Below are 104,484 nucleotides of genomic sequence, written 5' to 3'. Positions count from 1 at the left end.
GAACATTCACGGAAATTTTATCTGGATTATAATAGAGATTAATGTTAACCCGGATAATATTATTAATAATAATCTATCCTTCCAATTTTTTGTCGTGCCTTAATCTATTACTGAATTATAATAATCTATCACTGGATTATAATAATCTATTGCTGGATTATAATAATTTATTACTTAGCTCTTATTAATCGAGCAGGAGGTCTGTATGGGAGAATCTTGACCGAGGTCGTGGGTACAGACCGAACGCAGTGAGGTCTGTACACACGACCGAGGTCAAGATTCTCCCATACAGACCGACTAAGCTCGGTTAATAAGATGTTTATTATATGGCAAACAAGAACAATTTAATTCGTTTAATGTAACTGGTTTGTACTAACTGAAATTTTGCTCACGAACGGCGGTGAAGAGAACTTAATTCTGCCAAAGTTTGCTCTTTACTTTTTTCTCATTAGGCTTTTTGGCACTTCCATAAATAAACATTGTTAGAAGAAAATAGTCAATATTTTTGCATTTTAGTTTGCAACTTTTTCACCGCAAAATGTAACCGGTCTAGATGCCGGTCTCGTTGGGAAAATCTAGGCCGCTCTCAATATCGATTTCAGCCAATCAAATTCGTGAATTCACTAGTTCCCAGTCCTTGTGAGACAGCCATATAATAATGGATTATAATAGCCCTATTGCAATCTATTATTATTATAATCCACGGATTAATATTAATCCGAGTTGTCCTGTTCAGTGGAAGGAACGCAGTTACCTTGGTAACAGAGGTTTAAAAAATGACTTTCGGTCAGTCAGAAGGTGTGGCTTAAAACAGAGAAAATTTTAAGAAGTCCCACCTCCGGTCCCCTGCTTAATCTTACACCGGACCATTGTCGTAGTCAGGCTACGACGCTCATGAGGCTAACACGAGGATGGACTTAAGCTCATCGAAAAGTAAAAAATTACCGTCCAATGATAGAAATGTGCCCAAGGCAATAAAATCTAAATTCTCTCCACACTCGCCCTGAGCATGAGTCAAAGAAATTCCCAGAGGATTGATTAGGTTGCCGGGTGTGGTCGAACGTCAGTATGCTCGCGCGCGCATTGAAACAATTGTTACCTCATTTGTTCGTGACATTCTTCTATCACAAATGAGACAACTCACGAAACTGACTGATCAGTGCGATGTTAACACTTTCAGTATGGTGAAATCATTTGGAGTTTGTTTCTGAAGTTGACCAAACATCCACGGGTAAGGCCCAGACCACTAGAATACCCTTTACATGCTGCACCAAATCGATTGAAGAGAAAAGAAGTATTGGTCGGCCAGTATCTCAACTAGCGGAGCTAGTCGTCTTCATGGCAGGGGATTGCTTATTAACAAAATAACTTAGGCAAGTGCTAGCGAGCGAGCAGGCTCTTTCTTTCAAGTGCTTAAAGCTCCGTCTTTTACTTCAACAGGTAATCTTTACCATGGGCGACCTTGATTTTTCGTTTTCACGGTTGGATGTGTTTATCCACCTTTTGGAGGAGACAGTGGAAAACACCAAAGATTATGTTCTGTTCGTGCCCAGGAAAATCCTGCAAACTGCTCAAAACCATCCCGTCATCACGTTAGCGCTGAGTGTTACTGTAATTGTTGGGTTTCTCCCGGTCTTTCTGTTTGCATCTTTCACTATGGGATCCATGGGTATCGTTCTGTTCCACGTGCTGGCAGTTCAAGGTGTAGCAGGGTTGATAGTGTTCTTGGGTCTGTTAGGTGTCTTCTTGTTGGTTATACCGATCTCAGGCGTAGTTGTTACTTCATTGTATCTTGTGTATAGCTTCTGGATGTCTGTCCATCACTCTTACAGCTATGTGGCTAGCGTGATGGCTTCGCTTAGTCGTTCATTCATCAGTTCAGTCTTCAGCACATTGAAGATCAGTCACTTGCAAAGGAGATTACAAGAACTTGTTTAAAAATACGCGAAAAATTTGTAATGATTTCAACGCTTTCGTGAAGTTTCTCTTTGCCTAACAGTGAGTGAAGCAAATACAATTTCCTCATATGTGGATCTGGTTTTATTGCATGATAGAATGATAGCGGTGTGCTTTGGGAGTTCTCTCTTGTTTCGTTGCCACATAAAGGAGGAGATTTAAGCAAGTTTCATTAGCAATGTCACCGGTGAAGCTAGTTATAGTTGGCTCAGTTGCAGGCGACTATTAAACAAGACACGCACGTGTAACTTCGCATCCTCCGTGTTTTATGTACAGTTTTATACCATGCCATAGAAAACACAGCCAATCACAATACAGGAATCCGTTGTATATTCGACGGAATTTCATCCAACCTTCCCACCATACGCCGCGCGTATGTCGCATTGATTGTATTGTAATTTGTATCTTCTATGGCGTGGTATAAAATAGTAATACAACGCTCTCTCGTGGGATACCGTGGAACATCCCACTTGTCACTTGTATTTTCTTGGTATACAGACTCACCAAAAAGCTTGTGTGTAAACCTAGAAAATACAAGTGACTCGTGGGATATTCTATGTTGTCCTACGAGAGGGCGCTGCATAACTAGTGTATTCTGTATTTTAAAAACCGATGCACGGTTTTTACGTGTTAATGCAGCCGATCAGTCAAAATTTCTTTCCCTCTTTGCGAGTCTTTACTCAAACCACAAACAACCTTGTTTTGTTAGACCTGTTTGATTTCCAGCATCATACTAAGCCAGAATTCGAAAATCAAAAGCGAAGTCCGAATTCCACCCCCTTCATCTACTTGCATTCCGCGAGATCCTGCTTTGATAAACCGATTACTTCACCTAACTTGAGATCTACCTTATATAAAGAACATGATTTTCTCCATTATTTTGTAGTGGAGTACCTTAAAAGGTGATCCATTCATTTCGGTAAATAGGGTTTCTTTTGGGTTTCAAACCGCAAAGACAGAGAACGTGGGGCGTGTTTAAAAACACGGAATGGTAAAATGGCACTACGGGTTAGGCTCAGTGAGGGCTACTGGTGTGTGACGGTTAACCGTTACAATTCTCGAGAGCTAACCACTGTCGAGTCAATGATATTTAGGCTAACCGGAGCACCACTTGGGCCAGCCGCGGTGCCATTTGGTGTTTTGAACAGGCCCGAGAACGTGTTGGGGGTTGCTGGTCAGTCGAACAACAAGGAAACGGGCTCGATTCGCCCCCTAAAAGTAAGTCAGTTAATTTGAATGAAAAGGGAAAATCATACACACAAGCGTTTCAACGCAACTGTTTTACCATACTTTAATAAATATCATTTTCTCAATAAAATCTTTATTCACAAAACCAAACGACGACAACTGGATCAACACCACCAAATCAAGACAAAAGGTCAATCAATAACAACTGAATCAACAGCTGATCTCTTGGACTGTGGGGGTAAAGGAGGGGAAACCGCATCACGACTTCGTTTCTCCAGTATGAGCCTCTGTGTTTCCCGTTCGTCCTCAGCAACTGCGTTTTTCGAGTGGATCTCGTTCAACATATGCTGGGGAACCAAAACAGGGGTGTGCCCGTCGGAACTTCCCCCTGTGGAAGCTATCAGACGCTTAGCATCCTCTATTGTGGGAACGAGTACAACAAGTCCTTGAGGTATGTTCTGCTGTTCGCTACCACGAGACGACCGTCGCGAGAGAATGATCGGTTTTTTCGTCGGGGAAGTGATTTTTTGCGGATTTCCTGAACTTTCGACGTTATTAGGTAAAGAGATAACGGTCATGGGCGGAGCCTGGGAGCCAGTCACGTGAGTAGAAGTTGACAAACTTACGACTGTTGCCAAGGAGACAGGTTCAACCGCACTGTTGTTTAATGTGGTGACAATTGGTTCAGTTTTACCGCAGGTGGAACTGTGCGCTGTGAAGGGCATGCCGATATCAGAGTTTAAGGGACTTGTCCCAATAAATTTTCTCTTTGGACTAAGGGGCGAAGAGAAACCGTTATTGTCCACTGGAATGTCTGTCCGTTGGTTTTGTTCGGGTATAGATGAAAGCGACATATGAGCACGAGAATCACCGACATGGCCGCTAGGCTGTGATTTGTCGTCAAATAAACGTCTCTTATAGGAGCTACCTCGAGAACTCTCTTGCGATTCAACTGACATATTTGGCCGGGCCACAGAAGAGACTGGTACAGAGCCCGTTGTCTCTTCCCGCGAACATGATGACGACACGGCCCTGTCAGCCAATAGAATTCCAGAAGAAGCTTTCACCTCCTCTTTTCCGTCCTCCTCCTTTCCATGGCGATCAGAGGCTGATGTAGGAGGGCTGTCATACGAGAACGAGCTTGATGGTACAACAAGGAACTCAGGTTCAAGAGACGAGGCCAGCACCGGAGCAGGCACTCGCATCAACTCCGAGTGCTCCCTGATTACAGTTTTCACTAGGAAAAGAAAATGCAAAGTTCATCATCTTGCCAGGTTTGCTTGTTTGATAGCAGGGTTTATACTTAATGTGAACCAACGTCCTTGTTATACTCGTTTAAAATGAGGGAAAATCATTTTGGGTTTTGCTAAAATATGGATTGAAAAAATCAACCATTTTGGATTTTCAATTTCTCAAACAATGCGTTTTTGATTTCAAAATGTCACATAGAAGCAATAATTCCACCAAATAAACTAGGACGGCAGGCCAACATCATAGGTCCGCAAAGCGTGAAAAAGGCTAATGCCACATAGCTCTCTGCATGAATTGTGAGTAAATGATCCTTGCAAATAATAGTTGGCTTCCATAATTTATGACATGAATAACAGCAGATCTCACCTGGGGAGTTCTTGTCTTGAGTTGCTGTTGTTAATGATTCCGAGGATACTACCTTTGCAGGACTCATGGTCTGCTTGCGATTCCGTCGTGAAATCTTGTGCAGTGAGACGGAGGCACTTCCATAGGGGTTGTTACGGTGATTACCTATTGTCGCATAATCAACACGGACACCATGTGAGATTGAAGAAAGGGAAGCTGAAGGAGACCTATGAGTACTGCCATCGTCATCATCAACTGTTTGCAAGACATCAATGACCTGAAGCAGCTGATGCGCCATTGGTGAAGTTGATGAGGACTCTTTTTTCACAGACCTTCTCTCATCGCTTGAGCTGTCTTTGCTATGTTCGTGACTTGGTACACCTTTGCTGGAAGCACCAGAGTGCGGCACACTTGTTTGGGCATTTGCCGCTTCAGTCACTACCACACTGATGGCTTGACGAGGAGGTGGTGGCATTTCTGGGCTTACTTGTACAATGGCTGTTCCTGCAGGAGCATGGCAGGGAGAATGAAGGGACTGAGGAACATGATGGACATTTGCATGAGAAAGACAAGCTGGACAATGACAATGCACAGGGACTTGATGCACCACACAAGGCACTTGACCATGTTCATTTGTAGTTGCACAGTCTGATGCAATTGCAACTTGATTCCCTAATGAGATGCTTGACTTGCTCAATGTGTAGACCTTGGGTCCTTCACTATCGTGGACAATCACCTTCTGTTCATCTGATGATCCAGCTGGTGCAGGACCCCATGAAGACTGGGGCCTGCTTGATGCTGATGAAGCCACAGTACTGTGTGGCTGTGGAATTGCTAGTCCAGCTACACTGCCTTCAGTCAAACTGCTAACAGTTCTTTGCGCCAAGTCAACTTGATCCTGAAGAATGTTCAAAGTGTCTGAAGCATGTTTCATCTGGTTCCGGAGAAGACTCAAACACTGGTTTGCAAAGGAGACCTGATTCTTGAGGACACTGATACTTTCTTTAGCATCCTGAACTTGACGCAGCAGAGTTCCTTCTGGTGCTTTAGGTTCCTTTGTAATGCTGCTGGACTCTCCTTGTGTATCAGCTGATGTGGAGTAAGTATACTCTGTCACTTTGCCTGGCTCCATCACACTTTCAAGTTAGCTTTATAACTGAAAAGAAAAAAAAAATTGTATTGTGACCAAAAAATTACTCACTGAATAACTTGCTCACTTACCTTCCACTATGGAGAGAGAAGGGGGAGGGGGGATGGGGAAAGGAGGCATGCTTCTCAGGATTACAAATAGGCTTGATTACCAGCAGCTGTTCAGAAAGGGAGCCTGCGCGCCTCCCCCACACTCGTGGCTGGATGCGTGGACTTGGCATTGTTAATTTTGACCGATAAGAAATCTGCCTGCCCGAGCCGAGCAGGCTGTATAAATTAACTTTCTTGCAGTAGCAAAGTTGTGTGATATAAAGTGTGATTGCGTTAGCAGGACATATAACCAAATACTGTCCTCTGATGAAATCTCGCTTAATCTAAGCCATTGCAGCATAAACAACAAGAGAAATAGTCACCAGACTAATGCGTGAGAATCTATAGTTGAACCATGTGGTGCCAGAATGTCAGATAATGAACAAAGTCAACAGAGAGAGGGATAAACCTAACCCGGGACCTAAACAGCGAGCTCAAGAGACAAAACACTTAGTCAAATTGATGTATAGTCTTCTTGGAGGAAAGCAACACCAGGCTCTGGTGAAGCCAGACAAAATTAAATTTTTAAATTGGCCAAAGCAAACCAAAGTAGTGCAACATATACATGGTAAATTAAAGGGTGTCAACTTAACAGCAGAAACCATGCAGACCAACATGTGTGACATTTGACATGACATTTGCTACACCACAGTCAAACGGCTCTGCTCTTCTTAAAACTCTTCCATAGAACACAGCATATAGTGCCCTTCTGCAACAATAACGAGAAACACAATATGTTGGAGGGCCAAAATCAAAAGAAGGGATGGCGAAAATGGCACATATACAAATGTTACGAGCCGTATGTGACCCTATGTATGATCGCTATCAGATGACATTTCCAGTGACCAGAAGCGCCAAATGAATTAAATCATAAATTAACATCATGGACATGCTTTGCTGCTCACACGTCCAGCTGTCTCCTGTTGGGGAGGAGTGTGGACCAGACTCCAGAGAGTGGCTGAAATCGAGCCTAGATTTCAAACCTTAAACTACTTTTAGCCACATTACAGTTTACCAAATAAAACAAATTTAGTAGTGATGTCCTATACCAAGGAGTGGGGAGCTTTGTATTCAAATGACTGAGGTGCTTGTCATACCTTTTAGGGGATAAAGTTGATTGGTACCACTTACAGTGATAAGTTTTAAAAAATGATCAACGAAAGAGATATTTGCAGTATCTCTTAGGGTATATTGAGCCAAAAAAATGACAAGAACTTGTGTTAATCGAAAAAAAAAAAGAAAAAAAAAAGAAAAAGAAAAAGAAAAAAACAGATTTGGTTCTGCTCAGGGGTGAAAAGGATTTTGGTTTTGACTCATCATTGGCTGATTTCAAAGGCCATTTATACTCATTGTTTTTCTTTCTGTGTCTTTTTTTTCTGAAACCAAGTACTTTCACTAACTTCAAGCAGTTGTTCCTTTTTTTCTGTCAGATTTATGATTACCTCAGTTTACCTGTAACTAACTACACTCAAGTCACTCCTCTGTAAAATCATTTTTAACAAAGTCCCTCTGCAAGGGAAATGCTAAAAAACTCTGGTAATAAGCCCCGGGCTTATACAGTGATAAACAAAGGAGGGGTGGGCAGAGGGTGCTCATATTTGCTTAAAAGCAGAATAAAAAATTTTTTAAAAAGCTGATGAAACCTGCATCCCACAGTCTAAAAAGATGTTTTATGTTCTTTGGAACAAGAAACACAAGGCACTAGGTAAGAAAACAAGTATGTGAAGCATAGAGCTTCCTCGTAACGGCAAATACCGGCTGATGAGGCACTCAAAGTACAGGTGAGCTTATATCTGTGGAGGCTTGTAACCAGAACAGTTTTTAGTATATATAGGTGGATCTATAAATAAGGGTGCTAACAAATGGGGTGAAGTGGGTTTAACCCGAATGTCAAACTATCATTGATTGAGTAGGCCTGAAATGATAGTGGTTTTAGAAGGTTTTAGCCTGGTACATATTTAAATTTGGCACAAGTCACACCCATGACTGAACTTAGGCCAAGCCTACGAAGATCTGTGTGAACATACAAACCATTCCATTAGACAACTGAATCTCTCACACATTAATTAATAAACTTCCCCCTGCACCTCCCTCCCCCCCCCCCCACAAAAAAAAAACAACCAAACAAACAAGAAAAAAAAAAGAGGAAATAGAACCTAAGGCCATCAAAGAAGGCTTGTAGAATGAACATAAGCCTAAGACGTCAAATTAAATTTTACAGTGCTATGTTTTTTCCCTTTTATATTCCTCTCTCCAAGTCAATGAGCTATAAATTCAAGGCAAAAAAACATTTAAATTTTACCATTTAACTATTAAATAAGATCAGAGATATAAATTTAGAGATAAACACAATTTGATTTGTCTCCCTCAAGCTCATGTTATTCTGTTAACTACGTACATAGGAATGATAAATGGCACCTTAAATTAAAATAACGAACATGGGCATGGACCACCACCAGTATGACATACAGCTGAGTACTATTAGTTGCGATGGGTTATATTTATGGAAGGTATTTCAAAGAATTCAGAATAATGAATAATGACATTTCTCCATGAAGGAAAATTAAATAATCAACAACTTTGTCATTCCAATTATTTTGAACCTCTCCTGTCAATTAAGCGTCAACAATTCCCTGTCAATCAAAGAGCTTCCCACAACCAGGGTATATGTGGCTTCTTGGTTGTTTTTGATAATGTTAAATGGTGGCTTTGGAACCAAAATGGTGATGAAAACAGTTGACAGATCTCCAGTTCGATAGAGTCTGGGAATAAAATATTAAACAATATAGAATTCGAAACGTGAAATAAACAAGTAAAATTATGTGTAAATTGAACAAATTTAATTGAACTCAAAGATTTAAAGAGGGATTTTTAATTTTACTCGTTCGTACGAATATGGTTTCAAAGCACAACTTGTAAGAAACATCTTTTTAGGCCAAAAATTAAGCCTATTTTATATTCTACGAAAGTAACACTGCATGTTGTCACTACAAGCAAAATTGCACCGTTCTACGTACAAAAAAATCTACAATTATAACATAACATTGATCAGATTTACTCAGTCACTTGACTCTTTCAAACATCGTCAGAAAAAAGAGCTTAAGCTTAGTCACGCGGCCGAAAACAAAACGTATCAGACGTCATAATTTGTAAAAACAGAACATTCTAAGAAGCAGTACAGTACATTATACCGGAGCATTGCTTTAAGCTCATATTTTATGGTGCTTCCTTCGATATTTTCACACCTGTTGAGTACTTCATTCGAGATTTACTCGCATCGCAAAAGCGCTACTTTCTGTCTGTACATTCGAACTCGATCGGACACGCCATCAAAATTCATGCGATTGTGCACGGAGGAAAAACTACAATAATGATATTAAATTTCCCGGGAGTACCTCAACCGTTCAATCGCGCGATGAAAGGCAATTTTGGGTTCGGAAGCGTTCGACCGATAAGTGTTCTTTTAGAAAAGCAACGCGAATCAACGTAACAAAGAATATTCAATAGGACTGAATTCACCAGACATGCAAAGTGACAAACACGCCGTCTGTAGCTTGCTTATACTCATATCGGAAATTATAACTACCTTTCACGCGATCCTCTTCCTTCCGTACCTTCAAATTTGATTCCCTTTCGCGCCCGTCGACACAAGCTCTCACAAAAGACATCTACACCAAAGAAACGTCCACAAGGAAACTAAATTTTCGCGTTCAGATACGAAATCTTCGTTTGAAAATCGCCTTCTATGGGTCTTCGTTACACTGAAGGCAATTAGAATATAAAGGGCATATTAGCCGCGGATTTCATTTTGCAATTAGGTGCTATTGTTTGACGGACCAATCAGAAAGCGGAGCTGGACAAGCGGCAGTGTCGTATATTTCTTGGGCACACCGCTCTTTGATTTGAACCAATGATGAACAGGAGTTGTACAATGAATGCCAATCAAGTCGTTTTAATCACGGTCAGATAATGAGTTCGCTAGCCAATGGTACCCCTCTGAACTCATTAGCTTACCGAGGTATCGGCGTTGATTTCTCAAACATTGAATATGTATTCAGTTGAAGTTACAACTTTTGATATGAAACTAGGAAGAAAAGATAAATATGATATCGAAGGCTTCTTGCAAGATAGTGAAAGAATACAAGCCGTTTATTAAAGTCATATCTAAGAAGAACTGTATGGGTAAATTTGTAATTAAATTCTTTTAATTGTTACAATGCTCTTTGCGGGAGATGTGCTTTGAGCTGCAGAACACCTGCGCATCTTTGATTGATTAACAGGAAATTATTTTGCGAAAAAAACCGCTGATCAGTCTTCGCTGATCATTAAAGAGCTCAACAACAATACCACTAAGAATAAGGTATTAAAAACTCATTGACCTCTGAATGTAATTTCTTTCACGGACGAAGTGGAGTAGAAAATTGCATTGAAAATTGAATTACCCTCGGTATACAATGCTACATACTTCAGTGTTTCCCATGGACTGAACAGAAACAACTTTAAAATATATTAACAAACCCAGCCTTTTTGTCTTTCATCAGCGGTTGGGAAAGCTAACCCGTGATGACTATATAAATATAAGTTTTGTCTTATAAAAACATTGGGTGACACGAAAGAACCAAAAAAAAAAGAAAAACAATATTTGATCAGCCTAGCATTTGTTTTGAAGTTTGTTTGTAATGAAATACGGCTTTTAATCGCATTAACACGGCCTTTTATCGCACAAATACGGCTTTTAATTGCACCATAGGGCTTTTCGTGAAGGGTAATACTCTCTCGTGTTTTTTTTTTGTTTTTTTTTTGTATCAATCGTAATTACAAGAGGTAACTTGCCTACTGGAATGTTTTCTTTCAGAGTCGACTTCTAAATTTCCTAGGACTATCGGAAACGCATTCGGGTTTAGTCTAGTAAGCCAATCAAAAGTCTGTAAGCCAGATGCTAGACTTTTGTTATTCCCCAATTCCCTCGTATTTCGTTGTGTTAGTCGAGTGTGCCAGCTTGCGCGCGAACGTAAGAATGTTTTCACTCGCGCTCTAGCCAAACGTTGCAACATCCATAGCACACAGTTGCCAAACTTTCTCCTTTGTTAACCCCTAAAATTGTTCCGCGCGATGTTGCCGTTCAACTTCTATGACATTACACACGACTTCAGAGTGTCCACTATCAGCAAAATTGTGCGCAACGGCGAAGCACACCTTTTAGCCACTTTTTACCTTGTGGCCATCCACTCTCTAACTCAGACATAATGATCTGCCGCTCTTTACGATTGTTTCCCACCGAAAGGAACAATACTAAATAACAGTGATATATTCCTCTTGGATTCTTGTTCCAACTACTGCTCGTGCTAATAATGAACACACGGTGAAAATATAAAGAATGCAGGTGTGAACGACTTACAAGTATCTTTCTGCAAGGGGCGGGGGGTGGGGGGAGGCTATCGCCCGGGGCACTCCAATATAAAAAGGACTGGGATGCTCGTCGCAAATTTGGAAAAGAACTCCTTAGGAGGTACCAAAATCCTGTTGTGTAGGCGTCGCTTGTCATTTTTTCACCCATAAGAGGTAGCAATTCTAAGGCCCGGTTCAGTAGCACAGTAGGAAAACAACTCTGATTCAGACGTCGTGCCAGAGTCGAACCAAATTCAGGATATACCGATGCCTCGTAACAATTGCCCTTCTAATTCCCCGTGGAAACGCAATCTCGCCAAAATACATTAATATAATCTGTGAATTTTGTTTAGCGCGGCAGAAGCACGACGTTTGAATCGCTGCCGTACCAGAGTCGTGTAGCAAACGGCAGAGCTTGTCAAACTTAATTGCTTGCTGAACTTAATTAAAAAGTTTGATTCAGACGCCGTGCTTCTGCCGTGCTTTTGTCGAACTTAATTCCTGAATTTAGTTCGGCACGGCAGAAGCACGACGTCTGAACTGGGCCTAAAACACCACCATATTTTTTCCGGCTCAATAACCTGAAAGGTACCGCAAAAGCTCCCGCTGTGGACCTTTCGAGGCTGAACACCGTAAGAGGTAGCAAAACGTGTTTTTTAACCCGTAAAAGGAACGACGAGCACTCCAGTCCTTTTTATATGGGAGTCTATTGGTATCTGAAGGAATAACATCAGCAAAAAATGCACTGATAGCAATGTGGCCGATATCCCTGGTATAAAGCTTGACGAGACACCACTGTTTTTAACATGCTTTATCTCGTAATTAAGCATTGTGGCCTCCCCCCCCCCCCCCTCCCGCCTTAGGATTTTTTTCACTTTCTGATGGGAGTTGGTCATTAAAAGGTCACGTGTTCAAACAGTTGTGCCTTTATTTTTCTGTTTTATTGTGTACATGTCGGCCGTGATAACATGAGCGTTAATCAAATTTATCGTCTTGTCTCGCTTAGAAATATAAACTATGATATCAATTTATGGTGTGAAGATCACGCATTGATATGAAAGAAGCTCATCTTATCATTTTGACAGAAAACGCGAGGTCAGCTTTTAAAAATAACATTTATAACAAATATCTCTTACTCTATGTCAAGCTTCAGTCATCCAAAGCAGTGTCAACCCGTGATATCCGTTCGATTGAACTTGTCTTTAGACACAATAAATGATTCTTCTTTCACGCGTGAATTAGGAAGATTTTGATATGGTCAGGTGGACTGTCTTTGAAAGCCCATTATAGCAACGCAACATGGTGACGCATGTCAGGCACGACATGAAATACGTCAGAGTGATCAGTGAGGAAGATCATACAAGTCAAGAAATGGAGTTTACCTGTTATTTCAGAGAACATACCAAAACACCTTCCTCCAGTACTTTCACATCAACTGATTTAGCTGGTTGCCTGCCAAGTTCATTCCTTTTAGTTTACGCCATGTTGTGACAACTATTATGTCACGAGTGCGGGGTCACGAGTGAAAGAAGATTATTTTACTGAGTTTAGAGAGAAGTATTATCTGGGGACTAACAACGACTTAGGGTTGGGCCAAGGGACTAATCGAGTGAATGGTAATCGCCTTACTATGCGCTAAACGAGTTGATTTCTTGCTCAGTTGCGTTGTTGGGTTATGACGTAGTAATTTCTGCTTCGTTTTCTTGAATTCAGTGGATTGGATGAAGGAGAAAATTCAGCAAATTTGAACACCGTGTAAACGGCTGACTACTGAAGAAGAGACACCTTTAGGATAATTATTTACAAACGCAAGCTCCTCTGCTGTTTAAGTCTCTCATATCTCCGTCTCGCCTCCAATTTGTGTAACTGGTTCTGTTCTAGTTCGTCGTGACTTGGGTGGCTCATGTTCGCTAGCGTTCTCTCGATGTTTGCCGAGTAAACGGTGTGCGAAGGAATCACTCTGCGATGAACCTGAAAGAAAACAAGAGTACAACTGTAACAAGGTTCAGCAGTGTACTAATGGGGCTAACCTTGCCTAGTTTGACGCTATTATCTAGGGTCTTTCCCCTTTCCTCCCAAGTTAACTTCATATTTTTATTTGTCATCCCTCCACTTTACACGTTGTCTTAGAGCAAGAGAACAACAAAGCGAAAAATACTACGCACAACTGAGTATTTTCTCATTACTATGTGTTGTTGGCCTCCCGCTGTAAGCGGAATTTTGACAGAAAGAACTCTCGAACCGTTAACACTTGACATTTTCTCGTACATTATTTAGGTGACTAAAGAATGAAAGTTCTTCGTATATTTGATATGAAGGGCGCCATTTTACAGTCACTAAAAAAAATTAACAAAAATGTCCAGTGTTCACGGTTCGAGTGACCACACTGTAACAGAATGGAGCGAAAGCAAATGACGAAAGGTTAAGAGTAGTATACAGAGAGCATGGCCAATTAACTTTAAAAGTGATGGGACTTTATTTCGGTTTCTGGAGAAACTAGGTCCCAGAAACTCCCACAGACCGCGATTCTTTATGTCGGGACCTCTGTTGTTCTTTCTCTACACATCTTCAGAAAACATTAATGAATTTGGACGCATGCGTACAATCAAAGGGAACCAGGATTATCTTGCTCTAGTATTTGATCGTGTGCTCTGGGAACGAGACTGTTTCAAGAGCAAATCACGAGACATATTCACGGTGAAGACTTCTTTTCGGCCAATCACGTTCGAGAGGAAACCAAGCGTGGCTCGGACCACGTGAGCTTTCCCGCGTTTGCCTTGAGTTGTGACAGTTTTGTATTTCTCTTCACCTCCGAAGTGAGAGCGTCTGTGATTAATTTATTATCATTATTATTTGCACGAAGCACAAGGTAAACGCTCTATAACGAAAAATAATAACCCAAAGATAGTGTTCTGAAAGAGAAGTCAATCTCAGATAATTATGAGTCCAACCTGTAGTGCATCTCTGAGGTCCATAAGTGATATTGGAGGTTTATTAGCACCTCTACTGTCACTGGAAGCCACTGTGACCGCCGCCTCGGCTTCAGCTTGCTCTAACGTTCTACCACTATTACTGCTACTGCTTATGCCATTTACACAACCTAAAGATCTGAAACAAATAAGGTAAGTTTCCATCATAACCACTCCTATTACGTTACTAAGGTAGTCCTTAGGGCCTTAAGTCACAGAAAGGACACTTAATCAAGTTAGCAGCGCTATTAAAGTTACTTTTCTTAGGAAGAAACATAACATGAAGTCTTATGAAAGGGAGAATCGTTGAATGATTGCGATGCGAGACTGCTTAGTGATGGAAGACATGAAAGATACTAAGTATTAGATACTAAGGATTAGTTTAGAAAGAGACTTTGAAAATTAATGGCGTCCATGGTGCACTCAAGCAGAGTACATGGATTCAAGTACATTACTAACACTTACCTTTCTGACCCAGGTGGCCAGGGACTTGTACTGTTTCTTAGGTGCATTCTGGGGTAAGTGCCACCCATAGCATAGCGAAAATGACCATCTTTGAGCCTGAATGCACTTCTCATTGAACAACAAACGGTTAAAATGTCTTTGACTAAATACTGCAGCAAGATAAACAAAACAAACACATGGATGTTACCCATAAGGCAAGTTGTTTTGTATAATAACTGTAACAACAGAGTTGGTTTATTAAACAGTGTCCTTTTAAGTCACAGCATTTCCATTGTGATGACTGTATCTTGCATAAATATCAAGCAATACATTTTCTTGACAGCTGAATTTAGCCACTTAACGGTAGTCTAAACATTTTGTTGGTTGCTACCCCATGTGCCACACCAGCATAAGTAAGTAAGTAAACTTAAGTAAGTAAACTTGATTAAGCATCCTTGTGCTTTATAATTTTCATTCAAAGAAGTCAAATCAGATCTTAAAAGAAGCTAAGTGACTTTTCCCAAACCCAACACCAGTATTTGCTTTGCACTCTGATACCTGTGGCTGCAATGATTGCCTGTGTTTATTTCATTTTCTATTTAAAGAAATGTTCTGTAACAACAATACTACCCGCATTAATAACACAGTGCTACCTCTGTTGCATGAAGCATGAGGTTGACTGTGTCATCTGCCACATTATCCAGTCCAGCATCCCATGCGCCAAGAAACAACCGGCCATATATTGTAGCAGAATCTGGTAACATCATGTCATATGAGCAGAGACCAAATTCACTGTCTTCTGAGAGTTCTGTGAATTCACAAAAGGAATACATCAAAGCTTCAACATAAACACCCCCTCTATTCTTCACACAGCCTGGTTTAATAAAACATTCTCCTTACTATCTCCACACATTTCTTTTAAGGTCACTTTTGAGACTTAAAAACAATATCAGGGCTGTCATTAAGTTTTAATTCACCTGTAGCTTTGATCTTCACACCCGTAGCAAACTTGTTACTTTATGGGTGAATTGTATCAAACTACAGTTCACTCGTAACATCAAGGGTCCATCAAACATACTCAGCCATAACAGGTGTTATGGGTTACAACCCTCATTGGCAGCCCTGAATATCATATGTCTGTTTACAGGACATGGGATGACCACATATGTAGCCATACAAATATGTATGCAATGTAATCATGCAGTATAACATATTAATGTAAAGCAATCTAAGTGTGCGACAGTAGTGTACAATAGACACAATAGGACAGATTGGATTGTACCAGACAAAGCTTGACAATGGTCAACACTAAATGTTAGACATTAAGTTAAAGTAGTCATGGTGATACGTTATAACATACTCAAGTTAGCTGTTGCTCATTCTCAAAAAATATGGGGTCAATGAATTTTGTGAACTGTAATACGGAAACATGTGACTTGCTCTTTTACTGTTTTGTTGTTTTGTTGATTCAAGAATGCAAAATGTGTCTATACCAAGATTGTTTTTTACTTGGCAAACTCTACAACTTTGTAACTAAGTGAAGGTTGTATCAAGTATTATTCAAAGGCCACATGGCAGACTCAATAACAGACATTGTCCCCTGCACACACATCTATTTCCTCTTAAATTACCATTTACTGCAAATGAATGTGGTCTATACTGTGTTCATTTTAAAGGTGTTGGACTGTACTTTTAACAAATTATAGCAGTAATCAGGCTATTAAAACAGGTATTAATGCATTTTTTATGTTTAATACACAGCATTGGTTCAAATACTTTTAATTAATTAATACTTACCCTATAATGCGACATTGCCATGACATAATAGGAGAAAAGATGGAAATAAAGCAAGCAGTCAGTTAAGTTGAAAAAGGTTGCAGTTTAGATCGTACATAATTTCTGAATCTATTGTAGACTGCTTGCAAATGGACAAGAGAAAACTAAACATAAGAAAATCAATTTACATGAAAACTGGAGACTAGACTTTTCATCTCTTTTGAAAAACCACAAGAAACCTTGTCTGCAAGCTTTGACGCTTTTTGTGAGTCCCTCTTTGAAGAGAAACGACTGTTTGTGGTAAGTTATCAATAATTATTGTGTTACTAAGGCTACAAAACAAAAAGCATTTCTATAGTCATTAGATAATAGCTCCAGACTTGTTTGATACGTTGTGACAATTCTTATCTGCATGATCTTGAGTAAACACATAAATAGAATGATTTTGTAGAATAGTTCTCAAAATTCAGCTCCTGTTTTGACTAACTTTTAACATTGTTTTCATCACATTATTCAAAATATGAAGTTTATAAATAAATATTAACTTGAAGTTAAAACATATTTTCTACCATGAATAATAATAATATTTAATTAAACAAACCTTGAGAGACAGCTGTGGAGCCTCTGTCAGGGGGTCACATGGTGTAAATCTTTGCTGCAATATTAGAACAACAGCTGCACTAAATTAATATTATTCACTCCAAAAACAACTAACATTGAAAAAACTCATTTATGTCATGGATACGGTTTTAACTGCAGTAGTGACAACTAAAGCTCTCGTAACCAGAGAACAATCTATGGGGATCACATACATGGCTTTGAGGAGGAGAAGCCCAGATGAAAAAGATAACCTCCTGTGCCATTATTCCAAATAAATCTTGACAAAGTTTGCATTCCTTAAATGACAACTGTCTTGTCCCAGAAAATATTTATACCCCATCCAGAGTATGTTTCTATGAAATTTCCATTTTAGCTTAATACTCCCTTTTAATAATTTTGACATTTGAGATGCCTCACCCCCTCAGAATAATATTTAAAGCGACCTGCTACAGGGTGGGTATGGATATTTTCTGGAACAGCACATTATCACTGTACCTCAAAATTTGCCTTCAGCACTTTCTTTTGTTTCTTGATTTTTCCCTTTTTGATCAGCTGTGGTTTAGGAGGCATCTTTTGTGGTGTTCTGGGATGAGATGCTGCAAAATGAAAAAGGAAACATCTATTCCTTGATTATATTATTTGCTATCATATGAAGGCCATGACACTGGTGCAAAACCTTTCAAACAAAAATGATTTTGATTCACATGTGAGTAAAATTATATATTTTCATTTCACATATCATGCAATATGGACAAGATCAAGGTCAAACAATAAAATTTTAGCATATTGGAGTCAGTCAATAGAAAATATGGCATTAGTGACCACTAGTATCATCAACCCACCTGGAGTAGATCCAAGAGCTTGACATTTAGCCAAAATTGCCAGCAGGAAGTCATTGTGAAAGTGGACTGCAAAACAATGAAGTGTGAACAAAAACCTAGCAAATTTGTCAACCAACTTAATAAAGTAAAAAAAAAAAAGACATGAAACAGTCTGCAGGTGCACGGTGGCCTCTTGGTTTATAGTGTGTTCATCTCCAGATCAAGTAGTCCGGGTTCGAGCCTTGGCCAGGGACATTGTGCTGTGTTCTTGGGCAAGACACTTTACTCTCTTAGTGGCTCTCTCCACCAGGGTGTATAAATGGGTACTGACAAATTTAATGCTGGGGGTAACCGACAATGGATCAGTATCCCATCCAGTGGGGAGTAGAAACACACCTAATCGCTTCATGCTACAGAAACGGGAGATAAGCTCTGGCCTGATGGGCCACTTGGCTCGTATGAAGACTTTACCTTACCTCCACTTGTTATTAGATTTATTTGAAATAATAACCTTAGTGGGAGGACCCATATAGATGGTATTGGTATCCAAATTTGAGTAATAAAACACGTCAGTATCTTGAAGATTTAAAGATTAGTTTACAATGAAAAAAAAGGAATTTAAGAAAGGAAGTAAAACACTGTAGCCTTGAAATACATCCACCTCTTGCTCTTTCTGGTAGTAAGGGGGCAGGAAACATTACTTCAAAAATATTATTGCACACTTACGGTTATCATTTCCAAGGCATTTCTTTGCCTGTGCATCAAACTCCTCCTTAGAAATCTGCATCAATTGAAGAAAAGGCATGATATTGTTGATATCGCACAGCTGTATATGTTGTTAAGGATTAAAATTCAACAACCTTGATTTACCATAGCTTTATTTCCAGTTTTCCAAAAATGAAATGCTGATCGTGTGATTCTTAAGTTGTCAATTTTGTAACCACTTAAGCTGAACACTGCACTGAATTGATGATCAAGAAAATTTTCACTTGCAGCCACAAATCATACCAATGTTGGCATTCAGCATAGGCCAAATAGCTGTTATTACAACTGAGGTGAAAGGTTCAATTGCTTTGTATTAACCTGTTTGCTTCGTTCGCATGCTTTTTTAAACAAAATAATATTTGACAGCAGACTCAACTGTAATAACAGCTATTTCCTTCCTACAAGGAGCCATGACTTTACCCAGTAAAGCTTTTCTTACAAAGAAAATTGTGTTTGTGTTGGACATCAACAGTTGCTATGAGTTGCAGCCAAGAGTGCCATTTTTCTTCAAAACTATTCGCAAGGTCAATTTCAGTTTCAACTTAAGGTGACGAAATACGAGATACAAAAGCCCTCAATTTGTCCTGCAACATGAGCAAATTTGCTGCATGACAAGTTGTGAGTTTGATGAAAAACGAACAACAAAGCCAAAATTTGTCGCTCAAAGTTGACCTGCGCTCTACTTTTCACAACAACTTTGTTGAACCCACAACAAATGTTTTTGCTGCACAACAAGTTGATCACTTGGTGAAAAACGCGAAACATCAACCAAAACTTGCAATGAAGCAATGTTGTGCGACAAGTTGAGGGATTTTGTAGCTTGTAATTCAGCGCCTTTAACTGGCCATGTGACCAACAGAAACAGCATGTCTCAACTAATTAAACTTTAACGCCCGGGGGATTAAACCAACAGTAAGTGTAGTTGACTAAATTAGTCTATCTTTTGCTTAGTCCGTCAAACAAGACCATAAATAAACCGCAAGGGAAAAATGGCCCTGTGATATCCTGGGGGTGAGACCCACACAAAAGGAGGGACTACTGCCTAAGCCAGAGAGTTTGAATTATGTGTTGCTCTCACAACGGAAAAATATGATCGGCTTATGTTAGGAGCATTGACAACACATTGTCAACATTTGAGATATGTGTGACATCTTGCAGGAATGTTTATCTCGCTTTCTGAAATTAGAAAGTTTTGGAACTGAAGGAAATCAAAGCGTTGGAATTGCATCTGACAGGATGTGATGTTCCTGTGATTATGTTGACAGGTTACCGAAAGAGTGTTTTGTTTGGCAAAGCTTTTTGCCTCGAGCCGAATGTGAATTTGATAGTGATTTTACCACTCAACACCAGGTCAACAGCATTGTTGAAGAATAATTCCATGAATATGAATTGACTGAGCTTAGCCTTTCGCCATCTATTTGAAAGATTAAAATGGACTTTTACTTGAAACTCTTCACTGCTATCGGCAAACACTTCACCGCAGTTGGATGATCTCCTATGTCAAATACATTAATGTAAATTCTTTGGCAGTTTCACTTAACGAACACTGAATGAAGATATACTTCTCACAGCATGGTTTTGCCTCACTACTTGAAGAGAAGAGTGATTTCATTCAAGACATCTCTAGGGGTTACTGACAACGGACGATAATGAGAGGACATCAAGATAAGGAATCCTATTAGATAAGTGTAATTAGATTGAAAATTAACATCAAAAAATGACTTGGCTGTGAAAGGTGAAACTCTCTGGCTTTGTCTCTAGTCCCTACTTTCGTGTGCTCCTCACCCCCAGGAGTTCGTGCCGCCAATTTTTCTTGCAGTTTTCTTTCACGTCATGCACGATGGACTAAGTGAAAGAGGGACTACTCATAGTCTAGCAATCAATAGTAAGGTCTCTGAGGGCCTGTTTACACGGAGGGAGGGTGCCCCAGCTAACCGGGCTACCCGGCTAGAAGGGTTGACACATAGCCTGCCTTTACAGCAACTCACCTAACCGGGACAGTGAGTGGGCTGCTTGGGCTATCTTTTGAGCAGCTGCTAAGCACAACAAACAAAATGGCTGACCAAAGAAACTTTTTGGCGGCAAGTTTAATTTTTTTATCGCTCATTCCACTAGCGGCCTCTGTTCAATGTATTGGACTGTTGTTAATGGTAACTATGAAAAAATTCACCTTGCACCGCCATGTTTTCACGGTTTTTCTCACCTCGGCTAGCCAGGATAGCCCGGCACAAACTGTTTACATGGTGAAGAGCTATCCCGCCTAGCCGGGTGCCCTGGGCAAGTAGACAGGGTGTCCCGGGTAGGCAGGTTACCCTGTCTAGCATGTAAACACTTCAATGTATTTTCTAAAGAAACGTATGAGAACTTAGCCCTCCCAGGGTAGCTCGGTTAGCCGGATACCCCAGTTAGCCAGGGCACCCTCCCTCCATGTAAACAGGTCCTAAGACAGGATTTAGCCAATCAGAGGGGAACAAAAACCTCAGATTTCCATAACGTGTTTAATAATTTTCTTATTCAGTTTCAACTTTGGGTAATCTCCCATAGTACCTTAAGATAAGAATTCAAAATGAAAAAACACCTAAGACAGGAGATATGATCCTTTTGCGGGTGTTTCATTAAGGTTTTCAGCAGGAGGGCAACTGGTTTTCACATGAGTTTTTTATAATTTAAACATATTTGTTATTAATAATGGTAATAGGACTGAGTGGAGTCAAATTCGGTCTGTAATCATATGAGTGATTAACAAAATTGGACGACCGCAAAGTGGGAGTCCGATTTGTTAATCAAGAGTATGATCACAGACTGAATTGGACGACATGATGTCCTGTTACCAATTAATCATAACCATTACAATTTCCCACAATTTGAAAAATAGCTTTTAATAGTCATTTTTAAATATAATAATACTAAGAATATGGGAATAGCTTGCAAAATGGCTGTCAAGTTTCTTTCAAAACAGTCACTGGAAACTAAACCTCCACAATTTTTCAAAGTCGGTCTCTTGAATAGGTTACTATAGTGACTGTAATCAATGTCGTGATTGGTGGATTTAAAGGAGAGGACTTAAAATGATTGGCTCACATAACTGTCCGATTACAGGTGTCCGATTACAGCCAACTGTCCGATTACACTGTCCAATTACAACTTTGCAGATTAATGAGAGCAAAATACACCAGTTTATGAACCAATCAAATTTGAGGAAATTGTAATTGTTATGATTAAGTAAGTAGTAGCTTATTATAACTCTCTGGCAATCTTATTGTTTTCCCCAAAGGCACCTGGGCTTATCAACGGGGATTACAATATTACAATTTTTACTTCATTTATTCAAACATACACACAATCAACACACAAAAATTGCTCTGAAAACAACGAGTTAAGCTTACAACTGAACTGAGTTTCTTTATAAGAAAAACTTTCCTGTAGATGGTCAAACCAGGAAGGGAAAATAATCCTCACAGCTGGGCAATTTGCCCAATGCCAGGCCCTTGATGACCCCACTTCTTTTATTAACTTTAAGGATGTGGTCATCATGGTAATCTCTTCTCCCCACTCACCTCTGTTTTTATTTCTATCACACAGTCGCCTTGTCACATCCAAAGGCAATTTAACCTTAATACATGCTGTAAAATATTTACCTCTCCTCAATTACCACTAAACTGGTCCTCGGGAGACAGGGATGATAAAGGATCAACAGACTACAGGGCCACTTTAGACCAGCTCATTAACATGTGTCAACCTTTCAAGTACGACTTTTCAAGGAAAATAAACTTGTAACCTTGCAAAAGACCCAATGACACTTGCACTCGACAAGACTTCCTTGTCTACGATGACCTTTTCTAAAATGAACAGTCAGCTTTCCCTGCAGCTTTCTTCAGTTAGATTGAAACCAATAAATATTCCTCTTTGTCACTCCTAGACAGTGCAGTTTTCAAAGGGGTCTTATTGCAGCGCAGTAAAGGGTGACAGTTCAAAATACATATTTACCTTCTGTTTGTACCACAGTTTCATGTTGTTCCAATACCTTTGAAATAAAAAGAAAGAATATAGAAGAAATTTCAATGTATCCTACGTTACAGAAGGAAAAGAACGAAAGGTCGTACGCTTGAGAGTAGTTCCCTAGAGCCTCTTCAAGTTGTCGGCGTGCAACACTCAAATCCACCGCCATCTTTGTTCTCGTACTTTTGGGTGAGAGACCGCTGAATAAAATACGCCGAGTGACGGTGACGGCGCAGTGGTGGCGGCCTTCTCCAGGAAATTTGTGGAAATAATTTTTTTTGGAGAAATGCCTTAATGATAACGCTTTCTAACATGCTGTTTGCCTATCCTCAAAGGCGTATATTCTCCCGTAAATGGAGTACCTTTTTTCCCAGTCTCCTGGGACGGTTGGAAGGGGATGGGTGTAGTGGGGTTGGTATGCTGGAAAAAAGGTACCCTGCGAGTAGCTGGTTTCTTCTTAAGCGAACGCTACGGTCAACTGCTCGCAGGGTTTGGGAAAGGCGGAAAACTGAAATGTTTTATCAAACCCGAAGAACGAACGACGACTCTGAAACCTGAAACGGGAAAGGTTCTTATGAATAACTTTTGCATAAAATTTGACTTTCATTTTCATTGTTTGGCTTAGGGTGTCTTTCAGTTTCCTACACCTTTATTTTCCATTTGCAAAACTCGGGAAATTCTGTTCAACTTTCAATATTCGCTTGACATGGTCACACTGGTATGCTGCGGCTAGTTACAATGGACATCTGAAGTGAAGTTGCGTGACAGTCAATCAACAAATTTGTGACGAGGTGATATTACACTGATATTATACTGCCACTATTGACGCATTCACAAATAGCTACAAGTTTTACTTTCTCTCGCAGCAGATTTCGTTGTTGGTCGGAACCAGGAGCGTGCTTTTGTTAGACAAGACAATAATGTTTCTATACAGGTTACTTTTTTCATGTCAAATTATTTCGTTTTTAATTCCCTGTCACGTAGAGGCGAGCATCACTCCTTCTGGTAAGTAGTTAAAGTACTAGTAGCGTATTTTATGCATCCAATATACACTTTATGAGTAAGCTGTTTGCGAAGAATATTGTGTATACCTATAAATGGCTTACTAATGTCAGCAAGCAATATTTTCTTTGCTGCAATCTGCTTCCATATGGATTGGAATTCGACTTTTGATTGCCGCCTAAAATAAACCCCCGGGCAATTCATCTTCTGTCAGTCCGACCGAAACGATAGAATATAATAAGTATCTCTATTCTCGGTCGCGAGTTAAAGAATAATAAAGAGCTTCTTATGTAATAATTTACCAACTACTTTAAGCGAGTTCTTTTCTCAGATGTATTCACCGGTGTGTTTCATATTTGTATACGGGAAAGTCATACGGAATGTGCAGACGGATAACGAGTTTGATATTCGAAAATGCGGAAGTCGAGTCTAGACAATTAGTTTTTGAGACGAACATACCAATATCTGTCTTCAGAGATTTTTGATATTAGAAATCAAGTCATTCCAGATTTCTCTAGTTCAAAACAATGTCAAAACAACATCGCGCCTCTTAAGCAAAAATTCAAGATTTGATGTTGATGTATGTATGTATGTACACATTGTGTAACGTAGTTTATAATCTATATATAGGTGCATTGCATTTAGTCGTGTCTAACGGCAACACTAACTTGTTCCTAGCACTAAAGAAAAGCTAGGATATTGTAAAAGAAACCGCCTGTTTTCAAAATTTTAAACTTGCCTTTATAATCTCTTTTCAACTTCACTAAAATGTATATTAAATATTACAAGCTACATAGTTTGGTAGTCAGTGTTAACCACTTATCAGCACTAGCCTGAATATCAGCACTAGCCTCATCAATATTGTTTTGATTGTACTTTCATCTTTAAACCAGCAAAATATACTGTTGAATGATATTGAAAAGCTTGATATTTTTCGGTAATCTTTTCTGTCAAATTTGTAAAATTATGACCACCGAATATGTATTTCTATGGAGACGGCAAATATTGACCCTTCCACACGCAGGCTAGCGTGACGCGGTCAACAGGTGACCTAACCAATATCCTCCTTAATCGTCACGGTTGGCTGAACCAGTAACCTCGATATTAGGCTCTCTCTCCTTTTCCCAGTTTTCTTGCTTCTGAAACAACGAAATGAACATGCCCAGACTGCCAGCAAAAAACGTAAACTCAAACTCTGCTTGCTCCACTAAAGAAAAACATGACATAGAGGGAACTACAACCCATCCCCCGAATATTTACAGGGTAACGTTGCACGATTAAAAAAACACAACGCGTAAACACACAGAATAGATTTAATAATTAATGTTGGCTCCATCCACTCCCCCGGCCCCCCTCAAATCCTGCGGCTCTTCCTGTGACGTTTTTCTTTTGAAACAACCTGACCTTACACTTGAGGTTGCGGGTTTAAGTCTCGCTCTGAGCACCAAGCTGAAGTTGTTTCTCGGTAGACCTTGGTTCAACTCCTCGGTCATGGTTGTAAATAGCCAACTTGTCTGCCTTCCGCTAGTTGGGATTTCTAAGCCTATTAGGTTTATATGAAATCTTTCTTTCTTTCAGTTTAAGTGGCATACCTGAGAACTAGCTAGGTGTAGCTAAGCGCATTTCCCACGATAAACAACAATAGTTGAACTTTTTTTCAGTTTACTATTGCACGCTGGCTAATAACCAACTCGTGTTGAGAGTACAGAGAATCCCGGCTCTAGGGCCCATTACCACGTTACCAAAAAAAATCAGCTGTCCAAAAGTTGAATTTTTGCTATATTGTTTTCATACTCGTTTTTCCACATTCTGTTTCGCAGCAACTCCAAGTTCAAATTTTTCGTTCAGCACCAGAGCAACAGCAAATTTCTCGAGTCCCACAATGCAGATTTCCATGACAGCTGCCGATACAAAGACAAGTGTTAGTCAGCTGCTCGAACCTTCCTCAACAGCAATGTCCGTGCCGTCTTCATCAGGTATGACTTTTATAAATGTCATTGCACAGCGCGGGATGAAGACAAGACCAGTGTGAGATACGCGCTTTACTCGTGCGTGATGCGCGCTCGTCTCGCCGTCAGTTCCGACAAACCCGAAAGTAAAGTTTGTTCTCCTCCTTTACAGTTTCCACATCAACATCGCCGCCGCCATCCGAAGGTGCTCAGGAAGCAGTAGTGTTGACTGTAGCTAACATGACAACAGTTCAGGTGAGGCACTCTTGTTGATTGTTGTACAGTAGTTAAAGGATTAATTACGCGTACTCAGGCATACGTGCTTTCTTTGTCACATATCGTGAACGGTCGTTTTTTCCGCGCTGTAAAACAGCACCAGCAACCTCGCTCCTTGAATTTTTTTTTATCCCAGGGCCGAGACCAAGAGACAAATTTATTTCGCCATTTTGATACTAGGCTAGTCAGGTTTTCCCTGAGCATTTTATTCGTCAAGTGCCCTACTAGTTTGCCCGTACCACTTTATACTCCTGGGTGGAGAAAGTGCATACTTGAGAGTGGAGGACACAGTACAAAACCAATACAACAATCCCAGACATGTCTCGAAGTCTTGATCTCATATGTATATGACGCATTAATTTTGAGTAGGGCGGTCGCCGCTCAGTCACATTCATTTTACAAATTTAAAATCCAAATAGTTCATGGCGAACTAAAAAAAAACCAGTTCATAGTGGACATGGGCTCCTGTCGTTGATTAATATTCTCTTTTCCAGTTCAATGAGAAGGAAGACGTCTTTATTAACACCGTGAAAAAAGCTGTGGACAGTTATTGCTCAGCACCAACACGAACATGTAGTGAAGCAAGTCGAAAGAGGTAACTTTACAATAAATCTCCAGGCTGCTGTTTTACCGCCTCTAGCCTTAACAGCAATGTAGGTAAAAGATCAAGTTTGTAGTCCAGCCCGGTGGCCCAACAGGCCGGCGCTTATCTCCGGTTTCTGTAGCATGAAGCCGCTAGGAGTATTTTACTTCCCCCCAGATCCCCCTGGATTTAATGCTAGACCATCGTCGAGTTTCCCCCTACACTGATTTAATTCGCCGTTACCCCGGCGTTTGTACACCTGGGAGAAGAAAAGAAATATGAAAGTGAAATGTCCTGTCCAAGAACACAATGCATTCCGATCAACGCACTCAGGATCCCCCGGCCAGGGTTCGAACCCAGGCTACTAATCCGGAGCTCGGCGCACCGGCCGCTTTAGGTTACCACGCCTCCCATTTTGTTGCATAAAACAAACACTTCCAACAAAGTCGCACTTAAACCTAACACATGATTTTCCTAATTGTGCTTTATTTTGCTTCACTGTAATTTCTAGACGAGCCATAACTGCTAATCAAGTCTACATAGCGGACGGATTCCCCAAACAAAGCTCCTTCAGCCCAAGCGATCTACGTGTGGCAGTTTTCGCGTCAACAGGAGACAACAAATTCTTATCAAGGAGCACTCTCTTGAACGTCATTGTAGAGTATCAAGGAAACCTCAGTAGAGCGCTGGACAGGAGAATCACGGGCGTGGCTCGACTGAACCTTGACGTGTACACCTTTGGTCCAACTGAATCTCCTGGCACTTCTGGAAAGACAAAACTTCTTTATATCTTCTTTGGCGCGTTCTTTGGTGTAGTGTTTTTATTGGGGGTGTGCATTTGCGTGACTTGCTGGTAAGATTTAAGCATGTTTTATAAAAAATATACTACTGTATACCGACAGTCCAGGTTCTTGACCTCAAGGCAGAAATACCGTTTAAAAGGAACTGGATCCCTATTTGCGATAGTGGCTGGGCATTCTACGTTCGGAGGGTTTCAATGAGGTTCCTATTAACCATTCGACGAATTAAGACGAAACAAATGTGAACGAACGAAAGTTAAATCGTAAGCTGCCAAGCGAGGTTAATGCAAAACTTTAACCGTAAACTGGCAAATGAAGGCTTTTTTTAATCTTCAAATTAATTATATTGAGGATGAAATGAAAGAAAACTTTGCTGTAAACCAACATTTTTTGCGCCGTCAGATTTTCTGGTGTGGATATATAATAAAAATTGTCTTTCCTTGAGCAGAAATATATTAAATACTACGGACGGACATGGTTGCAAAATGGTTAATCTCCATTTTCGTTACAATACACCTGATGGTCCCCCTCTGATGGTCAGGCTTCTTACCACTGACCAGTAGGAGCGACTGAACCGTGCGAGGTCAATTTATGACCCGTCCCAGACTCTCGCGCCAGGTCAAACAGACTATACACCGCAGCCTCCTCCTTCTTTGTGCTCGTAACGCGTTCCTTCACCAGGACAAAATATTGCGTAACGATCACAAAGAATGGACAGACTGAGGTTGTCGCGATCTGAACTGAGTTCGAATCTGGCTGGCTGTAAAGTAGATAGCGGACGCTTTGATGAACGAGCGTGTTTACCATTAATTCTTGTGTAGGCTCAGTTTGATGTTTTGCAGAATTGATAACCGTGTTCATTTCTTTTAGGATTGGCCGCAGAAGTGAGCGAGAAAATGATGTCAGACCTCTGACTACAAGTAATTTAGAACTCGTTGACAAGTGATGGATCGCGCTGAACAATCTTGTGGTGTTCTACATAATGGTAAAAGTAATGTATAAAATAATTAAGGAATTGTAAGTAAGTTTATTGTAGGAAATCTATGTAATTAACTTAAGGTTTTTTGTATTCCTGTGTATACCTCTTATTAACCTTGTCTTCTCGGTTCGTTCTGTAAGTAATGGACCGAGTTTTTTTCCCCTTCGATTTATGGCCCAGGCGCGAAGCGCGCGGGCCATAAATAGACGGGGAAAAATGAGGATCCGTAACTTGCGGTACGGACCGAGAAGACGAGGTTAGTAAGACATTTATTATATCTCTTATGTGTATCCGACGGGTTCGGGAACGATTTTTATTCACGCGGAACGGGTTCAAACTTCTGACGCACGTCGAATGCAAAACGAGTCAATTTGAAATCGTTGTTAAGTCGTAACACGTTTTACTGTAATACACAATTAAAGTAAAAGAAAGTTTTAAACTTTTACTTGCTATAAAAGTTAAGAACACTTGGCAATAAATCACGAAACATTTTGGCAACAAAATCAGCTTTAAATTTTTGCAGGCTCTACAGTAGAATTCAGCCCACTAAATTTGACCAATCACAGCGCGCTTAGTAAGTGGAAGATATAATAGAAAGTCAAAAACCTTGCGGCGCCATCATGGAAAAAATGTATAAATGCTCAACCTCGTTCCCATGACCCTTTCCCTTCCTTGGTGAAGTAAGGCCATGGGAACGAGGTTGATAAATGCTTAGTCATTGATATAAATATATACTTGCTATTCATCTGTAAATCGCATCGCCCATATCTCGAAAAGATGGTTAGAAAATACAGCATAAAATATATTCTGTAAAGTGATGGTCGAAGCCGTCCTTAAGTCTTAAGAAATAAACAAAGAAAGAAACCTTAATGAAACATTGAGAAGTGCAGGGTAGGATTATTGTAAGTAGTTTGCCATAAAGTATTCCCCTGTTGTACAACTGATGGCGTATGTTGTGTTAGTGGGGTAATGTAGCGTGTCGCTGATTGGTAGATCGCTTGCAATCTGTTTTCATAATCGACTTTCTGTTTCAATGTAACCGTTTCGTCCTCTGTCTCTGGCAACACGGCTGCGGCGTGTGTGGCATCGAAATACTAGTCAGAGCTCATGAAATTTTAATTCTGAGGTCTTTTATTTATTACATTTTAAGTAAATGTCGGACCCCTTAGCGTGTTTGCTGTGTCATTGGTGAATGGTCGTGAACAATATTGTTAAGTACTTTGCAGATTTTTTACAAAATAAACAATTAGAAAAGCAGACTTAGTCCCAGATTTTGCGACGGTATCACTCAAACTAGATGAAGGAAAAATGAATAAATTTCTTGTTTGCTTGTTTGTTTTTTAGTTCAAATGTTTCTTCATGAAATCAATCATTCGTCCAACAGACAGCTCAGCTATGGTCTTGTTGTAGTTAGCGCTGTTTGGATTAGTAAAAGCATGGCCAGCATCATACTCGTAAAATTCGTAGTCCACGCCTCCCGCGTCCAGCAGGTCCCGCAGCTTGCCGTACTCTGTAGGGTTAGCTGTGTTAGACACGTCTTGACTGCCAAAGTGGCACTGCACCGGTATCTTAATGGTGGACACGTTCGCTAGCGAGGGCGGCGGAATGCCATAAAACGGTGCGGCAGCAGAGACTTCCGGTACAAGAGCGGCGGCAGCTAAGGACAGCGATCCTCCCATGCAGAAACCAGTGATGCCGACCTTTTTGCAACCTTGTTTGATAAGATACTGGGCCGCTCCTTGGATGTCCTTGATTGCATCTGAGAGTGAAGGAAGAATGAAGTGAGAATGTGCCGTAAGCTCTTGCCAAGTTCGTGGGAAAACGGTTCGGGCAAAAATTAAAAGAAACATAAACATGTCTTTGGAAGCTGCAATATAGACTTATGCAGACAGCGGATTCTTTGTAAGTGACAAGGACTATTGCCGAAGATTATCCTTGAATGGAATGCTAAATCATCCAAGTCGGATACTTGCATACACCTGGTTTCGAGTAAGGAGCTGTGAGAATAACGCGCTTTGCATAAGGGAATAAAACAAGGCTTCCATTGGCACGGATGCCCTTCGATCTCAGAGCTGGTCGCGCGATTACATAATGATCCCGCGTGATCACACGCAATCTCGCGCGTTCAAAAAATTGAGGAGCTGTGAGAATAATCTGCATAAGGAAACAAAACAAGGCCGTCATTAGCCACGTATCTACCCAAAGCTGGTCGCGCGATTACATAATCCCGCGTGTCACTCGCAATCTCGCGCGTTCAAAATTTACTTTCACCCAACCCGTAGTTCACTAGGAAACCGTGCAACATTCTTTACGCAGTTGTCAGTTCTTTAGGGGCCCGATAGCAAAATCTGCAGAAGTAAATGTAAGCATTAGAGGACTACTCAATAGATTCGATTTCTGAGTGACTGTAAACTCACCTGGATAATCCAAGTTTTGAACCAAATGAAGCGCAGCAGTGCTGTTTTTAGCGACTTTTCCTCGGTACAAATCAGGAACCATAGTCACAAACTTTCCCTGCGTCCCTATGTCCAGCGCCTGCTGCTTTATTTGCTCGTTCATGCCCCACCATTCTTGGACAACAAGAAGGCATTTCATCGGATCACGCATACCTCCGTTCAGTGATCCGGGGCAATCACCGAGCGGGTTAAGGGAACTGAAAGTCACTGGTTCTTTCTGCACATGAACAGAGTCAAACCTCATGTGCACGTTGATCAGAACCGTAAAGAACGTTCCAAGATCGTCTAAAAGTATCATTTTCACCGTCGCGCACTCCTCGCATGCAACCTTACAATGAGTGGCTAATAACGGACTATGAACTGCGACTACTCTTTGCAAAAGTGAGTCAGCAATTCAAGTAACGCATGACCTCCGTTACTAAGCTATCAATGTTGGGCAGTCACGCATGGTTTCATAAATTCACTACATTATTATATTTGCATGTTATAGTCAGTATATATGTGATCGCTTCACGTAACCCTTATTCACCTTCACAGGAGCCCGATCTTCACTATGGAGCTGGTCTGGGGAGAAAGATCTCTTGAAGAATCAGAAACACTCGGCTTTCTAATTTTTTTCGCCCTGTACCTTACTATAAAAGGAACCTGCCTACAGGCTAATCTTTGAATCGTCGCGCAAGAGTTGTGTGACTACCAAAATAAAATGGTCATAACGTTTTGGTGATAGAAAGCCAAACTGGACTAGCTGTACCCTAGAAGTGAAGTAGTTCTCTGTGCGTGTTAAGATTGAACGAACCTGATGCACTGTCAAGCTCGCCCTGCCCGGCGGGTGATCCTTTGAGCCCAACTTCAGAGTTTGCCTCTCTTCTGCTGGACTCATTCACTGATCATGGTGGATGTGCACTTTCATGGTCGAATTGATTCAAAGAAGTGAAGTTTTTTTTTTTTTTTTTTTTCTGTATTTAGACTTTTTTTATTTCATGAACAGTGAAGTGATTGTGTAATACATATACCCTGGGTACCGGAGATTTTTCCTCGCTCATGTGGCGGGATGCTTTGGTTCGGCTGGAGGACGGCACGCGCATACAAAATCTCTGGCATCCAGCTCATAGGAAATATCACAATTAAAGAAACCCCTCTCTGCCAAATATTTCCTACGTTTCTCGAATTACGTTCGAAACGTCAACTGCCAATTTTACAATAACTGCAGAAATTCTCGTGCGCTCATTGGCTAATTTTCATTGTCAAAAAGCGGACACACATAAATTTATGATTTATACGATACGTCAACGAGCGAGAGCGGACAATTTGACAATTTATTGTAAAAAAACAAATTGGCGACAGTTTTTCATGCGTCTGTCCTGTCATTGAATGAATTTCGTCAGAACATTGTCAAAGTAGCTGTGGATCCACTCGGCTATCGCCTCGTAGTTGACAATGTTATGACAGACGCATGAAAAACCGACGTCAATTTGTTAAGAATCCAGAGTGTGTTGTTCAATGCTGGCAGGCTTCTTTTGTGCGTGTGCAGACCCCCAGGTACAATAGCCCATGACTCACCCAGGTACAATAGCCGTTTGTATTAACTTCTATTAATTTGTTATTAAGATACTGATTAGCAGAAATATTGAAAAGCTTATATCTTTTATGCACAGCTTTTATTATAAAAGCAATTCTCTCAAGCTATTTAATGAGAGTGCACAATAGTGGTGTATGGAATGTAATAATTCTAAGTTAAGTCCTGATAAAACTTCAACTTCCCTTAAAAATAATATTAAAATACCGATAAATTACTGCTAAGATACTGAAGCACCGGTGAAAAGAATATCGAAAATGATCAGTACAGGCCGATTAACAGAGATATTTCTCAATATCAACATCTTGGGGAGTTAATTAAGAAAAATATTGCTGTTTTAGTGTAACGGAAGATGTGAGAAGAGAAGAGAAGAGAGAGAGAAGACAAGAAAAGATATTAGAGAAGTCAAAGATGTGTTACCAAGACAAAAATCAATAACAAATCGATAACAGAAGAGATCACTTAGATAAGAGTTCGATAACATTCTTAAAGAGAAATTCAACTGGAGAGTTCACCTCTGTTATTTCGACCCGTGAGGCTTCGGAGTGTGGCGTGTCAACGTAAAGAATCCGAGATCAAAACAACCATCAAATGATACAGTTGGCACCCTCGCAAATAATAGTCTTGAAACAAAGCTCTAAAATGCTCTGCGTGAAATACGCTTATAAGATGACCCCCTCCCCACCCCCTCTCCTTACTTCCCAGATGAACACTACGACCACAAAGATAAGAACCATTTCTGTGATACTAAAAAATTGCTAATATCATAAAATCTTTCTACCCTGTTGGGCATTTTTTATAAAAAGCAATATTACAGCCTAGTAAATATTAATAATAATAAACACGCGATGTCATTTTAGACAAAGCTTAATTAAAAGATTTACAACGTTAAATGGGTCCAAAGACGATCTTTCATGATATATTCCTCCCATGGAAATTGATTAAAACAACGTAATATAGCGTAGAGCCGTTTTCCAATGACTGTTGGTCTGGGAACTTCTGAAGCTTGTTCTGGCCAATCAGCCGCTGTCTTATTAACCAATCAGGAACAGACGAGAAACCAATCATGATTTGACGCACAAGAATTTTCCCGCGCTTGCTAACGGTTAGGAGTGGTCACGCACTTGTCATGGGTTTCTCGTTTTCCTTCGAATTTTGATTGGTTTGTGACAGTAACTAACTTTGCGAGTACCTTATTTTCAAAGTCATTACAAAACCGCCCTATAACTCCAATTTCTGTTTAAAAATAAACATGAATCCACCTTTAAAATAATCCCCTAAATACTAAGTGCTGTGTAACTCAAATCGTCCATAAAAATCAAATTAAAAAACTATTAGATGCTAATTACACATCCGTCTTGTTGTTTAAAATTCATCTTCCACGGCAGATTGGAAAACGCTAAAATTTCGAAGCCCTCTCTTCGTCCACTTCGTCCAATTCTCTCTTGTCCGCCGTTTATAATCTTTACATTTCTATATATATATTTGCCTTTCGTCGGGTCTGTTAAATAACTCCTAAACTCATTCTCAAATGTTCGTACACGACGTAGCTAATACTGACTGCAGGCGCAACTTTCAAAAAGTTAGGTGCCAGCCCCCTGTAAAGTCCGCGCGGTCCATCTTCTTTTAAAATGTTTTTGAACACTGAAACCATGTTATCTCCTCTGTCGGAAGTACGAGACCGTGCTGAGGAAGAAGATAACGTTTTTTCTTTAGTTTCAATTTATTGATGCAACACAAACTTTTCAGAACTAACAATGAAGGAAATGTATGTCAACCAGTTGAGGAGAATTTATATTTTGAGGCAGAGACTAAAAACGATTTCTAAAAGAGCTAAGTCACGGTTTTACACATCTTGAAAAGTTTCCAAGTTTCCAAATTCGTCGTTTGCAATCCGCTTTAATCTTCTCCATCCTTAACCATCCTTGTTCCTTTGTGGTTTATTATTATTATCTCTTTGGTGTTTTTCTACCTTACTAAACTGTTACTTTCAGGTTTCCTTCAATCTAAAGCCAAAGATAATTTTATACGTAGCAAAAATAACTCAAAATAACGTGACTGAGCTCCTTTAGCGCGGGAGAGAAGTTAAATAATGAAATTAAAAGTTAAGTCAGTCCACACCTTGCGCTTGTAGTTTAGTCCTTACTAGAGATAGAGGGTAACTGGCTAATTGACCACATGTGCTTGATGCTGTACCACAGGCTAACAACACAAACACTCCAGGATCAGCAGACTCATTCTTGTGGTAATTGAGGTAAAAGTTTTTAAGTGTCTGAAAAAAAAGGTAAAACAACCATGAGCTGTTAAATTTAAATTAAGTGTCTGTCTTATAGTTGACTTGTACATCCTTCCTCAATGACTGAAAGAAGTTGTTTGTTACTGCGCCAAAATTGAGGTTCAACAAATACAATTTAATACAGCAAGTGTTGAGTACAGGATAATTAATCATGCTGACATTTGCGCTCATCCATCTAGTCAGACAGCCAGTAGCAAGTAGACTTTTTCTTCTTATTAAAATACATCCCCGTCACAAAAGCTCCCAAAATATGGTTTATCGTGTGACACGAAAATTTTCCGCGAGTTTATAGTTTATATCGCGGTTCGGCGATTTTTCAGTATTTTGCGGGATTTTGTAATTTTTGCGATTATGAAAGAATGGTTTTTCTTGCTGGGTATTAATTTTTGCGATTTCCAGCAAGTCGCGTTTAATTAGAATTACAACATTTGTGTTTCTTTTTTTATATAACTATATGCAATCGACAAGTCAAACCACTTGATGCATTAAACCTCAAGATGTCACTAGCACTTTCTTTTCAACACCAGCATTTTGCCGACAAGATTCTACATGTGATGTTTGTATGTATAATTTCGTCAATGGAGTATATTTCTGTGGAGACAGTTTTTGCGGGAACTTTTTTTTGCGGACCATGGAAGAAACCGCAAAAATCGCATATATTAGAACCCGCAAAACTTTTTTGCCACATGGTAGAAGTCATTATGCAGAAATACATGTAAGCTCCCTAAGACAGATCAGTAACACTTTAAAAAAGAGAATCAAATTTACGGTTTATTTTAAGTTAACAGTATAACTACTAACAAAGCCTTTCAACTAAAGAAATTAGTTTTGCATTTTACGAAACAAAGAAGTATCAAATTTACCTCATATATTGCAAGATCTATTCCAGCGTATGGGATAATTCCTAAAAGACTTGGGAACAGTCCACGGTAAAAGCTCCTAATTCCCTCAGTCGTAAAAATCACATATGCTGCGTGGACAAGCCCTCTATACTGTCCTGTCTTACGAAGAGCCAGTCTTGTTTTTAGAACCTCCAAAAAAAAAAGAGAGAGAGAGATAAGGCATCTTGCAGGCGTTGCATAAGACAACACCTAATATCAAACAATGGAGAAGGAAATAAATTATAACACTTAATCCAAGAGAAATTTTCTGAAGAGAAAGCGCCAAGCGATGTTGGCGGCTTTGCTCATGTATCATTAGGGTCGCTTTACAGTGGAAGAAAAATCGGTGCTACAGACTGCAGACTATGCAGAACGTGCCGACCGTGAAGATTGAGCACATTTTTCTGATTTACAGTTTCCTGACTTAAGACTTTTTGTCATGGTATTTAATTCACACTGCTGACTGTGTTAATGGCATGTCAAGCCCAGGGAAGATTACCATATTAAAAGGGCAGGGATGTTCAATGTCTCGCTTAGGGGGTATAAATCAAGGATTCTGGTCTCACTTAGGGTGTTCATGACGAAACTCCACTACTCTTAGCTGTCAAAGTAAGAATAAATGGTGATAAAACGCTCTTATTTCAGTCTCTCGTGTCCAGCCTACTATTGCAAGCATCTTTCCCGAACAGCAACTGGTAATGAAGCATTTTCCGTTTTAAGTGGTATCTTTTAGGGCTCAAATAAAGCTGGAGCCATGCTCAGATTGTCTCTTTCAGAGGTTTAATTCAAAATTTTCTGATGGGCATCCCCGAACTCCTCATATGTCAAGATTGTATTACCTAGTTAATAATTTCTATTTCTCATCACCTCATAGTGGCAAGAAATTACAAGTTAATCAAGTTACCTCAAGTGGGTATATACTTGTCTGTGAAGCTACACCAGCCATTGAACCTGCCATCAGTCTTTCTCTCACTCCAAGCTGCTTTTCATCAGCACCTAATAACTTCTTGGCCTTGAAAAAGGTTTAAAAAATAAAACATAAGAATTTTAAGCAACTTTCTGGTATTTCAGTCAAAACTGTAGTATCTATCTAATAGATTAGCACCTACCTTTTCATAGGCAAAGAACTTTATAGCTGATTCTGGTGCTATTTTAACCACATTAGCACCATTTCCTCTCCACAGGGATTTGATACCACCTTCCTTCACCATCATTGCAAAACCAGATCCAATCCCTATTCTATTTGTACTTGACGCTTGTACCTACAAGAAATGAAACTGTGTTATCACTTGGATGTTGAATCAAGAGGCAATTTGTGCAGGATCTTCATGTAAAATCCGAATTTGTAATCAATAATAGGTATATCTCGTTACAAAAAGTAAACAGAGTTATAAAGCCAATTTTTAAGGCAGAGGGAGTTTCTGTTATAATGACAGAGTTCATGTTCACAGGCCCAATACAAAGACACTCTGTATGTGCTAGATGGACTTTTGTTGCACCATACATAGCCTGTAAAGAGAAATATTGGGCATATGTCTAATAACATAAAGACATCAAGTACCACATATATGTAATCCCAGAATTCTCACTGAACATAAAATATATTTTCACTGAATAGGGCTTCAAGTGTTGTTATCAGACTACACTCATTACTGAAACCCGCAGAAGCCTTAAAATAAAGTCCTTGATGATTTCCTGACCTGTAACAATACTTTTAATCTGTCCAAGGGAGCTGTTGCTGTCCTTGACACTAAGAGAAAAAATAAAATAAAAATTAAGTTGAATAATGTGGTAAAGAATAATGCTGTCCTGTCTTATCCCCTGCACTATCATGTATGCTTGTCCAGATGACATATTTTGTGACAAGATGTAGAAAAATTTATATCCTAACAAGCACAGTATTCTCTGTCCACATGATGAAGGGTTAAGCTAAGTTGTATGTGGAGACAGACAATCATTGTATGTTCATGATGTGTATTGAGGTTTGACCACAGTAAGCAAATCTGCCTGAAACCCAGCCTCTAAAATAATGGAGTATGTCATGGCTGCCTCAGCAAGACTGTTGCTTTGTTTTATTCTTGTGTTGTTCAATATGGAGGTGAAATAAAATTAATTTTGAGTCCCGCAAATCAATCAAGAATGAAATGAAGCTGACATGTGTAGAACCCACTGCACTAACTGAGAAAGTTACCAGTGACATGCAACCTTGTTATCTAATTTGTGCCACATTCAAGAGTAACTACAAAGAACTACAGAACACCCACCAACTCCTGCTCCACCTCCTGCGACCAACTGTTTCCACCACATTCCTGTAACTTTCTCTTCCTCTGTGAATTCATCAGGAATGGTCATATCCTCACCAATGTCAATGACCTGCAAATTAACAGGAAATCCAGAAAAAAAATAAATAAAAAATGGGTAAGAAGTCTTAGCACAGATACAACTTACAAGAAATACAAACGAAATTATGTTTACTTCTGACAATTATCACCATATTTCTCTCATTTTTTTTTTTTTTTTCATGTAAAGAATAGACTAAGATTTTGTCATAACGAGGCACACAATATGCATTAAACAGATTTTATACAAAACAGAAGCTATGAAGACATGGTGGTCCTTCAGGAGGTAAAGAGGAGATTTTGCACCAGGAGGCATCTAGAATCCACCAAAAGCCACTCTTTGGATTATTTTAAAAGCCGCTCACTGTTGAATGTCTCCAGAACTGGATGATGTCATGCATACTGTGACCGCTAGGATTCAATAGATGATACTCTCTCCACTCCTTCCAGTTGACTTTGAGGGTTTTGTCTTTGTCCATGCTGAAATTTGCAATGTGAGATATTTCAATTTCTTTCATTGTAGACTGCTTATAGTAACAAAGTCAGTCAGAGCATTTTAAACTCAGGCCATGGCAATCACTAGCTCATCCCTATACCCAAAATGGCTTGTTAGTAGGAAGCTATTAATAAATTTTAAAAAATGGACAATGCTTTTCAGTTTTAAATACATGTTTTGACAGTGTCATCTGTCATCATCAGGGTGAATATGCAAGTTATATCCAAGTTTTGTACAATAGGTGTATTCTATGTATTTTATTCGCATTATGTAAGTTATTCTAGGTATCACCTATTGTACAAAACTTGTATATTAGCCTGTATACTCAAATTCATTCAAAACTGAAAAGCAGTGTCCTTTTTGAAAAGTTATGCCCAAAAAGTAATAGCCAAAACTAAAATTATTATAATAATCTTTGAGTAAATGATATAGGAGCAGTCTTGGTGTTATAAAAAAGAGAAGGAAGTATTGTTTCAAATATGACATCCATGCAAGATAATGTCCTCATGATAAGTCTGTATTACAGCATTTTATAACAGGGAAAATGATGCTAATATATATTTTTCGAATATTTCCTCAGGATAACCCTACAGTACAAAGTACTGTTATCAACAGGGTCCTGCTAAGAATTAAAAACTAATAAACAAGAATTATTAAGATATATAAAATAAGATACATATTAAAAACCGTTAAAAATACAATGCTGACAGTTCATTTCCAGCAGAAGGTTAGGAAATAATGCTGTCATTAAAAAAAAAAAAAAATTCGAAATTAGTTACTTAATAAATGAAAAAGACAACTGTCTGTTGGTATAGTACCAGTCTGTATTTAAGCTTAAAAAAGATCTTTTATAAGTACCTTTTCAATAGCAGGTCCACTTCCTTGTCCGTTACACGAACATCCATCCTCTCAAATGCCTTCTTGAGTTCTGTCTTGTCCACACATCCTGAACAAACAGACATATGTCATGTAGAAAATTACCAATCCTATCTGACTCGACAAGGAATTGAAATGTTTACTTGCATTATTGATTGACAATAACATTTTGCTTTATGTCAGTTCTGAGAATTTGGTAAATAAAAACATCAACACAATTTCAGATGATTTTCTTTATTCTCACCACTTGTCTGGTTAATAGAAGGGAATTAATGCAACCATAACAGCAATACAGAGGGCGATGTCCACAGAAAAACTTATTTACATTGTGACTATTCAAAATGTCTACAGAACAACTGAAGTGTCATTTACGATTAATGTTACATGCAGAAAACTTTGAACACTTGGATTTGATTCTGACGGGTCAATTGTGAACTGACCAATCACATTGAGTTCAGGACATGTTAGAAAACCTCAAAACCATAAACTAATTACTGTTACTGTTTGCGGTTTAGTTCTCTCAACCTTCATTGGCTTTTTCCTTGTTACACAATAACATTACATCAATATTTCTGCTGTTCATGGTTCTCTGAGTTTCACAGTAATATTCTAAAATGTCTCATGTCGAGTTTTACCAGTGTATGTTTCTTTGGACCTTAATAAATTATAAGGCATAAATTCTTGGTCTGCAGACAACACAAAAAGCCTCAAGCAAAAAAAAAATATAGAAGCACCACACATTTATATCAAGATTAAAAATAATATTAATTAAAGCAAGTAATATGAAAGATACTAGTTACCACTGCCATCTTGATCAATGGATTTGAAAACAATCCACAGCTTCTTTTGGTGATCTGTCACATACTTGACAAACTCTTCAAATGACATGTGTCCATCAAGATTCTGATCACCAAGGGTCATAATTTGCTGCAACATACAAATGTAAGAAATCACCTTAATTTAGAGCCAGGACTTTTTCAAACTCAATAACAATTAAAATTCAAAGAAATTGTTACTGTGAAGTGGTTTGGTCATCTGATCTGCTGTAGCTTCGACGTTTGCAAACTGGTATCTTCCCTATATTGCAGCATCATTACCCAAAACATGTTTCAAGTGCCTGTCCACTCCTGTTGCAACATCCACCTTCTTGTAACATATTATAACAGGGCAGCCAAACATGTGCATAATTTTACATGTTGTGCACAGCACCAAAAGTGGACTACATTGCATTTGAACTGCTGTGTAACCAAGCTGACTATGGTTCAATAAAATTACTGTAAGACAGAATGCTCTTACACAATCTTAGTAGAAATTTTCCTGAAATTCTTTCACACAAAAATAATGTTTAGTTTCATTTGTTGACGTAAGTGAAAGGGCAAGCTCCTTTTAAGATATATATATGGATCACCTTTATGGAGAGAGTTGAACTAAATTTGCATATAATATTGCTATTTATAGCACCACCACCACCTAAATTAATTTCATATTTTTTTATCATATCTCCACCAGAACAAGAGGAAGAAAAATTTCAATGACCACTGGAAATCATCATGGCCAATACAATCTCCTTTCCTCTTTAGAATGTGATAGAACACCAACTGACGCATGACACCTTGGTGTATAATATATTTAAGCAGTTCAGCTACTCAGGGCCACTGAAAAGTAATATTTGAACCGCTAGGAACAAATATAGCAGACAATTCTAACTTTATACAATTTACCAAAAAATAACCTTGCTTTAAATTCTTTGCAAACTTTTTCTCGGGCATTCAAAGTGGTAACTGCGTAAGAATACCTGGGCGTAATTTTGAGTTAAAACGCTCGGGAGATTTTTAGAATTTATTGATTTTCCGCTCGGTGTATCTCTGGCCTGTCCGACAGGTACCGTCTTAACGCAAATCCAGACACTTTTGCACGTGATAGTTAAGTTATACATTTCAACAACAATTAAATGTAATCGCGATATAAAAGTTTCCAACAATTTCTTTTTTGCTAACCATTTTGCTCGAGAGCAAAATGATAAAGTAAGATAAGCTAATTTATGCGTACAACCAAATCAAGTGCAATCCAATATTTACACTGTACGGATGCACAAGCATATACTGCAATCTTGTTAAGGTTAATATAACTTCAAATGTTTCAAATCGGCAGAAAAAAGAAGTGATATATTTATAGAAAGATTTTAAAGCAAGTGCCCGCGAAAGAATTTTGTATAGCTGTGTTTTTAGTACGAACCTGAGCTTGGCCTGCCTTGTACCGTGATCCATGAAGATGCTTCAGTCCTTCTGCAAGTTCATTCACGTCTATTCTACCATCATTATTTTTATCTAGTTTCTTGAAAAGAGATTCTACTTCTTCGTGGTCCATTTGATAGCCTTCGTCGTGTTTCTTTTCTAAATCATCTGCCTCTGATTCCATGTTTACAACTTCGCAACCATGATGGCGGTGAGATTCGGACTCTGCGGCCAGGCCTCGACTCATGTTAGCGAAGCTTGTACTTACAGACGTTCCATCAGGTAAAAACAATCTGCAAATCAAATACTGTGTGCATTTTAACCTTGTAAAAACAATTCATTATGTGACCGTTTTCAAAACGTCCACAACGAGGGACATTCTGACTAATTTTCTGGCAAATTAGTGGTTTTGAGAAACCCGCTGAGCCATTGCAGGCGCGCCAGGAAAGCAGGGTCATAGCAGGGTGTCTTGTGCCCGGAGCAACCCCCCATACCTCCCACTCGCATGTTATCCTCTGTAAATTAGGTCAATCGGGAATCTCTTTAATCTTCTGAAAATGAGAGCGAAAAGAAAGAGAATCAGTGAGACGAGATGGATTTTCGTTTTCATTTGTGATAACTACTGACAAGAGACATTTTCATCTCTTAGTAGTGATGAACTTATATGGTCAAAATCACAAGATTTCTTCAAAATCGAGTCATGGGATTGAAACAATCTAGTTTCACGTAAATATGCTTAAGGGGTATTCATTTGTAACAATGATCTGACAGTTGCGGCTGGCAATGTATTGCTTTCGTTGCTCCTCGGGGCTGTGTCTTGGAACAGTTCTTAGACGCCAGGCAACACTCGTCCCGGAAATAAAAGGAACGTCGCGTGCCCACCCGGACAAAGAAGGACATTGTCAATTTTTGTCGAGATATGGCGCCGTAGCTCCTTGCCTTTTTTCAGTCTCTTACCAGTTTTCTCAATTTCATTTTTCGGGGCTTGACGTGAAATAACGAGTATTGAATCCTGGATAAATGGTAGCTAAATATCGAGAAAGGAATATTGCAATGAAATCATAGAGGAATAAGAAATATTGAATATTTCTCTTTTTCAGCACTTCAGTCTCACATACTGAACAAGCAATGATGAACATTGACCCGAAACTGGACAAATCAGGTTAAGAGTGAATACCGGTGAATAATCGAGTACAAATAATCTTTATAATGATGACTCAACCATATGCATTAAATTTACTAACCGAGTTCGAGGGCCGTGCTGTAAGTAACGGCAAGAGAAAGGGTTTATGGCCTAAGCGCCAAGCAGGGAAAAACGATGATCAGAGAAAACGAGGTTAGTAAGATATTTATAATAACTAGACTGTGCGCCTGGCGGGTGTGGGAACGATTCCTATTCACACTGAAAGGCTTCAAATTTCTGACGCACCTCGAAAGCAAAACGAGTCAATTTGAATTCGTCAAGTCGTAATTAGCACGCTTTAATTAATGCACAATTTAGGGTAAAAGACAGTTTTAAACTTGAACTTGCTATGAAAGTTAAGAACACTTGGCGATAAATCACGAAGCACTTGAGTTTAGCAACAAAACCAACTTTAAATTTTTGCGTACAAGAGAATACGGCCTGCTTAATTGATCAATCACGGCTCGCGCACCAACTGAGAGATATGCTTTACATGTGCGTAATTTTTTCTGGGAGTGGGGGGGGGGGGGCGTTTTTATTTTTATTTTATTTTAGTTTTATTTATTTTGGGAGCGTTTTCCACTCGCGCTTGTTGGATATTAGATGGTTATAGCCTACTTGGAGCTACACGTATTCGTTGGCTAGCTGCCATCTCATATTTAACCCGCTCGTTGAAAAAGGCCCTCACCCTACCCCTAGACAAGACACTTTACTCTCATTTTGCTTCCCTCCACCCAAGAGTAAAAATGGGTAACGGTGAATTGTTGGGGCAATCTGCGATAAACTACCATTTCATCCAAGGCGAGTAGTAATCTCCATTTAGTGTCATTATTATGAGTTTCGTCCTTTTCTTTTCATTAGTTTTACTCTCAGTACGACCGAACTCGAATCTCAAAATAGGCCAAAAAGTTTGCGACGAATTTTCTGTCAACACCACTTCACCACGTCTACCAACGTATGTGAATCAAACAGGTTATTCCGCGAGAAATAAAATAAAAATGGAAGCCAGGAATGGCAGTAGAGTATGCTATTTAACAATTTAATCCCCCGCTGATGAACATATTTCAGGAGTTCGTTTTGAGTTTTGGAGAGTTAAAATAGTTTTGTTTCGCACCTAGGTATTGTATGGTACTCAAGAAACGATGGAGAGTATGAGGAATTTCATTTTGGGGCAAGTCGAGTTGCAACTGGCATTTTGGTAAAATTTCAGACTAGAGGATAAGGAAACTGATAAGCTGCTGCGTAATCTCGTTCCCAAATCTCTTGTGGACGAAGCCGAAGGCGAGATCTCGCTGTTCGCCTTCGGCTTCGTCCACAAGAGATCTGAGAACGAGATTAGCTGCTGCGTTATAAAGACAACATGTTTCCAGACCATGGTCAAACCTTGGTTTGTTCGTTTTACCAGAGGTAAAATTAAATGATTTTCCATGAGATCTGCAGATTCTTTGGGTCGTTATTTCCAAAAGAAGTATTTCTTTTCTTCTTGAGCTTTTACTTTTCTTTACTTTGTAATATTCAATTATAAGGCTTCAGCTAATATGAACAACTTGGGTTTTTTATAATAACTGACACGATGTTGCGGGTATGTACGACTGGTCAGCTGAACTAGGAAACAGAATTTGTCAATAGAGGTAAAAGTAAAACAGTGATCTCAGTTATTCATCTGCAAACCATCCTAGGTTATTGCAAACATATTTTGGAATTGAGAAGTGAACGTGCAATGTAATTGGCTGAAAAGCAACCTCAGAAGAGACTCGGAAGAGTTCCATGAGGTAGGGGTTTTGACTAAAGGAAATAGGAAGATTCTTTTCATGCTTGAAGGTTACAAAACAAATTCGAGGGAAATTTTTAAAAGGAAAACATCGGGCAATCAACCTCGTCTTGCAAGGAAAGATTGCGGGACTAACCTAAAGAGTGCCTTTGCAGGGGGGTAGGACTAGTTGTGGGAACCCCTTAGCTACTTTTGTCTGTAATATATAGCCTCGAAATAACCCATATTCGACAACGTTGGATATATCTTAAAATTCTAACGCTGCATCTCGGAGGTTTCTTTCAAAATTCAATGGGGTCTTCAATGTCTAGCCTTTTTTTTCTTTCAGGTCTCTTACCAAGATTTACACGTACAGACAAAGGAATCGCGGAAAATTTGCGATTTATCACAGAATATAATGTATTTTTTTAGATTTAGGGTCCCTCTGGATATCAGCCTTCCAGTTTAATGGGCCTCCCTAAAGAACCTGATCAATCTACTTTTGTCGCAGAAGCGTGACCAATAGAAAAGTTTTGGAAGAGGCGATCTCAAACTGCATGCGTTTTGGGTCAAATTTTTTTACGGTCAGATGACATGTATGAATTTTTTCCTCGTTAAATGGTTTTCAAAAAAAAAAACAAATGAAATAGACCAGTTTCGATATATTAGAATTCAGCCTAAAACAATAGACCTCAGTACGAGGCTCTGGGGAATAACTACAGAGTTTGTGGGGTTTATTCCCCAGAGCCTCGTGCTGAGGCCTATTGTGTTAGGCTGAATTTTAATATATCGAAATTGGTCTATTCTCTTACATATGTAAATTTGGTAAATCTGGTTTGTTTGCTTGGTAGCCTGGCATATAGTCAGTTTATATACTTGACAGTCCGGTGAACAAAAACGCGGGAAAGATAACAGCTTTGTGATTGGCTAAAATACTGGTAATGTGTTTCCAGTCTTTCTTGTTATTGTTGGTACGCCTCTCACTTGTCCTGTTCGTCGTAAACATTTCGTAAATGAAATTTTGCTGGTATAGTACGATCAGTTTAAATCTAGGACGAAGATGTGGCGCCTTTCGAAAGCTTTGAAGGCAGCCAGATTAGGAGCACTGAATCGCTCGTCTTCTTGTCTGTGGAACAGCACTCGTCACGAATCAAGCACTTCCAAAGATTCGGACGTGAGGGCTGAAGTTCCTTACAAGACTCTACAGGTAATTAATGCCATGCAATCGTTGAAACTATTCCATTGGTGGACAATTTTTCGCAAAATTGAAGTCCTTCGTCGCTCGGTATTTTCGTCCGCCATATTGAATACTCTACGTTTAAAACATTTTCCGCTGGCCGACATACCCGACAGTATAAATTCCGAATTAAGTGCGACACAAGTGTGACGTATGAATCCATAGTCGCATTTCTGTCGCACTTAATTGAATTGAATTCGACACGGCAGAAATGCAACGTATGAACTAGGCCTCAATTACGCATGTGTGAAGGTTAAGAAGTCGCAGAAAATTAAGCTTTATATTTAAGCTTAGTTAACCTTAAACTTGTTGTCGCTTATTGTGGGTAAAATTGGATCATCACAAGTATTATTTAAGACACAAAATCCAGTTACCAACTAGTCTTGACTACAACAAAAAGTTGAGGGAAAAACTAGACAGCTAAAGAAAATTAAAACTGAGTTCAGTGCTTCACATACCCCCTCCTCCTTCCCCTTTTGTGTGTGTGTGTGTGTGTGTGTGTGTGTGTGTGTGTGTGTGTGTGTGTGTGTGTGAAGGAGGGGGTATAGCTTGGGGGAACTCCCATGTAAAAAGGATGAGGATGCTACTCATACCTTGTAGGGTTTGTAAAGTGGATTTGGTACCTCCTGGGGCGTCTGCCTCAAAATATCGTACAGCAGGAGCTTTCATGGAACCGTTTAGGGTATCGAGCCGCAAAAGGGAATTTGAGCACTTTTTACTGGTCTGTGAAGCATTGTATGAGATGAGTGGAGGAAAACAGTTTACTGTGAATGCACAATGCTCCATAGAGGAGCAAAGGGGATAAGAGTACATGTTAGTAAGAGATACATTGTAAATTTGAATTCCATGTTATTAGAACTTCATACAATGTCTTAGTTGATTAGACAGGTATAGAGTGCTCATATACTCAACTACATTGAGTTTGAGCTACCGATAGGTATGTAATGTCCCAGGGCTATTTTGGTCTGAAATTTGGTCATAGATTTGTCATTTTGGTCTGAAATTGTGTACATGCATTACGCTTTTCACAATAGAATATAGCCATCTTTATATGTACTTATAAGAAAAGTGAAACACTAATAAAAATTTTGAGTTGTATTTTGGCATCAGACGGATGACAAACAAGCTCCGGATACTGTCCCAGCAGAAGCTGATGTGGTCATTATTGGTGGAGGATCTGTAGGAGCAAGTACTCTCTATCACCTGACCAAACTTGGTGTCAACAATGCTGTCTTGTTGGAACGTGACCAGTTGACATCTGGAACAACCTGGCATAGTGCAGGTCTGGTATGGAGGTTGAGACCTAGTGATGTAGAAGTGGAACTGCTTGCACACACAAGAGAACTTGCAAGAGATGTTTTGGACAAAGAGACAGGATTATGGGCTGGATGGAATGAAAATGGAGGCTTGTTTATTGCCAATAACAAAGAAAGACTAGATGAGTACAAGAGGTTGATGACAGTAAGTTATCTTGTGGTGGTAGTACCCACTATATTCATTGCATGGATGAAGTCCAGGCTCCTTTAAGCAGATGCCCTTGGGACAAGGTTTAAGTACTCATTTTGCATTTTTATACTGAAAATAGCACCAGAAATAAGTGTTCACTGCTAGTGTACATGTGTTGAACTCTGGATTGGAGTAGAAATTGGTACCAGACAATTTAAACTGTCTGTGTATTAGAGCGGTTTTCAATTGAGTGTCGTAAAACCAAAACCAATCCAATTACTTACGTTTAGACTCCCAATCTCAAGCCATAGTTAAACCAAAACCAAGACCAATGAAAGTAATTGCCTGTGATTACTCTCAACACTCAATTGAAAACTGCTCTATATAACAAAGATAATTTAAATGTGGATTATTCTTGAGAGTTAACTAGTTATTTTTTAGGTAGGTCCACTACTTCAGCTGTACATGTATGGTTACCATATATAGTTTGACCTACCTAGTTAATAAAGTATGTAAACCATGCTCATTAATCAAATTTAACTTTACTGGACAGCTTGGGAAGGTATATGGTGTGGAGTCATTTGTTCTGGGACCCAAAGAATCCAAAGAATTGTATCCATTGTTAAATGTGGATGACTTGTATGGAACACTGCACAGTCCTGGTGATGGGACCATTGATCCTGCTAGCTGGGCCACCACACTTTCAAGAGCAGCTATAATGAATGGTGGCAAGGTATGAGTTATTAGTTTGAGCATTTCCCTCCTTTTATAAAATAACAGAGATCTACCATTATCGAGATTGATGTGTTTCTGCATATGTAAACTAGCTAATTAAATTATTATTGTAACTGTATATGTGATTGGTCTTGAACTCAACAAGGCGTAAGATGGTCTCATTATTCAATAGATCTAGAATGTAATAAATTCCATCTTTTGCATGATTAATCAACAATTTGGCCTAAATTTCAATTTTTGCAAATTCATTCATCAACTTCAATTACTGACGTAAATTCTGGTGATTAAATCATTTGACAAGTCCTTTATTACAGGTATGTTGGACCAGCCATTACAAAATAAATGGTAATATTTACTATGGATATTATACTTGTAGATCCTAGGTTAGAAGAAACATATTTTTGCAACAAGAAATGCTACTTTGTTGCTTCCCATTTTCACATCTGCAGTCAATGTTATAAACACAATCATGTTGACCTCTAGGTATTTGAGAACTGTCCAGTTACAGGAATTCAGACTGAAGTCAATGACCTTGGAATTAAGCGTGTCTCAGCTGTGCAAACTCCTAGTGGTACCATCAAAACAAACAATGTTGTCAACTGTGCTGGGGTGTGGTCACCTTATATTGGGGGATTGTGCGGTGTCAGTGTTCCTCTGGTTGCCATGTACCATGCTTACATTGTAACGGAGAGGATTGAGGGAATACAGAACATGCCCAACGTGAGAGATCATGATGCGTCAGTTTATCTCAAACTCCAAGGTGATGGACTTTCTGTTGGAGGCTATGAATATAATCCAATATTCTGGGATGAGGTAAGGAAGTTTGGTGTAAATAGCACTAAGAACTAATTAATTATTAACTTTTGATTATCTGGAAACCTTAGCACAATGCAAGCAGTCTCAATTTTCTCTCAGATCCTCTGAAAATCAATGATGCAAAATAAGGAGGTAAGGGAAGGAAAGAGAAGAGAGAATAAGTTCTCATTATTCTTAGAAGAACCATTTCTGAGAATTAGAAAATATTTTGATGCTGATTGGTCAGTTTTGAAGTGCTTAGACATGCAAATTATTTCTGATTCCTTGTGTCATTATACGTCAGTCTGAGTAATTTTGTTTCTGAAAAAATGAAATAAAATAAAATAAAAATCAGCTTACATGTACCTCTACAATTCTCTGCTGTTATATTCTCAGGTCAGTAATAAATTTGCATTTTCCCTCTTTGATCTGGACTGGGATGTATTCAGTGCTCACATAGAAGGCGCATGTAATAGAGTACCAGTAATAGCAGAAACTGGTGTCAAATCAACTGTGTGTGGACCAGAATCATTCACAGCCGATCATAAACCATTGATGGGTGAAGCTCCAGAGCTTCGTGGCTTTTATCATGGCTGTGGATTTAACTCATCAGGTATTATGCTTGCGGGAGGGTGCGGTCGAGAGTTGGCACAGTGGGTGGTTCATGGCCACCCAGAACTGGACATGTATGGATATGATATCAGGTGAGGATAACTGCAGGCTATCACATTGGACCCTGACTTTTGATTAATGCTGTGGTAATCATAGTCTGCGTAGCAGGTGTTTCCATAGGGTTTGGGAGCAAAGACAGACCGAGGAACGGGATTTTCGGTGTTTTGCCTGCGTGGAAAGTGGGATGAGAGCCAAAACAAGAAAGCCCTGATTTTTTTCAGGCTTCTTCTTTCCAGTTGCTTAAATTGGAAAATTTACTGCGATGATCATACTTCACTTTCATCTACTACCGCAGTTCAAATATGAATTATTTCATATATACTTCACATCATTTCACTCACGGGAAGATATGAACTCAATTAATTGACCTCGCTCCCAATGTGTGGCTTCATAGCTCAGTTGGTAGAGCATCGCACCGGTATCGCGGAGGTCACGGGTTCGAATCCTGTTGAAGCCCTGATTTTTTTCAGGCTTCTTCTTTCCAGTTGCTTAAATTGGAAAATTTACTGCGATGATCATACTTCACTTTCATCTACTACCGCAGTTCAAATATGAATTATTTCATATATACTTCACAAAGCCACTGTTGTTCTCAGGTGATATGTCTCTGCTCCAAAGGTGATGGTTTTCTCCACAGTCATTTTAAATGAAGCGAAGTATAAAACATTTTAAGTGCGTGGTTTTCATTGTGAGACAAACACGGGTCCTTGCATATTTTCCCTTTGCTACTTCTTCGAAATGCCATTCTTTATTTTGTACTTGCTTGCCTCGACGCCTTTCACTCACGTAAATCTGGTTGGTATCTGCCGCCATTTTCGCGGCAAATGAAAAGCACATGGCGTTGAAGTGCGCCTGCGATGCCAGTTTCAGAAGAAACCGCTGAAACAATATGGCGCGCCGTGAACGCAGTATCGACCTGTTGAAATACATTCAATTTTTTCGATTATCGTGTAATATTCAGACATTATTTTACTGGGGACGGAAAGGTGAGTTGTATACTAGCTACCATATCCAATTGATTTCCTAATATAAAGATTTAAAAACAAAAGTTGTGTCGTGGTTTTCTTTAGTTATCGGACAAAACACGAGTCGCCAGCTGGCGACCAGTTCTGAAAATTTAGTCGCCAGTGCTCAAGTTTTGGTTGCATTGGCAACCAGTGAGTTGCAATTTCGAGCCCTGGCACAAACAATATATTCAGAGAACCTCACCGAAAATGTACAAAAATGAAATCAAAATTCTCGCTAATCCTGGGTTAGCTTAATCAGGCTTTGAACAACCCGGCCCTGAGTGCCAGAAAGGATGGGAAGATGCATTTGAAGCTTGTTTATAAAAAGCGTTAACTTTTCCTGCCAAACGAGGATTTAGTCGTGAGCTTTGACAGTACAGTAAAAATCTGTGGTGCAATGCCGATGCTTTGGTATTTCGAAGCCTGCACATTATTACAGAAGCAAGTGCAACACAATTTGCAGCTGTTCCTTTCATTTTAACATCACTTTCTTGAATGCCACATGCACCAAGGACAAGATAATAAGATACTACTGAGTGGGAAAACCTAGTGATTTTGTCTGGGTTGTTACATAGCATGCTTTCTGATTTTATCATGTACTAGCTACTCCGACATTTCATTAGAAGCATTTTTGTTGACAGCATTTAGAACCTTTGGGTACAATTCTGAATGATTTGTTTTAGTGTTAGCTGCGGCATGCCAGTTTTTTTCACATATTTGCCTTACGAAACATCTAGTCTTCTCGTCGCAGGGAATTCTTACGAGGACATTTCCAGAGTTGGTGTTATAAACAACTTTGACTTGGAGGCCGCCTAGGGGAAGATTATCTATATTCAGATACTGGTCAAGATTATCATTATTTTCTTTCTCCGATGTTTGAAGCCTCTCTTGCCCAAATACAAGAGTTTTCCGAGAAGACTTTCCGTTGTTTGTTTTTGTCACAGGCGATAACATTCGAACCGATTTGCGGATCTGGTGTTTCCAGCAAACGCTTCTTTACTGGAGTTGCCTTTGTAGGAGTTGACTAGCTAATTTTACCTTTATTGATTCCTGGACGAATGAATACAGTGATCCGAGACTTCAAATGTTGTGAGCACAAGGATTACAAACGCGACTTGAATAATTCTCACATTTTAACTTTCTGGCAGATTTATGCTAAACCGTCACCCTTGCAGTCCTTCCTTTTAGACGGATTGAGTAGAAATATAGCTTGATTATAAATTACCAAATTTAACTTTGAAATTGCAAAAATTTTACAAAGCCTGCATTGGTCGCCCGGAGTCATTGAGATTTCTCCATCCCCACCATACACTTGTTGTTTCAGACATATTTGACAAATTAAAGTTTGTTTTGGTCCAAAGTTCACTTCCGCTACAGAAAACTGAAGATTCTCTTGGTTAATTTATGACAATCAATGACAGCATGACATCTCAGTGTGCATGTGGGCAGTTTTTAAAATCCAGGGGTTTGTCTGCAAGCATTTCCTGCCTTCCTTACCCACCCCTTCCCCTGTGTTTTACTCGCTTCATTTTTCACGCTGTAATTCTTTGCGCCCGAACCCCACAGAAGCACTTGCTACCCAGGCTGTGGTAATCAATTTCTGAAAAAATTGTCTCTTCTTCATCTATCATGTATGAGAATGGTAAAATTATCTTTAATTGACCAAAAAAATATTTATAACAGACTATTTTGTATGGGTGAAGTCTGCATACAAGCCACGTGGCCTATCAGGCCAGCACCTATGTACAGTTTCCATAGCATGTAGTGACTATGAGTATTTCTACTCCCCCCTGGATGGGATGCTAGTCCATTGCAGGGCTACCTTCACCATTAAATTTGCTGGTACCCATGTGTACACCTGGGTGGAGAGAGGCACTGTGAAAGTATTTAGTGTCTTGCCACAATTTCCAACACAATGTTCCCGGCCAGGGCTTAAACACGAACTGTTTGATCTGGATTTGAGCACATTAACCATGAGACCACAGGACCTCCACACAGCTAGTCAATCTTGAAGCTCATTCAGTCAGTTGTAGAAAGACAATGACAACCCATAATTTCTACTCTGTTGCATTAATTTTAATTTATTTATTAACTATTATTGTAGGCGTTTCCATTCATCAATTACATCCAATCAAAAATGGCTGAGGGAAAGAAGTCACGAATCCTATGCAAAAAACTATTCAATGGTTTTTCGCCATGATGAACCGCTTGCTTCTAGAAATATGCGATGTGATCCTTTTCACAAGGTACTGTAGTGTCTACTTTGTTAACTTTCAATAAGCAAACTAACCAGATGAACATGATTTCTAGTCGAGTCTCTGTGAGTTCAAAGCGTGTTCTTTGAATCTGAAGAATTGTTTCAGTCAAACTAAAATTGCAGACAAAAATCATTTAAACTGGGTGTTATATATATTGAGCAGTTTGTCTTCTGTTGTACATGAATTAGTGTTACAGTAGTTCCCTTAAGTTCATTTGTGGTTGGGTTTTCAGTAATGTGTTATAAGGGTAAAGGGAACGTCTGCATACCAGCCAAGTGGCACACCAGGCCGGAACTTATCCTGGTTTCTGTAGTATGAAGCAACTAGGAGTATTTCTACCCTCCCCTGGATGGGATGCTAGTCCATCACAGGGTTACCCCCAGCATTAAGTTTGCCGATACCCATTTATACACCTGGGTGGAGAGAGGCACTGTGAGAGTGAAGTGTCAAGCTCAAGAACACAACATAGTGTTCCCAGCCAGGGCTTGAACTCGGGCCGCTCGATCCAGAGACAAGTGCACTAATGTGTTATAAGTACTCCATAAAAAATAACGTCAGATCTATCAAACTGTTTTATGATTGTAGCTGTTTGCCTAATTAAACTAATGTCTTAAATTTAATATTTGATGTTTAATATACACTATTTTATAGTCTGATATTTCTCCTAAATCATAATACAGGAGTGCTCTAAACAGTGACCCTTAGTAACTATTAAACGACTTTCCCTTAACCTGTAGTATCAAAATTAAACACTTGATACCTTTATATTACATATTTCAATAACATACCAAATGACTGTCGATTTCAGATCCTCTTGGACAAAGGATGTATTTATCAGGAGCGACATGGCTGGGAGAGACCAGGCTGGTTTGTTCCTGATGCAGTACCTGAGGTAATCAAGACCCTCTCTTCATCTGCTTTTTATTATTTATTTAGCAACGATTTGGGAAGTTTTACTGTTTTTTTCTCCATGCTTGAAGCAACAGTTTTGATGTGCATTGATTTAAAAAAGTTACCTCCTAAAGTAAAGTGTTAACATATCATTCGGCAACTCAAAAGTTTAGCAATAATTGCTTTTAGTAAGAGGTAAAAGTCTCCATTCCAAGTTACTTTAAAGTTTGTCTTAAAAAACACTGTCTGCTGACTTAGTTACTGTAGTTGCATTTGATAATAAATTAGTCAAGATCTTTGAACAGGCATATTAATTTGTGTTTAATTTGTTTACATTCAGGTAAAGAAGTATGATTACTATGGAGCTTATGATGTTAAAAAACACCAAGACTATAAATACAATGAACTGCTGGGTCAGGACTACACCTTTGACTTTCCACCTCATCATGATATTGTAAGTATCAAATTAAAGTATTGTTAATTGCTAGATTTCAATAAGAGGTAAGGAAACCTTGCTTTGGATTAGCCATTGGTATATTGTGTTTTAGGCAAGATCACTCTGTCCCACGGTGCCTCTTTAGAGGTAAAAAGGTAAAGGTAAAGGAAAAGTCTGAGTACAGGCCAAGTGGCCCACCAGGCTAGAGCTTATCCCAGTTTCTGTAGCATGAAGTGACTAGGAGTATTTCTACTCCCCCCTGGATGGGATGCTAGTCCATTGCAGGGTTACCCCCCGGCATTAAGTTCATCGGTATCCATTTATGCACCTGGGTAGAGAGAGGCACAGTGTGAGAGTAAAATGTCCTGCCCAAAACACAACGCAATGTCCCCGGCCAGGGCTTGAACCCAGACTGCTCAATCTGGAGATGAGCACACTAACCATGAGGCCACCATGCCTATTTAGGGGTGCTAGTAGTAGTAGTAGTAGTAGTAGTAGTAGTAGTAGTAGTAGTAGTAGTAGTAGTAGTAGTAGTAGTAGTAGTAGTAGTAGTAGTAGTAGTAGTAGTAGTAGTAGTAGTAGTAGTAGTAGTAGTAGTAGTAGTAGTAGTAGTAGTAGTAGTAGTAGTAGTAGTAGTAGTAGTAGTAGTAGTAGTAGTAGTAGTAGTAGTAGTAGTAGTAGTAGTAGTAGTAGTAGTAGTAGTAGTAGTAGTAGTAGTAGTAGTAGTAGTAGTAGTAGTAGTAGTAGTAGTAGTAGTAGTAGTAGTAGTAGTAGTAGTAGTAGTAGTAGTAGTAGTAGTAGTAGTAGTAGTAGTAGTAGTAGTAGTAGTAGTAGTAGTAGTAGTAGTAGTAGTAGTAGTAGTAGTAGTAGTAGTAGTAGTAGTAGTAGTAGTAGTAGTAGTAGTAGTAGTAGTAGTAGTAGTAGTAGTAGTAGTAGTAGTAGTAGTAGTAGTAGTAGTAGTAGTAGTAGTAGTAGTAGTAGTAGTAGTAGTAGTAGTAGTAGTAGTAGTAGTAGTAGTAGTAGTAGTAGTAGTAGTAGTAGTAGTAGTAGTAGTAGTAGTAGTAGTAGTAGTAGTAGTAGTAGTAGTAGTAGTAGTAGTAGTAGTAGTAGTAGTAGTAGTAGTAGTAGTAGTAGTAGTAGTAGTAGTAGTAGTAGTAGTAGTAGTAGTAGTAGTAGTAGTAGTAGTAGTAGTAGTAGTAGTAGTAGTAGTAGTAGTAGTAGTAGTAGTAGTAGTAGTAGTAGTAGTAGTAGTAGTAGTAGTAGTAGTAGTAGTAGTAGTAGTAGTAGTAGTAGTAGTAGTAGTAGTAGTAGTAGTAGTAGTAGTAGTAGTAGTAGTAGTAGTAGTAGTAGTAGTAGTAGTAGTAGTAGTAGTAGTAGTAGTAGTAGTAGTAGTAGTAGTAGTAGTAGTAGTAGTAGTAGTAGTAGTAGTAGTAGTAGTAGTAGTAGTAGTAGTAGTAGTAGTAGTAGTAGTAGTAGTAGTAGTAGTAGTAGTAGTAGTAGTAGTAGTAGTAGTAGTAGTAGTAGTAGTAGTAGTAGTAGTAGTAGTAGTAGTAGTAGTAGTAGTAGTAGTAGTAGTAGTAGTAGTAGTAGTAGTAGTAGTAGTAGTAGTAGTAGTAGTAGTAGTAGTAGTAGTAGTAGTAGTAGTAGTAGTAGTAGTAGTAGTAGTAGTAGTAGTAGTAGTAGTAGTAGTAGTAGTAGTAGTAGTATACTTTATTTACCCTCGGATTGTAGAGTAGCTTTAACAGCTAATGTCTCCGAGCATTTCAACAGTAAATCAAATAGTAAATAGTAAATAGCCAAATAGTAAATCAGTGACTCCTCAAGACAGTGAGACTAAGGGCCTGCTCATATGAGCCTGAACGTAAACTTGAACGGTTCATGATTGTCGTAGCTTTGTGGACTCTTGTAACTTTATAATTATAATTACTTATAAAGCAAATTTACATACTTCTGAAGTGGAAATACATACAAGCGAAGCTATTTTTTCAAAAAAGTTTCATCCCAATTACCCGCGCTGCAGCGTTCATGTGGGATAATTTTAAATCCAGTTACTGAGATCTCGGTTGCAAAAACCAACATCTCGGTCATCGCACCAACCCGGCATCTCATATGATTACATTGAAACTTTTATGAAGGAAAGAATGATGAGGCAAGATCTTGGAAACCAAACCAGCCTGGTTGACCAGGTTCATATGAAAGGGCTCTAAATGAAATCTTTTGAGTGAGCATGAGACTTTCCCACTCTTGCAAAAGAAATTGAGTCTTTGTGGCATCAAGATGGCAAGACCAATGAAATTTGACTCAAATTCTCTGAGTCTTATGTTAATTGCAATTTTTCTATATTTTGTGAAATGGTGTTAAAAATAAGATTGTAAATGGTTTGAACCCAGGAGTATCAGTAGTTCATATAGTGTGATCATCCGGGTGAGGGTCACCAACAACACTCACCAACAACACTCACCAACAACACTCACCAACAACAGTTCTTTTCAGAACTACCCTCACCCAGACGATCACACTATACGAACTAAAAATAAGATTGTCTTTCATTGACAGATTGGAAAAGAATGCCTTGCATGTCGAGAAAAAGTAGCTGTTTTCAACATGTCATACTTTGCTAAGTTTTATTTAACTGGCCCTGATGCTCAGAAGGCTGCAGACTGGATATTCACCAATAATATGGCAAAACCTCCAGGTACCAAAGTGTACTTAGTACTTAACTGTAGTTACTGGTACATGTGCATTTAATTATTTGACTTGCACATATTAATCTTATTAGTCAGGGTCTATTATTTAATCTCAGTTATAACAATGTAAACTCAGTATCAATCAAATGATTTTTTTTGTCGTACTTGACTTTCCCACACACACAGGGTAAGAGAAATTGTGAAATAATCTTGTGAATCTAATAATAATCTTTGCCCTTCACCGTTCATCCTTCTCTTTTGACCCATCAACCATCACCCTTCACTCGTCATTCTTCACTCTTCACGTACTCTTCACTCAGAAGGGTCTCTTGCATACAATTTTTTTGACTTCATAACTAATATCTCCTTCAGACTTTTGGATAACTGACTTATTACTAAATAATTTACAGGTGCTACTACTTACACCTGTATGACAAACAAAGATGGGGGTGCTGAGGCTGATATCACTGTCAGTGTCTTGGAGAATGGCGATGGTTCAAGTATTGTAAAACCACAATTTGAGGGTGAGCAATGGAACAAATTCAAGTTTGTGATCCTTAAAGTGTAAATTTATTAGTCTAAGAACAACCAGTTATTTCATTGGCTCACTACATGCTCACCTGATCACTCACTTGTAAATAGGAATTAGACTGAAATTATTTAATATACGTGTAGACACATTTTTTAAAACATCACTGCTGGGATAAGACTAGGGCTACAAGTTATGTTGGGTGTGAAATATTCAAAGCCTGACAACATGGCTGTGGTTGCAGGGAACTGAAGTCAAATCAGATTGTCAAGTACACTCCATACATGAAAACCAACCAATCTCCTTCACGTTGGCCCTCATATAAAATACCTAATTATTTTAATTAAAGAAAGCAAGAGGAAATTTTCTGAAATTCTAAATAGAAATTTAATTGAAAAATGAACCAGTTGCACCATGTATACAGGAACATACAGCTTGTGTAAGCATTCATTTTTATTCTTTAGACTCAAACTTTAGAACAGCATACTATTCTAAATTTGTCCAACATCAAACAACAATAACCGATGTTTGTTATGACTCAAGGTCAAAGAGAAAGTTTGTGTTGGGGCAATTTAAGGCTTGACCCACAGCCATGAGGTATTGGCTGATCACCTGTTAATATCAAAAACTGTCTCCAATTTTGGATGGTTGAGTTCTGTATAAACCATGTTTAATGACAGCAGTTGTGTCACCATACCCAGTTCAGAGCATCAAGGCCAAAAACCATAGCCTATCTTGTGGTATATCCCTCTACAGGTTATGTACTTGGAGTACCTACCCCCATATCTCCAGGGGCATCACTAAAACTGTTTCAAAGGTTGTTGACAATGTCACATAAGTCACCCTTACCATGCTTTCATCAATTTCCAGGTGATGGATTTTACATTGCAGTCGGTGGTGGAATAGGTCAGCATGGTTGGTGTCATATCCAAAATATTCTTCAAGACAAACAATATGATGTCAAATTTGAAGATAACTCAGAGAAAATGGGAATGCTGAGTATACAGGGACCGAAAAGGTAAGTGACCAAAAGAAGATTTCATGGTAGGTAGCAAATAGTTATGTTAAAGATGATTACAATCACCTTCTACATGTTAATGCTAATAATGCGCAAAACTACAGTTGCAGGATTTGCAGGCTTCTTTGACACCATGTGAGTGACTTCTAAGGAGTATTGCTATGCAAATGGGATGGCTTTGACATTCTACCTTGGGTTACTGGGCAGTAGTATTTTGTAAGGTTGTATCACCAACACGTTGCCAGTGACCATACGTCTTATGTGATTTCTTTTCAGTCGTGAGTTACTCCAGTGTCTGACCTCAGCAGATCTTAGCAATGAGGCCTTCCCTTTCTCCACTCACAAAGTCATCAATGTTGCTGGCCATGATGTTCGTGCTCTTAGGATCACTTTCGTAGGTGAACTTGGTTGGGAGTTACACATCCCCCGTGACTCATGTGTGCGAGTTTATGAAGCAATCATTGAAGCTGGAAAAACGTTTGGTATTGTAAATGGTGGCTACAGAGCTTTGGATTCACTCAGTGCAGAGAAAGGTTACAAACACTGGCATCAGGATTTACGACATGACGATACTCCTCTGGAGGCAGGATTGGGTTTCACTTGCAAACTGAAGTCAGATACCCCATTTCTTGGAAGGGAAGCCCTTGAACAGCAGAAAGCTGAAGGTCTTAGGAAGAGATTAGTATGCTTCACCATTGAAGAGTAAGAAACACAATTATTATTATCAATGCATAAGTTGTCACTTAAGCTCTGTGATCATTAGAGATGCTGTAGTGACTCGATTAAGACCCATACACTTTACATGCACAGGTAAGTAGGCTTTCCCCCACTGCATGCGCAAGACACCACTGCTTTAGCTGGCCACCTGAATGGAAGAAGTCTTTTAATTAAGTAGAGCAAAATGTAATGATGGTGTCAGAAGTGGCACACGGTATTGTAATCAGCTTGTCTTTTTGCAATGTTGTGCAGCTCCAGAAAATAGCTGTTAACCCACCACAAAGAACATCAAGGGAAAGAAATGTCTGAAAAGCCAAATTTTTCTAGGGGAAGTTTGAAGATTATATCAAATAAATGGAATTTCCTGTAGTTGTGAAGTTCAAGCCATGAAACCAAGGGTATTTCCTGGAACAACACAATGTAAGCTTACAACATTTTGATTATTTGCATCTTGTATTTACAGTCACAAGGCTCTTCTTGGTCTTGAAGCAATATGGCGCGATGACAAAGTTGTTGGCTTCATCCGAAGAGGAGAGTATGGTTATGCAATAGGCAAGAGCATGGCTTATGGATATGTTAAAGATCCTAGTGGCAACCCAGTGACCACAGAGTTCTTAAAGTCAGGCAAATACAGTATTGAATCGATGGGGGAACTGTTTCCTGCACAAGTACACATCAAAGCACCATTTGATCCAAAGAATCTTAGAGTACAAGGAATTTATAGTTAATGTAATGTAATGGAGTGTCATAGCTCTGCGCACTGAAGCAGAAGTGTAACACAAGAGTCCTTCAAACAGTGAGCCATGATTTTGACAGCGTTCAAGTTTTAATAAAACAAAAACAATGCTAATTTTCCTCACTTGTCTTCATACTGTTTTGAAACTACTATTTTGGAGAAATTAACTATATAATTCTATAAATGGCAGACTGATGAAAATTTCTCTTTTGTCATGTTTATTCTCAATAATGTAAATAAGGTACAGAGAATTTGGGCATGAAGGATTTGGACCAAATTGGTTCTGCATGTGTTGTAGGAAATTAGAAGTACACAGTGAAGAATTTGTAACTTAAATAACAATGTCATTGATGTAAAATGTTGAAACAGTAAGCCAAAACCTTTCTTCACTCTTCCTTAATTTAACAAACAATCATTGTTTCTTTTTGTTTGATCAGCACCTCTTTAGTGAATTAGTTAGGAAACTTTTTTTAGAGTTTAGGAAATCTCAAAATCTTTGTATGCTCTACATGCAAACGTTTGAGTTCTCTTAGTCTTTGACTATAATTACTGCATCTGTCAGGTCTTACATCTGAGTTTGTGCAATTACTTCTTGAGATGAGAACACTTAAATTTTGTATTTACTTTCAGTTAGAAAACTGAATAATATAGATAATGTTAACCTGGTTCATAGCAAAGCTTGATTCCATGGGTACCCAATTATTTTGAGACATCTCATTTTTTTTACTCTCAATGGAAATGATAAGATCTATTTAACAGATGAGCAAGTTTAGGTAGCGTGTGAAAATGTACTGATTGAAATAAAATGAAGAATATAAGAAATATTGACTTGTGTTGTACAACAATCACCAGCTTAGTATCACTGCTTAAATAGAATCCATCAGTCTTAAATATTTGTTCCTTGGATGTGAATGTGTGCAGAAGGGTAAATAGATCTTCCAAGGGGGAGGGGGATCTCAAAAGCTAAAACTTTTAAAGGAAAGTAGAAAGCAAAACTGGAATTTCCAGACAGATTGGGGGTTGACGTCAACCCAACAAACCCTTTGAGGGAGGGGTATGATTATTTGCTGGAGCAACACAACATATGATGCCAAAGAAAAGTGATTTGAGAAATTTTAAAGCAAGGTATTAAAAGTTTGCATTAATCCCTAGTGGTTTATCAAGGAGCAAAGAAAGTGAAAGTAATATCACTAATTTCTTTGTTCTTGTAACTGAACAATGCCCATCCTTCATTGTAGCCTTGTTAACAGCTGTTATCTGGGTTGTCATACAACACCTCTAATTGGTGGGAAAAAGTGTTGTGTCTCAACAACAATATAACTGTTACATATGAGAGGACATTGCCACTCTGGATATTTTCTTAACAGTTTCAAAGTCAGTAGCAACAAGTTATTGCCCTTGACAAAGCAAACCCAGTTACCACAATATTTTCAATCGACCAAACAATCAATCTAATCTCTCTTTGGACAGGGTAATATCCATTTATCCAAATTTCAATAAAATGCATCAGTTCTATACTGAAAATTTAAGTTTGCAGGTTATCATTTTTGAGACAAAATATTCTTTCTTAAAGACTTGCATAAAATTAAAAAAATTCAATGTAAAAAGAAAGTTGTCTGTTCGGGAGAATTTTTAATATATTACTCATGCCAGCAAGATAATTTTTTTTTTGTAGGGGGAGGGGGTGGCAAATGAAAATGACTTTCATGCTACCCCATCCTAGGGCAAGCTGGTAAAGAGATTTTCTTTGAACCCTTCGATAATGAAGGAGAGGTTTTCAGCTTTATTTGCATTTGATTAACTATAAATTTAACACATTTCCCACTCCAAAATAGAGATTTATTTTAGTCTGAAAAGTTAAATTACTTATTTTAGAGTGTGGTTGCCACTTAAAAATATAAACATTAAAACGGCTTTGGAGTTGGTGGATTGTGATTACAAGCTCATATTCTGCCACAAGTACTTGTCTGAGCATTTAAGTTGTTTTTCAAAAGTTGCAAGCATTCTTGAGCGTCAAGGAACTTTAGTAAGCACTGAATTTTTTTTTGAAAAAAAAAAAATAATAATAATAATACTAAACAGTGATTCACACTAACTGATGTTATTGGAGACCTAAATCAAGAAAACCAAGTCTGACAGAATTGGGTCTTGTGATCTTACATACACTTGACAAACTTAGGTTGTTTCATATTTTGACATTTGGTTAAGCCTTCACTAATCATCTTTCCATGTTACAGTCAAACCAAGTGAAGCGTACCCCTCAAGATTACATCAATGAATTGATTATTTGAATACTGAACCCGCTAATCATTTCAAGAATGCAATAATGAATTGATTATTTAAATCTTGAACACGCTAGTCATTTCAAAAATCAATATTAATTGATTTTTTTGAACATTAAACCTATTAGCTGTATTCTTGGAACAACTAGTGGGTTCAATTTTCCAATAATCAATTCATTATTGCATTCTTGAAACGACTAGCAGGTTCAATATTCAAATAATCAATTCATCAATGTAATCTTGAGGGGTACGCTTCACTTGGTTTGACTGTAAACCATCATAATCCACTAATATTTCGGAAACATTTTTAGTCAGTGGGGCAGCTTGGTTGTGCTAGTGTGGGAATTTAAGAGCTATAAAGATGACCTAAAGTAAGAATTATTGAAGCCTGAAAATATGCATGTGAACTAACTTCTACAGCTGCGTGCAGTGACTGGTTTCATGCACTGAATACATGCATACATAACGTTTTTGTCTCGGCAAAAAGATTTACAAGTGGATTGAAAAATGACCATTTACATGCCAATGCAGTGTATGCATTGTGGTTCGATATTACCCTTGGTAAAACTGGGTATTTTCATGTACATTATAACATAATACCACACAACAGAACAAAGAAAAACACCAAGATGTACAAAGGGCAAAATTTAACCATGACATATGCATGAAAACAAATCAACATAAACTTAAAATATGTTGTAGTGTCTTTTCCATCCATGCCCCTTTGTCACTTTTCTTTTGAGTTCTTTTACAGTTTTAAGCCATTGCTTCGAATTTCAATGATTAACATATAACAATAATGGATTATTCTATAACTGGTTAGTTGACACTGAAATTGCCTAAAGTAATGCACCCTTCTAGGTGGCACTCTATGGTGTCACCAGGAGAAAAACAGTGTAGCAGCTTCCTACTTTGAAACTAAGGAGTTACTAAAAGTCTTGCAAAATGTCCCACTCTTAAGAGACTTGTAAACATGTAAGAACTAAAACAGTACCAAATGTGTCAGTGGTTCAAGAAAATATCCATACCCACCCTGTGGAAGGTCCTTAGAAAATGAGGTGTAGTGGGAATTTAAAATCCAAATTTTAAAAAGAAAGTACGAAACTAGTCCAGAATATTCAGAGCTCTGGGAGGGTTAAACCAAAAACCCTTCTGTAGGAGGAGTGTGGATATTTGCTGGAATATCAACATCATTTTTTTGCTAAATAATTTTGGTCTTGAGACAGAATTTTGGGCAATACTTGATACCTTGTAATTAGCTTAAAAGACTGCTCAGTTGTAAACATAAACTAATATTAACAGTAACATGAATATTTGTAACTTTTAGCTATTGCAGGAAATCAAATTTCTCTTTGACAACCACTCTACAGGTTACCCCTCCTGTATAATGATGAAATTATAAATTTTCACAAAATCCATTTGCTGGAGTTTTCACAGTAAATGCTGGGGGGGGGGGGGGCTGAAACTCCCATTTAAAAAGAATGGGAGGGTGCTCATCAGATATTTGGAAAAGAACCCCTAAGAGGTACCAAGATCCCATTTTGTGGGCATGGCTTCAAACATTTTTCCATCCCTAAGAGATAAAATTATTCTAAGTAAACACGTTAACTGATGCTGACATTTTTCAGCTCAATACCCTTAAAGGTACTGCAAAAACGCCTGCTGAGGTACCTAATAGGTACCAATTCTACTTTTTAAATCCCTTAAAGGTACAACAAGCACCCCCATCCATTTTATATGGGAGTTCCCCCCCTTCCGGGAAGTAAATGTTAGTTTGTCTTTGTTGTACACTGAGTAACCTAAAAGTTGATGTAACCCAGTTTTAAAAAGAGGCATGCTTTAAGCTTTCTAAAAAAGCTCTGTGTCATATTGGTTTTGAATTCTTGTATCATAGAATGTCATTCATAATTTGTTTCAAAATGATTTAAAAGATAGTAATACCATAGTTATACTCTAAAGAAATCCATAACCTAAGTCCTAGTTGGAAACCAAACTAACTTGAAAAAGAATAGGTATTGCATATAAGAACAGTCATTTGGTGACAATTTACATCTCTATTTCTCATGAGTTAAACCCACAATGCCTCGAATAAGACAGTTCCAACATCTGCATTGACCAAAATGTAACTGAATCCACCATCTGAATCCACTCTCCACACACATGGCTTAACACTGACACTTGAACACCAATGCCAAAGTTATCTTTTTGTGGAATGGAGGAGTTCTGACAAAGAATTGCTTGCATTAATCTGTCCTGTAAGACTCAACATAAAAAGACGTTCTAAACTTTTGGTGCCAATCGATCTCAGTTCTGGCAACCTTAGAAGAATGTTTCCAAAGCGATTGGGTTCACTGGGGTGAAAATTGTTGTTATATTCCAATAGTGATGCATGGACTTTATCTTGCAGTTTCTCAATGAGCTGCTGGTCATAAAGACCCTTGACATCTAAACAGAGACACAGAGCAAGTAAGTAATAAATACTCAACAACTGACTTGGGGTAACTGGGTCTTTATTGAGTAGTAAAGTGTTGCAATCTCCCCCCTCCCCAACCCCCCAATCACAAGGTAATGTGTATTTATGGTTTGCCACCATCACTGTATAATAGCTAGATGTGGCCCAGAAGTTCTGCCTCAGTGTTTAATCGTAATAAACAGGTTTATCACTCACACAAAAGTCAAGTACCAGCACATAATTTGGACAAAAATTGTAAACGTATTTTAAGGCCTAGGACTAATAGAAAGAACTAGGGTATGAAATACCATTTTTATAACCTTAAAAAATCTACCGGTAAGCAATCTGTCATCCACCAACTACAAACGTTTAAAAACAACTAACTAGAACAAATCAAGACCAGACAAGAGGCAGCACAATTTAATTGGAACAGTCCAAGAATAAAGCCAGAGCTGAAGTTATGGGTTGAGAGCCTGGAATCTATAACCCAGGTCCTAAGTCAATAACATCATACTTAAAGAAACAAATAATGAATTGATATATTAATTAATCAATATTAAACAAGGGACACACATCAGAGAATATAGAGGACTGTAGAGAGAAGAAATAAGAGTACAAAATTCATCACTCAATTAGTAATACACTGCAAGTAAACTGAACATGAACTTGTCAAACATACCACATTATAGTCGACTAACCAATTGGCTACATGTATGTGCCAAGAGAATATTAAAAAAGAGCTATAACTTAACTTTAATTTTCCTACCTGGGTTTAAGAGTATGATAACCTTTATGCAAACAAATTCTGCATCATCCAAATTCAGTTCTTTAAACTTTGCTGTGAGCTGCATAACACGATGCATAATGTCACCAATTCCTGTGACTTCTGCAGTCGAAAAGTCCAACACTTGCCCTTTACAAAGAAGTACTCCATTGTCTAAATGCAAAGATTGTTTTGTCAGATTGATCAGCATAAGTTCAATCCAAGCACTTCTTGAAAGAACCCGTTTATCACTCTCACTGATGTCATGAAGCAAGGGCAAGCATTTGAACCATTCAAGGTTTCTCTTAATCTGCTCCTCTGCTTGTTGAGTGACATGAGCTAGAGTCTTTTGCCCAGTATCCTCCAACTGGCAGCCCTGGCAAAACGTGGAAAGGTGATCAGCTGGAGGTTCATATCTCAAAAGTTCTTTAATAAATGGAGGAAAAGTTCTTGTTGGGATTTTCACAATTGGGACAGCATCTACGTGGTCTGAACTTAAACTGCTTGATGACAAGCTTTTTCTTGGCTGCTTAGCAGCTGGTTCAGATTTGACGCGTGTGTTAAAAGGAAAAGATGTGTTTTTGTGTTTTCCACCAGGTGTCCGATCTTCACGAACAGCTGAAAAATCAGTCAGAGAGAAAACAAAATCAGTCTACGGTATAAAGCATATTAAGAACTGTTACTATGAGCCATGATATTCTACTATATGTATGTTACAGATTTTACAGTTACTTATTAATGTATACAAAGTTACCATCAATTATTAAAGTTCATTGTATTCCTAGGAGGTTTTAATTACTGCACAAGAAAGACAGACATTTTTGAAAGCAGGTAGATGAATAGATGACACTAACCTTCTTTCAGCATGCCAGCTTTAATGCACTTTTGCAATCTACAGAACTGGCATCGGTTCCTGTGACGTTTATCAACGGGACAGTCTTGTGTCAAGTTGCGACAAGAATAGACTTTCTTATTTTGAACACTCCTTTTAAAGAATCCTTTGCAGCCTTCACAACTTGTAACACCATAGTGATGGCCTGTGGCTTTATCAGAGCAGATCACGCAAATATCATCATCGGCGGGTGAAGGTTGTTGAGGGGTGCCTGGAGTTGATGGTGTTCTTGGTGTCAAGGGTGACAGCGAAGGTATTGCTACCGAGGGTGTGGCTGGAGAAATGTCAGGATCTGGCTCTCTAACACTCCCTGAATTGTTACTAACAATAGCAGAATCTTGCGCTAAACAAGGACCCATATCAACTTCATCCTTTCTGTTAGCTTTTGGAGATGTGCTACAAGACTTAGCAAATCCATTTTGTGGGTTGGTACCACTGTGCGTTTCCTGGCTCGTTAAAGATGAGTTTCCATTGAACTGTATCAAAGTTGGAGAATATTGGTGCAGAGCGGCATGTTGCGTTGCTGCTAGTTGGTGGGGTGAAAAGAAATGAGGGGTGTAGAAAATGCTGCCTTGGGCCAAATACGGTGAAGCGATGGATACCATTCCTCTTTCCCCTTGAACTAAAGGTGGCTGAACAAGTAGTGGCTGTCCATTTGATGCCACCAAAATGGCACGAGGAAACACTTTAGGCTCTGTAGGGGATGGCAACCCATTGACATGTGAACTAGTACCTAGAAAATAGAAACAGTAACAACATCAGACAAACTAAGTTTGGGGTTTAACCTTCATTCTCTGGCAAAATTCATAACCAGAAAATTTTCCCCTGGTACAGTATTTTTCACACATGGCCAATAATTTGACTTACATAAAAGTAGTATACCTGGGGAGGTAGATGCAATTTTACATCTGAAACTAAGTTTAGGAAAAGCCATGTTTCTACAAAAACTTCTGTCTTCATCAGTTAGAATCTCGGAAAAAATTCTAATTCATGACCCTGATTTATGCAATAAAATTTTGATTTTGTGCAAAAAGGGTGTACACGTATATCGCTTTTGGGGCAATATATGCCATTTTTGCACAAAATCCTTAAATTATCAATAGAAGAACATGCTACTAGATAAATAATCATGAACAAGAAGATCTGTTAGATCTTATAACCGCACTTTTAAAATTTAACTGTTTGCTTAGCACTACCGTCGGAACGCAGTGCACATTCCAAAGCAGTCATTGATGATTCTTTTCTTACTGTAGACATCACATCACTTGATCAACACAAACTATATTATTGCACCATCAGTGGTAGCCATTGACAAATCTCCGATGATGTAATGGTCTTAATCTTTGTAGAACTTTCTTCGGGATATGTATGGGCATGAACGATATAAATGACACGATAATAACACTATTAACAACAGCTTTCTTTCTTAAAAGTCATGATTAAATTTAATTGGTGTTTTCCACGAGTAAAGGGCTAGCAAAGTAGTCACACAAGTCATATAATTTAATAATAAAACTCTATCCCGACCATTGTTTCGATTTTGGTCACTCCCGTGACCACAGATTGAAAACGTGACAGAAAATTGACATTACTTTCGATTCTCACCAAATTTAGACAGTGGGATGATCTCATCCTTAGCCAATTACAGGCCATTTTCCAGCTCTTTTCGTCATATCCCCCCCACGGGAGAATTTTGTCAAGTTAGCTAATTTAGTATGCAAAGTCTCAAATTTGCCATGAACTACTACTTATAATCAAAGACTATTAAGATTGTATCAAGTGGATTCCATTTACTTGGTGGCTTTTTGGCATTTGCAAGGCACAAATGTGACTATGGAGGTTTTGCATAGCAGCCACATTTGCATAGCAGGAACAATAGATTCTTTTTCCTATGGGAAAAAATGATCTTTCTAATGCAAAATGCTTTCATTGTTCCTGCCATGCAACACCTCTACAGTAATCTATTTGTCAATACCAGCAACATATCTAATGTAGAGTATTATAATACATGGTATGGAAGAAAAACAACATTCAATCTGAAGCTTTTCCGATACCTAAAAGACAAGTTGATCGACTCTTACACTCACAAGTTTAAAACAGAAATTCTCCCTAACTGTTTCCAAGGGCATTTGTTTTACAATTTAACTTATGAATTTCAAGGTAAATCAACAGACAGTTTGCCAATGTTTATTATTTTCGTTACGCTCTGTCTCTCTGATATTGTGTTAATGCTATAACATGAAATTAGACAATAATTATTGGTCTCTTTTGGAAAACCTGGCGATTTCATCTGTGCCAGCTGTTAACTCAATTAAATTTTGAACATTTTTAGAATAACTACTCCTTCCCCTTGCATAAAACATTGCCAGGTTGCCAATGACAACCAAACCCACTCACAGCACATCAATAACACTTTTAACAACAGACATGTACAAACATCCTGTCCACTGACATGTGCCTCTGATATCAAATTTAATTTTGTAGGTAGAAATTACAATTGTACATTTTTATTTCCAAAAAAAAGTGTCATCCTTATATTTAAATAGCAAAACTGCGTAGCTGTATTAAAACCAAAACATAAGAAACATCACAAATGCCACATGAAACAAGTTCCAGCCCTCAATGTTTATAAGTACAATCTCACTGTTGGGAGTACACCACAGGGTGTGTTCATCAGTTGAGTTTTGCATCAATGCATGATTGAACAGATCTAGGCAACTGTCATGCAACACAAAAATCTTAATGGGTAGCTCTGCTCTTTTACATCATAGAACACGTAAAAACTGTGGCTAGTTGATTTTTTTTTACCTCCCAATCTATCTTTTACACACTGATATTCTATAAAATAGTAAAGTAAGGCTGGGGTAGATATCTGAATTGATCTTCTAAACACTCTACTCCTTAATTGGTAGCCTTTTCAGATTCAAAACAACTTTCCAAGCATTTTCTACTGGATCAAATTCTATAATGGGTCAGGAAATTTCTCACTTTAAAACTACCAGTGCATAGATGTTCAAAACTCAAAATAAAAATACATTTCCCAACAAATACAGACACATTATTATACTGATCTTTTAATAGTGTGGAACACTTCCTTGAAGGAGATTCGTTTAGTGCTTAAATATTCATGTTATATGTTTACTTTTAAATTGATTCTATCCATGTTGCCAAAGCCCCTCCTACCTAATTTCAAAATCAATATCAATGATACCTAAAGTTCTTGTTTGATATAAGTCTACAGTGCTGTTAACATGCAGTAACTAATGTCCATCTCAAGAAGACAGAAGATCGACGAGACACAAAAATAGAAACTTTCTAAACGTCCCTATTTGGTGAATGTCATGAGTTACGTTCATTTGTCACACCCTTTACAGTTTAAAGGTGAACTGTACAATGTTCACGTAAGTTTTAGCACCAAAATAAGTATTAAAAAATCTAAATCGTACAAAGGTTTAAGAACTACAGAAACATTTTTCACGACAACAAATTTTGGAAATAATAGTTACAAGTAAGCTCGTCAATAATTAAATTACAAAAATAGATCATTTACGTCCTGTAGTCTAGCATTTGCATTGCTTAGGACATCAACTAATTTGAAGGGAAAGATAACTTCTTGCTCTTCTTCGCAACGAGTACCTATCCACTGCATTATTCGCTATCGAGAGCTAAGTTAAAATGTTAAATTCGGCTGTCGGCATGTTTTAGTCGTCTTTTATCTGAATAAACGAGGAAGGAGATTAGGAATATTATAAATAAAGGGCTATTCAATCGATAAACTTCCCTTAACGAAGCTAGTGCCCGGAGGTACGAGGATAAATGTTTATATAGTTCGTTGGTTACCACCAAACCAAAATCATGACAAATTATTGAGCTAAAATCGTCATTTCTCGCAATCTGAAGAAAACACGAGATGTACATGTGGGAACGTGTTGCACAGCACACTTGCAGCAGACTTCAACATGTATCTGAACTGCAATGCGATACAGTTTAAGCTTATTTTTCACCGGCGGAAGTAGGTCTCGAACTCAAATGTCTGTAACTAACGCTCTAAGACCAGCGATAGGCCTTTCAGACCGTTTATTAACAAACTAAAGGACTTACGAAATGCAAACACATGGCTACGTGGCTAACACACAAATTGTGACCCATCAAAGAATTATCCTTTTGTCGGAGAACTCGAGATAAAAATCAATACAAGTTTCACAGGCTCAGGCGTTCCAGAGGGAGAAGCTACAGTCTAATTACATCCATGACAAAAGAAAAACAAACAGAATGCGTTTTAACTTCTAAATGAGCTATTCTAACACGTTCTTGTGAGACAAGTGCTATCTACAATCGACCAGAGCGCTTGTTTCTACAACTTACTAATTCTCTCGCGAGTTCCAACGTTCCTTCCTTCTTCGACAGACATTCTTCCTCAATGGCCGCCAATTTACGCGGATAAAATCGGCCTTCTAGTCTCTGAATCTTCCATGAACTGCATGACAAGCGTAGAACACGTCAGCAAAACACAAAATGGCGAAAAAGGTGACACATAAATCTTGGTAATTCAGACCAGACGAGCAAACAGTGCCTTATCACTGCACCATCGGTCCTTGACGGGAAAATATCACGAGAACATCCGGGACCTTAAATTGCGCATACTCAATTAGCGGCTTGTGGAGATTCTGCTCCGGCACAAATCGATTATTTTTATGTTTTGAACCGAACTGAATGACTAAAAATAATGAAAGTTTTCGTAGGAGATTAATCAGGATTAAATCCTGGATTTTTCGGAGTCTCTACACGGCCACGAGTAAAGTTTTGATATATATTTTGTACTCCGTCTGATAAAATAATGGTTTGTTATTTCAATGATCTTTTTTTCCCGGCTTTTTTTTTTTTGTTCTTGCTGTTGCACATTGCTTCGTGAATGAAAAAAAAGGAACTGGCACGTAGAAACATGATTGCCTTTGTAATGAATGGAAGGTTCTCGCTGATTAAAATGACCTAGACTGAGCTTAGACAGCTTAGTGTGAAGCCTGAAGAAGGGGAGAGGGGCTGGGGGTTCTCTGTAAATTTTTGGGTGGCGGTGTGCCGCTGCAACACTGAAACTCTTGCCCTATAATAGAGCATGATCAGCTTGATTTTGCAACCCTTTTCTAGACTGGGCACCAAAACCCCCTACCCTATCCCAAACTAGCTCTTTTCCATGCAGAAACCTTATCACCATCATTTTTCAACATGCGTTAACTAAAAGCAATATCTTACAAAGTCACTGCCGAGTTTCAATTTCTATTATGTTCTAGACTAAATTATTCATACACTGGCCCCTTTCCAGGTAAATTACACCCTAATCTAGACCAAAACTGTCTGATTTCTATACCCTATCCCAGACTAAACTGTCTGAGACCATACCCTTCACAGCGGCACATACCCATGCATATAGCTCATATATGGGCTAGAGATTATGATCATGTTCCCTTGATGTGGGAGTACCCCCCGGGAGAAGGGGGCAGCAAATGAAGTTCTTTAACAAAACAACAATATGAAATAAGGGAAATGAAGACTAATGATCACGTTTGTTTATGCAGGAAGGTTCAAAAGTTCAGGTATTATCTACATTGTACGAATGCCTGTACTCAGAAAACGCTACTACGGAATCACATGAAGACCCGGTGAATGCCGGTGGGAGTTCTCTTTCTTTTTGCTTAACAGCACTCACGTGTTTCGCTTAATGTAAACAGAGCGGTCTTTAATTGAGTGTCTTAAAACCAAAACTAAAGTTATCACACGGACAATCCAGTGAGCCAATCAAAACTCGAAGCCAATACGTGTAGCTGGTGCGAAGCGCGGGAAAAACGTGCCGCTCGAGTCACGATAAATCCAATACGTTTTGGTTTTTGTTCTGATTTCGATGACAAAGTAGTCCAAAGTATACTAATGCAAAAACAAACCATCGCGAATTAAAAAATTGAAAAAAACTGTTCTAATGACAAACTGGTTAGAGATCTTTTGTGATCTTATATGAAAAATTTAGCTGCCGGACTGCCCTCGGTTAAGAATATTCCTTGACGTTTTTCTTCTCGTATGCCAGGGAGCAAGACTCCAGAAAGCCGGAACGTTTTCTCGTTAAACATGCTTGTAACTTAATAACTGAACAACTGACAACTCGAGAGCATGTTTTGCCAAACAGTTTCCATATGACTCAGGCGTGCACGGCGAGCAGATGAGCAGTATTTTCTTTACTTTGGTCTTTTGCTGTCTAACAATAAAAGCGCATGTTATTGGCCCTTTCCTTTGTTTAGCGATAAAAAGAGAGAAAATTGAGAGGTTTTGAAAAGTCTAAGAAGCTATCTTAAGAAATATATGGAAGCTGAAGATAGTTTGATAGACTACATTCAAGTTTTCCCTTTTCTCTTTTCTGTCATTGTGTTAGCCCGCGGACCCGGATTTGCGAAATTTCGGCCGTCTCTTCAGTCGAGTCGCATACTCTCGGTAGCTTCCGTATCATTAACATCCAGACAACATCCGGAGATTTCCGAAATTTCTGGAAAATGGTGGGTAAGAATTGCCCAAACCGTTGCTTGAAGGGAAAAGATTGGCTTGACATTTGAAATTATAAGTCGCCACAAAGTTTCCGAGCAACTTCTGGAAATCTTGTGGAGTTTATTTATTCTATAACTACGAGTATTCTCACGAGGGTCCTACCCGCGAGCAAGACTGCTTTCCCGCCGTGTTTATCTTCATTGCGGAATATGAACGCTAAAACAGTTGGTACGCACATCCTAATACCCGTCTAGAGTTAAAATTCTCGCCACGTATTCCTGTTTTTCTGCGCGCTCATTGTAAGTAGCGTGCGCGCGAGTTCCCTCGCGAGTCGATCCGTATTTGACTGACTACATTTCGCCCAGGTAAATTCTCTTCTAAACCTTAAGAAGGCCCGCCGTGGGCTCAGTGCAGAGTTGGAAAACGTGCATGGCTCCAATCCCCTTCATACCCCGCGCATCTCTCTGCGATTATAAAAATCAGCCCCATCCTGGCATATTTGCTGGGATATTTGCAATATTGTTTCAAAAGAATTTCTAAATAATGGCCGACAAATGCCCGGGGCGGGGAAAGAGCCGGTCTGGAAATGATGTAGTAAGTTTAGTTCTAAAGTTTAACCATCGATAACATTGCTAGCATTTATGTCACAAACTCTAGTAAATTTCCTTTGCCTTCGCAGACAGATTATGCATTTTAAATCAAAGGGTTTTCTCCTAAGATTATGAGTTTCTTCATTTTTGAAAGGTCCTGCTTAATGAATTTAAATAATAATACTAATAATACAGGGAGTTCATCATATTTGCATTGGTTCATGTCCCCTCCAAGTAGGCTCTGGACGAAACGGGGAACAATTTTCCCCTTGTAATTTTATGATCCGGAAACCAAAGTCACCTTCGTAAGTTAGCTAGGGAATGACCAGCCAATTACAGGCTTCGAAGTGGAATTTGATAAATTACCACAATTTTCCTGTTAGCTCTCCCCGGGGGGGCTAACAGTGAATAAATAAAATCAAAAATTTGAATTAGAATTTTAGGTCTTGCTGCGAGGGGAGGGAAGGGAGGGTGGGTAGAGCAGAAGGCAGGGAAGGAGGGCCTAATATTGAAGAGGGTCCACTGTATCATCCGAAACAAGACTCGGCGCCTGCTTTAAATTGTTTGAGTGAAAGTCAATTGACCGTCCACGATCAGCACTAAACGACATTTTCCGTAGATAACAAATAGATTAGGGCGAGGGCAAACTTTTTATCTGTCTTTTTTCTGACTGAATTTAAAGAGAGCTAGAGTAAGGGTTAAATATAACACCTGCGCTACGCAGCTTTGAGTTCTTCTTTTAGCCTGGGCATTGCGAAGGGGAAAATGTTTCAGGCAAATAAAACCCAGTTGTAAAATTTCACCAAGTTCTTCGTTATTCGTTTAATTTAATACATTTTCCTTTTCACAACGAGAATATCACACGACTTAGCCTTAACTATACTAATTTCTCTTAAACAGAATACGAGTTACTCAGTATCAGTTGAATACATTTATAGTCAGGGGAAAAGTCCCTCATCTAGTTTTTGCATAAATTCTGTTTAGGTTTGCCTGAAGATAAACGGTCTTAAGTATGTTCATTGGAATATAAAAAAAATATCACGAAATTGCTTTTAAATCCTACATGATAAAGCTTACTTCCAAAACGTAATTTTTTTCTCCTTGCGCTTAAATCTGTCTTTAATACATAAAATAAGCATTCCAAAGAAACGCAAATTGAAAATTCGACGTCAGCGTTTCTCACGCCGCTACTTCTATTATCTGCCTAACGAGTATTGCTCAATGTCTTTGTTCGCAGAGCGGCTGTAGTGTAAGCAGATGACGTCATTCTGTCGAATCTAATTTGTCTCCCAGTTGTGTGATAAGAACACATATTTCACTGAAAACGCACACTGAATCCGAGAATGTCGAAAATTTTGCTATTTGGTGCTAGTTTTGTATTATGCGACGAGTGTATGTGAGCAATTTTTCCAAGATTTCGAAATTTGTTAAGATCAAACAGCTGTTTTTCACTGGTTACCCAACAATCAGCGCGAGTCACCTCGCCGAACTGGCTTCTCAAATTTTAATTGTATTTTGACGCGTGGGTGGCTGGACATGAAATATTAAGGCTTAGCGAGTGAGGATACATATGCATTTTACACGGTATATAATGGAATAATCCTTCAGAACAACGAATATTTCGTGAAGAATTCCTAGTCCATTCATTCCCTTACGTAGAAGTTCTCTGTTTTCAACTAGGCCTGGAATGCAGTAGTTGAATGAACGAAGAGAGAGTCTCACTCCCACGACGGTATTAATTTTTTTTTACTATCGGATGAAATATTCGTTCTGTCGATGGGGTTCTTAAGATTGTTTGGAAAGTTACGTTTTCCTCGCATCGTTCCATTTTCTGCAAGCTGGCGTTTTCGCCGTCCAGGATACTCAGAAAAATTCACCAGCAATGAAGATCCATTGATTAAAGAAGGCTACATTTGGAAACAGAGCAAGTCGACTCCGTTGAAACGCCGTTGGAAGAGAAGGTATTTCATTCTGTCCGAGGACAAATTATATTTATTGAAGGAGAAGAGCGAAGAGTCTGTTTCGGCAAAAATCATTCGGATTTTGGATATCGTTTCGCTGATGGCCGAGGATTTCGGTTTTCGACGGAAAAAATTTGGTTTGCGCCTTCGAGCGAATAACAAAGAATCTTACATTGTAAGTTGCAGTACTGAAGCTGAGAGAAATGACTGGATAACGGCCGTGCTGACTGCGAAATCTTACAGCTTGGTTGAACACGAATAATTTATACACAGAAAGACTGGATCGAACAGTGCTGTCTACTACAGATACAGTTTGAACCAACGTTTTAACCATGGTTCTTCGTCAAGACGAAACTAAAAATTATTCGACTGAGATCTTGTGAAATTGCTTCAAAATGACAGCTGATTTCCTGGTCAACAACACTTGGGATTTAATTTACGAACCTGAAGACTATTCGCTACTTTGCTGACTTTTCTAATAGCACCGGATATTTGCTGGAACATTCTGCCTTTGTGGCATTGCTGTCTTCGATGAAAGATGTCTCTTTCACTGTCAAAAAATCTTTTAGTGTTAGATAAGAATTTGTAGTTGCGAAATACAGAACTCAAATTATGTCATTAAAAGCTCTTTCTGAAGATGAGACCCTTAGAGTGATGCTCTATTCTGCCGTGTAGTTGGTAGAGGGGATTTTGATGCGCGCACCACAGATAGAAATAAAATGGTTTATGGTTTCCTTTTGGATCTTCCAATAATTCTTGAAATCCCATTTTTTTTAAATAGTAATAATTAAAAATTGCTCTCAAGTGAAAACATTCTTCGAAGAAGATTATCGTAATGCCATAATTATATTTCCTTGGGCAGTGACCATTGAAGCATAGAAAAATTTGCGAAAAAAAGGTATTGATCAGATGTAAGGAAAAATTGAACAATGATATTTGAAAGTTAAATTGTAGTTCCAGATAATGAAATGCCTTTTTGTCGGCGACACCAAAGATGACCGGCAGGGGCCTTTTTGTTTTTAGCTCTTCCCGAAGTGGAAAACACACATCACTGTTTTTCATTTCAAACCACTGATCGAGAAAGGGCTCTCTTTTATACATAGAGGGGCATTAATAAGAAAGATCTCGTATGGGAAATTACACATTCAACGCAAGCTTTCCCTGATGTTAAAATAGCAGTCCTTAATGTAAAACTGGACTCTTCCGTAATCTTTTTCTGAACATGTTTGAGTTAATAAAGAACTAACATCTTCAGACGCCTTTTTAAAACATTGGTGTTTTCCCTTTTTGTTAAAAAACCCCCGAACTTCATGCTGGGATGTGTGACAAAATTTTGCATCCTCCCACGCAAAACACGCTGCGTCAGCGGGCTGTTGTTTTCGTCCTTTTCTGAAATTATACATTTCCACAAGCCTTGAAAATTTTGCGCGCTGTCAGAGCCCGATTGATTAAGAAAACCAATTGCACTACTTCGGTTTTATTAGTACAAGGAAAACGACGAAACTGTTCCGGTTTTCTTCCAGTAATCTATCTTGCAAATATAGTTAATACGCTTGTTCTTAAAATAGATTAAATAAAAGACACTGAGCAGAACTTCCGTGAAAGTTATCACCTCTGCCTCCAGTTATATTTCGTAACGATTTTTCGTCAAAAAGAAAAAAAGATCCAACCATATTATGAAGCATAACGTTTTAGAGTGACGGCATGTCCAAATCTGATTTTTACACTGGTTGTCTTGTTTCGTGTGTATTTAAGCTGGCAATTTTCTATTTTTGTCAACAATGCAAGCGCTGGTCTTGATGAAATTTCTTTTAAAAACAAAGTTATCAACAGCTGCATTGACAAATTTGTTCCTTCACATTTATTCGTTCCTGTAGCGGAGAAGCAACCAGATCTTTATTTCATTCTTTTAAAAAAGATATATATAGGGGTGCTCAGTTGATAGAAAAATAAATATTTCATTTAGATACGCTTCTGAATAACTTATCAGCGAGGCAAAATTTTAATTCTTTGCTTCTGTTTTGGGACAACGACATCGCTGTTGGTTGTTATGCCGACCTAAACAGATCATAAGTTACCGCAAACGATAAGGAAGGCATAACATTGATGGCCTGCCCATTAAGTCTATGCAAAACAGTGCCGGCACTACAATCCGGCTTTTTAACCCAAAAAAGAAGATTTGAGTTAAGTTGAATAAATTGATCGGGGTGAATAATCAGTTTTTGGTTGAGTTCACTTGAGGATGTCCTATTCTCACATCAACAGTCTCAACATGGACACTTAGTTATTCCTTTTTGAGGACGTCTGGTGCCAAGGGCTTTCTCGTCCCCAGACGTGTCTCAGAGCCGAGGGGGCCTAAGCACGAAGAAAAGGTGACTCTGGAGACAAATTAATTTTTCTTCAATGTTTGCTGTCATGGATGCCAAGCGCGCGACAGTGTTTATTATTTTGTGTCACCTTTCACTCATCTTCGCGAGTGGAAGCAGTGCCTGAACGTATACCCTTGATACATAAGGGAGTGGGAACCGTTTAGTTTTTGGGGAGGGGGAGGGAGACTGGTGGGATTTGATAGTAATACAATGACCCCCCTCTGATTTACTGTTTTTTGATGCAACCAAACCTGTGTAGCTGGTAGGGTTAAGTGATGTTGCTCGGTACATGACAAAGTAGGGATGACCCAGGTGCCTAGCCAGGATTTTTCAAGGGGGGTTGGTCACACTGTGTCAAAATGAGGGTATTCACTAGATTGTCATGTCGTTTTCGCCCCCTGTTGTAGGTTGTTTGCTTAAAAAAGACTTACAACAGGGGCTCACTAGACTTGCCACAAGTCGACCTCATGAATTTCAGGGTAGAATATGTTAGGCCGCGAGGCGACCGTTTATAAGGTCGCGAAGCGGCCGAGCGAGCGTGGCGATAGTTGTTGAGAATCGCCTCCGGACTTCCAGTTTAACTTTAAGATCTAAAATGTACTGTAACTGTTGTTCAGAACAGTCGTCTCCCTGATCTTTCATCAGGGAAATAAACGGAACCACCACCAAGACGATGGAGTTGCTATTCGCATGATCTCCATTCAAACAATCAAACGCATACGGAGCTAGCTCGAAAGTCAAACTTTTCCCAGCTCCGGTTGGTGCAGAAGCAAACACATCTCTTCCAGACAGATATGCTTTCACTGTTTTCTTCTGGTAGTCACGCAATACATGCTATCCCATGGCCTTTGAAGCTTCGTTAATAGCTTTCGCAATCGACCCCGTATTGAATTTAACCGCAAGTCACGTTTCGTTGCGCAAAATTTGACAATTCGGTCCCCAAGGGGTATCCAGGGGACCTCTGATTGGTTGAAGCGCAGCGACCCGTTTTTGGGTCGCTAAAATTGGCGGCAATCAAGCAGGAAAAGTCCTTCGTCCGGCGGGTACTGAATAAACAAGACGAAGGACTTTTCAGAAAGTCTAGGGGCTCACGGCACCGCAGGACTCCCCCACCCCCCTAACTAGCTACGCCCCCGTGCCCGTGGTAATTCTCCCAGGAGAAATTCAAATCTTCGAAACCTCAAAAACGCTATTTTAGGCATTCTGGTAGAATTTTTCTTGCACGGCATATTTGAGTTGAGTTGAGTTCTATATGTTCGGCAGCCCAGCACTACTTCATTCAAAATCATCTCATTGATTTATTTCATCTTGAGAAAAGTCATGTGTAATGGAATTTCTAAGACGCAATTAAACTATGCACGAAAATACACGAAGATACCACTACAAGATCTGAAAAGGTCTGATTCACAATAGGCCAATTTCGAGTTTAGCCCTAGGCCTGAAAGACATAAAACAAAAGAAATTGTTATTCATCTTTCAACCTCAATGTACTTTCTTTTGTGTTATTCTTCTAAGCCTAGGAGTCAGGTTAGAATTCTAATTAGATAACCTGGCGAGAGTTCATCCCCAGGCTCTCTCTGCATGCTACCCTCGATGACAAACCTAACAAAATACATCGCACACATAAAAAGAGCCTGGAAACAAATTCCATTGATTTCTAGCTAACAGTTCGGAGTAGACAGATTATAGTAATTACGTATTTGTGCACATATTAACGTTATATCTAAGACGTGAAACACTGCAAAACACAGAATCATGTCAAGACCATAAGATGAAGACTCTTTTGGATAGAAGTAAATGTTGATTTATGAATATAATTTCACTCTTTAAAATGAGTCTAGTGGAGTAGTACTAGACTGACCCATGAACTGATTTTCCAAATTTAAAGCCCAATATTTAAATCTTGATCCAAACTGAAAAATCCAAAAATATCATTATGTTTTGTTTTTCTTTTTCGTTGTTCTTCTTGTTTTTACAGAATATATCTTAAATATATTAACCAGTAACTATCTAAAAAATGATTTCCTGATCGGTGAAATTTAAATGCTACCGATAAGAATCATTCCTATCTCAATAATTAATCTTGATAATCATAACACCCCAAACACTTGTTTGATACTCAAAGTTCCCTGAGCTAACTACCTTTCATAGTTGAGCGTTATACACATGTGGCGATAGGAAACAACGAACTACATTGTACAGCGTTTAATACACCTCAGAACAAGTCAGAAACAATTTGCACCCTGTTCTTGGACAGCGGTTGTCCATGGAAGGTTGCCTTGTAATATGAGCAGTTCTTACAAATGACGTGCTGACGTCACCACGTTCGGAAATGTACGAGAGTGCTCGTCCCTGATTGGCCAATGTTCATCGTAAATTATTCGGGAAGGCGACGACCATTGGCCACAGTCCCAGTAATCGCTAAGTTGACAGAATGAGTACTTGATGAAATGAACTTTTAAACGGTTGAAATTTAAGGTTTCTTTCAGGAGCTTGTGTTATGTTATGGTACTCTAAACAAAGTTTAAAACAAGAAAGTGAATAGAAACGACGAACAACTAAACCTCGACCTTTCCCGTGAACGTCGAAATCCTTTCCTACACGTAAGACTCGTAAGAGTAGAGTGGCCGGGCGCTTTTAGCAAACGCGAGTTCAACATCCGTGGTTTTAGCTTCATCCTTCTTGGCAGTCTTCCACCATAACGGCCTCAAACCATTCAATACCACAAACAGCAATCCAAGTACATCTGCCAGAACAGCCATCCACAGCATGGCCTTCCCTAACAGTGCTGCAATGACTATGCCCAGCTTAAGAACGACGGACAACGAGATGTTTTCTGCCATAATAAGACGACAGTATCGCCCAAGTTCCACCAGCTCTGGTATTTTAGCCAAGTTGTTACTCATCAATGCCACATCTGCCGCCTCCACTGCTAAAGCTGTCCCTCCAGCGCCCATTGCAATCCCGATATTCGCCGCGGCCAGAGCTGGACCATCGTTGACACCATCACCCACCATACCCACAATGCTTTTCTTGCTGCTACGTGATCTGACTGTAATGTAGCGGCGACGTGAACAGCGACTAGGTAAGAAACGCCTTGTGGATTCCTGATCATCGTAAAGCACCTCGCACTCAGTCTCTTGCGTCCCATCCTGTCTCTCCTTGATCCACGATAGTTTGTCCTGCGGTTTCATCTCGGCAATACACTCGTCCAGGCCTAATTTACTCTTCACGGCCAAGGCTGTGCGCGAGTTGTCCCCTGTGATCATGGCAGTCTGGATGCGAACCCTTCGCAGCCGATCAAGAGCAGCAAGACTGTTGGGTCTGATGGTGTCAGCAAGAGCTATCATCATAGCCAGCTTACCGTCTACACACACGAAGATCACGGTTTTGCTTTCGTTGCTCCAAGTGATGTATTTGTTCTCCATGTATGTGTTCAGCTCTTTGCCGCAAATGCGATGAAGGAATTCAAAGTTCCCAATCTGGACAAGATGACCATCCACGACACCGGCAATACCTAGCCCTTCGCGAAGTTTGAAACGTGACACTTCCGGTAAAGTAACACTTTGTGACTTGACCATTTCCGCAACACAACCCGCAAATTCATTAACTATGGCGGCCGCCAGAGGATGACTGGATTTGCTTTCAAGTGCGGCAGCTAGGCGTAACGTAGCTCGTTCATGCACACCAAAGGCACATACAATATCGACGACCTGAAACTTCCCTTCGGTCAGAGTTCCAGTTTTATCAAAGGCAAGAACTTTTAGCTGAGCCAGAGTCTCAAGGTGGACTCCTCCTTTAATCAGAGCTCCTTTCCGTGCAGCCGCAGTGATGCTACAGACAATAGCAATCGGGGTGGACATGACCAGTGCGCAGGGACACGCTATGACCAGAAGAACGAGCGCTCGTCGACCCCATTCTATAAGCTCTTGTGAGTAAGTTCCCACACCTGCAGCACCAAGGATGGCTGGAATAACGAACACTAATGCGGCTAATATGACCACTGCTGGAGTATAATACTTTGCAAACCGGTTTATGGCAACTTCGGTCCTTGCTGAACCAGTTTGGGCTTCTTGGACTAGTTGTGCCACCTTGGAGACTGTAGAGGTGGTCGAGTCAGATGTAGTCTTCACCTCTAGGTATCCATTTTGATTGACTGTTCCACTAGAGACCTTAGAACCCACTGTTTTTTCAACAGGAACAGATTCGCCTGAAACAGAACTCTCGTCTACAGCAGCTCTCCCCTTCACGACCTCGCCATCCAGTGGAATAAGTTCTCCTGGTCTAATGGCGATAGCCGTTCCTATGGTAACTTCTTTCACTGGGACACATTCGCCGGTACTAGCCAATATCGCCACTTGAGGTGCTTTGAGCATTAGCCCCGAGAGAGTCCGCTGAACTTTGTACATGCAAAACTCCTGCAGTGCTTCGGCGAAGGAAAATATGTACACTACAGCGGCGCCCTCGAGCCACTCCCGAATGGCCAGCGTTCCTGCTATGGCAATGAGAATGAGCATATTGATGTCAACACTGCAGGTCTTGATGGAGACATATGCTTTCATCAGCACTGGGGCAATGCCAAAGACAATTTCTGCAATTGCCACCCACTGATACCAGGACGTCTCAGCAAAGAATGCTACAACGCCTACCATTAAAAGAATGGTTTGGATCAAAAGGTAAACTAAAAGCAACGACAAGGAAAGAGGCATCTTTTCACTGTCCTTTCCATGCTGGCGAGATCCGCTTTCCATGATGCTCGCTCCCAGGTGCACGCGGTTGAGTGTATTGACCAACTCGGTGGCTGACGTCACTTCCGGGTCGTGACGAACGTATACAACGCGACCGATGACATTGACTGCGATTGACACGACGCCTTCCAATGGCTCTAGGGAGTCTTGAACGAGCATACTTTCCATCGGACAGCAGATGTTCTGGACTCGCAGTTTGGTTGTCCTTTCGCGTACAACTGGTTTCGTCCCGCCAGCGCTGTCACTTTCCGGAAGACTTCGCGGTGATGTGGGAGGGGTGGTCGGGTAAAAACCGCTGCAGTCGGTCATTGAGATTCTGCTTCCGGATTTACTCTGAGGGAAAAAGTCTTCAATTGATATGGTGAGCTGATTTTTCTCGCAGCAGGAATTTGCAGATAACTTGCTCGTGGATCCATTACAGCGTTTACTGTCACAGCACCTGTCTTCGTGTGGCGAACAGCTGAAGGTTATAGCTGGATTGCGTGACTGACATTTACCATCAGGGAGTTTGCCCTGACCACAAGGACTCTGACAAGAGCTTCCGGTATCACAGCAAGTAGAAACTGAGCTTGCAGCAGCTGAACTGGACGGTCTCCCAGTGTCCTCATCTGGACAGTTGCATGTTGACTGACAAGGACTGCAGCAGTCATCTCTGCATATCTCTTCACAGCAGTCAGGGGGGGTTCTTCTCAAAGGATCAGCTGCCTCACTCGTCTCACTGCGTGACGTTTCGTTTCCGGAACAACAGACTCCACATGAAGGCGATTCCAAAGCGGCAGCATCCTGACCTCGTGGCCGCGATGATTTGTCGCAGCATACATCTTCTTTCTGTTGCTGTGTCTTTTCCGGAGAGTTGCACTCGCTTGGCTGAAATCTACCTCTTTCTTCTTCGTCAATAATTTCAGAGCAGCAATTGCTTTTGCAGCTCGACTCATCGCGACAAGGGTCAGTCGCCTCGTCACATGGCTGTCTCGCGCAAGAAGAAGGGTTTGTGCTGGGTTGGTTTTCTCCACTACACACACCTTTCCCACTGTCGAAAGAACTGCTGGACTGTTTTGCACAAGGAGCTGGAGGGCATGGGTCGGTCTGCTTTTTCTCATTACAATCATTTTCCCAACTGTCGAAACAACGTTTCTTTGATGGACAGATATCTGTCGGATTTGCGATGCCATACCATTTCACAGTTGGCGAGAAATAATTAAAATCTTCGGAGTCTTCGTCGCCATGGTAACAATCGACGCATGCACACGAGTCTTCTGGTAATTCATCTGAGCAGCAGTCACAATGATGTTCCTGGCACATGGTTGGTTACCACTGTTGAAAAAAGATTACAAGAAAAAAATGGTTTTAAAAAGAAAGTGGGTTTAAAAATTAGAAAACGGACTGTTGTCTTGGCATAACTAAGGACTACTGTGATATACGTTTATAACCAAGCTCCATGTCCGAACTGTGGCCTCTACTTTCCCGCTGTATGGGGAGGGGTCCGCTGTCTAGGGGGGAGGGGGGAGGGAAAAGCGAATCCTTCTCTGATGGAGAAAAAATCTGTAGATAATTAAAATTATTGTTTCACTCTAAAAAATACCCGAGAGGAAAAGTGGTGTCTACAAGTGAACACATCTCCTACTAGGAAACTAAGATTAATAAAATAATGAACCTTAACACCAGGTCGAATTCAGAGTTAGATTACAGAAAATGATCCAAAAGTCAGCTACCCCGGGGTAGCACTCCAACCTCCAACCTCGTTCCTTCCCTTATAAACATTGTCGAATACCCGCGCCCTTGGATAAGCGACTAAAAATCGGAAAGAGTTACACCGCATTTATGGCTTTGTCTTCTCGAGGCGACAAGGAAAGAGGTACTAACTCCAAATCCAAAGCGAAGATCGAAACCTAAAACCCGCGCCTTGCAAACCACTTATAGACACTTCGGTGTTGCATGACATATTGCCGAGCCATATAAGGGGAGATGAGCGGAATATTACATGCCACGTCGAGTAATACGGATAAAATACCCACGTTATATTTAATTTTGCATTTAGATTCTCAAAGAACCGCAACAAGTTGATCTCGATTTAAGAAGTGCAACTTGTACTAGTATAAATCTATTAGCGTTCTATCACGAATGTCGTTCTCTTATTGGTTACACCACTCACGGTCTATTTTATTGAAGGTGGTGAATACGCTGTGGCTAAATGACCGGCAGCCCGTTGAATAACCTAACAGTGTGCGCTTGCTAACAAAATGGTGGCCGATTCTTTGCGTTTTCGAAGTGTCTGAGAAGAGGATTACGATAAATTTGAACAACTAGCAGATTCTTAGATTATTCGCTCTCGATTTCTATGCGTGATGCAATTTTCGAACGTTTATTACATCAATGACGAAGCGAAATATAGCAGTGGGTAATTTGCTGACGTATCATGGCAAGGAACAATTTTCTGTCCTTTTCTGATTCTCTGACCCCTCTGAACAACGTTCCCCTTGATTACAGTGCGTAACACAAAGTTCAAAGTGAAATAATTAGTTGTGGATCGAAAGCAAAGAATAGGGAAGACTAGTCGATGGTAACGCTACCTTTGTGTAAATCGTAAAAGATACCGCGACACCATGAAAACAAATCATCGCTGAACATGGCTCTTTTCATCCTTGTAACTACAAAATAAATGACCTACCACTATGAGAATCATACCTTTGTGTCGTTTCGGTTTTCCTCACACTGATCAAGTGTGCAACACGCGAAGAAATGGGCTTGTGAAAGACAGATTGGTGAAAGAACAAGCCTCGTCATTGGTCCATTTCCGTAACGCAATCCTCGATAATTTTTAGCAGCTGAACGAATGTCTTTCTGTAGCTAATTTCCATGAATTTTGATGTTTATTTATACAAGGCGGCTCGAAACAGAAACTCTTTAATAATTGATTTGCATACATGTGTACCTGCAGTGGCGTTTTCAAATCTTGTATAAAGAGAGAGAGAATTTACCTCGACCCAAACACTACTTACATATTTTCGACAAAAAGCTAAATTAAATTCGCGTCATTTGCAAATCAGGAAACCCCAATAAAATCGATCTGACTTCTTTGCATATTGGAGGACAGTCATTTACTATAATTAAGAAAAGAAAAATTTCCTTGCCTTAAGTGTAGCAGACAAAATGTTTGAAAATTCGGTTGTCAGTATCAGAGACATTTCTGAATTCTCGCCAACGACGCAAAGGAAACTCTTGGAAATGTTATGGTGCTTTATCTAGCGAGATAAGATTTATCTCGGCTTTGAAAACAAGACAAGCGTCCTAAAAAAATTTCAATGTTGGCGAAATTTCAAGTCCAAGCATGCGGACCGCACAAGTAAAACAACACTGAGCGATAAATCTTGACTGTAAACATCACGTTGCTGTGATACGGAGCTGTGCAGGCGATCATTCGTTTCCCTTCCAAGAGGTTTTCATAACGATGTACTGCCAAATTCTCAAAACTAACCAGAATATAAATGTATGGTAACAAGTCAGGAGAGTTAACATTTCCAGCTTTACATTAAAATGGTTTTCTCCGCTGAGCCAAACTTCACTTTATCCCTCTATAAATTATAACGCTTTAAATATTTTCTTTTAATATTAGCTGAAGGATTACAATGGTAGACACAACAATTACAACAATTTTCTTTCTTATCTTCTTAACACCCTGACAAATTTTGGCAAACCTTGGCGGAAATTTCCCAAAGACCGTGAACGTATGAAAACATCATGGAACCATAGTGCAGCACACTTCTTTCGACATTTTCTCTTGTGTAAATGCTAAAAAGACTGTTTGCGCGGCGAAGGGATGTGTGCAAAATGATTACAACAACAGTAACCTCTGACATTGGGCTATTGACTGTAACCTTCAAAATCTAGCAGCCTTCAATACATGCATCCTTGTGCGAAATTAGAAAAAACAAACAAATAGGAAATCCGTGACGTTCCACACACGTTCCAGACTTTCCAGTGCTTGTTATATAAAGTATCAATGAAACCATATTTACGAGGGATTTATGGTGTGAAAAAAAAAAAAGACCTTCGTAATCCGTTTAATATTTCAACACGTTTTCTGTTGTAATTCTACAAATTCGAACTAGCTTTCTGATGTGGATAAATAAACAACACCCACGTCCTAATAACTAACATGTAGAGAGAATAACAGTAGTCTTCTTAGAAGTCACTGAACGTTCAAGCTTTTGCGGAATGCATTGAGCTAAACAAATTACCCACACACAAAAAAAAATAAGAGTTTGGAACTTATATGTTAAAGACTCGCTTTGGGCTTGCCGTGGTATGGCGACCGTGCGCTCTTTGTAACAGCGCCTACCAGAAGAACCCAGAATTTAAGAATGTTGCACACGAATACGTTCAAAACAGGTCCGTTAAAAACGCACAGAATTAAACCTTTGACTAGCAATACAGCGACAGCAACAGACGATGGGTTTAAATAAGTAATTAATTGAAGAGCCGTCTTCGATCGCCGAACGATCAATTACAACATTAGCGTGTACCGTGCACTAATCGACTGATTAGTGCTTAAAAACAAGACTTTGTGATATTACTTACAAATCAATCGCTGCCTTGATAAAACTGTCGACGAAAGCACGCAGGCTGGGTCAGTCTCCTTTGCTGCAATTGGAAATCACCCAAGGTGTGGCTGGTGTGAAAGAAAGGAGAGACATTTGAAACACGTCCGAGAGCGGGTGACCAACTCGCCGTCGTGTTGAATTTTCATAAGACAGAAAACATGAATTTTAAAATACGTTATGTGCAGGAAAATTGTAGAAAACCACAACCTTCACAAGTCTGAAACTAGAAGATTAAGCGTCTCAACTCACAAATAATTAGCACAAAGCAAAGAAGCAATAATTTAGATGCCCCTACACCTTCAATCTCCAGGTCGCTTAGCGCATCACAAAACACAACCCAAGCCAAGATCACTAGCTTTTGAAACAACTCTGAGGAATGCAAATTTGTGCAGTCAACCGGCTCCAACAGGAATGTAAATGCAAACTGCTCTGTTTAAATATGGTTCACTCACAATGGACACTTGCGTCATTTTGAAGAGACTTGTCAATCATTTGAAATCAATAAAAAAAAAAACTGGTTTAGAGAGAAACATCCAAAATTATCAGCTTTACAAAGCCGATTATCTTTACTAAACCACGATCTGCTTCATCTAAAAGAATAACAAGAAGTCTGTCACATTCTTTTAAACTCGTGAGAAACCTTCCTTATCTTACACTTCTAAAGAAGCAATGATGAATATATTACATGTAAACAGATGACTGCAAAAAAAAAAAAATTAAAAACGTAGAAATTGAACTACTTTGGAACTATACTCGTGTATTTCTGAATTAAATATATCCTTCCTAAAGTCAAAGCTTAGGTAATGCAATGTTTCCCTTGGGTATAAAGTCCGGCACACACCAGGGGAGCATGTTGCGTGAAACATGTAGCGAGGTCATGATGGAGGGCCAATTTTCCACGAGTGGCATGCCTGTTTTTGCAAAAAAGATTTCTCTTGCATGAAATTCAGCTGGTTTGAATTCGTGCGCCATGAAGTAGGGACAAAATGACAACAATTTTAACGTTGCAATGTGTGCACTGCTTGTTCAAACTGTGTCCGCTTTATCACATTTTTATGCCAAAATACAGGGGGTTTCTCTCAGCTTCAGGTGCCCGCAACAAGTCCCCTTGTGTGTGACGACCTTTACCACTGAAATGACAGCAATCAAACAATATTATTATGACGCAGCGTAAGATGTTTTAAACTTTTTTGACTAAGGACAAAACCCAAGCGTTAAACAATATAAATGTTCAAAGCTGTTACTGACAAGTACTTTCGCGAAGGAACTTTTGAGTCTGTGGATGATACCCTAGTGCGTGACCATTCAAATGAAAGCTAATGAACTGTACTTTCATGTGGAGCTGCTTATTATAGTATACTAACTGTTCAAGTTGGCTTACTTTTCTTTTCATGGCCCAGCTACTTCCTTAGCATGCATGCAGTGTCTCTTTCAAATAACTTGTTACATTGCCAATTTATTTTATCTGTCAGTAAATTTATTTTATTTGTCAATAAAGATTTCACTGGAAACAAGTATTTAGTAACTGTTGGAAAAAAATCAGCTTGTATTCTTTTACTAGTGCAACAGTTCGTCTACAATGTAGTTTTTATGTACTGCATAATAAACGTGCTTTTATGAATCAACAAGAGCTTTTGTATCAAAATTTTCAAAATTTCAGACTTATAGTATTTCCCACTTCACAAGACATTTATTTTCCTACTTAATGAAGTTTCCTAACCGTAGGTTGCCTTGCTTCAGGATAACCGTCTATAATCAGATAAATTTATCCTATTCAGGGAGGAGTAGAAATACTCCTAGTCACTATATGCTAGTAATGGAAACTGGAGATACCGGTAAGTGCCAGCCTGATGGGCCACTGGGCACGAACATTATTCCAACTTACTAAGACATTTGTTACACAAAGAAACCAAGAAAAAACCCATGACGGGTCTTATAAAAACAAAGAAAGATGAGCTCCATTTGAGATGATCATTGAGAGTACACAGAATGGTGGTGAAATGTTTGCTAAAGAAATATTTCAACCAAGATAAAAGCATTTGCACATTTGTCTCTAAAGTCAATTTAGCCCATAAAACCACACATTCCTATGATTTGTATTACCAACTAAAAGGCCATTTCTGAGTTGCCTTTGCCTCAGTTTAAAACATGTCCTCATTCAAAACTTTTCATACAAAAATGATTTTGATGCACATGAAAGTGTACATGCAGGTGGAAAACACTTTTATAGGGCATTCCTACTCACTTGGTCAGTAGCCAAGCAAATTTACTGGAACAACAGAAAGTGTCAGGGGCAGATTTAGGGAAGATGGATTGGGTGGCTAGCCACGTAGTCAGCCTGTGAGCATAACAGCAGAATAATGCCCTAAAATTAAGGTGGCTCCCTGTAGTTTTACGATTGCACGCAGTAAGGATGAAAGCTCAAGTAATCTGCATGCGCTTGAAGGAAAACATCAGTGTTTTTTGATATTTTATGGCGTCAAAATGAACATAAAAAGCACAACTGACAGTGAATTTTCCTGCATTTCCTACAGTGAAATTCCATAAAATTTGGCAGACTGGTAGTAAATGTTTTACTTTAGTTGGAGCTTGTTTTTCAGGGAAATCTATAAGACCAGTGTTTTTGTCAGCAGTAAAAGACATAAATTTGCAAAAATTGAAGAAAACTGCTGTACAAACCCTTTTTCATTCATGTTTAAAATTCATATCCTGCAGGATGCGATGTGCTGTAAAAATTTTGGAAGATTTCACTGAAGGAAATTCAAGAAAATCACAAATAAAGCCATAAAAAAAGTAAAAAACACATTAGTTGGGGCATTTATAATTCAAGACTAAAACCCAAAATTTTAACAGAGACTATAGTAAAACAAATTTAATCATTGCTTATTACATGTAATAAGTTTGTGAGGTAGGTAGCATTATAGGTTGAAGGTACCCATTTATACACCTGGGTGGAGAGAGGCACTGTGAGAGTAAAGTGTCTGGCCTAAGAACACGACATGATGTCCCCAGCCAGGGCTCGAACCTGGACTGCTTGATCTGGAGTCAAGCGCACTGACCATGAGGCCACCGTGCCTCTAAGTTTGAGAGGACTGGGTGTAAAAAAAAAAAAATGCAAAATCAGCATTCAAAACATAACACTTGCGTGTGCAACACCATAAATGATTACACTATGGAGCCACCTCGAGTCAATCAGAGTTATATCATTGCATCGGCTAAAACACAAGCCATGCAATAAAATATGAAAGTGACTATATGAATTTTGTAGACTTGAACTGCAGGTGAAAGACCATCACAGTTATGTGTATGTAACTAATAAGCAGTTTTATCCTAACCTCAAATGAAAACCAGTAAAAACCAATAAAATTCACAGAGGACCCGAACTCTATATCAGCAGTAAAAATAAATGTACTGTTATTTATCTGTGTTCCTGTGTCTTTTTTTAGTCATTTAGAAGGGATTTAAATGAAGCGAAGACGGTTTACATTTCAAATATTATCTTGTCTGCTGTTTTGTAAATGTGACGCTACGTCTCAAGTTTCCATTACCGTCCTTAACTATTTTAATAGTTCGGGGAGAGAAAGGAGAAAAGAGATAAGGGATGAAACTAAAATGAGGTCAGTTTTATTTTGGTGTCTAATTCTTTTGTTGCTGAACATAATCGGTTAGAATTTCACCTCTCGATTGATTAAACAATTGATATTCAGGTGAAAATGAATTTGTTTATTTGGGCGCCTTTTTTCAGCTCATTTTCGAGTTGTTTTTAGATGCAGCTTTTCATCCCATCTGTGACTACACTTGACTTGACTGGAAGCGCTTTTAAATTTTTGAGCATGAGCTTCATCAAAATGGTCCTATTCTTCTCTTGACAGACTCTTTTGTTTACCTTTGACAGCCACGTGCATTAGAAATAAACAGGGTCCGGTTGATCAAAACTGCAATTAGTGCTAATCAGGGATTAAATTGCTTAACGGACAATTAAAATTTAATCTGCAATTAGATTGCATTGCTCAAAGCCCGATTAGCATTAGTCAAACTCTAATTGGTAGGTTAAATTTAATACACCTCTGGAGGAGGATTAACTCCCTAATCTGCCGATTAAACTTGAACAAAAATGTCCAGCTTGTTGTTTCATCTCCCTCATGTTGGACAAATGTTATCGAGATAATCATAACATACTCGCTTATAGTGGGCAAGAGTTTCGGACTCATTAGAGATTCGGGAGAGCATCCATTGAATACATCACAAAGCTCATAGAGGCAGATTTGCGGAGAAAACGAAGCGTGGCCATGCTCTTGAACCAATAAACCAAAGTGCTGCTAGCACTAAGATTTCATGCTAATGGCAATTTTCTTCAAGTTATCGGCAATACAGTTGGAGTAAACAAGGCCACAGTTTCACTGGCAGTTTATTTGCCGGGGAGGCCATTTGAAAACAAAAGTTTCGTGCAATTCTATGACGTTAAATAGCGTAAGAATACATTATAATCAATGAAAATAATCCACTTTACCCTTAATCACAGATTAGTTAATCGGTGGATTAATCTCCTTTTGAACAACTGTTTTCTAATCCCCAATTAGCTAACCCACGATTTGGAAATTTAATCGACAATTAGGCTTAATCAGAGGTTAGTTTAACTGCAGTTTTGAACGACCCGGCCCAGAACGTACCGCACAGACTACCTGGTCTTCGCGTGAGATAAATCTCCAGTTAGGTATAAATCTTCGAAAAAAACCAAATATCAATGCAAAATGGGAAAATATTCGCTATTTGGTTCACTGATTTACTTTTTGATAACTGCGGCCAGGAGCCGTGAAAACATAGGGATTTCCTGGCTAAAATATGTTTATGTTTTGTTTAACTGGAAAAGTTGGAAAACGAAACAGAAAAATGAAAAATATATGTCGGCTCACCACTACGCAAAGCTGAAATTGCTCCGTTCTGTTGCTGAAAGATTTGCAAAATTCATTGTGAAAATTGCAGTCAAGGCCGGGCTGCTGTTCATTGTCTTGTGTTTACTTGTACATATCCATGCAAGGATCCACGCAGGCTGGTCACCTCAACTGTAGTCACAGACTAGACGAAAGCTCTCAGCAAGTTTCACCTCTTCTCTCTTTTCTCTAACGTGCTGCCACTCCCCCGATGAGAATTAATAGTTAACAATGATAATGGAAACTTGAGATGTAATCGGAGTGTCACATTTACAAAGCGGCAGACAAGATAACATTTGAAATGTAAACCGCCTTCGCTTCATTCAAATCCCTTCTAAACGAATAAAAAAACTCAAGAACACAGGTAAATAACAGCACATTTATTTTTACTGCTAATGTAGTGTTCGGGTCCCCTGTGTAAAATACAATCTTATTTCTGTATTCACTTAAAAGTTCTCAGTTTTCATTTAAATGTCTACATACTGCATGCTTCCCAAGGTCAAGCATTCTATAGTCTCAGAGCAGCCAGGGAAAATGTTTGCTCACCTAATAAAGTTTAAGTTGATCTTTTTCAGGAGATTGAGCAGAGCTCGGCTTTGCGACTGCTGGGGTAGCCAATGCAACCAAACTTTTTTCATTGGCGCCTCACTCCTTATGCTTTTGCTGGCAACTCTCTACCCAGGTGTGTAAATGGGTAGTGGTGCACTTAATGTTGTGGGTAACCCTGCAATGGACTGGCATCCCTTCCAGGTAAGGTAAAGTCTGCATACGAGCCAAGTGGCCCACCAGGCCAGAGCTTATCCCGGTTTCTGTAGCATGAAGCAACTAGGAGTATTTCTACTCCCCCCTGGATGGGATGCTAGTCCATCGCAGGGTTACCCCCAGCATTAAGTTCGTCGGTACCCATTTATACACCTGGGTGGAGAGAGGCGCTGTGAGAGTAAAGTGTCTTTCCCAAGAACACAACACAATGTCCCTGGCCTGGGCTCGAATCCGGACCGCTCGATCCAGAAAGGAGTGCACTAACTATGAGGCCACCGCACCTCCACAATCCCATCCAGGGGGGAGTAAAAATACTCCTAGTCACTTCATGCTACAGAACCTGGGATAAGTTCTGGTCTGGTGAGCCAGTTGGCCCGTATGCAGATTTTACCCTTTTACCTTACTTTAATGTGACATTGGAAGACAGACATATAGATTGCACATTAACGAATATTTTTGTTTCTAATTTACATAAAAAAAGACAGATTCCATGTTGCTGTGCATATCTTCAGTAATAAATCATGGAAGTTATCATATGTAGAGGACATTACATGGCTGCGTGGAGATATGAAATTCACCTTCAGGTGTTGAAAAATATTTCAGGAGTGAGCGCAGTGAATGAGTGAAATATTTTTCCACACATCGAGAGAAACTTGTATCTCCAAGTGACCATGTAATTTTCTTTTTATTGTATAAAATTCTCACAATACACAACAACATTTTGGTGATTTTCCGAAGACTTCCAGGACCACTTTCCGAAGGTAATTTTCCAAAGATTCTCCAAAATTTGTCCAAAGGCCAAACAAACATTTCCGAACATTTTCCAAAGATTTCCGAAGTTTTCTGAAGATTTCCGAAGAAGATATGAATATGTTTGGCCAGATCATACACCAACAAATTTAAGAGCAGTTAAAGGGACAAAAATGTTATCAAAACTGAAATCCTCACATGTGGGATATCATTTTTGTCAATTTGTTAACACTCGTTATACCACTAACTATTACATTTAACAAATTGATGTCAGTTTTTTATGCGTCTGTCCTCTTATTGATGATAAATTGTGTCATAACATTGTCAAAGTGGCTGTGGAACCACGAGCCGCAAGCAAGTGGTTCCACAGTAAACTTTGACAATGTTATGACGCAATTTATCATCAATAAGAGAATGCATAAAAAACTGACATCAGTTTGTTTTTACAATAACAAGACCCCAAAATGGTCAAATGCCGGAAATAAATGAGGGGAAAAGACGACGTAAACTTGCCTTAAACAAAGATAAGTGAATTTTGTTCAAAATGACATGAATGTTGTCAATAGTTCTTCTTGCTTTTTGATTGGCTACTTAGAAAAGTCACTAAAATTCCATTGGTTAAAAAGTTGACAGTTTGACAGCTGAAAGTTGAACTTGAAATCTTTCATAAATTAAAATTGTATCTGTCTGTACAAAGTGAGCCGATCAGCACGCAAGATTTTAGACAGTTATTGTAAAAACTATAATTAATATAATACATGCCACACAACAAAATTAAAATTACGCCAATACGAAAGCTATCATCTCACTCTATCAAATAAAATATCACTTCAGAAAAATACAACTTATCTATATATCACTTCATGATCATGACTACAAGAGGAGGTAATTTGGAAAATATTTTAACTCACCTCTATAAACAAGAGCTTTGTCTGATCACTGTTAACAGCTATTGAGTCAAATGAATACGAGAGTCCAACAAGGTTCCAGTCGCCACTTAGCGGACAACAAAGCCCGGCCTGAAGCTGCTGAACTGAAAGCGGTACAATAAACAAATCTTGAACGTAAACGTATGGTTATTTAGACTTAATAATTCGATGAAGCTTTGTATGCAGCTGATTCCCTGATTTTGAAACGACAAATCACTAACAAAGCTGTAACAAGCAAATTTAAGAGTGCTTGTGATGTGCACGTAAATAAAAACTGCAAATACAAGAAAACATAAAAAAACAAATACCTTTACTTCCAACGAAGATTTCAAGATAGAAGCGTCGACGCTGAGAAATCTCAAATTTGAGCCACACGTGAGAGTCACACGTCTTAGCCCGTACACGTCGGTCTACACGTCTAAACTGCGAACTCATTCAATGAGCCCGCGATTATTCAGTGATAAAATTGCGCAGTAGGCAGGTGGTGTGAGCTGATGTAAGGATCCACGCGCGATGGCCAAAAGTTATAAAACGTAAAAAAATAACCAAAAAAGTAACCCTTTCTTCATTTTACATTCCTTTTAGTGTATCAAGATGGAGTCAAGGTGAAACACCAATGCATTAACGGCTCAAAAAAACAAAAAACAAAAAAAAAATACCGCCAATGACTAATTTGGAAATAAGACAAAAAGGAACTTCGGTTGATCCTGCGGACAGCTAATCAACCACTACTCCAGAAACTGAAATAATAGCAACAGTAGGATAAGAGCTACTTAGGGAATTTTAACGAATACGCATGATCGGGTTCTGTCTAAATTGTATTACCATGACTGAAACACCAGGAAATAACAGTAGAAGGACGCGCGAACTATGAACGTCGGGCTTTCATAAGAAGTTCACTGGAAGTTGGAAATCTGATGGCAACTGATGTGTGGGGAGCCCTTGCCACCAAGACCTGTAAACTTGTGTCAAAAACAGTCCGCACTTTCCAGTTAGGACTTGGGGACTCGGTAAATAAACTCTTTTTCTTGTCATTGCTCACATTCCTCAATTGTAGACTCCGTTAGAAAGGCGGATGTTAAAGATATACATCAAAACTTAAAACTGGAAAAAAGTAAAACAAGCTAAAATAGGTCACAAATAAAATAAAATATTGGTGAAAATTTAAGTTTCGCCTACATCTACGAGTAGGTGAAAACTTTTCAGACACACACAAAAGATAAATTATAAAACACCAACAAAACCGCAAAAGAGCATAATAAAGAGCATAATAAAGCAAAATCAAAGCGAAAGGCCTGACCTGCTGTGTTTATTCTCAAAATCTTGTGTTTTGCACATCTCTTAACTGACATGTTCCTTCAAGGTGATAAAGAATGTTCAAATGAGGTTTCAAGACTTTCAGCAGTTTGACGATGATCTCTCCTGGTGAGGATCGGATGTTAATTTCCTTTTGTTAGGTTAAGTCGGGCTCCTGTAGACTCTAGCACGCCATGTCGAAATGTTCCATCAGCGACGACATGTTGAAATGTTCCATGAAGCGACGACAAGAACGGATTTCAGGTTTCTCGATAAGATACTGCGGGTCACAAATCCGTCGGCCTCATAATTGCCTCATAAGCTGTTTCTCAGTTTCCCAAAACATTTCAGAATGGAGACATATCCTCGTCTTTGTTCCCTGTCAGTCCTTAAAGCACGAGGAAAGAATGGCAGGCGTTTTGCAATTGCAACTTGTGCGACGGACTTCACTGTGCATGAAAATACCCTTTAATTCCATGTCACTTTGTAGTGTCATCACTCTCAAACAGGTGCTAAAATGTATGTTACTGAAGAACTATTTGAAACAAAGTTAAAATATATCTATTCTTGTGATCGTGATTCCTGCAGTGCAATACATTTCTATCTATATCGGTGCACTAACTCTGTCTATATGGAGACAACTATCTTAGACATTTTATGTAACTTTACATAAACACGCATTAGATTTCTATACGTGAAATGTGACTCGGCCTGCGCCCTCGTAGCCTGTGAGCAGGTTCTCATGCGTTTTCGGCAGGACCAAAGTCGATGAGCAAGTCACGAGAGATGCGTCAGAAACGAAGTGCTTGGTTCGCCGACGCTTTGCTCTTGTCACCAACGATGACAGGCTTCTCGCAGGCTAGCGCCCTCGTCAAGTATCACGCGACAGAAACCTCGACCTCGTAATTCAATTAACAATTATTCCACGAGCGCGCGTCGGATATGAGATGGTAGATAGCCAACGAGACGAGCAGCGTCAAGTTGGCTATAAGCATCTCATATCCAACAAGCGTGCCTGGAATGATTGTTTTATAAAAAAAATTTTCAGAAAATATGGAAAAATAGACTGAAATGAAAAATAAAAACGCCCCCAAAAATCACGCGTACGCTTATCATATTTGTAGAGCATAGTATAATGGCTCAAAACCCATGATGGTTAAGCGAATCAAAACTCTCGTATTGCATTATCCAATGATCCAGTTTTTAATAAACAGCATTGTTTAGAAACGGGATAGGAAATCTAAGACCCAATGATGCGTACGTTTCTGTTGATGCGGGCTGCTTACTGATTATAATAATCATAATAATCATGATAATCATAATAATAATAATAATGATAATGATAATGATAATGATAATGATAATGATAATGATAATGATAATGTAAATAATAATAATAATGATAATAATAATGATAATAATAATGATATTTAACGAGAAGAACCCCCCCCCCCCCAAATAATCAAATTAATTGATTACTGAGTAATTCGCAACAACTTCATCGGCGCCGGGCCCATAATCGTAACTCAGATGTATTTTAAAACAACTCGAGATTTCCAATTTATCGCGTAAGTAGTCCGTTTCCCGAAATTTTTTTATTACATGGATGTGTCCATGTATTTAAAGCCCGTAACTAACTATGATAAACAGTTAGTTCAGTTTCATGGCTTAGTCATTTTCGTCACTCTTCCACCATAATGGCCTCAAGCCATTTAGTAGCACAAACAGAAGACCCAGCACATCCGCTAGAATAGCCATCCACAGAGAAGCCTTCCCCAGAATTGCTGCAATCATAATGACAAGCTTGAATACAACTGCAAAAAATATATTCTGGGTCACAACACGGCGACAGTATCGCCCAAGTTCCACCAGCTCTGGTATTTTAGCCAAGTTGTTATTCATCAACGCCACATCTGCCGCCTCTACTGCTAAAGCTGTTCCTCCAGCGCCCATTGCAATCCCGATATTCGCCGCGGCCAGAGCTGGACCATCGTTGACACCATCGCCCACCATACCCACAATGCTTTGCTTTTTACCACTGGATCCAACACGAACGTAGCCGGGACGAGGAACAGGACAGCAGCAGCACCAACAAGATTGCTTTGTTTCATCTTCTATGTCATCTTCTCCATCTTGCTTCTCTTTCATCCACGATAGTTTGTCCTGCGGTTTCATCTCGGCAATGCACTCGTCCAGGCCTAAGTTACTCATCACGGCCGAGGCTGTGCGCGAGTTATCCCCTGTGATCATGGCAGTCTGGACGCCAAGTCCTCGCAGCCAATCAAGAGCAGCAAGAGTGTTGGGTCTGATGGTGTCAGCAAGAGCTATCATCATAGCCAGCTTACCGTCTACGCACACGAAGATCACGGTTTTGCTTTCGTTGCTCCAAGTGAAGTAGTTTTTCTCCATGTCTTTGTCCAGCTCTTGGCTCAGCCGATCAATAAATTCATAGTTGCCAATCTCTACCAGATGACCCTCCACAACACCGGAAATCCCTCGCCCCTCCTCAAGTTCAAAGCGTGAGACTTCCGGTAAAGTCACAGAATCAACATTTCCAGCAATGCAACCAAAAAAATCATTAACTACGGCGGCCGCTAGAGGATGACTGGACTTGCTTTCAAGCGCGGCAGCTAGGCGTAACGTAGCCTGTTCGTCAACATCTAAAGGACTTACTTTATCGACGACCCGAAACTTCCCTTCGGTCAAAGTTCCAGTTTTATCAAAGGCAAGAACTTTTAGCTGAGCCAGAGTCTCAAGATGAACTCCTCCTTTAATCAGAGCTCCTTTCCGCGCAGCCGCAGTAATGCTACAGACAACAGCAATCGGGGTGGACATGACCAGGGCGCAGGGACACGCTATGACGAGAATAACAAGCGCTCGAATGCCCCATTGTTTAAGCTCTTGTGAGTAGTTTCCCACACCTGCTGCACCGAGAATCAGTGGGATAAGGAACATCAGTGCTGCTCCAGCTACTACAGTCGGAGTGTAGTACTTCGAAAACGTATTTATAACAACTTCGATTCTTGCTGAACCAGCTTGAGCTTCCTGGACTAGTTCTGCCAGCTTGGAGACTGTGGAGGTGGTCGAGTCAGATGTAGTCTTTACCTCTAGGTATCCATTTTGATTGACCGTTCCACTAAACACTTTAGAACCCTCTGATTTCTCAACCGGGACAGATTCGCCTGAAACAGAACTCTCGTCTACAGCAGCTCTCCCCTTCACGACCTCACCATCCAATGGAATCAGTTCTCCTGGTCTAATGGCGATAGCGCTTCCTATGGTAACTTCTTCCACTGGAACACATTCGCCGGAACTAGCTAATATCACCACCGGAGGAGCTTTGAGCATGAGCCCCGAGATTGTCCGCTGGACCATGTACATGGAGAACTCCTGCATAGCGTCAGCAATGGAGTAGACGTAAACTACAGCTGCGCCCTCAAGCCAACTTTGAATGGCCAGCGTTCCTGTTATGGCAATGAGCATGAGTATATTGATGTCAACACTGCAGGTCCTGATGGAGATAAACGCTCTCTTCAGTACTGGGCCAATGCCGAAAATAATTTCTGCGATTGCCACCCACTCAAACCAGGTTTTCTGAGTAAAGAACGCTGCAACAGCTACAGTTAAGAGTATTGTTTGGATGAGGATATAAACGACATACCAATACAAAGAGAACGGCACTTTCCTATCCTGTAGATGATGGGATCCAGTTTCCATGATGCTCGCTCCCAGGTGTACTTTGTTGAGCGTACTGACCATTTCGTTGGGTGACGTGACTTCCGGATCGTAATGAACATATGCAATACGACCAATCACATTGACTGAAACTGATTTGACGCCATCTAATGGCTCTAAAGTATCCAGAACTAGCTTGCTTTCCATTGCACAGCAGATGTTTTGCACTCGCAGTTTAGTTATGTTAGAGCGCGACACTGTATCACTGCTTTCAGAAGGGACTGGAGTAGGCGGTTTGTCAGCATGTTCTTCTTCAGCGATATCTGTAACGATTAAAATAACCTGGTAACTAAAGCTGGCAATTATTTGCTGTCACCAACGGGAACGAAGGAAAAATACCACAGACACAAGGTAGGTTTATCTTAAATATTCTTTTTCTTTGGCCATCGTAGCTTTATAAGAAATAACACACAAACTACAGTGACATGTTTGTCACTGCCATTTGTGTGTTATTTCTTATAGGTTCATCTATTAGCCGTTTTCCCCAGATACAAATCCTTTTGATTCGACTGTTGCGTAACCTGAGTACTACTGTATGAACAGGGACGCTCATTTGTGAGCTTAGGCCACCTACGGTGTTATTAAATTTAATTGACAAAACAAAACTAAGTTCACCTCTTTACAAAATCAGTCAGTCTCTGTTCAAGTTATGTTTTCTCAATGCACGATCCCCTCATAAACATACTGAAGATGTACCAGTTCCCTTCGCATGCAGTGAGCCTCACAGGTCCAAAACTTCATCATTTCCGATGAGTTCTTCACATTCCTACCCTACTGAAATCTAGCAAATATAGCAGTGGACACACGTACGCATTGCGTACCTACTTTTATTATTGGACCGGTTTTGAACGAGTTTTGTCTCAGTCACTTGCTGAATATGGTTGGCCATTCGTTTCAAAATTACGACAGAGTATACGCGGGTTTTTCTGCTGCGTATACGTTACGTATGGGCTTTAAGCTCATATATACGACCATTTAGATCGCGTATATACGCATTTTTAAAGGGCCACAGATTTGCGTAAATTCAAGCGCGGGGACATGCGAAATAAATGCCCAAATATACGCGTCCTACAAGGACCCATATATACGCGTGCTAAAAATGCGCGTATATGCGGGTCTCGGAAATTAAGTTGTATATTCTAGCACGAAATGTGCCTTTTTAAGAGAACGGACCTTCGTGTATGATAGCATTGAAACTTACTTTAACTAAAAATCGGCATTATGGCGGCAGTGGTGAAATGCCTTGTCTTAGTCTATCTGCTATTTAATGTTTGTTACTGCAGCTCCCCCAGTGACTTAACTTCTAGAAAAAGTTATGCGTTTTTTGAATGACTGTTCAAGATTTTATCCTCACGCTAATCGTAACATGGCAGAGAACTTGATCGTTCGTCGTGAAGTTACTGTGGATTCTGTTCACCGTTTAAGACAGAGGTGTTCAAGCGAATGCTGAGAGAATTCTGCCTCTTGAATTGCTGGTGAGACAAATTCAATACTTACTACATAGATGGGAAATGTTTGCAGTTCAGTTTTGAACTTGAGTAATCGCAAAATACATATAACGTAAGCAGTGGAAGACATTTTTATAGAGAAAAATTTATATTTGTGTTAACTTTTAATCCTGAGTTAGCGTTAACCGGCTTTCGAACAACCCGAGAAATAAGACTGACGTGGGTTTTCCAATTCTGGTATCAGTATCATGCTGGGTCATTTGTGAAGTAGAAATATCTATGTTCAGCATCAGCGTGTAAGGGAAAGGACAGTTTTTTCGAACTGACCCAGCAGGGTCTGATTTGAGGTGGTTCGATACCATCACAAGGTGTGTTGACAGCGTCAGGGGACCTAATTCTCTCTGGCACATTGATGGACTACACTGCCTTATCAGTTAGAGGTTTGTAATACACGGTGGTTTTGATAGGGCTTTAGACTTAAAGTTGTGCAACAAACAATTCTGCTGCGACTGGGCTCACTCTCTTCTTAACTGCTGTGTAAAGTTATGGGTTGTCCTCTAGAGTGTGTTCAGACGAAGGGGATGAAAATTTAGAGGTAGGAAGAGCTATGCTATGGCACAGGGGATTTAATAGGGGAAGCAAAATTGCTGGGTTGTCTCTACACAACCAGTGAATTGAGTGTTTCTGGAGAGAGGTCTTTGTTGAAGTCGATCAGTTCTACTACACTCTGTTCTACCGGATGGAAGAAAATGGCATCCTGGAATCGACCAGCATAATCGATATGTTCTGTTTGTATTACATATTTCTTTCCAGAATTAACAACCAGTTAAACCTCCTAGTTGAAGCATGGAATAACTATGCTGTACGCACAACCAGTATGGGTGAACGCAGTGATTTTACAAGATATATTGATATATCATAGGCTGGACGACCCACTCTTCCATTAGAAGCTGATACAGTTGGCAAAGCCCTAATGGGAGTACACTGAGGTGCATGGAACTGCTCTTAATGCAAACATTTCCCATCTAAGTAGTAAATGTTGCATTTGTCTCACCAGCGATTCTAGCGGCCGTATCCTCTCAGCATTCGCCTTGGTAATGAGTCAACTAAAGGATTAGCCTGCGTAGCTTGCAATTTAGCTATTTTTTAAGCAATTTGAGCGCGAGCGCACAAAGTGACAAAGCCGCGAAAACGAGCAGGAACCCCCCAGGCTCCTCGTGGCTACGCCGCACTTGGCTCTCGTTATCGCGGCTTCGCCGCTTTCTTAGCGCGTTCAAATTGCCTAAAAACCGCCAAGTTACGCAGGCCACTAAACGATGTATAGAGTAATCCACAGCAACTTTGGAGAATGTCCCCTCTACTTTAGTGCTCTCCAAAAGTCACAAGATGTCTTAGAAGTATTTTAATCACACAGTCACCATTTAATCACATCAAGTACAATTCTCGAACTGTCCGTAATTCTACTTGATCCTATTCTTGTATTAGCTATCTTAGTTTGGCCACACAGGAATTTCCGGTAATTGTTAATTCTTATCTACTGGCTCAGTTTACATCAATGTGAAATCGCCACGCCCTATTTGTCACGCAACATGCTAACAAGACGTTTCCGACACAACTTCACGACGATTAGCGTTTGGATAAAATCTTGAACAGTCATTCAAAACACGCACAACTGTTTCTAGAGGTTCATTCACTGGAGAGCTAGCCTGCAGTGCAGGCGTCTTATTGGGGCGAGTTAGCGTTACAACCTTGCGACCGCCTTTTTAGACCGCCATGTTAGACGGTGGGGGATGGGGGAGGGGGAAAATGAGAAGACGCCTGCCCGAAAAGCCCGTTAAAATGCGAAACACCTCCTGATTAGTTGCGCTTCACTGCATTTCCGGAAATGAGCGGGTAACCAATCAAAATGAGGTTTTCTCGACACCGGAAGTCTCACAAGAAGTTTGTGCCAAGCCGCAGGATGTCTAGCATTCTCACAGAGGTACGTGTTGCGCTAGCGACTTCAGACGTACAGAGTATTTTAGAAATACCGGCAACTGATGAGATCCACGTGGAGGATCGCAACCATGGTCTTGTCTGAACTAAGCCGAACAATGGCATATAAAACACGCAAAACAGTTAACAGGACTTGCACGTAAACAGTTACATTTGAATCATGTGGTGCCAGAACAACCAAAGTAGCAATAAACCTATACATCGAGCAAGAGAAACATAAGCTCGATCAGATAACTGCAAGAAACATAAGAGTGTCTCTAGACAAACGTATAGCTTTCTCAAAGTAAAGCTACGGCGTCTCCGAAGGAAATCGTACGAGAACAAATATGATATCCGTGATAAGGATCTACCTACTGTGCTTGTAAACAGTTCTAGTCACAGCCGGGCCCGGTGTCACAATATAGAATGCAAGTAAGCAACATGTTCACGGTAAATTTCATATTTTGTTCCTCAAAAGCGAATTCATGGAGACTTAAAAGCATATCTTGCAATAGAAATGAGCCTAAACAATGCATAAAAACATGGCAAATCACAGAGGTGTCAAACTCAACTAGTCGACATGCAGATAACGGCACAAACCATGCAGACCTATGACTTATAAAAATTTGCCATAGCACGATCTAACGGCTCAACTCCGCTTAAAATTCCTCCTTATTACACAACATGAAGTGCCCTTCATGAACACGAGTGAAGCGACAAGAAAGGTCGAGTGACCGAACAGAGAACGGCAAATGTGCAAATGTCACGAACCGTAGAAGTCCTGTAGGCTAGTCAACCCCCTTTTACGTAAATATTAAGCTTTTCCCAAAGCTAGTGGGTAGCACTGCCAATAGATTTTTTCCGGATACCAGTGTGGAAATTGCGTCTTTTTGCTCCGTTCGTAATTCGCGAGACATTCCTGTTTCGATATCGAACAGATCATAGAAAACTGTTTAAAGTGCTTTAATGGAATCGAGTGTTCCCTAGAATACACTTGAGACAACGCCTTGTTCTATCTAAAAAGGTATTATATCGATTACAAAATCACGTGACACACTTGCGTTACTACGATCTCTAACCTAGTGATACGATCTATCGTTACATCCCTTCTTTTCCAAAAAAATCAAAGAATCAAATAAATCAAATTGAGTTCTACTTAAGTCATGTCCTGTTTTGTTTGTCCCTTTGCTTTAGCAAACATAGTCCTTCAAGTACAAAGGGGTCTTGACAACTCGACCAGAACGAGTTTGCTTTACTCCCGCCGGCTGCTTTGTTAGCGCTGAATCGCCTGCTGGAAGCTTTACTGGTGTCTCTGGAGAGGGCGCTGTCTGCGACGAATTGAATGGTGAAGTTGCGGTTTCTTGGGCTGCCGGTGTATTGATGTCCTGTGGCATTTGATCTGTTTGCGGCTGCATTGGCTGTTCTTTAGTTGCCTTAAGATGTCGTCTGTTACGTCGTAAGATGGAACCATCTTCTGTAAGGACATTGTATGACCTAACATTGACTTCTTCCTGGACTGTAGCTTTCTTCCATGGTTCTTTCCTGTTCTTTAAAGGCTGTAGTCGCACTGTTTCACCTTTCGCTAAGGGTAGTAGATCTTTAGCATTTCGATTGTAATAGAATGCTTGTTTCATCTTGATTTTGTTCCTCTCTTCCTGGACACTTTCAGCCAGCTTTGGTTTGAGAAGGGTTTCTCTTGCCGGGAGTAGTGCTCTGGTCCGACGGCTCATCAGGCGCTGAACCGGACTGCTTCTCATGCCTTCGGTGGGCGTGTTCCTGTGATCGAGAAGCGCGAGCCAGGGATCTTTTCCGTCGTCATGTGCCTTCCTAATTAGCCTTTTGACCGTCTTGACAGCACTTTCGGCCAGGCCATTGGACTGCGCATGTCCGGG

General features: G+C 39.5%; 9 protein-coding genes across 15 annotated transcripts in view; 2 read left to right on the top strand and 7 right to left on the bottom strand.

The window, feature by feature from the left end:
• Positions 1–3,221: 3,221 nt before the first annotated feature.
• On the bottom strand, positions 3,222–9,774 carry LOC110043004 (uncharacterized). 2 transcript variants are annotated; one of them, XM_020748395.2, is made up of 3 exons: positions 9,566–9,774; positions 4,762–5,896; positions 3,222–4,381 (listed from the first exon to the last, which is right to left on the bottom strand). In XM_020748395.2, exons 2-3 carry the CDS (start codon positions 5,870–5,872, stop codon positions 3,336–3,338), a joined length of 2,157 nt encoding a protein of 718 aa, XP_020604054.1. In that variant the 5' UTR covers positions 5,873–5,896; positions 9,566–9,774; the 3' UTR covers positions 3,222–3,335. The 2 variants fall into 2 exon arrangements, with proteins under 2 accessions (XP_020604054.1, XP_020604057.1); XM_020748398.2 differs by having other exon boundaries at positions 9,594–9,774.
• Positions 9,775–12,277: 2,503 nt separating this feature from the next.
• LOC110042935 (transcriptional adapter 1-like) lies at positions 12,278–22,935 on the bottom strand. The gene is made up of 10 exons (XM_089275154.1): positions 22,846–22,935; positions 22,730–22,766; positions 18,704–18,758; positions 17,999–18,064; positions 17,652–17,752; positions 17,158–17,211; positions 15,434–15,589; positions 14,802–14,950; positions 14,319–14,475; positions 12,278–13,338 (listed from the first exon to the last, which is right to left on the bottom strand). Exons 1-10 carry the CDS (start codon positions 22,908–22,910, stop codon positions 13,168–13,170), a joined length of 1,011 nt encoding a protein of 336 aa, XP_089131280.1. The 5' UTR covers positions 22,911–22,935; the 3' UTR covers positions 12,278–13,167.
• A 595-nt stretch (positions 22,936–23,530) lies between these two features.
• LOC110042936 (uncharacterized) lies at positions 23,531–29,587 on the top strand. Its single transcript, XM_020748326.2, has 6 exons — positions 23,531–23,746; positions 25,564–25,719; positions 25,865–25,947; positions 26,463–26,563; positions 27,063–27,404; positions 28,222–29,587. Exons 1-6 carry the CDS (start codon positions 23,662–23,664, stop codon positions 28,295–28,297), a joined length of 843 nt encoding a protein of 280 aa, XP_020603985.1. The 5' UTR covers positions 23,531–23,661; the 3' UTR covers positions 28,298–29,587.
• Positions 29,444–31,182, bottom strand: LOC110042937 (uncharacterized). Its single transcript, XM_020748327.2, has 2 exons — positions 30,748–31,182; positions 29,444–30,089 (listed from the first exon to the last, which is right to left on the bottom strand). The coding sequence occupies exons 1-2, from the start codon at positions 31,082–31,084 to the stop codon at positions 29,671–29,673; spliced, it is 756 nt and encodes a 251-aa protein (XP_020603986.1). The 5' UTR covers positions 31,085–31,182; the 3' UTR covers positions 29,444–29,670.
• A 1,240-nt stretch (positions 31,183–32,422) lies between these two features.
• LOC110042934 (mitochondrial adenyl nucleotide antiporter SLC25A25-like) lies at positions 32,423–41,905 on the bottom strand. The gene is made up of 11 exons (XM_020748324.2): positions 41,486–41,905; positions 40,051–40,177; positions 39,233–39,320; positions 38,244–38,358; positions 37,804–37,912; positions 37,240–37,289; positions 36,649–36,801; positions 36,444–36,551; positions 35,522–35,689; positions 34,484–34,634; positions 32,423–34,048 (listed from the first exon to the last, which is right to left on the bottom strand). Exons 1-11 carry the CDS (start codon positions 41,729–41,731, stop codon positions 33,867–33,869), a joined length of 1,497 nt encoding a protein of 498 aa, XP_020603983.1. The 5' UTR covers positions 41,732–41,905; the 3' UTR covers positions 32,423–33,866.
• A 3,407-nt stretch (positions 41,906–45,312) lies between these two features.
• Positions 45,313–60,403, top strand: LOC110042927 (sarcosine dehydrogenase, mitochondrial-like). Its single transcript, XM_020748314.2, has 13 exons — positions 45,313–45,624; positions 46,765–47,115; positions 47,654–47,833; positions 48,319–48,648; positions 49,027–49,334; positions 52,414–52,555; positions 53,376–53,459; positions 53,799–53,912; positions 56,451–56,589; positions 56,992–57,105; positions 57,981–58,128; positions 58,405–58,830; positions 59,309–60,403. Exons 1-13 carry the CDS (start codon positions 45,478–45,480, stop codon positions 59,571–59,573), a joined length of 2,748 nt encoding a protein of 915 aa, XP_020603973.2. The 5' UTR covers positions 45,313–45,477; the 3' UTR covers positions 59,574–60,403.
• Positions 60,404–61,322: 919 nt separating this feature from the next.
• Positions 61,323–70,594, bottom strand: LOC110042928 (retinoic acid receptor RXR-alpha-B-like). The gene is made up of 4 exons (XM_020748315.2): positions 70,336–70,594; positions 65,933–66,703; positions 65,082–65,696; positions 61,323–64,308 (listed from the first exon to the last, which is right to left on the bottom strand). Exons 1-4 carry the CDS (start codon positions 70,379–70,381, stop codon positions 64,061–64,063), a joined length of 1,680 nt encoding a protein of 559 aa, XP_020603974.2. The 5' UTR covers positions 70,382–70,594; the 3' UTR covers positions 61,323–64,060.
• An 8,102-nt stretch (positions 70,595–78,696) lies between these two features.
• Positions 78,697–94,844, bottom strand: LOC110042932 (uncharacterized). Of its 5 annotated transcripts, XM_020748317.2 has the most exons (4): positions 94,448–94,843; positions 94,122–94,243; positions 86,745–86,835; positions 78,697–83,480 (listed from the first exon to the last, which is right to left on the bottom strand). In XM_020748317.2, exon 4 carries the CDS (start codon positions 83,466–83,468, stop codon positions 80,016–80,018), a length of 3,453 nt encoding a protein of 1,150 aa, XP_020603976.1. In that variant the 5' UTR covers positions 83,469–83,480; positions 86,745–86,835; positions 94,122–94,243; positions 94,448–94,843; the 3' UTR covers positions 78,697–80,015. The 5 variants fall into 5 exon arrangements, with proteins under 5 accessions (XP_020603976.1, XP_020603978.1, XP_020603977.1 ...); XM_020748319.2 differs by lacking the exon at positions 86,745–86,835 and having other exon boundaries at positions 94,448–94,844; XM_020748318.2 differs by lacking the exons at positions 94,122–94,243; positions 94,448–94,843 and adding an exon at positions 87,017–87,742.
• A 554-nt stretch (positions 94,845–95,398) lies between these two features.
• The window catches only part of LOC149102167 (uncharacterized), a 32,876-nt gene continuing 23,790 nt past the window's right edge, over positions 95,399–104,484 (bottom strand). For both annotated transcript variants that reach the window (XM_089275479.1, XM_089275478.1), the window contains exon 3: positions 95,399–99,433. In XM_089275479.1, the coding sequence (XP_089131605.1) occupies positions 97,104–99,433 (2,330 nt within the window). In that variant the 3' untranslated portion in view covers positions 95,399–97,103. The remainder of the gene's footprint in view (positions 99,434–104,484) is intronic.

Source organism: Orbicella faveolata, unplaced genomic scaffold, assembly GCF_042242905.1.
Source record: "Orbicella faveolata isolate gen_17 unplaced genomic scaffold, um_ofav_v1 contig_36, whole genome shotgun sequence".
NCBI classification, from domain to species: Eukaryota; Metazoa; Cnidaria; class Anthozoa; order Scleractinia; family Merulinidae; genus Orbicella; species Orbicella faveolata.
This window is presented reverse-complemented; position numbering and strand designations above follow the sequence as displayed.

What these genes read in the sequence shown, in the direction of transcription:
- LOC110043004 (XM_020748395.2), bottom strand. Translation starts at nt 5,872, where the DNA reads ATGGAGCCAGGCAAAGTGACAGAGTATACTTACTCCACATCAGCTGAT. An exon ending in TCAAGACAAGAACTCCCCAG is followed by an intron (nt 4,382 to 4,761) that starts GTGAGATCTGCT and finishes TTCTTTTCCTAG; the next exon opens with TGAAAACTGTAATCAGGGAG.
- LOC110042935 (XM_089275154.1), bottom strand. Translation starts at nt 22,910, where the DNA reads ATGGCGGTGGATTTGAGTGTTGCACGCCGACAACTTGAAGAGGCTCTA. An exon ending in ATGCCTTGGAAATGATAACC is followed by an intron (nt 18,065 to 18,703) that starts GTAAGTGTGCAA and finishes ATTGTTTTGCAG; the next exon opens with TCCACTTTCACAATGACTTC. An exon ending in CTCCACAGCTGTCTCTCAAG is followed by an intron (nt 15,590 to 17,157) that starts GTTTGTTTAATT and finishes TGTGAATTCACA; the next exon opens with GAACTCTCAGAAGACAGTGA.
- LOC110042936 (XM_020748326.2), top strand. Translation starts at nt 23,662, where the DNA reads ATGTTTCTATACAGGTTACTTTTTTCATGTCAAATTATTTCGTTTTTA. An exon ending in GTCCGTGCCGTCTTCATCAG is followed by an intron (nt 25,720 to 25,864) that starts GTATGACTTTTA and finishes CCTCCTTTACAG; the next exon opens with TTTCCACATCAACATCGCCG. An exon ending in CTAACATGACAACAGTTCAG is followed by an intron (nt 25,948 to 26,462) that starts GTGAGGCACTCT and finishes TCTCTTTTCCAG; the next exon opens with TTCAATGAGAAGGAAGACGT.
- LOC110042937 (XM_020748327.2), bottom strand. Translation starts at nt 31,084, where the DNA reads ATGATACTTTTAGACGATCTTGGAACGTTCTTTACGGTTCTGATCAAC. An exon ending in TCAAAACTTGGATTATCCAG is followed by an intron (nt 30,090 to 30,747) that starts GTGAGTTTACAG and finishes CTTCACTCTCAG; the next exon opens with ATGCAATCAAGGACATCCAA.
- LOC110042934 (XM_020748324.2), bottom strand. Translation starts at nt 41,731, where the DNA reads ATGAGTCGAGGCCTGGCCGCAGAGTCCGAATCTCACCGCCATCATGGT. An exon ending in AGGAGGTGGAGCAGGAGTTG is followed by an intron (nt 37,290 to 37,803) that starts GTGGGTGTTCTG and finishes TTTTTCTCTTAG; the next exon opens with TGTCAAGGACAGCAACAGCT. An exon ending in CAAGTATATACCCACTTGAG is followed by an intron (nt 35,690 to 36,443) that starts GTAACTTGATTA and finishes TTTTTTTTGGAG; the next exon opens with GTTCTAAAAACAAGACTGGC.
- LOC110042927 (XM_020748314.2), top strand. Translation starts at nt 45,478, where the DNA reads ATGTGGCGCCTTTCGAAAGCTTTGAAGGCAGCCAGATTAGGAGCACTG. An exon ending in AGTACAAGAGGTTGATGACA is followed by an intron (nt 47,116 to 47,653) that starts GTAAGTTATCTT and finishes TTTACTGGACAG; the next exon opens with CTTGGGAAGGTATATGGTGT. An exon ending in TGTAAAACCACAATTTGAGG is followed by an intron (nt 57,106 to 57,980) that starts GTGAGCAATGGA and finishes ATCAATTTCCAG; the next exon opens with GTGATGGATTTTACATTGCA.
- LOC110042928 (XM_020748315.2), bottom strand. Translation starts at nt 70,381, where the DNA reads ATGTCTGTCGAAGAAGGAAGGAACGTTGGAACTCGCGAGAGAATTA. An exon ending in TGGAACTCGCGAGAGAATTA is followed by an intron (nt 66,704 to 70,335) that starts GTAAGTTGTAGA and finishes TCTATTTTCTAG; the next exon opens with GTACTAGTTCACATGTCAAT. An exon ending in AGCTGGCATGCTGAAAGAAG is followed by an intron (nt 65,697 to 65,932) that starts GTTAGTGTCATC and finishes CTGATTTTTCAG; the next exon opens with CTGTTCGTGAAGATCGGACA.
- LOC110042932 (XM_020748319.2), bottom strand. Translation starts at nt 83,468, where the DNA reads ATGTGCCAGGAACATCATTGTGACTGCTGCTCAGATGAATTACCAGAA.